General features: G+C 33.5%; 6 protein-coding genes across 14 annotated transcripts; 2 read left to right on the forward strand and 4 right to left on the reverse strand.

Annotated features, from left to right (window-relative positions):
- Nucleotides 1–956: 956 nt before the first annotated feature.
- LOC149486407 (putative sodium-coupled neutral amino acid transporter 12) lies at nt 957–6,250 on the reverse strand. Of its 2 annotated transcripts, none has more exons than XM_089698003.1 (5): nt 6,017–6,250; nt 5,404–5,616; nt 4,090–4,346; nt 3,373–3,584; nt 957–1,884 (listed from the first exon to the last, which is right to left on the reverse strand). In XM_089698003.1, the coding sequence occupies exons 1-5, from the start codon at nt 6,092–6,094 to the stop codon at nt 1,124–1,126; spliced, it is 1,521 nt and encodes a 506-aa protein (XP_089554129.1). In that variant the 5' UTR covers nt 6,095–6,250; the 3' UTR covers nt 957–1,123. The 2 variants fall into 2 exon arrangements, with proteins under 2 accessions (XP_089554129.1, XP_089554130.1); XM_089698004.1 differs by lacking the exon at nt 6,017–6,250 and adding an exon at nt 5,692–5,948.
- Nucleotides 6,251–12,474: 6,224 nt separating this feature from the next.
- On the forward strand, nt 12,475–37,128 carry gw (trinucleotide repeat containing adaptor protein gawky). Of its 6 annotated transcripts, none has more exons than XM_089698022.1 (18): nt 12,475–12,612; nt 13,516–13,617; nt 13,902–14,918; nt 14,998–15,099; nt 15,198–15,323; nt 15,642–15,817; nt 15,920–16,480; nt 16,932–17,377; nt 17,567–17,821; nt 18,905–19,061; nt 19,611–19,733; nt 20,759–20,896; nt 22,088–22,245; nt 23,133–23,265; nt 23,691–24,023; nt 25,907–26,026; nt 28,381–28,521; nt 28,856–37,128. In XM_089698022.1, exons 3-18 carry the CDS (start codon nt 14,126–14,128, stop codon nt 28,970–28,972), a joined length of 3,879 nt encoding a protein of 1,292 aa, XP_089554148.1. In that variant the 5' UTR covers nt 12,475–12,612; nt 13,516–13,617; nt 13,902–14,125; the 3' UTR covers nt 28,973–37,128. The 6 variants fall into 6 exon arrangements, with proteins under 6 accessions (XP_089554148.1, XP_089554153.1, XP_089554152.1 ...); XM_089698027.1 differs by having other exon boundaries at nt 22,115–22,245; XM_089698026.1 differs by having other exon boundaries at nt 16,941–17,377.
- A 114-nt stretch (nt 37,129–37,242) lies between these two features.
- LOC149486409 (cytoglobin-like) lies at nt 37,243–47,992 on the reverse strand. 2 transcript variants are annotated; one of them, XM_089698056.1, is made up of 4 exons: nt 47,804–47,992; nt 39,661–39,821; nt 38,257–38,482; nt 37,243–37,503 (listed from the first exon to the last, which is right to left on the reverse strand). In XM_089698056.1, the coding sequence occupies exons 2-4, from the start codon at nt 39,813–39,815 to the stop codon at nt 37,363–37,365; spliced, it is 522 nt and encodes a 173-aa protein (XP_089554182.1). In that variant the 5' UTR covers nt 39,816–39,821; nt 47,804–47,992; the 3' UTR covers nt 37,243–37,362. The 2 variants fall into 2 exon arrangements, with proteins under 2 accessions (XP_089554182.1, XP_089554181.1); XM_089698055.1 differs by lacking the exon at nt 47,804–47,992 and adding an exon at nt 40,856–40,984.
- Nucleotides 47,993–50,803: 2,811 nt separating this feature from the next.
- LOC149486410 (globin-3-like) lies at nt 50,804–68,783 on the reverse strand. Of its 2 annotated transcripts, none has more exons than XM_089698006.1 (4): nt 68,694–68,783; nt 53,553–53,704; nt 51,799–52,024; nt 50,804–51,518 (listed from the first exon to the last, which is right to left on the reverse strand). In XM_089698006.1, the coding sequence occupies exons 2-4, from the start codon at nt 53,702–53,704 to the stop codon at nt 51,378–51,380; spliced, it is 519 nt and encodes a 172-aa protein (XP_089554132.1). In that variant the 5' UTR covers nt 68,694–68,783; the 3' UTR covers nt 50,804–51,377. The 2 variants fall into 2 exon arrangements, with proteins under 2 accessions (XP_089554132.1, XP_089554131.1); XM_089698005.1 differs by lacking the exon at nt 68,694–68,783 and adding an exon at nt 59,099–59,206.
- A 9,436-nt stretch (nt 68,784–78,219) lies between these two features.
- Nucleotides 78,220–81,659, reverse strand: LOC149486411 (hemoglobin-3-like). Its single transcript, XM_089697802.1, has 4 exons — nt 81,457–81,659; nt 79,806–79,960; nt 78,764–78,989; nt 78,220–78,458 (listed from the first exon to the last, which is right to left on the reverse strand). Exons 2-4 carry the CDS (start codon nt 79,958–79,960, stop codon nt 78,318–78,320), a joined length of 522 nt encoding a protein of 173 aa, XP_089553928.1. The 5' UTR covers nt 81,457–81,659; the 3' UTR covers nt 78,220–78,317.
- Nucleotides 81,660–90,508: 8,849 nt separating this feature from the next.
- nero (deoxyhypusine hydroxylase nero) lies at nt 90,509–99,100 on the forward strand. The gene is made up of 4 exons (XM_089698050.1): nt 90,509–90,852; nt 91,294–91,611; nt 91,951–92,140; nt 98,768–99,100. The coding sequence occupies exons 1-4, from the start codon at nt 90,573–90,575 to the stop codon at nt 98,886–98,888; spliced, it is 909 nt and encodes a 302-aa protein (XP_089554176.1). The 5' UTR covers nt 90,509–90,572; the 3' UTR covers nt 98,889–99,100.
- Nucleotides 99,101–107,661: the final 8,561 nt, after the last annotated feature.

Genomic DNA, 107,661 nt, shown 5'->3' on the forward strand with positions numbered 1-107,661 from the left:
ATGGCAGCAGCAATGATTTGATGCATGAAATATAAAAATTTAATGATAATTTAACGACACAATTACAATTTCATTTAAAATCATAAATAATTCAATCTAGTAATGTGTGTGAAAAACTTTGTACTTTTCAAACGTAAATCGAACTTTATTCGTTCATAATCGTTTCGGTCTCAATATAACAAACAAAACACTTTTCTTTTGGTAATTGACAACATTTCAAAATTTTAAGCTACTTATTTTTTTATTTTAATGAAAACTAGATCAAAAATTATGATACACGTATTTTTTGCTTTTTCTAAATATGGAAGTTTTCATTCATCTTTTTGAGTTTTAAAATCATCTCATTCTAAAATGTCGTAAGCGCCAAATGACGTCATACATACGGAGGAATACATTTTTTCCTTTGCCACCTAGGTTAAATTAAAAAAAAATCTTGACAGTTGACTTTTTGGCATATTTGTCACTTTGATTCGTCAAGCTTTGTAAATATTGTTATTTGCTGATCCAAATTTTAAACAAAAGAAACTTATTCACAAGTACTGATGATGATGACTTTATGCAGGATTTGTTAAGGGGTGCTGAAAATTTCTGGGAAACAAATATACCATCCCAAAAACGTTGGAAAGTGTTAAATAAATACAACTTTTAGTAAGTAAACAAAGTCTTTTTTTAAAGTTTGTTTACATGAATAATTCACAAAAATGACATTAATATGAAATTTGACACATGCCATACCCTGTAAATGTCAGTGATAGTTTTTTTTTTAACTTTTTTTAAATTAGGCTAAGGCGCATTTTTATTCCTCCGTATGTATGACGTCATCATCACATTTATCGTTTTTATTTAATTTCTCTGAAAATATGCGATTAAAAAATGAAATAATTTTTTTTCTGTAATCGCAAGAGCAAAATAAAGCAACGGTTTTTTTCTTTCATGGCCTTATAAAAAATGAAATGTTGTCAATTACTAATAAGAATGAATAAAATACGTAATGAATGTACGTTTATGACAACAATAAAAGCATCTGTATCTGGTAACATCTTGTTTATGAGGGTAATTAGTTTAAGCGATTTTACGGCCATAAAGTTTCCCATTAAAACTTTTATTGCAACGACATTCAATGTCAAGAGCTCTTTTCGAACATATTAACGGATACCAATATGATGCACATGAAAGACCACAATAAAACAAACACAGCCCAGGCTACGTTTGAAAAGGGACTTTTATATTTATTGACTACGCCTAGCCCTAATAAATTAGAGCAATGGCGTCTTGCAGAAAGCACTAGGAACGTAGGTATTAAATACTGAATCCCAGTACCCGCATAAGACCCTGTAAACTTTATAAGAATGCTTATATCTTCTAGGTAATACGTCAACAGCAACGGCGGAACAACAGCGACAACGGGGAACAACATCTTCCTGAGAATAAAATTGTATGTCTCCAAACGACTCGTATCCAAGAACATGCTTTGCAAATTGTTTCTCAACGTAATAGCGATGATAGGAAAGCTAGTGGATAGTGTAAAAACTGGGAACAACGCTAGGAAATATTCGACAATTTCCAGGAAAATATTTACATTATCTGTGGGCACGAAATTAAGAGTGTATAAGTCGTTTAATTGAGCGAACGCGAACGCACCCGTAAAAGCTAGTAAGAGATAGAATATGCTAATTAGAAGATAGTCTAAAGCAAGATGGAGGCCTAGATATCCTTTTCCCCGTATTGGGGATATAAGGCCGGGCAGTGAATGGTGGCACATAAAGGAGTACACACACGCTCCGAACAGTGTGGGCATTCCGGTGAAGTCGAACGCTGGCGGTCTGCCTTGCGGTCCGTGTTTGATGAGGAGGTGGATCGCCATTGTTATCATTATTGCGAATGCTGGAATAAAAAAAATACTTATAAAATTACTTATCTGATTCTAAGAAATTGATACTGTTTAATATTTTATTTTATATAATTTCATTTTAAGAAATGTTTATTATTGAATTGACTATTTATAATAAACTAGGTTTCCGCCCGCGGCTTCGCCCGCGCAGTCAACGAAAAACCCGCATAGTTCCCGTTCCCGTGGGATTTCCAGGATTGCGTCATTTTCCCGGGATAAAAAGTAGCCTATGTCCTTTCTCGGGTATCAAAATATCTCCATACCAAATTTCATGAAAATTGGTTCAGTAGTTTAGGCGTGATTGAGTAACAGACAGACAGACAGAGTTACTTTCGCATTTATAATATTAGTATAATGGATGTTGTAAGCATGGAAAATGATTTCGCTCTCGATTTAAAAGAATATATGCTGCATTAGATTGTAATTTAACTCGCGAGATTGCAAACTCGAAAAATTGTAATCCATTACATGTAACATGCTACTGCTTATTTCAATTAAACACATTATTTTTACTTGACTACATTATAAAACCGATAAATTCTAAACAAATGAAAATTTTACGGCGACATACACACATCAACAAAGTCTAGGAATATTTTGTATTGCATACCACATTATACTCGGATTTTTAATTAGATAAAGTAAACTGACGTTTTCTGTGTTGTCAGTTTTTGATGAAATAAAAATAGCGTTGTCACAAAGTGAATGATTGAAAATCGGGAATGAATGAAATTGAATCGATCGTCTAGTGAATATTTAGTTTGTAACAATATAACATCAAATAAACACAACAATGACAACAAACACAACGTAATTAGTTACAATTAACGAAAAAATTACAAAAACAATAACGTAAACAGCGTAACAATAAAAATAAAAAAATGATTATAATTACACTCTACTAGTAACTTATATCTTATGTAGCTTTATATATTATAATTAGAAATAATGTTATTTTATAGTTTGAAATGATGAACTATTCACAGTCATTGTTCATTCATCTGATTGAATGAGAACTGAATTCCTCACTATTACTTTAAATGTGGCAACATTATTTTACAAAGTGACATTAGCTGCTGTCAGTTTACTTTATCTAATTAAAAATCCGAGTATAGAATTCAATTTTATGTAAGAATAACCGATATTGTTGGTAAATTAATGGAAACAGTGACAAGACTGATTAATTATTTATAACTAAATTTTTAACTTTCGTCAAAATTTACAGGTAATGAAGATCCTTATCATCTAAATTTCAAGCTTGGTCAGTCAAATTTAATATTTTTAATCAAAATAAAAAAAAAAATGCAATGACGTGATGATGAAGGTTTAGACCTTTTAATGATATTAATATATAACATTATTCTTCCATATTTTATAATATAGCAAAATTCTTCATAGAATTTAAAACTTGATGCCAATAAAATATCCCTAAACTTATCCCTTATTTACATGTAACTGTTACATATTCCACATAAACTTACCAAGCCACCGCATGCCCGACGTGAAGAGTTGCAAATACTTTGTTTTCTGCACATTAAAGAACACAAAAGGCCCCATAGCCGCGAAGAAAGTCAACAGAGCGACTCTGTAGCAATCCAACCGAGTGTAAACTCCAGTTTCTGATGACGTCACGTTAAAGCAAGGCATTGAATCCCAGTCCGTTATGTTCGTCATGTTTGGTGGTATTGTTGAACTGCAAAGAGATAATGATAATGTATAAGTAATGATAATTTTATTTAGAAATTAAAGATTTTTTAACGGTTTTTAAACGCGATTTATTCATTATATTATTTTCCCAATGTTTCGAACACTTTACGGGGAGACTCCCCGTGACCACGCTCGTTGTTGTTCCCTGTGCCTTTTAAATCTTTTTTTTTTTTGCCTATAATAGTCGCGTAAAATCAAACACTAGAAAATACTAACAGATTTGATTTGAAATCATTCATACATCAATATGAAATATGAATAGATCTAGTTTGACTGAAGTAATAAGTAGTTTTCCAATGTATAAGGTAGTAATTAGGTTTAAGTAATATGTGTTTTCTTAAATAAATGTTACAAACAATTGTAATTATTATAGTATGAAATAAATTATTAAAAAGTACATTTCGTTTTATTTTGCGCCTTCCCGATCCGATCAACTTAATTCCTTCACTCTCGCTCTACTATACAACAAATAAAATAAAAAAGCTCCTTACCACACAACATCCATCAAAGACTTAGCAACGGCAGCTGAATAAATCGACAGATCCCCATACAAATACACACACAGTGTACAATAGAACATGGTCCGTCCGCTCTTGCTCAGGAATAGATTGGCCATTTCTCCGAGTTCAATCCTTTTATCCAAACTGTAGTATCTTGAAGGTATTGAGTCACCACAGACCAGGGGATCCTCCATTTCTCCATAATGTGTGCTCGCCTGATCTTCCTCTGAATGGTCTTCATCTTGCACCTACAAAATTATTTCTTTAATACTTTCTTTAATTCTAGGAAATAGTTATAATTATGAAGAAATACAAGAGTGATTAAAATTATCAATAGTCAATCAATGATAATTAATTAGCTGTATGTTTTAATCAATTATTGGGTTAATTTTATTGTGAATTACACTAACGAACGTATATCACTATCTAATAAGATTCTAACAAAATTAATATCTTATCAAATCCTAATAAGTGCTCTCCTCATAAGTGTTTTTAATCTTATTTTTTATCAGAAATTAAACAAAAAAACTAGTTTTGATAATTTTTCACAAGTTTTTTTCCAAATCTATACTTATATTATAAAGCTGAAGAGTTTGATTGTTTGAACGCGCTAATCTCAGGAACTACTGGTCCAATTTGAGAAATTCTTACGGTTTTAGATAGCCCAGAGAATGGCTATAGATTACATAATCACACTAGCATCAAAAGGAGCGGAGCAATGCGGGTGAAACCGCAGAACACAGCTAATAAATTATATAGTTAGTTTATTACTATAAATAATATATATTTAGAAGATGAGCTCAAAGGATTTTAATGGTAAAAAAAATTACAACTCACAGACCAGTAGCGATCAACTAGTTATTGCTGTGATAATTTACATTTCAATTGCTTTAGTCATTTCATTTTCAGTTTATAAATGTATGCAAACAATTGTGAAAGCTATTTTTAGAAATAACAGATAGTTTTATGTTATTGATACTGTAATTATTATTTTCATTACTGCAAGTCAACATTTATGTTACATTTTTATATACCTAATCAGTTTTTATAGTTATGTTTTTATTTGATTATCCATACTAATATTATAAATGCAAAAGTAACTCTGTCTGTCTGTCTGTTACTCAATCACACCTAAACTACTGAACCAATTTGCATGAAATTTGGTATGGAGATATTTTGATACCCGAGAAAGGACATAGGCTACCTTTTATTGCGAAACATGTGCCACGGGCGAAGCCGGGGCGGACCACTAGTTCATTATAAAACTAGAAAACAAATTATTCTCAGATATTATTCATAACTTACACTGTTCCTCTTAATAAATTGCAATCTCTTCCACTTAAACACAGCATTAGCGCATGCCATAGTTTCTATCACATATGTAGCGTTCATGAAACTCATGAAGGCAAGGAACACAAGGGAAATTGTGCTGAGACCCCATCCTGCTCTGGCGAAAGCTGCGGGTAATGTGAGAGCCCCCGTTCCAACTATCAAATTAAATATATATATTAATCCCACCTGAAAAATGTTTCTTATTATTTTAATGTGTATAAAACTCACTTAAATATAAAAGGATGGAATAATTTTGTTTACATTTTACTATTCTGTACATTTTCCTACACCATCTAAGCAATTTCGTTCTTAATTCCATACAGTTAAAATTTTGAGGGTATTCTTTAAACTATTCGTAACTTTAGATAAGTACTCGATCTAAGTGAAAACTGAATACAGTTAAGTTCTATCTTATTTCTAATTATAAGTTTAATTTACAGTTACAGATCTCTTAAAAATGACAAACTAAACAGAAACATATGCTCCATTTCAACGTGTGGTGTGACGTGCCAATCTAAAGTAACCTTGCTATTACTATTCTCGTATAACTTAAAAGTATAACAAAGATAGAACAAATAAATCATACCCAAATAGAGTATTGATCACCAGCCTCAGCTAAAGGCATTTTTAATATTTTTCTCACAGACCAGGCTCGCCTAACCATAACATATGGATTGCATACGACATCACTCTGCTTTGGCTATTCTGAACGCAGAAACTATAATAATTTTTACTATTGTTTTGATAAATTTCAATTTTCAGGTGATATTAAAATAATATTTGATAACAATCAAAATGACAGTGACAGTCTGTGGTGACAGCTGACATATTTCGTCGGAAGCTGTAACAATTAATTGAACGTTTCTTATATAGTGGCTCTCTTTTATTCAATACCCTAATTAATGCGATAGAAAGAGACAACACACTGTTATCTACTTGGCATTGAAATCCACAAGAAGCCACTTTTTGTTCTAAAAAGGTAGTGCTTGCCACTTTATCGAATACTAAAATATCGATAAATAAAAAAATTAAGTTATAAAATTGCTTGAAGATAATTAAAGATTCGTTTAATTTTGAATTATGGATAGGTAATTCCAAATTTTAAGATTCGTTTAATTTGGAATTATTCATTTACGATGCGTATTGACTGCCTTGCATTGTATGGTAGTGGTATTTATAAAAAAAATATTATTAGGTATTTCGGTTTAGGTTGTTTTTATGGTTTCGTAAAAAGGTACGTATGTATTTTTTCCTGTTTTCATAGATTCATTCATAGAATTATACGGAACCCTTCGTGCGCGAATCTGACTTCCACCTTGGTTGATCTTTTTACAAATCAATAGTCGTATCCTACTAATATTATAAAAGCAAAAATATATAAGAATGGACATTTGACATAAGTATAATAGGCTACAATTTACCGCGGGAAAAAAACTCATTCCCACAGGAAAAAATTAGTAAAAGTTTAAAATAAATTGCTTCAAATAAAACAAATAAATATTTTTAAAGTGAACCTTTTATTACATCGTCTCAAACTTTTTGGTCTGTGTAACGCATGTCGCGTGACGGTCGAACCGTAGGTACGATAATTTTGTGCCTAAGTTTCACTTTTACCGTGGTTTCATAAAACCACACAACATTTCATTTTATTTCGATACTTAATTACCAAATTACAATATTTATTATTTAAAATAGATGCCACCTTAAACTTGTGGCACAGCATCTCTGCAAAGCAATTTAACTTTTCTTCCCGTCTGATTCGAAGTGATTTGAACAAGGCCGAGAATGTTTTGAAGGCTTCCAATTTTCCCTGTGCTATAGCTTTAACCCAAACATCTTTTAATTGTTCTCAAGCCAGAAACCTGCAAATAACAATAAATTCATACTTAAATATTTTTTTTTTTCTCCTAACCTAAAGGCTAAAGCAGTCATTATCAATGAAGTACTTCGTTCCTACTCAAGTATCGATAATTGCACAACACTATGGAAGTTATATTTTGCATTTTTTCTAAAAACTAAGCTGATTATGATTTCATTTCAATGATTACGGTTAGATAAAACATAGATGATTAAGGGGCGATTTTTCAATGCTTGGATAAAACTCATCCGTCCGACAAAGTATTACACGATAATAATATCAAAATGTCACGTCACATCCGTCCGACAAAGTATTACACGATAATATTAAAATCTTAGAGGATTGGTCTCCGCGCGCGCGCTACGACTAGATGCCGCCGGCGTACTTGAAAAATGCGGCAACTAAAAGTACGCCGAATTCGGCGTACCCAAGCCAGTCGTGTCACAAGCATTGTGTGGAGAGGGCGAACCGATAGTTTATAAAGATTTTGAACAAAATCTGAAGTAAAATGCCTATTTGTGCCATAAAACTATTTAAAAATAATACAACAAAAAATAAGAAAGACACTGGGATCACGTACCATCACTAAGTATCGTATTATTCGAAATTTCTCCTTTACTTCGAAATTTTTTTCTACGAAAATACGACGCCATTCAGTGTTGCCGTATTGCATATCCAAAAAAATACACGTGGTTGAGGAAATCTTTTAGCAATAATTTGAACTTTTTTTTTCAATACTATTACTAATACATATATAAAATAGTATAATAACAATAATTTATTTCTGTTTAACCATGTTTAACTGACTCATTTAGTATGTTATTTTTTTTATTTCCGCTTTTTACTTTTAATCAACCTTTGTGACTATAGTATAGTAGCGTCGCAAGTGGATTTGAGTCATGCGACTCAAATCGTTCATGGATTCGATTCCCGGCCAGGTCAGGATGAAAAAATATATTTTTCAAACTTCTTTCCAAGATGGCAGATTTCCCATTTATCAGGTAAAATTTATGTAGCTGGCAGCCCAATTCTTCACACACACTAGCGTCTTTACAAATTGCCTAACACACACTACAGAAATGAGTTGCCGCACTCACAGAGCTATTGTTTTTAGGTGGGGCGGTATCTAGTCGTAGCGCGCGCGCGGAGACCAATCCTTAATCTAAGATTAAAATGAAGATATTTGACAGTCTAGGTAGACTGTCAAATATCTTCATCCGATTTCCCAGTACTACGGCTTTTACAGCCGTGAACAACACAAGCCATGTAATCTTTAGTAAATTATCTTTTCAGATAATAACATAAGAAACTAGAAAACACGTTTTTCACTTCAAAAACAATAATTAAAACATTGAGATAATATTAATATGGAGACGACACCGCCTACATCACTTATGTTCCACTCAACATACGTCATGTGACGTATGTTGAGCGGTATTTTTTAATGGTTTTAAAGTGAAACGCATCAAACATGCCTTCGTGTGTGTTACGATATTGCACAAATAATACAAATAATACGGAAAAGTGCAAAGGAATAACTTTCATCGTTAAGTACCTAACTAGATAATAATTTTTAAAACTTAGTTAGAGCAAAAAAATGGCGCACAGATATTGTTCGTGGTGTCTCCTCCATACGTAGTAATATTATCTCAATGAATTAAAATCACCATGCGTTAGTCACCAGACTGGTGACTAAATCTGTAAAACAAAACGAAATGAGTCATGTCATTTCAAACTGTCGAGCTGACATATTATATCGGTCTTCTTTTTTCGCATGACATTTTGCCATAAGTTAAAAAGGCCAAACTAGTGTTATAATGTTCAATTAATTGTTACTTCTCCAGGCTGCTCCGAGTTTATATTATACCTGTATTGGCCGATTAATAAGAGCTGGAACGTCAACACATTTAAACATTGCACATGTGTAGTGTCTGTGAAGACGCGCGCGCGCGCGGCGTGACGTCTTTAGTGACGTCATACGGCATACGCATCATGAAAAGTCTGTCTGTCTCTATCGCGCGCAGACTAGCTTATGAGGGTGAAGGGGACAATTATTGTTTTTATGTTGCAATTGTTTATAAATACAGGGTGATGTAATTTAAAAAAAGACGTTAGGTATATCTACTACTAACTATATTCGACGAGATACTTCGCGGCACGCGGATAAGAATATGTTTTTACTTTACCCAGGTTAATTAATTATGTAATCATTTTAATAAGTTTTGTAAACAAAATGTAAGCGCCGTAAGTTAAAATATAAAATTTTCATACATAGCTGAACAATACAGCTTTTATTGTAATGTAGCCTTATCTCTTACGTGCTAGGGTTTCGCTTGTATTGTTTCTTGTGTAGTTGTGAGTGAGCGCACGTGTTATTTGTATTGTTTATATCGTTATGATTGAATGTGACATGAAATTTAATTATTATTTGATAATTGAATGATTATCAATACTATATTACAATTGATTATGAGAATAAATAATTAAGTTCATCGATTGAGTTACTTTTAAATTGTAATTTTACATATAAATTATGAGAGCTTTCATAATTATATTTATCTACAACGCACTCATTTTACAATTCAAGTCTACAATAATTAAACTAGAGTCGCATTTATTTTTGAACATACTCTATAGTAAAATTGCATATGTGTGAGTAGGTACTGACTACTGTGAAGATGCCAGCTTTCCTTAATCGGCCAGCATTGAAAAACCGCGATAAAACTTACAAAATATTCAATTAATAATTTATTATTGTCATTTTTCCCTAATTTTCCATTCTAGTTACTACTAATTATCATTACTTCCTGACAGTACGAGTACCTACTTGGCTACGTGGCTACTTGGTATATTAGGTATTAATGAATTCATATTAATTTTAATAATATTATAAAAATTTCATTCAAAAAATTAAGTCACGACGTTCTTTAGTAGCTGTAGGCGATCCTCGGTCCTCCACGATTTACTTATTTTGCAATTATTGACCAATATGATTTTATTCTATTTACAATAGGTAGGTACCTAGTAGGTACACTCAATTACATAACTCTTACCATGGACGTATAAAAAAAGACGGACGGTATATCGCCTAAACATTGAGTGAAGCCTAGTAATGGCGGCGAAACATCCATGTGTGTGTGCCATGTTGCCATGGCAACAGCTGTCCTGATGACAATGGCGGCTGTATTTTTTTCTATAAATTTTGCCGTAATAATTTTGTCATTAAAACATAAAAGAAATAACTTGCTTCCCTGTGGAATGTAATCCCTTGTGTTTTGTTATTTAAAATTGTACTGTTGCGACACCATTTAACCACGCAAGACGGCATTTTAAATATTTTTTGTGAAACAGTGACGCAGTTAATCAGTCGGTAGTTCACGACGTAATGGCGGCCGACTAGCTTACTATGGTGAGAGTGTGTGCGTGTTTATTGTCTTTACACGATCGCTAGCTTACTATGGTGGCTTCACGTTGTTTGTTCGTAATACGGCGTCCGTCTTTTTTTATACGTCCATGACTCTTACATTATTTCATACAATAAGGTAGATACCTAATGAATTAAATTATAAAATAAAGCTCATGTACCTAGTCACTAGTCAGTCCTTTTAATACCTTTTAATTATTATAGGGACTACATATTAATTATTAAGGTAGTACCTAAGTAGGTACCTATATGTTTAAACAATTATTAATGAACCTACTGATAGGTACCTACTTATTTTATGTCAAGTTATAGGTACCTTTTTTTTTTTTTTTTTTTTTTTATAGTGGGGAAATCTTCTTAGATACCCCCGGCTCCCGGGGATGGAGCCGTGGTTATGTCGGATTTCTACCGACTAAAACCCCACTCTGTTCCATCGCGCTGCTTTGGACGGAACTGCGGGAACGGTTACGACTCTACCGCGTGTCCCGCCCAGCAGATGCCCGTTTCCAGGCCCACCACTAGAACCCCCCTCGTTGGCGGCTGCTGGAACGAAGGCTTACGCCACCAACGCGCAGACAATGGATCTTTCCCCGCTCCATCATCCGCGTTCCCCCGAACCCCCGACCCCATCACCGTCCGGCCGGAGGGTGCACGCCGGAAGGTCCTCCGATGTGTGAAATACACGTCGGGAGACCCTCCGGCGCACTTTTATAGAGATTACCTCGCAGCCCCCACCTCAGCAGAGGTGGCGGCCCTCGGTCCGGCCCCACGGACCGGATTACGAGTTGGCAGACGGTCGTATTACAGCGGCCGCCGCCCCACACCTCTGCAGGAGTCTCCGCGCGTCATCACAATGACGCGTCGGGATCCCGCCCTCCGCTGCACGGCGTGACTTGCTAAACCAGCTAGCCCGCCGCGCCGCGACCTCTGGCCGCCATCCACCGCCGCATAAAAGCCGGCTCCTCTCTGGCCCACAAATAGGACCTCTGCCGTCGGGTCAGTCGAGGCTTCCCAACTGCCGTTCAGCACCACCCTTGCCTAGTGGACACGGGGTCCGCCAAGCCACGACCTCTGGCCGCCATCCCACGCCGCACACAGCGGCCGCTGGGCCACACCTAGCCCTGGCCGTCGGGCCGGTTGAGTCTCCCCGACTCTAAACCAGCCGTTCAGCCCCTCGCTGGTCCAATTTCGCTTCACTCAGAGGGCCATAACTCCGAGCTACTGAGCCCCTCCGCCACGACAAGGCCTGGACCGTTGGGGGGAAGTTATAGGTACCTACAATAAGTAGGTTTTTTGTTTTAAGGAAAAACTGAAATTCAGCATATCGCATTCCTCTAACGTTTAAGTCCCTATTTATGGGTTTGGAATTAAATCATGGTAGAGCGATGTGGTAGAGCGTTTTATTATAATATACCTAGGTATAATACGTATAAGATACGATATTATTCTATCGATTAGTTACGATAATTTGAATGTAATAGATAATAATGCCACGGTTTATATATTTTTCATTACGATTTATCAAAACAACGCGAAGAATAACAGCTAGCTTTTGCCACACGAGACCTAAGTAGTCGCGAAGCGCAAACGGTATTTATGTATCAATCTATACATACCTACCTAATTACCTACTATATATATACAGTGTACAATGTATATTCTACACAAGTACATGTTAAGCAAATTGCTATTATGCGACCAAGAAAAATATATTCTAAACAGGCTTGCAATTGTATTGAGATGGCAACCTTCTAGAATGGGTACGTTTATGTTACTCGTCGTGCGAACCCCGACGACGAAATCATTCCATCCAGCCGTCGAAGCCGTGTTCTTGGGGTTTGGGATTGTAATTTTATATAAATCTATGTAGTGATTGTGCCAACAACCATACAAAACAAAGGTATGGGCTTTTTTCTCAAAAAATGTAAACCAAAGTGGTGTAAATCGTCATAGAACCTTTTTAGCATTTATGGCATCGCTTTCTCGGGCGTATTTAGTGTCTCGCTCTAATAAGCGGCGCGTCAAGATCGCACAGAGCTTCTGTCTCATTCTATCTAGTAATATAACACCGTTGTGCTCGTTCGTGTCACGTAAGAATTTTTTGTATTTTCTCCTGTAAAACTGTGATAATTAGTGTTATTTTAAGCTTATAGTGAATTTTAAGTGTTCATTTGCGTATGACAATAAGTTTATCTGATTCTCTCTCTTCTATAATGCTATTAGATCGTGCTAACTTTCACTCTAGGTGTAGATAGGTACTGTAGATAAATATATAACGTAGATTATAGATGTATAGTTTATACCGAGTCTGTAGATATTCAACATCGAGTCTCAAGGCCGAAATACACAAATATATAAGTATCTACATAATACCTGCCGAGAAAAGCATAATTTTATTTTAATGATTTACATAAAAATGTGAGATTTATGATATCAATCCCGTTTGTTGGGCTATGGAACTCTTGTGATTGTGAATGTGAATTTGTTGAACGACGAAGTACGAACGAATCGTCGCGAATCACTGCTTTGGTTTGATATGCGCTTATCATGTCCGCGACGCAATATGCTGTTAATTTTATAGCTGCAAACCATGAAACAAACAAGAAAAGCCAAATCACATAAAACGGTACCCTTTATCGATATATTAAAAACAATCGTGCTCTAGTCCTTGAAATAACCTCAAAAATATTTTTACTTTTTTGGGAAATTTCACAGGCTGGGACGATGTTGTTTGTTGCTATGTAGATTTCTGTATATTTTGCTTGTCATTAGAATGATTAAATTTGCATGTTTTTACGTGCAGACAAAGTGAAACGATACGAGCTATCTGCAAAGCTGCTCCAAAGGATCTGCCGAGCCCGCATTATCTGTGATATACAGCTCAGCCTCTCGTCCGTCCTATAAGGTAAAATTTATATAGGTTTCATGTCCATATAAGTTTCCAACTAGACTGACATAGTAGCAATAATTTTTGACCTATAGACCATATTATGTAATTTTGATATACTATTTATTAACCAGTACAATTCAAAAGAAAAAAGTTCTACATCATAAATAGAATTAAATTTCCAAAGTGTTTCATTATGAAGTAGGTTTGCATTAAAAAGACTGTCATAATCTACTCATACCAAATTTGTTATTAGATAAGTACCAACAAGAATTTATATGATAATTGTAATTTTATTGTAGGGCTGGGCCAATTGGGGCTAGAGGCGTGTCCGCAGCAGCTTCCAGCGGTGATCTCACCCTGCCCTCTGCCATAGAGGCACTAAACACTGCTACCTGCTTTATTGACTGCATCACTACAAACCATTGTTACTTAGTCTTTAATTGAAACAATATGCAATCTGTGAAAATAATTATAAATTTAGCTGGATATTGTAGAAAATTATTCTATTTATAATAATTGTCTGATGTCTAATGTTTCTGTAATATTATGTGTTCCATGTCTATTTAAGGATAATTGTTACTCCAATATTGATACTGTTACCGAACCAATGCAATGTAATTACTCCACCTCAATGTTGGTGGTGATCACAAATAAAATTGGTGCTTTTAAGCGAGTCGAAGAGAAGAATGAATGTCAGCGAGTTAGTGTAAAAATGGTAGATAATAATATTTATAATGTAGAATTTGTTGATAGTATCCAACAAAACCAAATGATTGGCGGTACGCCTAACTACTGCATTCCTTTAATGATTAACGCCATAACAGTCCAGGGTATCTCATACAGTGACCCGTATTTCAGTAGCTTTAACTTAAACTATAAGATGGCGTCACAAGCGCCAGAGTATATGAACAAGTCTGATTACGCTTTTAAATCCTCAGTTTGTATTATACGAGATGAACTTTGCATGAATAAGACACGATTACTAAATGTGAAGTCTGCTCATGATATGTTATTGAAACCTAAAACTCGAATGATTACTTACGACAAGTCTGCAACTAAATGCCATGACAATAAAGTATTGGACGTTGGTGAAACACCAACCCAGACACCAGTATTGAAGACGTTTGATAATGGCGATTTGACCTTTGATGGTATGCTGGCTCTGATCGAAAACGAACAAAGAATCTTAAAAGAAATTAAGAAGAGTGAAGAAGTAGATAGCTGGGGTGTACCCCGTCGCTTGCGTCTGTGTGGCGGCGGTGAAAGCTCTCTTAATGCTGCTTCTGGCTGGGGAAGCCCACCTACTTCGAATAATAGTATGTCCATATTTTTTTATAATAAAAATCGCTTAAATAATAAATAAAGACAAAACTAACTAAACATGCATTCTTACAGCTGGTAATTGGGGTGGTAATTCCAGTGGCCAAACAAATAATGGGACAAATAATACTCAACAATGGAACAACTCACAACGTCCGCCTACATCTCAAGCTGATTGTTAGTTTTAAATTATTACTATGCTTTAAAACAATTGCTGCACATTAAAACATGTTTTATGGCGACGTGCGTATATAAACGAAGTATAATTCTTACAGTGAACAGCAACAAGGGCAATGGCAGTCAAATTCCGCCAACCAGCGCGGCATCTCAAAATTGGCAAAGCTCTCCTCCAAACATGCCAAATTCCCAATCCAACAATAACGGTGCGCCTTCGAGCAATGGTATTAAATTTAAAGGACTCTTTATTCAAAACTAGCTTTCCACCCACAGCTTCGCCCGCGCAGTCAAAGAAAAACCCGCATAGTTCCCGTTCCCGTGGGATTACCGGGATTGCGTCATTTTCCCGGGCTAAAAAGTAGCCTATGTCCTTACTCGGGTATAAAAATATCTCCATACCAAATTTCATGAAAATTGGTTAAGTAATTTAGGCGTGATTGAGTAACAGACAGACAGACAGAGTTACTTTCGCATTTATAATATTATTAGTATGGATTATTACTCTGCCCTTATATCATCATACTAATAAAATGTTTTTATAGGTACAAATAATGGAAGCAATGGAAATGGGAACAATATGCCAAATGCAAATGGCAATGCAAATGGGCCCACATCTAATGGCAATAATGGGAATAATACAAATAACACTTCATCTGCAAAAATTGAACAATTGAATTCAATGCGAGAGGCTCTATTCAGCCAAGATGGCTGGGGTGGTGTAAGTGACTTATATATTAAAAAATAATAATAAAAAAATCACTTTGTTTGTATCACAATGTTGTTTGTATCACCATTATGTATAATTGATTTCCTCTTTTAGCAACATGTAAACCAAGACACAAATTGGGAGGTACCTGGATCTCCTGAACCTGGCTCAAAGGTCGACTCAACTGCTGGTGGCCCTCCAGCCTGGAAACCAAATATTAATAACGGTGCTTTTCTTGGAACTGATCTCTGGGAGGCTAACTTGAGGAATGGTGGTCAGCCTCCACCACAGCCAGCATCAAAGACTCCATGGGGCCATACCCCTACTACCAACATTGGTGGCACATGGGGTGAAGACGACGATGCGGCTGATTCAGCTAATGTATGGACTGGGCCACCACAGCCACAGCAGTGGCCGGGAGGTCCGCCAGCCCACTCTCAGCAGTGGGGAGTACCAAAGAAAGATGATTGGAATGCTTGGGGTGAGCCTCACCGACCAGCTGATCCCAGGCTGGACCCGCACCGCACTCCGGATCCACGACAACAGCCCGCAGACCTGCGCGGAGGAATATCCGGAAGACTCAATGGTGATATGTGGAGCCAACACCATCAACACACTGCAGCTGCTCCTAATAAGATGATGCCCACTGGTGCAGTTAACCAATGGGGTGCTCAGGTAATATAAGTTCATAATAAAGTCATGACTCAATTCTTTAATGTTTGTAATAATTTATTGTATATTTTAATTTTTACAATTTTGTGCTTGAAAATGGTTATTTGAGCCTATGTTAAAGCAAAAATTACTAAATTGTCTTTGTTATTCGTCAATTGTTATTCAACTGTCACAAGCTAACTACACAAATGGGAAATTGCTGTTTGTCAACAATTGCACAATTTGATTCAGGCTTATTATGACTTGAATTCTAATTACATAATAATTTGTGAACTGACCAAATTTCCATTCTGACTGTTGTGTTGTTCTTTTAAATGGAAAGTTTGAATTGGATAAGCATATAATTCGAATTTGAATGACAAAAAAATTAAAAGATGTTAAATAAAATAATAAAAATGTTTGTATGTTACTTTTTTCTCGTGTATGCCCTTTATGATAGATACTACGTTCGCAGGGACCGAAGGACGGTATCAAAGTGTCGGGTTGGGAAGAGCCATCTCCGCCGGCTGCGCGGCGCGCAGCGGGCGCGTTCGACGACGGAACCTCCCTGTGGGCGCAGCGCGCCGGCATGGGTGGCATGGCCCGCGGCGCCCCGCAGGGCCCGCCGGCCCCCCAGCGCATCCCCCCGACCCCCACCAAACCCGACGCCGTGTGGGGCACCCACTCGCAGCGCAACGGATCCTGGGAAGAGCCGCACGCCGGGTGGCCGGACCGCGACGTGCCCGCCTGGTCCGACACGTCCGGACCCGGCCTCTGGCCCGTGCCCAAACCCAAACCGGCCGGACCCACCGGCGGCTGGCCCGATGACATCGCTGAATGGGGTGGACCTAAACCACCACAGAGTGGCTCTATTGGCAAACAGTTGACCAAGGAGATGGTCTGGAATAGCAAACAGTTCAGGTTTGTACAATTTATTAACATAAAAGTTAAATGTTGGTAATGTTTAAATATTTCAATTTAATTAAATGTCATTGCAGATGTTATATTTAAAATCGATTTAGATAAGCGATAGCATACAGCACGCGATCGCTCGCAACTAATGACAATATTTTAAATATTTCAGCTGTTATAAAATGTTAATTTCCTTAGATTCCTCCTCGAGATGGGCTACAAGAAGGAAGAAGCGGAGGCAGCTCTCCGTAGCCGTGACATGAATGTAGAAGAAGCCGCAGAGATGCTGAACGCGGCTCGCGGTGACGGCTGGCGAAGGGACGAGCATTTCCACCACGGACCGTTCCAGCCACAACCGAGCGTACCTTCCGTGTCGCCTGCTGTTGTACAGAAGCTGCTTAACCAGCCTCCACCGCATGCGGTGCAACATCATCCCTCTTTCAACCATAATAGGTAAGTTTATTAGAGCCTTTAGATTATAGCTGTTTCTATTTCAGGGTTTCTAGCAGCTATCCAGTGTTGTAATGCAGTGTAACTTGTAGTTGGTTAAAAATATGAAGTAAATTTTCAGCATATTATGTCTTTGTCTTTGTAATATTTCAAAGTAGCAAGAATTTTATGTAACTCATAGAAAAGTTAAAAGATATAATTTATCAAGAAAATGCGAGTAATAGTATCAATTCAGTAATGTTAATGTAAATTACAATAATGCTCTAAATAGAAGTGAAACATGAATAATAATTTTAAATTATCAATACACATAATCGTGAATATTTATGAATAGGGTAATAAAGGCAATATAAATGTGATAATTTCTTAGTATTGTAAATTGTGTTTTATAAGGTGCACAAAATAATTTTGAATAGATTTTAGTCTATTTCACCTAGATAACAAGTAGTCTTTGACCATATATGTCATTGCATTGCGTGTAGTGCATTAAATATTCATGTCGTTTTTGTTCAGAGTGCTAACCTGATTTAAAGCAAAAACGTAGTTTTATACTTTAAATTATCCTCAAATAGGTACATAATTTAATAAAAAAAAACTGATAGTTATTTTACGACTATCCAATTGAAAACAAGTACCTATACAGTGTTCTTCATATAATTAAAAAAAATGTATGTCACTATTATGCTATAGTCATAACAACCAACTTATCAGTGACTTAAGTGATCTCGCCGGTGCAGCGTCAACTATAAAACAAAATTTCTAGCCACATTAAAACTAAAAAAATCCTTATCTATACTAATATTATAAAGCTGAAGAGTTTGTTTGTTTGTTTGAACGCGCTAATCTCGGAAACTACTGGTCGGATTTGAAAAATTCTTTCGGTGTTAGATAGCCCATTTATCGAGGAAGGTTATAGGCTATATATCATCACGCTACGACAAATAGGAGTGGAGCCACGGGGGTGAAACCGCGCGGAGCAGCTAGTCATGAATATGAGGCTTATAGTTAACCTACAACAATACTTATATTCTAACAACCCTGACAATTTTCGAAAACAATGTTGCTATAACATTTGCCATTTCACAGTGGCACCGGCAACAGCGGCCAACCAAGTACGGCACAGCTCAGGATGCTCGTGCAGCAAATACAGATGGCCGTTTCGGCTGGGTACCTGAACCATCAGATACTGAACCAACCGCTCGCACCGCAGACGCTGGTGTTGCTCAACCAGCTCTTGCAACAGGTGTGTTTCTATCTATATCTCTTGCATCTGATATGTTTAATTTACTTCTTTCCGTCTTAAACTACTCTTTAGGTATTGAAATAAAGTTTTTTTCATTTTAAATTTCCTTGTAAAGTACATGATTTTTTATGAAATGGTTATCAAGAACATAAAGCTTTTCATTATTATTTGGACATTGTTTTAATTTGGACTTGATAATGAATTCTATTTACAAGTATTTTAAATTTTAAAATTAAAAAACATGGAATTGAAGAAAACATTTAATTCTCTTTGTCGTAAATTAAAATAAACATAGAAAATTAAAATAGGTATAAACGAATTTTCGATCAAACGTTAACTAAAAATTTCAATTATACCCTGATAAAATTAACTTCACTTACAATTCAGTTATTAACATACTCTAAATGCGTAATGTTAAATAGTCAATTAATTAGTCGAAAAGCCAATAATAGTGTTTGCTAAAACTGGTTGGTAAATTAATTCTAAGCGTGGATATTTTGCATATAAACGAGTTTATATTGAATTATGACGATTTGTTTTCGTGCACAGATAAAAGTGCTGCAGCAGTTGGTGCAACAGCACACGCTGGCTATATCGAAGGCCAATTCGTCTCTCGCGTTGCAGTACTCTATGCAAATTACAAAGACAAAACAGCAGATTACTGCTCTACAAGTAAGTACATATTTTGAATATATTAAATTTGTGTACCTCATTTGCCCACCTCTATTTTACTACATAAATGAACATAACTTATAGGTGATAGACTATGAAGTGGTTTTGATTCAGAAGAACAATTTAGTTAAGTTGTACATATACACATTGAAAACACATTTTGAAAGCTAATGCAACAAATCTTAACTTTTTTTAAATACAAATTGAATTTGGACCAATTTTTTTAGATATTTTTCAAAAGACAATTACAGTGTAAACTCTATATAACGACACCGAAGGGACTGTGCATTTTATGGGGTTATATAGAGTTGTCGTTAAATGGAGAGAAGAAAAATCAGAATTAGAAAAGCCCTCGCCCTCAGCTTGGAGGATTTTTTCCTTGTTTTTCCAAATTGTGGACACGGTAGAGCGACTAAATCCAAAGCGTTTGCCAACATCACTTATCTTCTCTCCCGTTTCTATTGCGCATATCAAAACTTTTTCGTCAATGCACAATGATTTTCTTTTACTAGCCATGTTTACAGTTTGAAAGTTTGTGAGCAACTAAGAATATGATAACGTATAGATAATCCATGACTCTTATTAGTCATGGTCAAAAACAGTCTACACGTGCAAGCAATCCCAATTTGTAAACAAAAGAACGAATTTCTAAGAAAGTTTGGTATGCATGACGTCGAGTTTATTACTTAATTGTTGTCGTTATTGAGAGAGGGTGTGATGCTATGTAGAGTGTATCATTGTATGGTAGATAAGCTAAACCAACCAAAGGCAATTGATTTTGACGCTTTAGAGAGTTTGTCGTTAAATCGAGTGTCGTTATATAGAGTTTACACTGTATTTCAATTTGATGTGATAAACTGGTCTGTTTATATTAAGTTGAACAAAAAAATTAATAACAATTGCTATTTACTTTTACATACAGTATTTCCACATAATTATTATACAGTTATTAACATATTTTTGACAAGTCCTATATTCTCTTGTTCACAATATTTTCGTTCTTTATATCATTTTATTTGTCACAGAACCAAATAGCGACACAACAAGCTCTATACATGAAGCAGCAGGCCGGCGGCGCGGATCTGTTCAAGCAGAGTCATGATCCTCTAGCTGGACTGCCGAATAACTTCAGTGATATGAGCATCGGCAAAGATTCGCAGGCTGTAAGTTGATGGATATTGTTGAAGTGAAAACTTCTTTAGCGGCGTTGAGCACTTTTTCTGTAATGGGTATAAAATCTTAAACTCGCGTCAGGACACGTGACCTGATCGAAAGAGCGTAAGACGGATGGATATCAAACATGCTCAACGTTAATAATCAAGTTTTCACTTCTGCCGGCACTCCCGGAGTGCAACCCGTCTTTTTTTTATTCTGCCATGTTATTTTTCCTGATGGATCTTCTTCACAATGGGCAGCGTTGGCCCAACAAATGATCGTCGATGTTTGCCGCTGTTACGATTTTGAATAAACAATAATAACGGATCGTAGGCACTTAGGCCCTCTACACTATCTGCCTCTACTCGCCCAACGCTGCCCATTGTGAAGAGGGCACTTTAGTTTTGTATTAAGATATAACAATGGGTAAAGTTATGTACATTATGATCTGGGTTAATAAAAAACTAAAAGGATTGACGCTAAATATTGAAACAAAAATAGCTCGAAATTGTATTTCTTACAAATAATTTTATAATATGAAAATTACAAAGAAAAGATCAAAGAACTCAACAAATAGTCATAGAAATTTTGTATTGAAATATTAATACAGTTGGCAATCGATTTTTAATTATGTGGAAGTTGTGTGCCATATTGCTGCTGCAATTTTGCATTATAATATTAAATTGTAGCAGCAATCGATTTTTAATTAAATGGTAGATATGTAATTTGCAACATGGTATCGGAAATTATTTAATACATACATACAAAAACATGTACATCTGATTTATCGTAGAAAGTTCGAAATATATTTGCAACGTCGTATTTGCAAAATCGAAATATAGTTCGAACTTTATATAAAAGAACAATAAACAATTCATTAATTCTATAGAATTGGTTCTTTTAATTGTACAATATGTACTGGTTAAGTTTGTTCTTTATGAATTACTAGTGGTCCGCCCCGGCTTCGCCCGTGGTACATATTTCGCAATAAAAGGTAGCCTATGCTCTTTCTCAGGGTCTAAAGATTATCTGTGCCAAATTTCATCAAAATCTGTCCAGTAGTTTATGAGCCTATTCATTACAATCAAACAAACAAAGTTTTCCTCTTTATAATATTAGTGTAGATTATAAGTATAGATATTACTATTTATTACCATAAATATTAAACTTTAAGCTACAAAAATTAAATAATATAACAGGCATATGGTGGTGGCGGTAACCAACAGTCTCGTCTGAACCAATGGAAGCTGCCGTCCCTGGACAAGGAGAGCGAAGGGACGGACTTCAGCCGAGCCCCCGGTACGGCCAAGAGCGCTACGAGCCCGCAGCTGAACCAGATTGGCTTGCAACCCGACTCGTGAGTATTGTTTTGTATTAGAAATTATAAACAATATGTATATTTTTTGTAATTATACGTGTTGAAGGGAATCAAGAGATTTTTTGTTCTGTGTTCAACAGAGTTAATATTTAGTGTTAGAAACTTATAAAACAGAATTTTAGATGTTATTTGTTTAACTTAACATGGTTAAATGAAAATTCTGGAAATTTTTAGGGTAGAATATTGAGAGATTTTAAATAAATTAAGTGACATTGTATTGCTTTGTCTTGACCCGTTTTATAGAGTTATTCTGAGAAATTACTAAAATGTTTGTTAAAAATAAAAAATATACCGGTCGAATTGATAACCTCCTTTTTTTTAAATATAATATAAATTAGGGATGTAACGATACATGATTTTGCCGATACGATACCGATACCGATATTTGTAATCAAATATCGGCGATACCGATACCGATATCAATGGCTTGATAGAAAAATAAATAGTGAATTATGCATAAAAGTTACCAACATTTAACAGAGACTCAACTGTAAATCGAATTCTTTTACATAACAATGCCAAATCAAAAAAACAAGAAAACCATTTATTTTAGTATTATTATTTTGCAAAGTCAGTTAAACTTTAAGTTATACACATACAATCAGTTCCTAATAAAATTTTACTATTGGTAGAGTTTTTTCAAAAAACAAAGTACGCACGTGCGGGCGGCCTCTCGCATCGTTCATTGGGCGCGGTTTTTTGAATTGTTTGATATCGGTATCGGTTGTTTTATAATCGGCGATACCGATATATCGGCTTGCCGATTATATCGGGCGATATATCGGTATCGGTATCGGTATCGTTACATCCCTAATATAAATTTGCATAAAGGTACATATTGGTAAGTGCTTATCGTATGTGTGTAGGACTTGGGGCGTGGGGCGCGGCGCGGAGTGGGGCGAGGGCGCGGACGTGGCGGACGGCAAGGACTGGCCGGCGCACACGCACCAGCCCGTGTACGACCTCGTGCCGGAGTTCGAGCCCGGCAAGCCCTGGAAGGTAAGTGGACGGGTGGAATTAGTCCTTTTTTATTTTTTTTGAAGTGAAAACTTCTTGAGCTGCGTTGGGTATAAAACCTTAAACTCGCGTCAGGACACGTGACCTGATCGAAAAAGCGTAAGACGGATGGATATCAAACATGCTCAACGTTAATAATCAAGTTTTCACTTCTGCCAGCACTCCCGGAGTGCAACCCATCTTTTTTTGTCGTTTTTATTTTGTTCAATACATAACCATTTATTCACAGTTTATAAATCACCTAATTTGATTATTTCAAAATATTACATTTTTATTTTCTCTGATTTTGTTAATCATCAATTCCATTTCATTTTTTTTGTTTTGTCCACCATGGCTGCTTGTAGTGTAGAACACGTGCAGGCCCGGTGTGCCTACCTTTCCATATAATGGTTATCTCTTCCCCCCAGGGCAACCAATTAAAGACCGTCGAAGACGATCCGGCCATGACGCCCGGATCCGTGGTCCGATCTCCACTATCGTTGACCGCAATCAAGGACACTGACATGCTCGGGGGCAAAACTTCGCCCCCGGGCGGCGAGAGGAGCCTCTCCTCGTCTACATGGAGCTACGCCCCGCCCGTGACGTCAGCGGGAGGCCTGAAGGCTGACGCGTGGGGGGCGAAGGGCCGCGTGGCCCCGCCCGGCCTCAACAAGTGGCCCCAGCATCACGGGAACAATGCTCGTACGGTGCCCTCGTGGCAGTCGTCTACGTGGCTGCTCTTGAAGAATCTTACTGCTCAGGTTTGTGTTTTAAATAAAACTAGAGGTCCGCCCCGGCTTCGCCCGTGGTACATATTTCGCAATAAAAGGTAGCCTATGTCCTTTCTCAGGTATCAAAATACATATCTCCATACCAAATTTCATGCAAATTGGTTCAGTAGTTTAGGCGTGATTGAGTAACAGACAGACAGACAGAGTTACTTTCGCATTTATAATATTAATATGGATTATAAAAAAAAAACAAAGAATAGTTCATGTATTTTTTAAAGTATGTATTACAAAAAATTTAATAAAATACGAAGAATAATGTCAAGTCGATATTAGCTAATATTGTAATATACATGTTTGTAATATATGGAACACCGATTGAATTGTTTTTTGTATCGATTTTGCGTGGGAAGGAACTGCTGCAGTCACTTATTGTTCTGATTAAATATTCACATACAGTTTTAAAATATAGTTTGTAACAAACTATACCACTATAAATATGTTTGATAGTTACAAGAGAAGTTAAAAAAATATCGCATCTACTTCAAATATCAAATTTAAAAACTGTACTTGACAATATTACTCATATATTATTCAATTACACTTCTTCATATTGTTTTAACTAGGGCATGCAGAACCGAGTCCGGTTCCAAGTTTCTGAAACCCGGTTCCAAATCGAGCTCAGAACCGGGTAGAACCGGGTTACCCGGTTCTTTTATAAAACTTCGGAAAAAATACGAAATTAAACAAAAGTAACTGTAAAAGTACCTGATGGACCTTTTATTTTACGCGGCTTGTGTCTTATTTTATCTATACATAATTATTATAATAAATTAAATTAATAAAGAAACAAAATTTCAATACTTCTCTTTATTTATCAGTCTTATAAAAGTACCTTGTTATCATAATATATCACATATAAACTTAAACCTTATTCACTGCAAATTGTAACGCAAAAAACCGGCCAAGTGCGAGTCGGACTCGCGCTCCGAGGACTCCGAACAAACCTATTTTTAATAATGTTATAACTGTAAAATTTATGTTTCTAGCAATTTTCTTTTATCTGTGTTATAAGACGTTACTTTTACCAAATTTAAAGGCTCTGTGTTCATGAAAAGTAGTAGCCCAGCCAGTAGTAGGTTTTGAGTCCCATGCGAATGTCGAAATTTGCGAAAATTTTCAGCATTTATGGCTGTATCTTTTGATGCGTTGGCTTGTGAGTTCGACTTTTTCACATAAAAGGGACCGAAAACTTGAGTATTCGATATAAATTTCAGCTTGATACCAAAAACAAAAACATGACTGAATCATTATATGAAACAGTAAAATCAACAGCTTTTCAAATTCACGACAAATCTAATAAAAATATTTCTGTAGCCTAATTTTTGTCAATTTCGAAGCCTAATTTTTTTTTGGTAATACAACCGTAGGAAACTAATCATCTAAGGTTAAACAACCAATTAGAGCCACTCTTGAGGCGTGGCACGAAAATCGCGATGCACTTGAGTCTGACGTTGCCAGATACAATAAATTTGTTAAAATAATGCAGTAAAATATAAACAATACTTTATATTTTAATATTTTAGTCGGAACCGGGAGAACCGGGTTTCATACTATTCAGACCCGGTTCTCAAGATCATCAAAAAACCCGGGTTTTTCGAAACCGGGTAAACCCGGGTGCATGCCCTAGTTTTAACACATGTGACTTTAAGACACACAATATATTTTTTTTCTGACATGGGTAATTTTATCAGATTCCAAATTATATATACTTCCGTATTGCATATAAATGTACAATTCAATAATTCTAATTATCTAATAGAATTCATAGAATTAGGTAAATTCATTTAGAGGTTACAAAATACTTCAATACTTATAATATGAAGCATATACTAATAAGTTTGTCCCTCGTTCAGATTGACGGGTCGACTCTGAAGACCCTGTGCGTGCAACACGGGCCGCTGCAGAACTTCCACCTGTACCTCAACCAGGGATTGGCTCTCGCACGCTACTCGACACGCGAAGAGGCCGCTAAGGTAAGTTCTATGAAGATTATGATTAGATTATGAGCATTTCGAGTTTCTAATATAAGATGTTACTTGGTCTAGTTTTGTTGAGAAATATTCATATGGTTTACAGTTTTCAATATTGTTTGGAAAAAAACATTTGAAAATATATTTGTTTTTAAATATTATGTAAACTATAATAACTAACAAAATCTTTTTACTTATTGTTTTGTATGATTTAGTTTGACTTAACTTTAACTTTTTTCTTATTTTACAATAGTATGATATAATTTTGTATGATGAAGCTTCGAATTGCAGCGTGAGCTGTCATCATCAACACTTCTATTTCATATAATATGGTGTACATTTAATTGTAAGCTATAAGCGGGGGGAGTATAAATTCAAATTCAATTTTTTTTTCAAATTCAAATTGCTTTATTTGCAGAATGTAGAATTACAAAGATGTTTGTAGATACAGATAATATAGATCCTTAAACATTCTGCTCGTAGTTGAGCGTGCAAATATATTATAAACTACATTATACATGTCGGCGCAACGACGATAAACGACTACCCTCAAACTACTAAATAATTAAAACTAGCTAAAGTTTACTTTGATCTTTTTTTAAATAAGTGGTTGATTCATTAATCAACCACTAATGAAATAATTAAATTAACGAAATAATTAATGTTTGTTAAAACTGATGAAAATTCATTGTAAAAATTCGAGTGGCAACACTCAAACTAATTCTTGTGAGTCATTGTTTGCTTTAAATACGAGCGACCGACGGCACAGAGCACATTCACTCGCCGGCCGTCGGAGCGTTCGGAGCTCTCTCTATAATTTCCACGTAGATTAAAAAGGCAGTAAAATACCAACGGGCGTTCTACTTCGAGTATGAGCGCCTGCTCTGATGATGGTGACGTCAGAATTGCTGATGTTACTCTTTTAAAAATAGCCTTTGGGGCCCTTCTTCCGTCATCAGAAGTGGGATAGAATTCAAGCTCTCTATTTTTAAATGTTAACGTTTACGTAGTTTTGTAACGGCATACTGGCGTTTGTGTTTTTTCGTGCGTTGTGTAAAGTAAAAGTTTGTTACGTGGATAATTGTAACGGGAGTGTAGTTCATCGAAGGAATTGTGTGTGTTATCTGAGCTGCGCCTCTCTTTGTGATAAGCATAAATCTACGAGAACCTCCGAGAAATCTACGAGAACCTTCGAGAATCTGCCTATATCACAAATGAGTAGGTGTTGATCACATGATACGCGAACGGACTGTGTCTGTCATGTGGAGTGTTCAGTATTCTGAAAAGTCGGTGTGGCCGAGGCAGTGTGTTTTTGAAATCCCGAGATGAACTACCGTAGTGTTGTAATACGAGAAAAGGCGTACGAGGACGTACGATTGTCAGTATGGCCGTGTTAGACTTAAAATCTACGAGAACCTCCGAGAAATCTACGAGAACCTTCGAGACTCTCCGAGAACCGACACAAAATACGCCGAGAATCGTTCTCTTCTTCTTTGTCGATTCACTCTTGGCAGAGTGGTCGTGGTCACGTTGAGACATCCACATTGGTAGTGGAGGCGGACACAGCTTTCCGCACGATCTCCCGCCATGTCTTCCTGTTACTAGACTGTCTGGTGCAGTCTGATACACAAATTCCTATAGCAGATTTCACTTGGTCAGTCCAGCGCATTAGTGACCTGCTTTTACAACGAGACATTTACAACGAGGCTGGTGCAGAGCGCGCACCGCCTGTCAGTATGGCCGTGTCGGCGCAACGACGATAAACGACTACCCTCAAACTACTAAATAATTAAAACTAGCTAAAGTTTACTTTGATCTTTTTTTAAATAAGTGGTTGATTCATTAATCAACCACTAATGAAATAATTAAATTAACGAAATAATTAATGTTTGTTAAAACTGATGAAAATTCATTGTAAAAATTCGAGTGGCAACACTCAAACTAATTCTTGTGAGTCATTGTTTGCTTTAAATACGAGCGACCGACGGCACAGAGCACATTCACTCGCCGGCCGTCGGAGCGTTCGGAGCTCTCTCTATAATTTCCACGTAGATTAAAAAGGCAGTAAAATACCAACGGGCGTTCTACTTCGAGTATGAGCGCCTGCTCTGATGATGGTGACGTCAGAATTGCTGATGTTACTCTTTTAAAAATAGCCTTTGGGGCCCTTCTTCCGTCATACAATATCATATCCCACAACACTTATAGATCCCAACACAGTAGAAAAAAAATATATTAATTTATGTCCAGATATGATATACATTAATTTTAAATTACTATTTTTGATTTGTCAAGTCACTTATATCATAGAATTGCTTTGTGATTAGCCATATAATGTAATATCGTTGGTGCAACAGGCCCAAATGGCGCTGAACAACTGCGTGCTGAGCAACACGACGATATTCGCGGAGTCGCCCGCCGAGTCGGAGGTGCAGCTCATCCTGCAGCACCTCGGCTCCGGCGGCGGCGGCGCCTGGCGCGCCGGCGGCAATACCAAGGTAAATATTAGGATTTTTTTTTAATGTTAGGAAAACTAAACTTAAACTTAACGAAATTGAAAACAGCACAGTTTTTGTTGGCTAATTTAAGGATGGAAATTGGAAAAAAAGTACAGTTTTTGTTAGCTATATCAGAATGAGAAAATCAACGCTTTACAAACTGTATGTGTTGAGTACAGCACTTGCTGAGTTGCTACCCTTTTTAGGTTCTGGTTAGCTATAAGTTCTATTTTTAATTTTTACTTGTTTTGTGTGGTGTTGAATAAACTTTGTTTCTTTTAATACACGTATAACTGTTAAGATAGCCAATAGCTAACCTGGTCCCTGTGTGCAGCAGGACGGCTGGGGCGGGTTCCCCGGGCTGTGGCCCGACCAGCACGAGCAGCGCGCCACGCCGTCGTCGCTGAACTCGTTCCTGCCGCCCGACCTGCTCGGCGGCGAGTCCATCTAAGCCCACCGCACAAACGTAGCGGCGACCTGCAGCGGAGCGGGTGTCTAGTTGTAATTACGCTTGGCCGTTCCTCCGGGAGTGGAATATTTTTTCGCCTAGTCACGTGGGGCGGGCGGGTCCCTCGCCCGCCGTAGCCAACTGTCCACATACTATCGTCTACTGTTTCGTAAGTGTTCATCGTAGAGTATTTAGTGTATATAAGATTGTCGCGCGACACGGGCGCGTGGCTCGCGTGTGACGCGCACGCGGCGTGTCGCCGGTCACCAAATATGAGAGTGTAGTGTCGGCGGTAGAGTTAATGCGTCGCGGGCTACCTCAGTCACTCGTCCCGTGGCCTTATTTTAGTATGTATTTATTATTTTGTTGCGTCCGCGGGCTGTTGCTGTTTCGCGCGCGGGCGGTTGCGTTCCGAGTTTTCTTTCGCGTTTTTTTTATTATTATTTTCTCGTTTTTATTCGCTTACCGTGTCGTATTTTTATTATTATTTATTCCGTTTCGAATTCTCGCTCGCGTCGAGCCCTCGTTTTCCAGTAGTGATATTTTTATTGAGCAATAAATTTTAAGTGCATTTCGCCGGTATGCAAGATTTTTTATTAGTTGATAAATTTTATAAGTAATAGAAAAAAACAAAAAAAGGATGAGCTAGAAGCGCATGTGCGACAGCGCCTAGGGGCCGCACGGGGCCGCATCTTGCCTGGGAGCCGAAGCTCGGCACCGCCGACGCCGTTTCCCCAAATTTTTTCCAGTATTTGTGATTCAAGTGCCACTTTATGTTTAAATAAATATATGAAACGATTATCTAGATTATACGATTAATGTAAGGGTAACCTAATATATTAAATTGAAAATTGTTTTATCATTTTATATTACATACATTTGTGAGAAGTGTTATAAAAGTACTATAATTGACGGTAATTTAAATATTACACTTTTGTGTATAGATAAGTATAAAGTTCTAACTTAAATTTAGCCATATCAATATCTATTTAATAAAAGATTTGTGGTATTTTCTATAGGCTCAATTTGAACGTTATTCAAAGTGACATATGCTTTAGATATTCTGTTAATAATATACCTGTAGCGGTAGTCGTGTCGGTATTACGATCGTAGATGTAAGCTAACTTAAGTCCTATAGGTAGGTTCCGATAAGCGTACTATTGATATTTTACGGCAACGATTGCACTCGTAAATGTTCGTTATCATATAAAAGTTTATTTACAATTTTTATTTACTTTTTAATTTATTGATGGTGTGCCACAGAGATACTCTGCCAAAATATATCATTACCAGTATATTACGGGATAGGATAGGTCGGGCGGCGCTCAGAGCGAGCTCGCGTCGCCCGACCAGAGACTGGCCCACGTCTCGCTAGCACACAGGCACTTAGATAGAGTGGCCCACCACACTTTCACGAGCTTCGAACATTTTTGAGACAAAAATAATTTGGGTGGTCACCAAAATCTCAAAAAAGCTGCAGTATGTTCAGACTATTGTTTCTGAGCTCAAAAATCTGCCGAAAGTTTCGTCGAGGTCGCGTAGACCACTTTACCTCTAGAGCCGCTCTCGAGTCTTTCGCCGCAATAAGAACTGTGATAGCGAAGCGTAATGGCGACTCAATGGCGCTGGCGGGGCGTGGCTTGTGAGGACCCACCACGCTTGCGATCGAGCGATCGACTTCATAAGCGTAACACTAATTATTATCGACGTGTATCTTGTACTTTGAGCATCTTCCAGTGATCTTTAATAACGATTAGTGCTAAGTTAGGTGTAAGTATTCGCTGTACCTTATCGAGCCCCGCGCTCGGAAACTCTTCACAAATTTATAAAATAAGTTGAGTGGTCGATGTGTGTTCGTGAGTTTGTCTCGATAGCGTTTGGACGCGTAGCCGTAGTTAGTGTCGCTGTATGATGCGTTCGTTTAGTGACATCCGTATTACACGTGACTGGACGGTCATCCGAATGCATTGTATCGGTTGCATATTAATTTGCCTTTTAGTGTAGCGTTTCGAATGTTTCTGTAAAAATATTTTTTCACGTCTCTACAACGTTTCGTCGGGGAATATTTTTACTCAACCGCGAAGGAAGGCACGTATGCGTGAGCCGAGTGTCGTCTACAGGGGCCATAATGACCATGTCATCGTGTTTGGTGCCAAAGAATGAGTATCAAAGATATGTTACGGTGTCTGGAACAAAATTATAGCATTAGCCGCTTAGACATATCTTCCAAATTGTTTTGAAATTAATTTCGCGGTACGGGTTATTGATCTGATGTTCCTATACCATTCGTGTTACGTCTACGCAACAATAGTGCACGAGATAACAGGCCAATGTCAATTCTATTGTTGTCGAGCTCAATTTTTAAGTGAGGGTGTTTCTTTTTATCGATTCGATAGGGTTAACTAAAAGTATATTTATTATTTTATATCGTCCGGTGTACTTCTGTCCGCGTACACCGATACTGGACGCCTCGAGCGCCGTCGCCTACCGGTTTTAATATGAATTTAATACAGCAATAAATTTGATGAAGAAAAGGGAGAAAAACTTAATTTTTATAAAAATTTTCGATTTTAAATTTAGACAAGCCAAGTCGTAACGAAAGTATAATCCAGTGCCCCGTAGCGTATGCGTCCATAGAATAAAGACGGTAGAAGTCGCGCCTTGAAGTTTTTTAGTCAGTTAAACGTAAACAGTACTTAAATATCGAGTAAAGGTTATTTATTGAGACGTAATATAGGCGTTATGGTGTAGCGGTGTTGTCGCCGGAGCGTGCCGGCTCGGTTGTGAAGCGGCCTCGCGCCGCGCTAACTGAATCTCCACTCGATTCATGGACTGCGTCAATATTTCCTGCACACGATTGCGCCGCGTGCAATTTAGTCTGTGTTATTATTATGTTGTTGTATATTTATACCTTACGCGTATACCGTAATATGTATATATTGTGAAATTATATTCTTAAAGATTTTAATACGCTTCACGCTTTCACTTCTTACATTTTCGTGACTCGTTTCTGTTATCTAGGATAAATTTACGTACCTAATAGTAATTATAATAATTATCATAGATATTGATGTAAGTGAAAAAAAAAATAAAAAACAAAAAAAAAGAAAAATAAAAAATGTATAAAAAACCAATGATTGTGCCTCAATGAACTGTGGTACGTTACCGTAACAGATGGCAGGTTGAATCGTTTCCTTCAAAGTTATTATAATGAATTGTGCGCTAGGCACCGCTCGGGCTAGCCGGAGACAATATGAGGCTGCGAGCAGTCGCCGACGCCGACGCCTTGTGTAATCATTAATGAGCTTAGCTACGTTTTACTTTTATTATAAGTGTTATGTCATCAATCAACATTATTATTATATATATACCTATGTGTAAATATTTTTATCTATTTATTTTGATTTTCATGAAGTTTAATACCCGAATTAATATTTAATTCGATAAGTTGCTTCTTTTAGATTCACGTCCGTCGTTCGCGCGTATTACGCGGGCTTCCCGAACCGATTCCATAATACTTAAATGCCAAAGTATATGTCTAAATGCCATTAGATAATGTCTGTGGATCTCTGACATCACAACAAACTATTGATCGTACAAATGGGAGCCATTTCATTAAACGACTGCCGGTTTGACGGTTTCTATCTAATCCAAGCTGCTCTGGTTATTATTTTAGCTCAAGTATTCAAATAGTAGTTTGCTCATAATATTGTTGTTTTATTTTTATTATTTATATCTTTAACATTATTATTCCCTTAGAGGAGTAAACTTTTTTAAATTTAGTATTGCCATCTCCAATGATTAGTTTTAATGTTTTAAATTAAATGGACCATTTTAGAATAATGCATCGAGTTGACGACGTATCCTTATCGTCTCGTCTCAATTGCCCGCAAATACTGTTATAATAAAATTAATCGTAAACAATTATTCCTACTCTGTCTGATAAATAGAAAGTTGCAATAGCGTTAGTTGCCGCTTATTTTCTTATGCGAATATTTTTATATCTGGTGACTTCGCGGATACGAGTCTCACAGGACCGGGGAGACGCTAAAGCATTTGAAAGCGAACCGATCTCAGACGCCGTCGTATTGCACGAGTGCAGTCACACAGGGACCAAGTGTACGAAATCTCAGTTCACCCCGGAACGTACGCTCACCGCCGATGCATACTGAAAAGACATTCTAATTTTCCATTTAAATATAACTGCATAATATGTGTTGACGTAATTAGCTGTATCGACATAATCGTAGTGATAGTGCACAATATTCAGGGCCTTTTTAATTTGATAAGGGATAAAGCTTGTTGTCTTTATTTATATATATTTTTGTACGTTGTCGTTGACGTCCTGATACAATAGAAGCACATTAGGTGATATCTACAATGAAACTAGTCTTCCTTATTTATGAGGGATCGTGGCGAGAGGCGGCGAAGCGGCGCCGACGGCACAAGAGGCAATCATTCCTCTAGTCTTGTTTGTGGTGCGATAAGTGAATACCAAATATATACTAACGAAGGCTTTGACGTAGCGTAGGACCGTAGGACGTACGGACGGTAGTCGGCCCGAGCAGCTTGGACCCTGTGAAATGTTACAAGGGAATCGTTGGGTAGTATTATTATATTGCATTTATTTCTCTTTTGTCATAGTCACTCAAGAATATATTTAATTAATTGAGCTAATGCCTAAAATTGGAATATCAGAGTTTATTTAGGATGTTTCATATTTTACATTTTAGTGTTTAAATATCTAAAATTTACCTTAATTATAGTAAATGGATTTTTGTATTATTGGTATATAGCTGTAAGTGAAAGGGTGTTGATAAACACAAATAATTGATTAATACAAAATATTTAAAAAAAATGTACTGAGTGACTTTACGTGTAAACAGCGGGCCATTGATAATGTTGAACTAAGCTAAATTTCTCTATGTGGTAATTTAAATAAATGTGATCGCTGAAAATATTTTTAACTGCTATATTTATAGTTATTGTAGATCAGTAAGATTCATTCAGTCCGTTTGTTCACTGAGCAGTACTCGTGAAAATGTACAATCTAAACCGTACAATGGCCGCGCACCGCGCGAGCCTCTCGTAAATATACCTTTCATATTGCATTTGATTGTTTTGTCAGAAGAGTATATCGCGTATAATGTATATATGTATGTATGTGTATCGAAGCCAACCCCTCCACGAACAGTTAATTGATGCAGTAGACTCCAGTACTGCTCGCTAGCACGACACACTGCTTCTCTAGTCTCTCGCATTCGAACATCGCTTAACACGAGCTTTTGTTATCGAGCATAATTATTAAATCATATCCTTATATGAAACTAGTTATATTCGTATTATTCTTTCATTAGATCTCTGTTGTACCTGTGTGAAGTTTATATTCATTGTTCAATTGTACTATAATAAGAGATACGGTCTCGACGCCTCTGCGTTTGATATACGTAACGTAGTTTCAACGACCAAATTTTCCAATGTTCCAATTTATCGTACAACTTGTATCGGCGACATGAAACAATACTCTGCGCTCTTAAATTAGTCACTTTTGTACCTTGATTGTACTTGAATAACCTAGTAAGTGAGGAACGACTAATTCAATTCTGAAATATACTTAATTTAAATTTTGACAGACTGATAGCTGTGATTAAGAAAATATTTTTAATATTATCCAGTGAGTCGGATGAAAATATTTATTTTGTTAGAGGTTTCCTACTGCCAGCGACACGTATGTATGTGACGAGACATAACTGCTTCGCGTATTTGTTACTTTAGGGGTTAGTTTGGGCACTCGGCACCGACTCGTCACTTGAGCCCACCATGTTCTATGTGCAGGAGTCCACCCAGTCTTAGCGTAAACCAAACGACATGACATCTGTACGAACAGAGACTGATAACAATGTTAGGTATCCATACCACCGATGTCATCTGAACATTATTTTCCTCAAACTTTGCATATCGTCATAACATTTCTAAATCGAATGTTTTTCTTTGTATTCATATCCGCGATAGCCGTGATTTGATTGCGTTCAAATATTAAAATTCTAAGTTATCGTAATGTACGTGCAACTTTGCCTTGATAGTGTTTGTATGTGTGGCATCTCTCTAAAATTAATAAACGATTGGCGTTGTTGTTTTTATAATAAAGTATATTTTTCGGTACCACCTTTGTTTTTAAAGTACAATGTAGTTTTATATAAAGCGTGTTGCAGTGTCGTAAAAAATAACAATATCAAAATAATACTAATTGATAAGTTTAGTGTAGATTTAAGCTGTCTCGTCTCATATTACATCCATGTAATTAATCCTCCTTTATATTCGTACTCTTATTGGACATATATTGTAATAAGCAGATAATAAATTTCATAATTGAATATCAATAGGCTTAATATAGAAGATTTTTTGTGCAAATCTCTGTGATGAGAAATTTATTCTAAAGATCTAGTATTAAAGGATAATGAAACAGGTATTACGCAATATCTCGCGCGTTAGATAGATGTGTCGGTTACAAAGTTTCAATATTTAAAATTTAGAAAAAAATCTCTCAAAGGCGCGAGAAGTCCCTTTACGCTTCGATATTTTATTGTTACCTGTTTCATTGTGACAAAAAGTTGAACTTTTTCAGTCTTTTTTCGCGCAAATGGTTGTGTATTAAGTTTTTATGTAGTACAAATGTATTCGCAATTTGATTGCTGCTGTAGTGTTCCTTATGTTCTTTTGTAACTATTCGGCATTTATTTGAAACTCGTGTATTGTCAATATCTGAAAGCGTGTCGTGAGTGGGGCGGTGCGTGCGCGGCGGGCGCGCCGGTAAGTGCCTTGCAGCGGGGGGTGTACCCGCAGCGCACGCACCGACCCGACCTCGCGTACCAAATAAGAGAAGCAGTTGGACCCGCACACTCGCTCCTTTATCTATTACCTCATTCGATAACCTCACCTATATATTATAATAATACTATTTATCGCCTCCCCCGTACTTATCGAACGCACTGCACTGTTATTTGGTACACCCACCTGTATTAACGTTTCTTTAAGTTATTTTTAATTAAGGTATATATCATGGACTATATCAGCGTATAATATAGTTGATATATTTTTATTGTTATTTTTCTGAAACTCTACCTAAAAAGCAATGTATTTTACAAACAATGCAGGAGAACAATAATTATTATGTAAGTGTAACAGTTAGTGAATTTAAGTGTGCTATTTTCCATTCCAGAACTCAACGATATCAATGTTCTTGTAATACTTATGTTCGGGTTTTAAAAAGATGTTATTATTGTATAATTATAACTAAACCTAATGTGATTGAAATGCAATGTTTAGAAGTATTTTATTCTTTATTTTTTACCATTAATAATAGTTAGTAGAGATCTATTTGAGAGTCTAATGTATCAATTATTTGTAAAGTTGGCTGTAACTAATTAAAGGTTACGATAAGTAGAAATATTTTAATATAAAACATTTGGAAAAAATTTTATGTAGATGACAAATAGTTGTTTTGATCATTATGTGAAGTGTTGTATGGTATTGTATTGGTATATGTTACATTAAGTGTAGTAGGTATGGAGTGTAGGAGGCGGTTCGACACCGGTAGTTAGCGCAACGTGTACGCACAACGGCGGGCGCCCGTACACCCGGACTCACTGCACAGCACTGCTAGGCTAATTCAGTTAAACGTAACGATATTTTTCTTACATTTCATAAGAGTAACGTTTATAGTATATAGGCAATAATATTTAACAAAAGTCCCTATGTAATCGAACTGACGACAGAAACGTATGTTATATTTGTGGCCTCTTTATAAATAAGATCTAAGTTACATGTTAAAGAAAATTAATTTTGCTATGCACAGAAATGATACTCAATTAATTGCCAAAAAGTTATATGTATATTCATAGTTCAACAATATTTCTTTTGGGCATATTTACTTTGAATTTATGCAAAACTTAGATTATGAATAAGTAGGTTGTAGATTTTATGTAGAGTGGATGCATATATAATATATCTATATATTTAAAGTAAGTAAATTTGAGATGTATCAATTTCTTGTATTGTTCATAAGTTTAGATAATAAATGGGTTTAGCCATACTTCGGCTGGTTTGATATGTATGTTATCTGATTAATTGTAAAAAAAAAATAAAAAAAAATTTAAAAATCTGTTGTTTTATTTATCCCTTTCCTTTTCCCTTCTCCCTTCTGTAGTCTCATACAAAAGAAAATGTTTAAAATAGCAATATTCTCTTCGATGAGTAAATAAACATTCTACAACTGCACAATTCACTATATCATTTATTTAAAACTTACGAACATACGTACAATATCATAAAATTGTAATAGACTAGCTATATAATAACGAGACATATAAAATGTATAATTAAATTTAACTCCGTTATCTGCTTTCCCCTTTGGTTCCAAGAGTCTCAAATATGTGTTTGTACCAGAATTCAACCGTCTTGCCCCACGCGCCTAGCGTAGCGTTGTCAAGTTTCAAGACTTCTATGAACATTTTCACTATGACGTCTTTTAAATCCTGTAAAAAAATGTATTTAATATTAGTAAAAGCAGTCTTCGTTTTTCCATTATGGTAATCTACCTTGATTTTAAGTTTTATAGGATTCAAACGAGATTTTTTTAAAGAAATATACAGGGTGTCCCACTATCGGTATACTAAGCGCGAAGGGATTTGTAGTTTTGCATACACTGATCACGTAAAAAATACTTAAACAACAAAATTACGTTCAAAATTGTTTGCTAAATTTTTCCTTAAAATCCATGTTTTCTCCTCTAGCTTCGCGCAGCCGACATATACCGCTTCGGTAATGTGAGCGTTTTGTCTATGAAAACATAATTTTAAAAGATAGCTCACGTGCGGGTGGCAAAGCTGGGCGGGTTGCTTGTTATGGGTGTACACATAGAGTTTTAAGAATTCATCTATTTGAAAAAAAAATGCGTCTGGAATTTTTTAAAGTATTTTTTACGAACTCAGCGTATGCAAAACTATAACCTCCTTTGAGCTTAGTATACCGTCAGTGGGACACCCTGTATAGTATTATAATAATAATAATATTCTTAAAAAAAATCTAACCTAATTTTTGCGATGTAAAACAACGTTTAGTCATTAGTGGGAATGGTGTGTTATAAAAATTGCGATAATATACATAGTTTATTTCACTATCCCGCTTTAAACTTTACATTTTACAAGATAACATCAGCTGATAACAAAATATTCTAGAAATCTAAAGTAGGTACTGTCATATAAAAAAAAGTTAATGTTAAATCTTACATGGAAATGTCTCTGCTCTATTTTTCTCCTGCCGTGCGACTCTCCGAGCTTATTCATCATGGCCGCCACAACCTCTGGCTGGTTCAAATTAATTACTGCCATATTTAATGAAGCCATTAGATTGACTACATGCGCCTTGAATTGAGGATTTTGAGGATATTCCTCTTCTGACGATTTCTTGACCATTTTGAAGAATTCTTTCGTTTCTGGATATGATCGGAATAATCTGGAATATAGACGAGTAAATATTAACTTTGAGTAGGTTATCGTAATTAATAAAGGTTATCTTAGAAGTTTTATCTTAATTAATATTTCATAATATTTTGCTCTTTTTAATAGATAATTCTCCTAAATAATAAGTTTGATACTAACTACTGAACGTTTCAGTTTTCATGTTGTATTTGTAAGATGAAGAAAAGTGTTTTTTTGTAAGCGAAATATAATAATATTCTCAGTCCTGGCAACGAAATAATCGTGGTAAGTTTACACCTATAGGTACATCTCAATATTTGAGGCATCTTTCGGCTGAAGCACGCTGCGCTATAGGTAGGTAAGAAAATATAGACATGAATTTGTGAAGATCAAGGGAGCGGCTTCGTGCTTAGAATTTAATGTGTAGATACTTGAAGGTGTTCAGTGGAGGATTTTACCGTGAAGAAGTATGTTGGTATAAGTTGTATACGTAGTATATTATTATTAGTCTGTGGTATAAGTAGGTATATACCTATAATATTCTGTATTCTAAAAGTGAAATAGCGACGGTACAGTATAGGTACCTACCTATTGAATATTTTATTGTGTTTTCCATATTATAATTTGGTTATACTAGCGAGCTAGGTTATTTATTTTCATTGTAGGTACCTACCTAATATTATTTGAGTTCATATTTCGCTGAACTTTTTTGCGAAGTGTATCTAGTTAAGTACATATTAAGTATTAGGAATATGCATAGAACTTTTTCCAAAACTTGAAAATTCTGAATATCAATAAGAGAAAATTTGGCGTGCTGAAAACTATTACTTATAGGCTTACTAACGTTTCATAACTTTCATACAATATTTTAAATTTCGCAACATACCTATTTTTGATATAAACTATTATGGGCCCCCTTCACAATGTGCAGCATTGGGCGAGTAGAGGCAATCCTGATTGTGTAGAGGGCTAAAGCCTACGGGCTTACGGCTAAAGTCTACGATCGGCCGTAGTTTGGCCGTAGTAGATGTTTTTTTCATAATCGCCGTAATGACGGCAAACATCGACGATCATTTGTTGGGCTAACGCTACCCATTGTGAAGAGGGCTCATTAAGTACTAGATTTTCAATCTACCTACATTCGTATGTAAATATCAAAAAAGTGAATATCACAAAACAAAAAAGATATCGTTATCAACATAAGGCAATTACCGTTTTAACAGCTCCGTTCCATTAGCCATAGAGTCAGCGTATACTGGTGCCCAGGACTTCTGTACTGCGTATACTTCTCTCTTGGTGAGGCCAGACACTGGGTGAGCAACGTCTGGGTCGCCCCCCCACCATAGGTAGCTCAACCAGCCACCCATTGTAAACTGTGCGATAGAAGTGGTTTATAGCTCTTGATATATTTTGAATAATATGTAGGTACACATTAATATTTGCAGCTTATCTATAACTAATATTATAAAGCTGAAGAGCTTGTTTGTTTGTTTGAACGCGCTAATCTCAGGAACTACTGGTCCAATTTGAAAAATTATTTCGGTGTGTATAGACCATTTATCAAGGCAGTAGTTATAGGCTATATATCATCACGCTAAGACCAACAAGAGCGGAGCAATGCGGGTGGAACTGCGGGGCACAGTTAGTTACATATATTGAAATAATGTGTAGAGCCTAGACTCTAGAGGAAGGTACTTATTAGTAATTAAATATTTTGAACCTAATGACCGAAACGTTTTTTAGATGTAAGGTATATATTGGCTACGTGTTAGGATAAAACACTATCAATTTTAATACACCGAGGAAGTGATAGAGTTTAACAAGCTTTATGTTAATGCATGTTAGAAAAATACATATTAGGTAAATATTTTTGCAATGTAAAAAACGTAAATGTATTATACTGCAAAAACACTTAATTTCATTACAAATAAATATTTTCCAGCATGAAAAGATAAGCATATTAAGCATTAGCAGATTACTTATGCAACGTATTCATATATAAAGTTTTAGCGTAGCTCTACAAACAGTAGGTACCTAGTATGCGGTGTAGTGTCGAGTGCTACGACAGTTTGCTAATACCACTTAATTAGTGTTAATTGTTCTCGCTTTGTAGGTAAATTGATTTTATGTAATAGAATCCAATTAACAATCTCGCATCACTTTGTTAAAATCACATTAACAAGCAAATACATAAAAGAAAATGGTGGGTAGGTATCTACGGACTGAACTCGTAGCGAACGTTTAATAAATCAACTATGTTTAATTTAAACAAACCTTAAAGATAAGATACGTAATTGTACCTCAAATTGAATATACTTAAATACAAGGATATTTTTTAAAGAAACTCATTTAGCAGTAATAATATCAAATTACGAATTCAAAGCACACCGAGACCTACGCAATTTACCTTCTGTCCTTTTATAATCTTCTTCAAAATAACAAAAGCGGAAAGCAATACAAATGTTGAACAAAGGTAGAAAAATAACATGATATAACAACTGCACCAGGTGGTAAAGAATTACCGACTGAAAAACATGAAAAGCCTCTCTGGTGTTTCAGTCTTATCGAATGTTTGAACTGTCTTGAATAAATAAAGTTGCAAAATAATCAGCTGATAGGTTACTTACTCATTGGGAATTAATTTTATTTGAGTTTGTTTTGACTGGCCGATAAGATTGCGGCTTGCTCGTTTCGTAAATTGTATAATTCTGTAGGTAGGTATGTATTAGGATGACCAAATATGTTTTCCTTATCAAGTATAATTGAAATCGTTTTTAAGCTTTAGTCGCAGTTTTCAATGATTTTAAACTGCGTACGTAACTAAGTCATATTATGAAATCAATTTCAAATAAATTATCTATTTCACTACCAATTCTTGACTCTCATAGAGAGCAGTTGGTTTTGTAAAAAAAACTTTATTGAACACCATAATATAGAAAAAAAGCTTTAAAAAATATAAAAAAATAATACGAACGGTTTAGTTGAAAATTAATTTTATTACAATCAATTTTCTTGTACAAATATCTTATCAAATATAAAACAATCTACAGAACCGAGATATGAAGGCATTTACAAAATTATAGTTGAATCAATCAAAATTCAATTTTCCAAAACAAGAATTGTATTTAAAACTTAAAAGACGTAAGATAATCCAACTTCATCAGCCGGGAAATGGGCTGTAGCATGCCACTTTTATTTGCAAAGATAATAAAGATACTGGCAATCACATGAGTAGCATGCATGTTTCTGAAAATATCGATATTATTTCTTATATAGTATAATTCTAGGTGGCAGGTTAATGACTTCAGATAACAACCATCTTTGCACAAATTATGTATTCTTAACTTGATAGGTTATTTTGAAAAGATTATTTTTATAGTTTGCAGAAAAGTAACATATTTACTTTTACTTACAACACGATAAAAGCGATTCTATTTATAACTTTACTTTGCATTACCAGGTACATATTAGCAGATAAAATTAAAAGCAAACTATGAAATGAAAATAAGTCTTTCAGTTCTGATGTGATACTGAACAGTCTGAAACAAAAAGTCGAGCGTTAGAGACGGATGGAAAACTCTATTAAAGCAACACATGATTTTCTTTTGTTTCAATTCGAAAGTAAATTGATTTTATAATTTACACATTCTGATAAGAGGACATACTTCTTACTCTCTTGACCTTTTCATTCCTATAAAATCACAAATTAGTAAATGTTCGCCATAAATCGGTCTCGTGCGTAGGCTAACTAATTGAAAATTGATTGAACGCAGATAACAGGAACATCGATAATAATGTTAACCCAGAAACGTGGTAACGTTTTATGTCAATTGAACATTAGTCTCACCCACGCATTACTCCATATAGGCATTACGGAGGTATGACAATTTAATACGAGGACTTGTGTAATGGTTCATTTGCATTTGTGAATATAAGGCTGGGTGTAGGTATCACTATGTTGACTATAGATTATAGAACGTTTAAACAAGAAGTAGGTAAGTACCTACTTAAAAGTATACCTATGTACCTACGTAATTCATATTATGCACTATACTTTAAGGAATGTTCCGAAACAAATCAATATCATTGTTCCTCATTAAATTACGTCTTAAAATTCGGAAAAGTATTGAGAACCAAATACCTACGTAGCAAATATATGATGTTATCAATTACCATCATAAAAAATGTGAATGTGAATGTTATTAATAGGATAATTTTATTCACAATAATTGATCGTAAGGACATTCACTATTTATCTAAACAAATACCTACTAGTTATAGTGTACGCGAGTATTAAGTATTTTCTCACACACAATAGGTACCTACTTAAATACCCACAATGATCTACACGCTCTCATCAGGGTTTCATTTTTATATAATACTAGCGGTCTGCCCCGGCTTCGCCCGTGGTACATGTTTACGTTTTCTCTACATAAGAACCATCCTCGTACTTCAAGGAATATAATAAAAAAAGAATTATCGAAATCGGTTCAGCCGTTCTCGAGTTATGCGCTTACCAACACATTTTGTGATTCATTTTTATATATAAGAAGATATAAGATAGAGATTATGTCAGATATTACTTAAAGATCTACGAAAAATTATTTCATGTTAAGTATTGTATTTTAGGTTTTAACATTTTGTAGATAAAATTTTAAAATCATAATGGAGGGAAACTCACGTCTAACATAATATCAGCTATTTGTGAGGGACTGGTCTCTCTACAGTAAACATGCAGCTCTACATGTAAAGTCAGGACGGTATCTAGCGAAAATATATACTATGGCTACCTACATCATATTACACCCAGCAACCATACCACCATTTTTATTGTTTTATAAGGTCAGATTTACCCTGGGTTTAGAAAACGACTAATATTCTTTATGCCTAATCTTACAACGATTACAATTGAATGAAACCCAACTATACAAATAGCTTAAATTATGTCTATTTTACTTTACAATAAATTATCGTAGTACACTGTGGGACATAAATGACAAACAATTTATTCTTGTCTCAACGTAAAATTAATCTGTAATTGTATTAGTGGTAATAAGGCTTAAAGTACCACATGGATATGAGCCATTATACACTCAAGCGGTAAATAATACCGTGAATATATTTACTCGCCTTAATTTGACACACATTGTTGTACGTAATTGGCTTTCAAACATGCTACTGTTCAGTTTATTTTAACGACTGTGATTTCGCTCGCTGTATATTCAATATTGTTTTGTCATCTTTATTGATATAAAAATATAATATGTATAATATGGAAAATGCTATTAGTAATTTATTAAATGAAACGTCACATAGTTAAACCTAATAGAGTCATATAGTATACATAGAGTATAGTCGTATTTACCCGTATTTACCTATAAGAGTCTTAGAATAGAGATGTAGATAGTTATATTTTTATCTCACTCTTCTTATTCATTTGCAATACTAAAGAGTTAGTTTAATTTAATATTACAAGGTATTAAATTACTATATATTTTACCCAAAAGTTACAAGCACCCATATCTATTTAAGTTCCTAGCCTAACGAGTTCCTATGTGAAATGCAAACAAGTTAATTATAAATGTCAGTTCATGATGGGTTTGTTAATTGCAGCCGTTTACAGCTGGTTTAAAATTTCAACTTCCCTTTACGGAGAATGTTATGAGTGCTTTCAGTAAACATTGTATTACTCAGTACATTGTTAACATAGTAGTTTAGTTTAGTAGTTTACGGAAGTGAGTTTATCAACTAATTATGAGTTAGTGTATGAAACTTCGAAAAAGCTTTAACAGTGAGAAAATATATTTTATTCCATTATCTACTAGATTGATTTTAAAGATTAAGACTGTGAAAATGCATGTAATTAACATTAACATGAATGTAAACCAATTAAAATAGCTGTATAGTTTTTTTGCATTGTACGATCCCAATCAAATATTAATCTAATTACGAATGTCAATAATAAATTGCCTTAATTATGTGCCTTATATATGTGATTAACTACCGTTTATCTGATCGTAGCTACTAATCCACTTTATATGCTAATCAGTTGATAAGTTTCAATTAAATGGATTGTTTACTCATCTCTTGTACTCCACGTTTATATGTATTTGCTTCGCCTTTATGTTTATATACAACCGACTCTTTGGAGTCGATTTGACTGACTTTAATTCAATACACTTATCACGGCTCGGTGACAATACAACAATTTGTTACGTTTAACCTATTAAACCTTTTTTTAAGTACATATAATAAATATATCCTATTAAAGCGGGTTTTTTACGTTTTTTAAACATTTACTATTTTCCATAAACTGTAGCAATATTGTTACTGATGTCTCGCGCGTATAAAAGCGAAATTCCCGTCGCGTTTTCTCTAAGCAAATAACAGATTTAGTATTCAGACTCCGTGTATGCTAATGCAACAGCTGTCGGGGCTCGAAATGTAAATATAAAGAGATGAAGCACTCATTACGAGGTTAGGCCTCCGTCTGATAGAAGTATTTTTCTTTATAGAGGTTACATAAAATATATTATGTTTATGATGATTTTTTGAATAAATTCTAGACATACTTTCCACAATGATTACTATTTATTCGACTATTTATATAGATTTACTTTATATTAGATTATAAATATGAAATTAGATTTAAGAACCAAAAATTTTCTTTAAACACGTAGGTAGAGCGTTGCGGCATTTGCATTTTGCAGATTCTTGCAATATGCTTATGATAGAAATGTAAAATCATTAAATTAAACATTTTGTCATACAAATAAACTAAGCTAAATAAATTGGTGAGTAACGGTTACAATATCTAACATTCAAAGTTCAAACAGGTGAAAACAGGTTCAATAAAGCGTTGTCTGTTTGACGAACACATTAAGTAGAAAAGGAACAGGTGAATAAAAATGAATTCAAAATATAAAAGTACCTAATAACATTATCATTTCTTAATATACACATCATCTATATCATAACGAAACCACGAAGAATGTTTTTTTAGGAAACCGGCATGTCCAAGAATCAAAAGTTCAACGACATGTGTGGTGTATTATGGCTTGAAACCACACAGGAAACCTGTCTCCCTGCAGTGGGAACAAACATGCTGCTGATAATTAAAATATATTTTAGGAAGCTTATTTAAAAAAGAAAAAGTTCCGAATCTCCAACTCTTCTTACACTCACTTTGTATTAGATGTCTGTTAATAAACAACATTATCCGAATCTATGTTGTTTGAACGCGCTGATATCTGGTCCGATTTGAAAAATTATTTCGTTGTTAGTTAGTTAGCCCATTCATCGAGGTAGGCTATAGGCTACCTATATTATCTCGCTAAGACCAACTAGACTAGAGTAGATAATTTTTGAAACAAAAAAAAATCGCAGTCGGATGAAACCCATTAGAAAAGGAGGGGAATATGATAAAAATGTAAGGAAAAATAAATTACGGTCAATCCGAGTTCGGGAAGCGGGAGGGGGGAGCTTTTAAGAGAAAAAAATGGTTTCTCTCGATTTCCGACAAAACTACAAGTCCTATAGAAAAAAGTTCAATTGCAAAGTTGTAGGTAATTAAAAGTTCTACATTTTTTGTATTCACAATTTTTTCACATAACCTAAAAATTTAGGTAAAAATTCAAAAAACCAAGATTTTGGTCTTTTATTTCTATCTACTTCAAAATTTATTTTTTTTCTACGAAATTTGGTGGAAACTTACTTTATTATGTCCCAAATACACTGTAATTTATTTGATTGAAAATATTTATTTTTTCGCCTTATTTTGAATTAATACCAAAAAAACAACCTAATTTTCAATCGAAAAGTCACCCGTCAAAATATCAGCTTTTTTCAAAAACTTGGGGTGCCTTTTATTCATTGAAATCTCTACTTTCATATGGTGTAAAAAAAATAAACACCACCATAGTAAATGTTCTCAGGAAATGCATACAAACAGTCTGAAAATTAGCTTTTACCAAATCAGGCACACTTCTCGAACTGCCTGAAATGTTTTTATCGACATCATTTTGCTTTTGAATATGCTGTAAAATATTAAACTTAGAACAGATAATTATTTTTCTTTTGAAATATTACCGAAAAGCCGATACAAGAGAAGATATAGAGTTCAAGAAGTGTGCCTGATTTAGTAAAAGCTCATTATCACACTGTTTGTATGCATTTCCTGAGAACATTTACTATAGTGATGTTTATTTTTAAACGTGAACTTACGACGACACGCGCTTCTAATAATGAGGGTAATTAGCAAATAATTAGATATTTCATCAATTATTATAATGTTAACTTGATATTACACTCTTCATACAATATTTTAGCGTATTATTGATGAAACGATTGATATTGCGCGTAACTGGTATTTATATTATGCTTAAAATTTGGTATGTAAATAGCCAGCACAGAATTTAATTAAGTATTCAAATTTTATTTCTGGTTCTCTATATTTGTCTAAACGAGTATTATAGTAAAAGATGGCTGTTGATGATTTTTTAGTAACTAACTCAATTATATTTTTTAATACTTTTAGGTAGTAGCTAGATAGCTATAAAGAAGCAGATATTATAAAGAAACAGATACGTTTCTTTATAAAATACCTACGTAATTTTGAATGCTCTATGTTTGTTTGAAAGACGTCAATGTTATAACACAAACAAGTCGCTGAACAATTATCACCTATTCCGTTTTAATATTTTTAAATTGAAAAATCAAATAATGAATTCGGTATGGCAGTTTTTTATATGTCTACGTGTAAATATTTTATCTCGATTTAACCTTGGAGCAAAAACATCAATTGATGATAATTATTTATCATAATAATGTTTTATTTCCAAATACTCAGACTGTGTTGATAGTTAAATGAAAACAACGTTTGTTATTTGATTCGTACGTCAATCAATAAATGTATTGGATAAAAAAGATATTTGGCGATATGATTAGATTAAAGACTGAAGTAATAATATTAATTCAATTTATAGACTTTTTGCAGACTCTACGATAAGGTTTGTTTACTTATATAATTGAATGTATTCTTATTTAACGTAATAAGTACCTATTTATTAACGAATCATTGGTGTTTCAAATAAAAATTAAAACAATGAGTGTAACAGCTACTTATGCAAAGCTTAACGCACAGAATAAGGACAAATTTTATTCACTTTATGTTAGAAGAAATAACACAAAATATTTTGTACCGTGAAATAATAATCATAGTGTAGATAATATTAAAGCAAGCTATCGATTAGTGGCTCTCTAAACCAGACAAAATAGAAAATGTATTTCGCATTACAGCGAAGGACAAGGTGCAAAAAACTAACATCATAGGTATTATCGGTTCAACGAAACATACCTTTACATATGCACTATTTTACAATCCTCTTCAAAATACAATAACTCATTAGAACTATTTACATGTAAAACAATGATCACACTCCATTTTTCATAATGAATTAGAAAATCTCGTTAAACTTTCCCGCGTTTTTTATTTCTTTGGCGGGAAATACGTGCGCTGTATTCAAAGTTATGGTCGGTACTAACTCGTGGTTTTCAGTTGTTTACACCCCCGCCCTCTGAGCCCTAGGGATGGTAATAACTAAAATGCCTTGCAGTCCTCAGCTGTATAATATGCCTTCATTTATTTCATTATAGGATTAGGTACATTAGCTGAAAACTATAACGAAAAAAAAATACGACGAACTGTATGTAACTTTGTAACTTGGATATAATACAAAGATGATATTTCAATTATATTTTGAAATTAACACTCAAATTCGTAATCGCAATGTGGTATTCATAGTTTTTTGCCACTAATCTGGTTTAATTACTGTTTTTGTTATATTGCATTTTTTACTGCATAAAATCAGTAACTACGAAATACACCTTTTTATCAATTAAATTTACCCCGTTTGATATATTTATTTAAATCAGGTGGCAAGATGTCTATGAAGCTATGCTTCCTACTAACTATATTATTTATCTTCTTTTATTCTTAACAATATTATAATCCATAACTCATTTTACGCGAAAGCAACAAATTCGCACGTTTTTACGCATAACTTTACGCTCGATATGGATTGTTACGGCTAATTTCACAACATTATGCACATACGCTCTTTATTGTTTTATTGTGTGCATATTAAATCATGTATTTAAAGAAGGGAACAGTTTTTTTTTATTGAGACAATTTTACTTGGTAAGTAATAATTTTACTTAAGCATATATTTTGATACTAGTGGTCCGACTCGGCTTCGCCCGTGGTACATATTTCGCAATAAAAGGTAGCCTATGTCCTTTCTCGGGTATCAAAATATCTCCACACCAAATTTCATGCAAATTGGTTCAGTAGTTTAGGCGTGATTGAGTAACAGACAGACAGACAGAGTTACTTTCGCATTTATAATATTAGTATGGATTACATTCATAGAAACAACTCAACCCAGTGTTTCGTTATACTATGACAAAATTGTCACATATAGCATTGTTGAAACTTAAAACTATGTATTATACACTATTAAAATTTATTTTTATTCAGAACCATCTTTGTAAATAGATTTGATTTATTTTAAGTTATACCATATTATTATGAAAATTATTTCTTAAAACTAAAAGATGCTCTACCTATATCTCTATCTTTTTATTAAATTACTAGCGGTACGCCCCGGCTTCGCCCGTGGTACCTACATGTTTAAACTATCCTATCTCTCAAGATGGATCGAACTGCACATGGTGTGCGAATTTTATTATAATCGGTTAAGTGGTTTAGGAGTCCATTGAGGCCAAACATTGTGACACGAGATTTATATATATTAAGAAGATGTACGTCGTACACTCGTTGTTTATAAAATGTCAATTTGTGTTGTTTGCATTGAACAAATACAGCCTTAAGCTTCGGCTTGAGGGTTCCATGATCCATCGTCCCAGTTATGTTAGGCATCCTCCTGTTTATAAACTTTACGAGCTCATGTCATTAGTTTGTGTCAAGGTTGTAACAACTAACAATTACATATACATAATATATGTTTGTCTATTTTGCCTTGATGTGTCTTTTGGCGAAGATTTGTTACATTGTCCTACAATTGACAATACGCTTTATGAAATATGTATAATTGGTTTGTTTTATGTTTTAAACTAGTATTGTAGACTCGAATTTAAGTGTGTCTTCGACTCTTCGCCTCCATCAAGAACCTAATTTGTTTGATTTTCACGATCAGGCAGAATTAGAACTAGGTAGAGCTAATATAATCCTCATTAAAATAGATAAATTCATGATTGCAAAAACTATAATAATAATAATAAATTATAGAGATTTGAGAAATTTTCCACGTTTTAACTGATATTAAAGGTATATTATTTCTACTGCCTTTTATTCAATATGTACGCGTTTGCTCTTTACCTAATTGTTCTTCAACAAAATAGCAAATCATTAATCTTATTTAGTAATCTACTCGCGTTTTCACACCGTAATTTATAAATCAGATGTAAGTAGCGTTAACGGTGCATTGTCTATGGCAAATCGTGAGGTGTGAAACAATGTGATTGAAGTGATCGTTTAATAAATTATATTCTGAATTGAGCTTTGTTAGCTATATAAAGAATAGATTATTCTAGCAATAGTCTTTGTTAATTCTTGTCGTGTTCATTTATAGGTATAGATATTATATTACGTTATACGATATTTTTTATTGGATGTTTATTATACCTATTATAATGCTATTTCATCTTCTTCCTTATTTTCGATTTAATTAAGAATATTTTTGTCTAACCTTTGTCATGGGATATCTATTTTATCTGTTAAAAATACCCACAGACTATAAAATTTATTCAAGCTTTGACACAACATTGTCGCATTTTAAAAACACATTAATTTCGATATTATTCTTGGAGCTCGACCAATTTGTTTTCGACGGGCAGACGCAAAGATGTCATTGTGCCAAAATGTTAAAAGGCGAAAATGATAATATTCAAAAGAATTTTACGCAATTTAATATTTTAAAGCTCATTTGTCTTCAATTTCATGTCAATTTTAATTAACATGACCTAAAATATAAAGTATCAGATATCAGAAAGAAGCATTTAATATGAATATTGAAGTCGGGAAGCGAGCAAGCGAAGCGAAATTTTTTCTCTATGATTCTGCAAAATGTCTTTCTTATAAAAAATTACTGGTTCTTCACTATTATAGTACCTACCGATATAGCTAAATTTATTTTTTTACTTACAGTGAATAACTAGTAGCTATGATATGATATAAACTTAGATTTTATATGGGTAAAACTTCTTTAACTTTTATACAAGTTTTAACTTTTACACACAGGTATTTTGTCGGATTAACAAAACAAATGAAAGACGGTTTTAAATAATAAAATATAACATTTATTTTCTTAACTCAGATTACAAAACAATGATGATGAAAACAGAAACAGATGGATTACAACGATACGTAGGTATATTTAATGGGAGTAAAAATAATTACAATTCATAATATACACCTAATCCTCACTTATAGGCCGATCACTCATTGATTATTGAATAGTCCAATTAAAATTAGTAGATATCGGTAAGAAAAAAATACTAAATGTATCAAAATTATAGGGTATATCCAAAATTTTTGAAATATTGCATTGTTAAAAAAATGTATAGTAAATAATATATTATATTAAGTGTTCACTTAATATGCCTTTTCTTTTTTAGCTATAGGTATAAAGTGGTGATATCTAACTCCATCTACTGTATTGTATCATTTTCTGGGAATAAATGTCTTTCTATTCTATTCTACTCTATTCTATATTTATATAAATAGTATCTTTATAAGAAGATTTTAAGTAAGTATTTTGCGTGATAAATCACATTTAGTCTGGATGTGTTGAAATATAATCACATAGCTTTTTGGTCTATCTAACATACAGTCTAAATTAGATATTTCATTAACTAGTCATTTCGTTTTTAGATAAAGTTTCGAAAATGTGTTTGTACCAGAATTCAACAGTCTTGCCCCAAGATCCGAGTGTGGCTTCGTCCAATTTTAGTACTTCAATAAACATATTCACTATGACTCCTTTTAAATCCTGAAAAAGCAACGTTATTTCATATTTTCCTTTAACATACATAATTTTGGTCGTAATTTTTGCATTGGGTAGTCGCATAGCTTTTATTTCTAAATCTTTAATGCAGAGTGGATGGTGAGAACGACTTTACTAGCTCAAAGCAAAAACATGCAAGGGTGCATTATTTATTTTTGTGCTTATAATTCTGCCTATCGTGAAAGATTTAAGGTCATCACACCTTCAATATAGTTCCTTTCTATCTCAGAATTATGTTTCAGTTTCAATTTAAAACCATACTTACTTGAAAATTAGATTCTTGTATCTTCCGTCTCCTATGTGACTCTCCCAGCTTGTTCATCATCACCATCACCACCTCAGGTTGATCTAAATTGATCACCGCTTGGTTCAGAGAAGACATTAAACTGATAACATGCGCTCTAAATTGAATGTTATTCCCATATTCACTTTCTGGAACATTCTTGATCATTTTGAAAAATTCCAGTGATTTGGGATACGCTCGGAAGAACCTGGGGATGAAGATATTAGATGTTAATACCAAGAAAGTGATTTTGTGAGTATATTTTGTTCATGCTTTAGTCTCGCCTTATGTAAATATTATAAACTTAAATTTTGAGAGATTTTATTATTTCCTATCGTACAAAATTCTCTGAGTGTACTTTTACGCCATTATAGTCCCCATTTTATATTGTGTTATTCATTGACTGAAGAGAACTCCTCGTGAGTTCTTGCTAATATGAAGAATAAATAAATATTAACGATGAAATTAATCATTAAAACTGAAATCATGAAATCAAAGGAATCAAGAGATTATCAAAACATTGAATCGAGAACATCAGCAGTCGGAAACTCAAACTTTCCAGACATGTACACAAACAATTGCATACGTTTTTGGAGCATTCGTTTATTTTAAGTTTACAGTCAATTTGCTAACCGTTCGACATTCGTCTTTTGATGTTACGGCGATAAACGATGAAAAGAGGGCCATAAAACATTTTATAGAATCGTAAAATGAAAAGTATCTCATTGCTTGTGAACCATGTAAATGTGTAAATAATTCAAAGTCATTTATTACGTGCTCCATAAATATTGGTATAACATAAATATATGGTAAATATTGGCTCGATGTGCTGTTTGAATAGTTTATTGCAAATTTGATTGCTGTTGACAGTTTGCATACTTGGATACCTCAAAATAGCCGATTGACCCGGTTGAGCTCTGCGACTGCGACGCGCATTATTTGAGATATTAAGAAGATTCATGATATCTGATTGGAATTCTAATAACTTTTATGGGCTTTATGCAATCATTTCATGTTCATTTTTGTTGTTAAAAGGAAAGTAGCAAAATTCTCGTGTAAATTAGACGTTGTCCAGCAGTCCAGACGCTCTCACATTGCTATAATAATTCATAATTTCTTGGCTACAAGTAGATACTCATTTCATAAATAAATCAAAAGCCGTTACCAGACGAAATAACCGTCGGAAACATTGTAGACTATTCCAAAGCAATGAAAACGAATTGAATTGAGCATCGGTATTGTGAGTCGCTGTCGAGATTCAATTGTGTATTCAGTACGAGTCGCATACTTTATTAATCTTATTCCCTCGTCTCCATTTTGTATTTCCTACAACGCTAGTGAAGATTTATTTTTCTTTTGTTAAGATCTTCATTTGTTAATGTGCCCGCTCTCCCCGGGGAATTATGTCGGTCTGTTTAGTTTGAAGGTTATAAGAATTTGTCTAGTGTAAATATACAGTTTGGGTTGTTAAATTTCAAAATTAAGTCTTGTTTAACCGTTTGATACTATATTTTATATACGACGTATGAAATAGCTTATAGCTCTAGAATCTTGTCTAGACTATCACCAGACGTATGAAATATTACTGTAATATTATTTATGCTGTACGCTTCCAGATTTTTAAGTGACTTCAGTTCTAGGATACTCGATTCAATTATTAAAAGTAAATGTCGACGAAATAGTAGTTAAAAAAAAAACATTTTCAATGTTTGTATCTATGAATACATTCAACTTACCTTTTAAGTAGTTCCGTGCCGGTAGCTAAAGAATTGGCATAAACAGGAGCCCAAGATTTTTGTACTTTATAAATGTCCCTCTTTGAAAGCCCTGACACAGGGTTGATTGCATCAAGGTCACCCCATATTAAATGACTAAACCAGCCACCCATCTGCGAATAAGGTGTTTTATATTCATTATTGTTTATTTTAAACATTGCCTACAAGTATCTCTTATACGGGTAGTTCTACAAAGTATGGAAGAAAATGAGTCTCATTTCGGCCCACATTTTTTTAAACGTTCTGTTTGCGGAATTCAGTCTAATGACAAGAGTACAACGTCTCTAAAAGTATATAGAGCGGAACAGTCAGAATATGTAATAGTTTTCGATTTATGACCATTTTAAGGAAATCAAGCCACAGGAAACTGAGCAGGTCACCAGGAAACTGAGAAAAACAACAAAAATCGGTAGAGATCAACGAGATCAACGTTTATTTATCATGTTTTACATGAATTTGTATTATTTAATAAATTTTTAATGGTACTAGTACCTTTAATAATAACGAAAAATAGCTCTATGCTTGGCTTACATACTAATTCTATACTTAAAGAGTCTTGAACAGGAACTCTATTCATCAAATGATCATTGAGCATTAAGAATTAAGTAAAATGTAATTCTAAGTTTAATTCAGTAAAATCTTCCTAAAGATAGTTAACAACATGAAAATAATGAAGTCTGAGACATAATGACACTTCATCCTAGCATTGTACTTAAATCTAGTAAAAATAAATAATAAAAAAGGTAAGTATTAATAACTTTGGCGGTTGAAATTGATACTTTTTGTTTAAATATATAAATTAAAAATATAAATTTATATTTAAAAAGCATTTGATTGCCATAAAACAAAAAATATCAATTTCAACAAAAAAAAAGGTCGTGTTCCATCGTTACAATATTGTATTCACTGAAAAGTGTTTCATATTGGTTAAGATGGTTGTTAATCATCTCAATAGATGGCACGCGGTGTGTCCCTTAGACACATAAAACTGAAAGAATAGAATAAATTAGATTGCTCTGGTGGGTCACGAGTGGCTGAATTGGTCAGGCATCCGCCCCGGAATGGCGTGAAAGGATGCGGGTTCGAGTCCCACAAATCTCGTAATTTTTTATATTCTTTATAAATTTAAACTTTTTTATGCTAAATTTTAAAATCACAGTCAGCTGAGCAGTCAGGGCATGTAAACAATATAGAATCGCCTTTAATGCATCCATCATGTGCCCAATTATTGCATACTAGACACTGGAACCAGTCATTTCCTGTAGTATTTTCGCTGTGAGACCACCACAGATAAGGCACTCACAGTCAGTGTATTTATTTTCCTTTCCATTTTTTTTTGCCTCTACATTTCTTGGAATTCAATTTTCGCTTCTGTTTTGAGTCTGTTTTTTTATCGTAGTCTGTCTTTTTTCTTTTTCAGCTGCCAATCTCAGGGGATCTATTTTAATTTTTCATACCTCAATTTCTAGCTTTTCTTTGGTTTCGCAATTTTTTCTGTACAACAAAATATAATATTTAGTGTTCAAAATACAGTGCAATGCAACCAACTTTATTTTACACTTACATGTGTATAATCATTGTTATTAGACTATTAAAGATTTATTTTTCTACTAAGTCATGACATAAGTTAAGTTGTAGTGTAAACACCTACAGTCAAAATAGTACTAGGAACTGCCAAGATCGGTAAAAGTAATGTTGTATGCTTTTTTCCGAAGTTTCTAAAAGATTACGTGCATACTTAAAGATGACCATTACCAATACTAATTATCTGTAGATATTTAATTACGACAGCTACTCAAATGATTTATTTCATTAATTTATACGTAGTTTAATGTTTATAGGTAGAAAGTTTTAAATTATCTTACGCAGAAACAATGTTTTAGTGTGAAATTATCAGGATCCTGGATGGTCCTCAGTATCCTGGCTTTCAATTTGACAGGAACCTGAGACCAGGATCCTGAGAATATCTGTCTAATATTTAAAAAAACATATCAATTTACAACATTTAACCAGAATTAAGCAAAACTAGGCCTTTGCGTCAGCATCTTACGTATCAAAACGCTATATTTCCTAATATTATTTATTAATTACGTAAAAAATATCTTACCAGGATTCTGGGAACTTCACTGATTACGACACCACTTCCCTTACTTACCGCGCCGGGCTGACTGTACTACGCGCTAGGTGTGAATAGCTAGATGATATTCTTTGTCTCTTTCGTACGTCTGATTGACTCAGCTGAACGGCAACATCGCACGACAAAAAACCTAGCTGTTATTTGCTTATTTTACATCGACCAGGATCCTGATATGAAAGCGTGGGGACAAAATGTTGACAATATTTTTTTAATGTTTTTTTGGGAAAATAAGATAATAATTATTCTACCTAGCAAGAAAACACAGTAAACTCACCGATTTGGCTTTCAAATTACCTTGATACAGAAAAGTAAATAAATCACGACGAACTTTAAACCAGAATTTGTCCGAGGGACACTTCAGGATCCTGAGAATTTGACACTTTGAACAAAGATTTAGTGGCATAAATAAATGTTTTTATTAATTATTTTCAGTGACCAACAAGTAGCAGCTTTAAATAACAGTATTCCGTACAAATTAATTACTTTGAAACGTTTTTTTTAGTATAATTTGGCTGAGCCGCTAAAAATTCCTTACTTTGTAGAACTACCCATACGTTTTTAAAGAAAATAAAGAGATTTTTTCAATTGGATATATGGCAGAATCAGTTGCAGAACTCGAACGTAGGCTATTTAACAATATCTTACACAATACTTATTTAATAATAAATACATAATTATTTGTATGTTGTATTTTTTCTGAGGTACTTCATCACCAAATTACGAGAGTAACTCAATTCCTATTGAGTTACTCTCGTAGAGTCACAATAGAGTCCCAATTACCGTAGGTATCAACTATAAACTATCATTGTAATGAATGAATAAACTGATAAACAAGTTTTATTGGGTTTTATTGAGCAGCAATTTCAATACAAGTAATTTATCGTGCGATGTAAACAATTTGATATTCATTTTCAGAGCTGGGATGTAACAATAGATAACCTCAACATATCATATGTCGATGGAGTCTGTACCTCTGTGTCTGTACCATTATCTTAAATTTCTCTTATATTTTTATAAACTAGCTGCGCTTCGCGGTTTCACCCGCGTGGCTCCGATCCTGTTGGTCTAACGTTATGATATTATATGATTTATTTATAGCCTTTATTGCCAATACAGGTTACATTTTTACTTATTAACTAAAATTAAATTGCTTTGTGTGTGTTGGCGTGTCCTTGTGACACAAAGGCCTCTTCCAACTTCTTCCACTCGACACGTTCTTTCGCCTTCCGTAGCCAGAGCGGCCCTGCCACTCCTCCGACCACCTTTTTCTTTGTCTTCCTCTTTTTCTTTTAGCATCCACCCTGGGAGTCCATTCGGTTATCACCCTTGTCCATCGGTTTCCCTTTTCTCTGAGCATATGCCCTACCCACCTCCATTTAAGAATCCTTGTCTTTTTCACAACATCTTCTAGTTTGATATTATATAGCCTTCCTCAATAAATCGGCCATCTAAGAGCGTATACGCACTATGCGGGTAGCCGCATTGCAGGTAGCCGTCCGGCTGACCGCAAGCACAATTATGTACGTAATATTCATTTCTATGCGCACTGAGCGGTCTGCGGTAGCCGCATCGCCGCATTCGCTCTAACACCGAAAGAATTTTTCAAATCGGACCAAGTAGTTCATGAGATTAACGCGTTCAAACAAACTTTTCAGTTTTATAATATTAGGTGTAGTATAGATTCCATTTCAAATATTACCGAACTTTTAATAGACTTTATGGACCCATAAAGTGATTATCGAAACAGTGGATTAGGTTTGGAGAGTTTCCAATGGAGTTAATCGGTCACATGGTTGATACTTAGTATGTTTGACCACAAACAAATATAACGTGACCTCGATTGAGTTAATATTTGACTCGATACTACATTGAAGTATGCTCGTGTAGCGTGGTGTTTCAGATGATGAAATGTTGTTGATTTGGGTTTGTCAAAGCTTTGAGGTAAAATTGGTTTTCTAGAATAGTACAAAGTGTTAATCGTTATGTATGTTGCATGAAAGACAAAAGGTTTGGCTATTTGCTGAACGCACTTTTATAGAGATACAGATAATAGAGGATTCACTCTATTATAAAAGCTCGAATTGAAAGCTCTCGATAACTATACGTCCAAACGACTATTAAAGATATCACCTGGTTTCGAGTACATAACATTATTAGATACTGAAAAAATATACGTCAATTCAAAGGAATTCCTATAATAGAATTATAAAAACATGTGACAAAGAAAATTGAGCAAGGTAGGTACCTACATTATGAAATACATACTTTGAAAGTTTTGTCTTAAAAAGCTCTACTTCTCAGTTGCTGTCACAACTGTAAATTAGTACATATATATTATATTATACTAGAGGTCCGCCCCGGCTTCGCCCGTGGTACATATTTCGCAATAAAAGGTCCTTTCTCGGGTATCAAAATATCTCCATAACAATTTCATGCAAATTGGTTCAGTAGTTTAGGCGTGATTGAGTAACAGACAGACAGAGTTACTTTCGCATTTATAATATTAGTATGGATTGTGTATTTTGATTTATGTAAAGATTTATTAATATTTTAAATTCGTTAATTTTACTCTAGTAATTCCAGTTTCCACATAGTGGGCTACCATTAAGTAAAGAGTAGACGTTTAAGTGCATATAATTATGTTTTGTAATACGTTTCCAAATATGAAGATACATATTAAAGTTTTTTTTACTGCGTACGTGAAAAATTTAAAAATAGTCGAAATAAATTGTTGTAATATTTTGCTCAAAGGTGTGACAAACGGAAGCTGAAATCGAACCATAAAATATGTGTGATTCCATAAAAAAATGGTTTGTGTATTAGTGCCTTATTTAAATAAACGTGATGATTTTATTAGAGTATCATGTACTAACATTAAAATACTTTTAAGTATATTTTCTTAATAATCAAACACTTTAAGTGTAGAAAAGTTGAAGTGATAAAAAAATAAACATTATTTTTAGACACTTTTTCACAGCAGGTCACGCTTTGTTATACAAATTCAAGTTACTGATAAGTAGTTAAAAGACATCTATTTTGTATAAAAATTAAAAAAAAATATTGTTTATAAGTGTATCTTACATCTAGTAAACTCTATCGCGTAAAATCACGTATAACACAAAACTATACTAGTACCGTAGTAAAAATAAACAGATTTTATCAGTGCAAATATTAATGATATTCAAATACAGATAGAGTCATGTGGTCATGTAATCCCAAGTTTATTCAAGGCACGTGATTATTTGCTTGATATAAATAATTACCGACTTAACACATACAAATCTTGTTTTCTTTTTTTATGACACAATAAAATATTGATGAAGAATTTTAATTTTTTAATAAAAATAAATTATTATTATTGGTAACTCACTTTTCCGTCCTTATTTTTATTTATCACAAATACGCAATTCACGACTTATGCCAACTGAGGATCGTTTAACACTGATCTCGATGGTCATGACTTGTTTTGACCTCTTAATTCTTATCTATTGATATTATTGTTCACTTAATATTCCGTATTTATTGAGTTACGTATGTTTTATACGTAATATACGTAAGTTACTAAGTCGGATATGTATCTTCATACATATCCGACTTAGTAAACTTATAAGTTTATTAAGTCTTACTTATTGTAAACTTATTGTCTAACTATAATAAGTTAAGGTCAAGCGTAGGCCCATTGAAAAAGTAAGCTTTCTGAATGAGCTTTTATTTAAACGTCACATAAAGCCGAATTTATATTTTTGGTTTTATGGCATTCAAATGCTTTATAAATATAAATTTATAAAGAATAGAAAAAATTCGATCACGAGGCGGGACTCAAACTGAAAAGTGCTTCATATTGGTTGAAATGGTTGTTAATCATCTGACATCTCAATAGATGGCGCGCGGTGTGTCCCTTGTCCCTTCAGTCACATAAAACTGAGAGAATAGAATAAATTCGATTGCTCTGGCGGGTCACGAGTGGCTGAGTTGGTCAGGCATCCGCCCCGGAATGGCGCTAAAGGATGCGGGTTCGAGTCCCGCCTCGTGATCGAATTTTTTCTATTCTTTATAAATTTATAGTCACATAAAGCCGTTCAAAAACCTGCATTAAAATATTAAGAGCTTAATTTTGTACAAAATTTATGTGGAATCGTAACTACTTACAAATATCCATCCATAATTACAAAGTTGAACATTTATGATATTATATTTAGTAGTATCTTATGATTTATTTATTCTTAAAAATGTTATGTATAATTATGTTTAGCAGGTCACGCTTTCCTATACAAATTCAAGTTACTCGTATTAAGTATGTCTAATAGTTAAAAGTCATCTCTTTTTTGATAAAAATTAAAAAAAATATTCTAGATGTTTTGGCCACACACGATTTACAATTTCCTATGAACCCTCTTATCGAGTGAACTCTCCAGACTCAGACGAGTAAAACAACTCAGATAATACTACACTAGTAGTAAAACTAAACAGTTGTTATCTATGTTTGTAATTTATGTATGATCAGTGCATATACAGGGTGTAATCGTTAAGTGTGCACAAGCGATTATTCCGTAACTATTGCAAATATCAAAAAACTTTAAACTGATATCGAAAAGTACTTAAGGTGATTGCAACGATCTGTTCCCAGCCAATATCCCGCTAGATGGCGCTGAATTCTACATTTCTAGTTTATTTGAGTTTTTGCGTAATTGGAATAGTCATCAAACCTAGGAATAGTCATGGCGGTTACTGAATATTATATTTTATTGAAATATGTTATATCATTGCCTTAAAATCCACCCAATTCGGTAAAATTATGCGTTTTAACATCTGTCATTGCATACAGGGTCGTTTACACACACAGACGTATACAAAAATGATAAAGATTTAACTCTAGATGGCGTGAATGTAAAGCGCGTCACACACGGTGAAGATACTACCTATAATATTTTATCTAATCTAGTAATATTTTATATTACAGTATCTTAAGGTATCCGGTATCAGCGTTCTGACCATCATTTTTCTTTTTTCGCTGTAGAACCGCCATCCTGTTACAAATGACCCACAAAGGAGAATGACCACGGGTGGTATCGGTAAAATTTTAGTTGTGCCACGTATTCGTTATATTGTTAATTCCTATTTGTATTTATAATGATCATATGTATCAATATTAAGTCTTAATTAAACCGGATAAATTGAAATAATAGTAAAAGTAAAAGTTTTTCTTTTGAAACATGTATGAACTTTCGCATTAGTAGGAAGTAGGATTGTTATAAAAATAAAAGTTATATTTGTTGGCGTAAACTATTTTATTGTAATTTTGGGAAATAAATAATGTCAAAATTGATTACCTACAATAAAACGCAGTTTTATTTTATTACCTACATTACACTATTGTTTTTTTTTAATCAAAACATGTATTTGAAGTAGCAAATATGATATTATGCTGATCCAAGCATTTTCACTCAAAACTAATATCAGTAATGATTTGTAAAAGTAAATTATTTCAAAATACATTTCATAACCAACAAGTAAGAATAATTATTCATACAACAACAAATCAAAAACACTATTTACTATGGAAAAAAAACCAGGAAGGTGAAAAACATATTTACGATTTCGATGCACTCGACTTTTAGTAAAATAATAGGTAAAAATATTATTATGGTTTTGATCACAGACATATCTGTGGTTTTGATTTTAGCTACTAGTATCAGAAAGCTGCGTGTTCAATGCACGTCGGGGTCCCACAACTGTGGAGGAAGGAAGGTAGAATACCTCCATCGAATAAGTGAAGTTTCTCGACATACTCGATTTGCCGGCCGGCCTCAATGAAGATTGTCCGAAAGTTGTATATGTGCTCTGTAACGAAAAAATTTCGCTAGCGCGATTCAGAGTGAGGTGTCGTACAATATACCTAATGAAGTTTTTCATCTTTTTATTTTACTGCAAATACAAAATAAAAATTAAACAATGGTAATGTAAATTCTAAACAAACTACTACCAAAATACAATTAGAACAAAAATCATTTGACTTGTTTATTTCACCCAGAGGCCAGAGGCGGCTCGTGACAAAATTGTATACCTAGGTGTTCACTTGAAATAAAACAACGAAAATACAATAGCGTTCGGGATGATTTATTACAAAAAAATGAGCACCACATTTTATAAATGTCTATAACACTAAAAATTACAAAGTACAGGCTATTTCAAAACGAATTCAATGACTAGGTATCAATAATTAGTAAATCACCGAATTTGCATTCGCGAGCGTAGGTATCCATAGTGTTTGTCACTGACGGTCACTGACCTCTATAACTTATAGTTATAGAGGTCAGTGGTGTTTGTTGTGTAAACATGTATGTATTTGAGTAGTTAGTAGCATATTATATTCTGAATTTCTGATCCATGCCTATTCACTCAAAACTAATAACACTAATGATTTGTAACAGTAAATTATTTCAATAGGTAGGTATTTGAACATTTCCCAACAAGACGTAAGAATAATTATTCGTAGGTATACAAGATACAATAACAAATCTAATACACTATTTATTATTTTATTATTTACTAGCGGTCCGCCCCGGCTTCGCCCGTGGTACATGTTTACGTTTTCTCTCCATAAGAAGTAATAGCTAGAGAGCTAGCGCAAAGCTACCTGTATGTATTTGACCAGACCTGGATTTTTGTGTGTTGATTCCCCTATACCTACTATACATGAGATGAGGAGTCACTAAGCCCAGAGTGGTGGACGGGGCGCGCGCTTAGGTAAGACAGGTGGAAATTTTTGGCGAACTTTGAAACCATTTGACCACGTCTGCCATTTTGATATTTGAAAATAGATTATTATTACTATCGGAAAATAACAATGGCAGACCATTATCACGCGGATAACATTCTGGCAGACACTTATGAAAGTGCTGAAAAAAATACAATTTTGAAAGTATTTGACCAGATCTGCCATTATATATACATATATTTTATTTATTAGGGTCTTAAAAACTTATTTTCGAAACGGCAGACATTTTCATTGCGTACAGACTTCAGCAGACAACAAAACTTTACAGACTTCAGCAGTCAACAAGACTTAGCTTCTACATGGTCAGATGTATATATGTATTACGTTCCCTGACCTTACATCAATGATTTACTTTATTAATGTTTTTATGGTCATTTACATTTAATTTTGAAAACTATGGAATAAAATTTATAAATTTGATGATACAAAACTAAATATACATTTGTAAAGAATCTCAAATATAAAGTTGTGTTGCAAATAACAAATCATCATTTAAATATTTAGTTTATTTCTTTATTTAAGAAACAATTAACAATTACAAAACAACATAAAAAAACACGCATGCATTTATTGAAATGTTCATTCATCATCACTATCGTATGGCGTTGTGTGACTCGTCTTCATAATCCATTGAATCGGATTCTGTAAAAGTAAAACGTAAATTATATAATAAAAGAAATGAGTCATTATAAACTTACCTAGTAAGGCAATGCCTTTGATGTCGCACGATGCCGCCGCGCCGCCAGTGTAGGTACTTCTGCTGCTACATGAAGATATGCTAGGGTTGCAACAAATGGGAAATAAAACAATTGTAATTATTACTATTATGATGTAATCATTTATTCATATTATGTACATTCAAAACAATTGCTATTATTAAATCTGATGTAATTATTTTTTCATAAATATATAATTATTATTAATTATATAATATATTGCACTGTGAAATATTTACGTATCACTTTATTTTTGATGTTCTTAATTGTCTTTTATAAAATTTAAGTGACGCATTCGCATTGGGATCAACAATCCGATAAGAAAAGAATGGAGACAACATATACATAGCTTTGATTTCAATTCTACAGATACAAAATATACAATCTATCTAAAATGATACAACGGATGTTTCCTGCGTTTTCTCGTCAAAATACCGAAACAACGTAATTATTGTATAGTAGTTGGGCGTGAAAGTAAAAAAACAAATGAAAAGTGTTTTCCATATGATTATTTATTAAATTTACGCGATTAAGAATAATTTCAACGATACAATTTAGTAACCGAGAATTCAGAGGATTAAAGAAAATACCTGCCTGATCATTTTATCAAACTCTAAAAGAATTATGGTTATTTCGCATCACTCGGTTTATTAGTTTGGTAATAATTATTAAAGGTAGTTACAACCCTAGCCATTGAGTCGAACGGTAGGCAACACAATATCGACTTTGTGCGGGTACATATGGTACATTTCTTCTTGCTGTGAAGCGTAATTATTATTATTAAGATTTTTTAGGCTATTTTGAATCAGCTGTTCTAATTTAATTCTAGAAATTTATTAAAACGTGATTTTTTTAAAAGTATATTATGAGTTTATAAATACCTCAACCAATAGTTATTGTGTCCTATCCTCATTTCTTTATATCTTGGTAGTTAACTAAAGTGTTAAATTTACATAACCTCAACAACAACATTTACACTGCCACTGCACTAAAACTAAACTAACTAGCTCTCTAGCTATAAGAACCATCCTCGTACTTCAAGGGATATAATAAAAAAAGAATTATCGAAATCGGTTCAGCCGTTCTCGAGTTATGCGCTTACCAACACATTTTGCGATTCATTTTTATATATAAGAAGACTAGCGGTCCGCCCCGGCTTCGCCCGTGGTACATGTTTACGTTTTCTCTACATAAGAACCATCCTCGTACTTCAAGGAATATAATAAAAAAAGAATTATCGAAATCGGTTCAGCCGTTCTCGAGTTATGCGCTTACCAACACATTTTGCGATTCATTTATATATATATATACTAGCGGTCCGCCCCGGCTTCGCCCGTGGTACATAATATTTACGTTTTCTCTACATAAAAACCATCCTCGTACTTCAAGGAATATAATAAAAAAAGAATGATCGAAATCGGTTCAGCCGTTCTCGAGTTATGCGCTTACCAACACATTTTGCGATTCATTTTTATATATAAGAAGACTAGCGGTCCGCCCCGGCTTCGCCCGTGGTACATAATATTTACGTTTTCTCTACATAAAAACCATCCTCGTACTTCAAGGAATATAATAAAAAAAGAATGATCGAAATCGGTTCAGCCGTTCTCGAGTTATGCGCTTACCAACACATTTTGCGATTCATTTTTATATATAAGAAGATAAGATTATGTGAAAATAACCAGGAAGGTGAAAAACATATTTACGAAAACATAGTAACATAATATGGCTGTCGCTACAATAATTATATTTCAATTTTATCTTTTTATACCTAGTAGAACTGGCCGACGAATAAAAAAAATCGTATTAGAATAAATACAATAAATTACGGAACAAAAAAAGGATTGTAACTGAATTAGGTATGTTTGTTTCTGGGCGCACCGTTTTCGACGACGCGACGCGCGACGTAAGCGTATAGGTATAGGTACCTACTTTGCTAAAACAAACTAATAAAATTGTGTGTCTGTCTGAAAATTCGGAAAAGCATATTTTGCAAGTTTGTAATTACTTTGATAGTTTACCGATTTATAATAATTGTAATTGTAATTGTATAATATATAATTTGCAATGTGGTGAAATTTCATAAAAATCACGGGCCAATTTTTTGTTTTGAATCCCACCGAAAATATAATTGCGTTATTAGAATAATTAATTACTATACCTAACCACGATCAATTATTACAATATAGTCTCAAATGCATACTAGAGAAATATTGCAATTTGATTCAATTAAAATGCATAGCATACAAAAATAAATTCACAACACAAGAAATTCCGCGCGCAAATCATAGCGCGTGTCAATGAAATCAAGAATGTTTTATATCAAGCCGACGCGGACGACGACGCGACGCCGAACAAAAGTACCTACGACGGACGACCACGCTTCGAGTTGCCAAACAACATGAGTAATAAATTGTTTACAAAAAAAAACAAGTTTTCCATTTTTCTGTATGAGTAGACAGAACTTCAAAACGCCACCTGCTACGGTTTATATTATGAACGATTGTTATAAAAATAAAAGTTATATTTGTTGGTGTAAACTATTTTATTGATCAATAATTTTGGAATTTAAAATTGTCAACATTGATTACAATAAAACGCAGTTTTATTTTATTACACTATTGTTTTTTTTATCAAAACATGTATTTGAAGTACCATATAATATTATGCTGATCCAAGCATTTTCACTCAAAACTTATATCACTAATGATTTGTAAAAGTAAATTATTTCAATATACATTTCATAACCAACATGTAAGAATAATTATTATTATTCCTACCTACAACAACAAACCTAAAACACTATTTACTATGGGAAAATAACCAGGAAGGTGAAAAACATATTATTATTTGCGATTTCGACGCACTCGACTTTTAGTAAAATATAGTAGGGAAACATAATATTATGGTTTTGATTTTTGCTACTAGTATAAGAAAACTGCGTGTTCAAACTACTTGTTTGTCTGTCTGAAAATTCGGAAGTACTTTGGTAGTTTACCGATTTATAATAATATTGTATACCTATATCGTTGTTTAAAAAATATTCAAACACAATAAAATATGATATATGTACTGATTTATCACTGGTTTCAGTGATGAACTGATGAGTCAATTATAGCCACTATACTTTCGTCATACGTGTGTATGATTGATGTGATTTGCAACGTGGTGATATTTCAGAAAAATCACGGGTCAAATTGTCCCACCGAAAATATAACTGCGTTATAAGAATAACTATACCTACGATAAATTATACATAATACAATATAGTCTCAAATGCATACTAGTGAAATATTTTATTTGAATCAATAAAATAAAAAAATAAATAAAAAATAATAATAATACAAAAATAAATTCACAACACAAGAAAATCCGCGCGCAAATCATAGCGCGTGACAATGAAATCAAGAACTTTCGAGCCGACGCGGACGACGAAGGAGCCTAACAAAAGTACCTACAATCATAGGCGGCTCGTGACAAAATTGTATGGCCGTGTTCACTTGAAATAAAACAACGAAAATAGGTACCTACAATAGCGTTAGCAGTACAAAAAAAATGAGCACCACATTATAAATGTCTATTTATACACTAAAAATTATAGAGTATTTCAAAACGAATTCAATTATTATTTAGCAATAATTAGAAAATCCCCGAATTTGCATTAGTGATCGTATTCATAGTGTTTGTCTACACTAATATTATAAAGAGGAAAACTTTGTTTGTTTGTTTGATTGTAAATTGTAATGAATAGGCTCATAAACTACTGGACATTTTACCAATGTTTGCAAGTTTGTGATTACTTTGATAGTTTACCGATTTATAATAATTGTATACTTATATCATTGTTTAAAAATATTCAAACACAATATGATATAGGTACTGATTTATCACTGGTTTCAGTGATGAACTGATGAGTCAATGTTAGCCACAATACTAATCACTTTCGTCATACATGTGTATGAACTATGATTGATGTGATTTGCAATGTGGTGTAATTTCATAAAAATCACGGGCCAATTTTTTGTTTTGAATCCCACCGAAAATACATATATTACTAATTGCGTTATTAGAATAATTAATTACTATACCCACGATCAATTATTACAATTTACAATATAGTCTCAAATGCATACTAGAGAAACATTGCAATTTGAATCAATTAAAATGCATAGCATACAAAAATAAATTCACAACACAAGAAATTCCGCGCGCAAATCATAGCGCGTGTCAATGAAATCAAGAATGTAATTTTATATCAAGCCGACGAGCGACGACGCCGAACTAAAGTACCTACAGTACCATTTACCTTCAGTGTACAATACAGTTTACAGACCTACGACGGACGAACAATAATGAGTAATAAATAAAAAAAAACATAGTTTCTAAGGTCATTAGTTTTATTTTATTTTATTGTTATTTTCTTTGAACGATTGGAAATGAAATTACTCAATTTTTACACAGAACTTTGATTTATTAGAATTATGCTCATTATGCATAAGATAACGAACGCGAATGCACGACATCTAGCGCGTCAATGTCTAAACATCGCCTTTCGTTTAGACATTGACGCGCTAGATCTGTAATAAGTATATAGTCTATGCGCTAGATGTCGTGCTTTATGTCGTGTTTCGCTTGGCAAAAGTCACGCACACTACTGTAGAAGTGTCAAATTTTTCCGGTATTTTACTGTTGTTTTTCTAAGTAAATATTGTAAATTATTGATTAAAAAGGTCGAACGCGCACACATTTCATTATAGAGAAGTGATAAAATGATTAGTTTTAAAGAAATAGTGTCTGTGTTAAGTGTTTAGAGGTAATCAAAAATGTATGGAGGGACGGTCGGAACATCAACCTTAACCTAATGAGTAAAATGGCCTAATAAATTTTAAAAAATAAAACGAGAAATATCCAAAAATGTTACACTAAATACAATGAGGAGCTCTATTTACAGTTTCTAAATTAACTTCCCTTCAAATTTGCGAAGTAATTAAAGCAGAAAACCATAAAAAGAAAGAAAAAGCTAAAATCTTTCATATTCGTATCTCATACTAAATGTAAGGGAGGGTTTCAAGTTATTTTTTTAGATATTTCTCGTTTTATTTTTAAAAATTTATTATGGCCATTTTACTCATTAGGTTAATTAAGTACTTTCGATATCAGTTTAAAGTTTTTTGATATCTGCAACAGTTACGGAATAATCGCCTGTGCACACTTAACGATTACACCCTGTATATTATTAGTAAGTGATGTTTTTTTTAAATAAAGAAAAATTCAAACATAGATTTTTTTAGATACAGTCATGTGGTCATGTAATCCCAAATTTATACAAGGCATGTGATTATTTGGCATCAAATAATTATTTTCCGACTTTAAACAACAAGTCATGCTTTCTCTATTATTATGCTAGAAAAATAATATACCTACATATTAGATACTGAAGAAGTAAAAGAATGATTGGATTGGTAACTCACTTTTTTTCGTTATGTTTGTTTATCACAAATACGCAATTGACGACTAATGCCAACCGAGGTTCGTAAAACACTGATCTCGATGGTCACGACTGTTTTGGTCTTTATTGATATTGTTGTTCACTTTTTTGTATTGATAACGTTAATGATTTGAGAAAATATTTATTTAGTATCTACTTATGGTCTAAGAGCCGCTGGTAGATCGACCTTCACCGATCTGATCAACAGATGAGATATATTTTTTGTCAAAAACAATTTATGAACAAATATTATGCCTATGATCAATTGCCCATCAAACAGTGCTCATGGCTATTTTTAATTCAATTGACAAAACTTTAAGTACCTACAGACTTACGATTTTCATCCAAATCCTTCAAGCAGTTTTTCGTGAAAGCATAACAAAACATCCATCCATATTAACAAACTTTTATATATTTTATGATATAAGTAGTATCTACTAATCTTATGAGCTATATTTTCTGGAAAATGTTGAAATCGATAATTCAAAAAAAAAATGTGTATCTGTTTAGCAGATCACGCTTTCCTATACAAATTAAAGTTACAAAGTTTTGTCTTGTAGTTAAAAGACATCTCTTTTTTTATAAAAAGTTTAAAAATATCCGATAAGTGGCCACACATGATTTATAATTTCCTTTGAACCCTCCGAGTGAACTCTCCAGACTACAGCGCGTAAAACCACTGATATTATAATACTATACTAGTAGTAAAAATGAACAGATTTTATCAGTGCATATATGGATTACATTGATTCAATTTTTGTATCTAGTTCTCTATATTTAGCTCTACGAGTCTAACCTAACCTAACCACAAGTAAATTTATACTTTATAACTAGATAAAACTATAAAATGTGTATCTTTGAATACCTCTGTGTTAGTTTTAACCTTGACTTTAAGTGTACCTAATAGCAAAAAAAAAAAAACATTGCTTTAAATAATTATCTCTCCGTCTATTATACTATTTTTAAACTTGGAAATACTAACTTGCTAATTTTTACTTCATAGAATAATAAGTTGGGTTTGATAGTTTTTTTATTTGTCATCAACGTACATGTAATTTTGTGAGCATGTCACCAAGTCTGGTATTTGATTAATGAATGTGTTAAATAGAATTGGGCCGAAATGAGAACCCTGAGGGACACCTGAAGTTAAACTGTGCGTAATAGAGCAAAACCATTTACAACGACACAAAAAGTTCGATCATTCAATTAATCAAATTAATCCATTGTAAGAATTGTTTTGAGAAACCATATTTACGTAACTTTATAAATAATATTTTACATAAAACCTCGTCGAACGCGTTTCTTAAATTTGTATAATTAACATCAGTTTGTCCATTCCGATTAATAATTCTTTTTTCCCAAAACCGCGAGCGGTTCGGGCTCTGAGGGCGGGGCTGTAAACATCTAAAAACCATGAGTCCCCAACATAACTTTGAATTCAGCGACTGTATTTAAGTAAAAACGCGCTTTATTATTATCTACACTTATTTTTATTTCAAGGTACAAAATAATAATTATTCCTTCTAACATCAAGTGAATAATATTATATACTAGCTTTCCACCCGCAGCTTCGCCCGCGCAGTCAAAGAAAAACCCGCATAGTTGCGGTTGCGTAAAATGAAAAGTATCTCATTGCTTGTGAACCATGTAAATGTGTAAATAATTCCAAGTCATTTATTACGTGCTCTATAAATATTGGTATAACATAAATATATGGTAAATATTGGCTCGATGTGCTGTTTGAATAGTTTATTGCAAATTTGATCGCTGTTGACAGTTTGCATACTTGGATACCTCAAAATAGCCGATTGACCCGGTTGAGCTCTGCGACTGCGACGCGCATTATTTGAGATATTAAGAAGATTCATGATATCTGATTGGAATTCTAATAACTTTTATGGGCTTTATGCAATCATTTCATGTTCATTTTTGTTGTTAAAAGGAAAGTAGCAAAATTCTCGTGTAAATTAGACGTTGTCCAGCAGTCCAGACGCTCTCACATTGCTATAATAATTCATAATTTCTTGGCTACAAGTAGATACTCATTTCATAAATAAATCAAAAGCCGTTACCAGACGAAATAACCGTCGGAAACATTGTAGACTATTCCAAAGCAATGAAAACGAATTGAATTGAGCATCGGTATTGTGAGTCGCTGTCGAGATTCAATTGTGTATTCAGTACGAGTCGCATACTTTATTAATCTTATTCCCTCGTCTCCATTTTGTATTTCCTACAACGCTAGTGAAGATTTATTTTTCTTTTGTTAAGATCTTCATTTGTTAATGTGCCCGCTCTCCCCGGGGAATTATGTCGGTCTGTTTAGTTTGAAGGTTATAAGAATTTGTCTAGTGTAAATATACAGTTTGGGTTGTTAAATTTCAAAATTAAGTCTTGTTTAACCGTTTGATACTATATTTTATATACGACGTATGAAATAGCTTATAGCTCTAGAATCTTGTCTAGACTATCACCAGACGTATGAAATATTACTGTAATATTATTTATGCTGTACGCTTCCAGATTTTTAAGTGACTTCAGTTCTAGGATACTCGATTCAATTATTAAAAGTAAATGTCGACGAAATAGTAGTTAAAAAAAAAACATTTTCAATGTTTGTATCTATGAATACATTCAACTTACCTTTTAAGTAGTTCCGTGCCGGTTGCTAAAGAATTGGCATAAACAGGAGCCCAAGATTTTTGTACTTTATAAATGTCCCTCTTTGACAGCCCTGACACAGGGTTGATTGCATCAAGGTCACCCCATATTAAATGACTAAACCAGCCACCCATCTGCAAATAAGGTGTTTTATATTAATTATTGTTTATTTTAAACATTGCCTACAAGTATCTCTTATACGTTTTTAAAGAAAATAAAGAGATTTTTTCAATTGGATACGGCAGAATCAGTTGCAGAACTCGAACGTAGGCTATTTAATAATATCTTACACAATACTTATTTAATAATAAATACATAATTATGTTGTATTTTTTCTGAGGTACTTCATCACCAAATTACGAGAGTAACTCAATTCCTATTATTAAGCACAATAGAGTCCCAATTACCGCAGGTATCAACTATCAACTATCATTGTAATGGATGAATAAACTGATAAACAAGTTTTATTGGGTTTTATTGAGCAGCAATTTCAATACAAGTAATTTATCGTGCGATGTAAACAATTAGATATTCATTTTCAGAGCTGGGATGTAACAATAGATAACCTCAACATATCAAGTGTCGTACATAGGAGTCTGTACCATTATCTTAAATTTCTCTTAAATTTTTATAAACTAGCGGTTTCACCCGCGTGGCTCCGATCCTGTTGGTCTTAGCGTTATGATGTTATATAGCCTTCCTCAATAAATCGACCATCTAACACCGAAAGAATTTTTCAAATCGGACCAGTAGTTCATGAGATTAACGCGTTCAAACAAACTCTTCAGTTTTATAATATTAGGTATAGTTAGGTCAATTTCAAATATTACCGAACTTTTAATAGACTTTATGGACCCGCATAAAGTGATTATCGAAACAGTGGATTAGGTTTGGAGAGTTTCCAATGGAGTTAATCGGTCACATGGCGTTGGATACTTAGTATGTTTGACCACAAACAAATATAACGTGACCTCGATTGAGTTAATATTTGACTCGACACTACATTGAAGTATGCTCGTGTAGCGTGGTGTTTCAGTTGATGAAATGTTGTTGATTTGGGTTTGTCAAAGCTTTGAGGTAAAATTGGTTTTCTAGAATAGTACAAAGTGTTAATCGTTATGTATGTTGCATGAAAGACAAAAGGTTTGGCATTTGTTGAACGCACTTTTATAGAGATACAGATAATAGAGGATTCACTCTATTATAAAAGCTCGAATCGAAAGCTCTCGATAACTATACGTCCAAACGACTATTAAAGATATCACGGTTTTGAGTACATAACATTATTAGATACTGAAAAAATATACGTAAATTCCAAGGAATTCCTATAATAGAATTATAAAAACATGTGACAAAGAAAATTGAGCAAGGTAGGTACCTACATTATGAAATACTTTGAAAGTTTTGTCTTAAAAAGCTAGCTACTTCTCAGTTGCTGTCACAACTGTAAATTAGTATTTATATTATACTAGAGGTCTGCCCCGGCTTCGCCCGTGGTACATATTTCGCAATAAAAGGTAGCCTATGTCCTTTCTCGGGTATCAAAATATCTCCATACCAATTTCATGCAAATTGGTTCAGTAGTTTAGGCGTGATTGAGTAACAGACAGATAGAGTTACTTTCGCATTTATAATATTAGTATGGATTGTGTATTTTGATTTATGTAAAGATTTATTAATATTTTAAATTCGTTAATTTTACTCTAGTAATTCCAGTTTCCACATAGTGGGCTACCATTAAGTAAAGAGTAGACGTTTAAGTGCATATAATTATGTTTTGTAATACGTTTCCAAATATGAAGATACATATTAAAGTTTTTTTTACTGCGTACGTGAAAAATTTAAAAATAGTCGAAATAAATTGTTGTAATATTTTGCTCAAAGGTGTGACAAACGGAAGCTGAAATCGAACCATAAAATATGTGTGATTCCATAAAAAAATGGTTTGTGTATTAGTGCCTTATACATATATAAACGTGATGATTTTATTAGAGTATCATGTACCAACATTAAAATACTTTTAAGTATATTTTCTTAATTATCTACTTTAAGTGTAGAAAAGTTGAAGTGAAAAAAAAAATAAACATTATTTTAGACACTTTTTCACAGCAGGTCACGCTTTGTTATACAAATTCAAGTTACTGATAAGTAGTTAAAAGACATCTATTTTGTATAACAATTTAAAAAAAATATTGTTTATAAGTGTATCTTACATCTAGTAAACTCTATCGCGTAAAATCACGTATAACACAAAACTATACTAGTAGTAAAAATAAACAGATTTTATCAGTGCAAATATTAATGATATTCAAATACAGATAGAGTCATGTGGTCATGTAATCCCAAGTTTATTCAAGGCACGTGATTATTTGCTTGATATAAATAATTACCGACTTAACACATACAAATCTTGTTTTCTTTTTTATGACACAATAAAATATTGATGAAGAATTTTAATTTTTTAATAAAAATAAATTATTACTATTGGTAACTCACTTTTCCGTCCTTATTATTATTTATCACAAATACGCAATTCACGACTTATGCCAACTGAGGATCGTTTAACACTGATCTCGATGGTCATGACTTGTTTTGACCTCTTAATTCTTATCTATTGATATTATTGTTCACTTAATAATCCGTATTTATTGAGTTACGTATGTTTTTATCCGACAATAAGTTTACTAAGTCGGATATGTATCTTCATACATATCCGACTTAGTAAACTTATAAGTTTATTAAGTCTTATTGTAAACTTATTGTCTAACTATAATAAGTTAAGGTCAAGCGTAGGCCCATTGAAAAAGTAAGCTTTCTGAATGAGCTTTTATTTAAACGTCACATAAAGCCGAATTTATATTTTTGGTTTTATGGCATTCAAATGCTTTATAAATATAAAATAAAGAATAGAAAAAATTCGATCACGAGGCGGGACTCAAACTGAAAAGTGCTTCATATTGGTTGAAATGGTTGTTAATCATCTGACATCTCAATAGATGGCGCGCGGTGTGTCCCTTGTCCCTTCAGTCACATAAAACTGAGAGAATAGAATAAATTCGATTGCTCTGGCGGGTCACGAGTGGCTGAGTTGGTCAGGCATCCGCCCCGGAATGGCGCTAAAGGATGCGGGTTCGAGTCCCGCCTCGTGATCGAATTTTTTCTATTCTTTATAAATTTATAGTCACATAAAGCCGTTCAAAAACCTGCATTAAAATATTAAGAGCTTAATTTTGTACAAAATTTATGTGGAATCGTAACTACTTACAAATATCCATCCATAATTACAAAGTTGAACATTTATGATATTATATTTAGTAGTATCTTATGATTTATTTATTCTTAAAAATGTTATGTATAATTATGTTTAGCAGGTCACGCTTTCCTATACAAATTCAAGTTACTCGTATTAAGTATGTCTAATAGTTAAAAGTCATCTCTTTTTTGATAAAAATTAAAAAAAATATTCTAGATGTTTTGGCCACACACGATTTACAATTTCCTATGAACCCTCTTATCGAGTGAACTCTCCAGACTCAGACGAGTAAAACAACTCAGATAATACTACACTAGTAGTAAAACTAAACAGTTGTTATCTATGTTTGTAATTTATGTATGATCAGTGCATATACAGGGTGTAATCGTTAAGTGTGCACAAGCGATTATTCCGTAACTATTGCAAATATCAAAAAACTTTAAACTGATATCGAAAAGTACTTAACCTAATGAGTAAAATGGCCTAATAAATTTTAAAAAATAAAACGAGAAATATCCAAAAATGTTACACTAAATACAATGAGGAGCTCTATTTACAGTTTCTAAATTAACTTCCCTTCAAATTTGCGAAGTAATTAAAGCAGAAAACCATAAAAAGAAAGAAAAAGCTAAAATCTTTCATATTCGTATCTCATACTAAATGTAAGGGAGGGTTTCAAGTTATTTTTTTAGATATTTCTCGTTTTATTTTTAAAAATTTATTATGGCCATTTTACTCATTAGGTTAATTAAGTACTTTCGATATCAGTTTAAAGTTTTTTGATATCTGCAACAGTTACGGAATAATCGCCTGTGCACACTTAACGATTACACCCTGTATATTATTAGTAAGTGATGTTTTTTTTAAATAAAGAAAAATTCAAACATAGATTTTTTTAGATACAGTCATGTGGTCATGTAATCCCAAATTTATACAAGGCATGTGATTATTTGGCATCAAATAATTATTTTCCGACTTTAAACAACAAGTCATGCTTTCTCTATTATTATGCTAGAAAAATAATATACCTACATATTAGATACTGAAGAAGTAAAAGAATGATTGGATTGGTAACTCACTTTTTTTCGTTATGTTTGTTTATCACAAATACGCAATTGACGACTAATGCCAACCGAGGTTCGTAAAACACTGATCTCGATGGTCACGACTGTTTTGGTCTTTATTGATATTGTTGTTCACTTTTTTGTATTGATAACGTTAATGATTTGAGAAAATATTTATTTAGTATCTACTTATGGTCTAAGAGCCGCTGGTAGATCGACCTTCACCGATCTGATCAACAGATGAGATATATTTTTTGTCAAAAACAATTTATGAACAAATATTATGCCTATGATCAATTGCCCATCAAACAGTGCTCATGGCTATTTTTAATTCAATTGACAAAACTTTAAGTACCTACAGACTTACGATTTTCATCCAAATCCTTCAAGCAGTTTTTCGTGAAAGCATAACAAAACATCCATCCATATTAACAAACTTTTATATATTTTATGATATAAGTAGTATCTACTAATCTTATGAGCTATATTTTCTGGAAAATGTTGAAATCGATAATTCAAAAAAAAAATGTGTATAAACAGATACACATTTTTTTTTTGAATTATCGATCGAGCAGATCACGCTTTCCTATACAAATTAAAGTTACAAAGTTTTGTCTTGTAGTTAAAAGACATCTCTTTTTTTATAAAAAGTTTAAAAATATCCGATAAGTGGCCACACATGATTTATAATTTCCTTTGAACCCTCCGAGTGAACTCTCCAGACTACAGCGCGTAAAACCACTGATATTATAATACTATACTAGTAGTAAAAATGAACAGATTTTATCAGTGCATATATGGATTACATTGATTCAATTTTTGTATCTAGTTCTCTATATTTAGCTCTACGAGTCTAACCTAACCTAACCACAAGTAAATTTATACTTTATAACTAGATAAAACTATAAAATGTGTATCTTTGAATACCTCTGTGTTAGTTTTAACCTTGACTTTAAGTGTACCTAATAGCAAAAAAAAAAAAAACATTGCTTTAAATAATTATCTCTCCGTCTATTATACTATTTTTAAACTTGGAAATACTAACTTGCTAATTTTTACTTCATAGAATAATAAGTTGGGTTTGATAGTTTTTTTATTTGTCATCAACGTACATGTAATTTTGTGAGCATGTCACCAAGTCTGGTATTTGATTAATGAATGTGTTAAATAGAATTGGGCCGAAATGAGAACCCTGAGGGACACCTGAAGTTAAACTGTGCGTAATAGAGCAAAACCATTTACAACGACACAAAAAGTTCGATCATTCAATTAATCAAATTAATCCATTGTAAGAATTGTTTTGAGAAACCATATTTACGTAACTTTATCAATAATATTTTACATAAAACCTCGTCGAACGCGTTTCTTAAATTTGTATAATTAACATCAGTTTGTCCATTCCGATTAATAATTCTTTTTTCCCAAAACCGCGAGCGGTTCGGGCTCTGAGGGCGGGGCTGTAAACATCTAAAAACCATGAGTCCCCAACATAACTTTGAATTCAGCGACTGTATTTAAGTAAAAACGCGCTTTATTATTATCTACACTTATTTTTATTTCAAGGTACAAAATAATAATTATTCCTTCTAACATCAAGTGAATAATATTATATACTAGCTTTCCACCCGCAGCTTCGCCCGCGCAGTCAAAGAAAAACCCGCATAGTTGCGGTTCCCGTGGGAATTCCGGGATAAAACCTATCCTATTTCCCGGGGTAAAAAGTAGCCTATGTCCTTTCTCGGGTATCGAAATATCTCTATACCAAATTTCCTGCAAATTGATTGAGTAGTTAAGGCGTGATTGAGTAACAGACAGACAGACAGAGTTACTTTCGCATTTATAATATTATAATAGTATGGATTCCACAATTCAATCGCTTTGACATAGTAGGTAGTAGTATAAGTAGTACATGTAAAAATGTTCATTGTTAATTTTTTTATAAGAAACACGAATGATTAAAACTGATTCGTAAAATAAGTGTAGTAATACGTGTAGGTATATTAAATTCTATGAATAAAGATAAACCTTATCATACAGTCTGCAAGAACTCTAATTAAATTAATTACTTCAGTCTTTAATCTAATCATATCGTCCATGATAACAATCATTTTATGATCCAATATTTTGGCCTCGTCACAACGTAATTTCCCTGCTCTATCAATCGATATTTTCATAAAAGTAGTTCCAAATTCTTCTGGCCTTTCCTTCAAGCAATGATCAAAAATGAAATGTGTAAATCAAGAGAAGAGCCTCTTATATTATATAGGCTCTGTATGATTCTGAAATATGTCTTTTATTTTTGATGTATTGTAGTACCGATTTTGTTAAATATACGTTTATAGTTTATACTACTTACTTATATGCTTTCAGGGTATTGCTGCCGTACATACTGGTAGATATGATGGGATATTAACTTTGATTTTTATGTGTAAAACTTGTTTAACTTTTACACATATTTTGACTAAACAAAATCAGGACAAAATGAAAGACGATTTAAATTATAAAAATAAGATTTATTTTCTTAAGTTTGAATCACATTTTGTCTGGATGTGTTTAAAAATATATCTATCACATAAATTATTAAGCTAACTACGCAATAAAAATAATACAGTTGTAAATAGATATTTCATTAGCTAGTCATTTCGTTTTTGGATAAAGTTTCAAAAATGTGTTTGTACATAAAATCAACAGTCTTGCTCCAAGATCCGAGTGTGGCTTCATCCAATTTTAATACTTCAATAAGCATTTTCACTAAGACTCCTTTTAAATCCTGAAAAAGAAATATTCTTTTATTATTTTAATATTTTCCTATCACATACTGCATACATAATTCTGGTCGTATCTTCAGTATTGAATAGTCGCATAGCTTTTATTTATAAGTAAATTTTCAAGGCAGAGATGGCGAGGAGCACTTTACTGTCTCAAAGCAAAAACAGGCAAGTGCGCATTATTTATTAACCTTGTGCATATAATATTCTGCCCGTTAAAGATTTAAGGTAGTCACACCTCCAGTAGAGTTTCTGCATGCTAATTTAGCAAAATTTAGTTTCAGTTTCAATTTTAAACCATACTTACATTAAAATGAGATTCTACTATCTTCCGTTTACGATGTGACTCTCCAAGTTTGTTCATCAACACAACCACCACCTCAGGTTGATTTAAATTTATCACCGCTTGATTGAAAGAAGTCATCAAATTAAGGACATGCGCTCTAAATTGAAAGTTGTTCCCAAATTCCTCTTCTGGGACATTCTTGAGCATTTTGAAAAATGACAGTGTTGTGGGATCTGCTCGGAACAACCTGAGGAGAAATATTAGATGTACATATTTTAATTAATTGGTTTATTCTTTTTAGTACCTACAGTCTTTTGACTTGCGATGAACCAAAAGTTTACATCTTTTAAGATATATTTTTTTCCTATCGTAAAAATCCTCATTAAGCGCGTCACACACACGGTGAAGATACTATAATATTTTATGTTAAGATTCTCTAATATAAAATATTACAGTATCTTAAGGTATCCGGTATCAGCGTTCTGACCATCATTTTTCTTTTTGTCATTGCGTACTAAGACCACTGTAGAACCGCCATCCTGTTACAAATGACCCGAAACACTGACACAAAATTTCGGGTCATTTGTAACAGGATGGCGGTTCATATTTTTTATTGGTTTTATTCTTTGAATTAGGAGGCGATAAGCAAGAAGAAGTTGAAATTAATCTTTGATACTGAAATCATGAAATCAAAGGAATCGAGAGATTATCAAAACATTGAATCAAGTTTCGAAGAAATAGTAGAGTTATACAGTGTGGAAATTTTCGTTAGCCCTGGAGGGAAAGTACTTGAAATACTGAAGATAGCGAATATTGCTGAAAGGAAACATTCCTTTATTTTTGAAAAAAAATAAAAAAAAATAATACTTCATTCAATTTTCGAAAGATTTTCGAAAATTCACTTGCTTAAACCGGGAATCGAAGTAACCAAAAAATTTTAAAAATTTAAATTTGTTCAGGGCCCATCGAAAATTTCCACACTATAAGTACATATATTGTCGGGCCATTTTCAATGTACCTGTATGTATCTGTCCATACCTACATTAAACCACATTAAACTTGCCCTTTAAATAGTTCCGTGCCGGTAGCTATAGGATTCGCATAAGCAACAGCCCAAGATTTTTGTACTAAATAAATGTCTCTCCTTGACAGCCCTGATACAGGATTGACTTCGTCAGGGTCGCCACCCCATAATAATCGACTATACCAGGAACCCATCTGCAAATGAGGTGTAAACAGTATCTTACATAATACTTATTTTTATGATAAATACATAATCATGTTGTATTTTTTCTGAGGTTCTTCAACACCAAAAGTAGCTCAATTCCTATTAAAGCACAATAGAGTCCCAATTACCGTAGGTATCAACTATCATTGTAATGAATGAATAAACTGATAAACAAGTTTTATTGGGATTTATTGAGCGGCAATTTGTATTGCGATTGGCTAGAATAAAAAAATTGTCCAATTGAGAAATTAACATTGACTGAAAACTGTTTTCAAGAGTAAGTACGGGCGTTTATTGAGATAGAAGCTTTCGTCGAAAGCTGTTGATAAGTATATGTTTAAGAGTACAAAGTACTGTTAAAGTCATAAGCTGATTTAATAAATAATATTATTAGATATGACAGAAGAAGGGCCCCAAGGCTATTTTATAACGTAGTCGTATAACGTCGTTCGTCGTCGTTATATTAATAAGGCTATTTTATAACGTAGTCGTTTATGGTAGTCGTATAACGTCGTTGCGCCGACAGATATGATCATACTGAAAAACAAAGTAATTAAAAAATAACAAAAATATTAAGATGTTCATAATCTTTGAAAGTTTTGTTTAGAAAGCTCCACTTTTCAGTTGCACAACGTATTTATAATATAAAAACTATTGTATTGTGTAATTTGACTTATGTAAACCTAAGAAATTAAATCTACTCCTACAAATAAAGTCATAAGTCATGATTTTTCGTCAGCATATACAGGTACATACGCATATAATTATATACGTAGGTATATAAATATTGTAGTTTCTACTTTTTTACGTACTAATAGAGTAATTTTGTACCTAAAAGTCGAAATAGATACTTTTTTATAGTTCATAGTCATATTATAGTCATATTATTTAGTTCTTACGTGTGACAAACGGAAATCGAACGGGAAATGTGTTTGTCCATGAAAAATTTCAGTTTGTGTATTAGCGCTCTTTTTAAATAAACGTGACGATTATTATATTATAGTATCGTGTACCTACATTTAAATATGTACTCTAATATATTTAGATTATATTTAGACACTGTTTAACAGGTCACGCTTTCCAATAAAAATTCAAGTTGCTTATTTAATAAGTATGTTTAATAGTTAAATTCTTCTAGTTATATTTAATAGCTAAAGTCTTTATTTTGATGAAAATTTAAAAAATATTTATTTTATTTTATTTATATTTATTGGCCACATACGATTTATACTGTGAACCCTCTTATCAAGTGAACTCTCTCAGCTCAGTACCTACATATATAAAAAAAGTCTCTCGTCTCAAGATTACATGACCATTGACCACATTCATGTAATCTCCAGTTTATTTAAGGCAGATTATTTGCTTAATATAATTATTTACCGACTTTACACAAACAAGTGTTGGTTTGTTGGTTATGCTATTTTATGCCACAATAAAACATTGATGTAATTTTTGTTATAAATAGAAATGATTATTGGTAACTCACTTTTTGTCGTTATGTTTGTTTATCGCAAATACGCAATTCACGACCAATGCCAACCGTGGTTCGTAAAACACTGATCTCGATGGTAATGCCTTGTTTTGATCCTTCCTAATTTTTATCTATTGATATTGTTGTCCACTTTTTTGTATTGATATTTGAATAGATTAATTTTCCTTATTTATCAATTGACTTACGTATGTCTTATCCGACAATATGCTTTCTGTCTGAATCGGATATGTATGAACAGTATAATCCTACTGATATTATGAATGCGGAATTTTGTATGTTTGTTTGATGCTTCTTCACGCAAAAACTACTGAACCGATTTTCATTAAATTCGGCACACACACAGGAACGGGAACTATGCGAGTTCTCTTACAACTACGCGGGCGACGCTTCGTCAAAAAGCTAGTATAAGTTAAAGTCAAGCGTATGTCAATTTAAAATACAATCTTTATAACGCGCTTCTATTTAAGCACGTGTCATGAAGTCGGAAACCTGAATTTTTCATTTGAATTCACCTGAATTCACCCGCGGACAAAATCAAGTATTTCTATATTATGTCATGTGTATCATCCAAATCTGTTAAGTAATTTTTTCTTTGTGAAAGCTTAACAAACATCCATCCATACTAGCAATCGCATCCATACTAGCATCTATAACAGAAAAGTTTTACATTTATAAATATTATGATATTATAATATGATTTATATTTTCTTGAAAATGTCCAAAGCAAAAATTAAAAAAAAATACATTATAATATGCAGTTACTGATTAGCAGGTCACGACACAAATTAAAGTTAATTTTAAAAGAAAGTTAAAAGACATCCCGTTTCTCACAAAAATTTAAAAAAAATCGAGTAATTTACATATAATTTCCTTTGAACCCTCTTATCGAGTGAACTCTCTCACACTCACTCAGACACGTAAAATCACAGATAATATTATAATACTATACTAGTAGTAAAACTAAACAGTTGTTATCAGTGCAAATATAAATTATATTTAAACATAAATTCAGGACAATCCATCATGTATCTTTTTTACGTTAGGAGAACAGCATTGGGAGACTAGGTTTTTTTACAAGCATTATTTTGTATGGGATATTACTTCATTTTGTAGATGTCGTCCTACTTTTTTAAGCCTTTCCGGTACCGTCTTCTCCTTGAATAGATACTAATAATGCCGTTTAATAATGCAATTAAAAATACTGCCAAGTGCCATATTCTTAAAGCCGTCTCTATCTTATGCGCTGTTGTGTATTTAAAAAGCACACATTGAAGAAATGTTGTGCAACCTACTAGCAAAAAATACTTACTAAACAATATTTAATATTATGGTCATAGTCAATTAACCCATTGAGCCCCGAACGGCCCGATCGGTCCACGACACAATAGATTTTCTATTGTGTCTGTGATTCCGGGGCCTGAGTTATTAATCAGTTACTGCCTTACTGGTAGGTATAACCGTATAAGTATTTCTTGGTTTCAAAATTGTTCCCTGTAAAACCACTCCATTGATTTATTAATATGTACTTTATTCTTGATAATCATCATCATCATCAGCCTGTTACGTTCCCACTACTGGGACACGGGCCTGGATCAGATCAAGTGTGTCATATTATGACATCTGCCAACCCGCACGACATATTATGTCGTCGAACTGTTTTGATTTTTCGACATGTCGGTTTCCTCACAATGTTTTCCTTCAACGTTCAATTTCGCTAATAATTTAAGATAATCAGGGTTACAAAGAAATAAAAAACACATGAGTAAAATGATAAGTAAAATACATTTTAATTATGTTCCAATTTCTTAAATGTACCCATGTTGAAACGCCTTATATGATCTGCAAAGCTTTTATCAAGTCAGGCAGTTTAAAACTTTTCATATTTCCAACAAAACCTGAATTATCAAAATCGTATTAAAACGCAGCCATTTATCATCATCAAGATGTATATTTATTTTCACTGTCTGCAGTGGGAACAGTCTGACAGTCTGAACTGTGGACAGTCCTAGAAGTCGACTCAGGTGATAATCCAGCACCGCAGCACGCATTGCATCGAACTTGATTCTAAGACATAGGTTACACGCTCAGTCTGGCGTCAGTTCAGTCCATCAGTCTGCTCAGAATGACGGGAGAGTTATCGTCTAACCAGTTGACTGACGGACTGATGGTTCAGAATACCCGTGTTTTTCATCCATCATTCTGGCATCAGTCTAAGCCGGATCAAACTGATGGACTAAACTGACGCCTGCAGACTGAGCGTGTAACCTATGAATTAGACATGCATGGATTCTGAAACAGCCTTCCATGTTTTCCTTTGATTACCACGAAGGATTAATGATAAACAAACACGTCAGTCAATATCCACGTGATGTTTATTTATCTGGAGCGTTTATCGCTGCTGACCCCACTGGGTATATCAATAATTCATTGGGCTTACATAATGCATGGAGTTTCGATGCACCTTTTACTGTGGGTGCTTTTAGGAATCGTATCGCAAATTCTGTTTGTGGAATAGATCTTAGAATAGCGGGTTTTACTCAATTGTTTAAATATGAAGATTACGTAGTTGTAACACATGTTTTTTATGTATTTGAACTAGAAGTAATAGATAGTAAATATACCTACCCATGTAAGTGGTTACGTGAATGTACTGGGTGTAAATTGTAATTGATAAGTGTTTACAGGCAATTCCGTAATAGTTTCAGTTTTCAAAAAAAAAAAAACTGATTAAGTATTTTCCCTAATGAGTAAAATGAAAATAATAACTTTTTTAACAACAAAACGATAAATATAAAAAAGAGCGTATGTGCCGAGCACACGTGTCAGAAGTGACACTTTTTGGCAAGATTCAAAGATACCGAAATCGTCGTCTTACTCCATGACGTGACGGTATTGCCATGACGCGACCTTGAAATTTTACTCTCATCGCGCCTACAGGAGTTTCACTTCAAAATGTCTACATTAAACACTCCCATATATTTTATTTCTCTACTAATTATTATAATAATATCGTTCTTATCTATTAGTACATTTTTATTTATTCAAACCATATGTTCGAAATGACGTCCTCGTTGTGCAATACAATGACGAGTTCTATTTACAGTTTCTAAATGATTTTTTGGGTATTCCTCATCAGATTCCAATTTTCCAAATCGATATTTTTAAACTTGACATACTAGAGATAATTTAAAAAGTATACATTCCATTTGAGAAATGTTGTGCAATATACTAGCAAAAAATAAATAGGTCTACGAAATAATTTTTAATAATAAGGTGACGGGTTAATTATAGTTAGTAGTAGTATAGTTAGTATTTCGTTAGTAAATAATTATTTATTGTTTTTTTTTTAATTTTCTCAGATAACTCTTCCCATTTCTACATAAATAAATTTGATTTTAAATATCTAACTTTTTAAATATCCTATTTGATATTTCAAACCTTTTTATTCTAATTAATCTTCTCTTATATATAAAAATGAATCGCAAAATAATAATAACTCGAGAACGGCTGAACCGATTTCGATAATTCTTTTTTTATTATATTCCTTGAAGTACGAGGATGGTTTTTATGTAGAGAAAACGTAAACATGTACCACGGGCGAAGCCGGGGCGGACCGCTAGTTACTAATAATTTTCTCTTCTGTCTTCGACTATCGCACATTCCTAATTTTCTACAGCAGTAGGATACATTATCTAATCATTTTCTTTCATTACGAAGATTACGTAGTTGTAACATGAGCTTTTTACATTAGAAGCGATATTGCCTATATACGTAAATAATATTATAAGTACCTATTTATATAAGTTTTTGTGATAAATATTAAAAAGATATCTTAGTGTGCAATTGTATGGGACTTTTTCATAGTACTATTTACATATCTACATAATACGGTCAATTTGGAAATTTTTGTAATAATGAATATCTGTGTGTGTAAAGGACATGATATTGATTTTTAACGTGCAAACTGAAAACATGAAATTTTCATACAAGTAAATTAATTTGCGTTTGGAAGTACATATCTATATAATTATGTATATTATTTTTATGAAATTATTATTTTGAAGAAAAAAGCTAATCCGCAATTCAAGCTAAATACAAAACGTATGAAAATTGTACCCAAGTCGTAAGGTCTGAAGTAAAAACAAAAAAAAAAAACACAATTAAGAACTTCCTCTTTGTTTAAGGTCGGTTGAAAATCAGTTTTTTTGAGAAACTAAATATTGACATTATTACATTACGTAAAATAGTGACTCTCGTCTATACCGGCTAATTAAATTAGCAAATAAGTTGGAATAATAGTGTAAAAACTAAGTTAATGTCAATAAGATGTCAGTCATAATACACAGGTCAGGCGCACCCATGCAAATTCATTATTAGTTGTTGACATTGAACTCTCCTTCAAGCTAACTAAAAAAAAATGGTATGAATTCAAGGACTAAATCCAATATAATAAAAGATAATGTATTAAATGTTGTATAACCATATTGTGTAAATCTAATTTGATGAGATTTCGACCCATAGGTATTTTATTTGATAAGGTTTTTATATCTCGTGTAGGAAGTCTATGTAATTATAAAAAAACCCGATATTGCGTAAGTTGTTGGTAGGACTTACTTATTTATTATTTCTTTTACTTCTAGTCAAAAGTTTTATAAAACCTCCTTGATACTAGAATTAAGTATAAGTAATAGGATCCTCTACAAAGCTCTACAAACAGACAAAGAAAGAGTTATCATACACATACGCAATACCCATAAACATACATACTATAAAAATAATGGATGAGGTCTTTAATATTACCAAGAATATATAATAACGGTAAAACTTTTGAAAAATTATTGCGCATTTCAATTGTATCATTTCATCATATTCTTATTCAATTTCATTAAACATATTATTCATATGATTCATATTGATTAAACTCTAGAAAGATAACCGCAACTGCAAAGGCGTCCGCGAAAGCAGTCTATCGCCATATCTTTTTATCGCGTGCGTATAACATGTTTCTCGAGCAACTAATTCTTTGATCTACTCTATCCTTCTACCAAAGGATATCTCTTTCTATACGATAAGTAGTTATAACAATATTAGTATAATAAAACGAGTAACTAAAAAAAAAATAACTTGAGCGGTATGAATTTAAGTAACCGACAAATTAACCAAGCTAACGACGAATATTGTTTGATAATAAAATACAGATTGAGCGACTAAATGACTAGGTGATTGGAAATACAGAGAGGGCAACTTAATTAAGATAGAGACGAATCTTTCTAATTGAGATTTTACATAACACACTACTGAAAAGTTAATTTAACAAGGTTTTGTTTGGTTGTTAGATGTTCCTGAGTACACGGGATTCAGAAGGAAGATACCCGGTCCTTTGGAAGGCTTACGTGGGGACACAGGTCCAACATGCAAAGGCCCTTTAGATAATTTAATGTTGTGAGACACCAGCCGCAGCCTGCCCATGACTACACTATAGAATGACTGCACATTGCAGAAAAAATGGAAATAAATAAAACTGGGATAAGTAAGGGGGTGTTAAATGGACAGGTATATTGGGTCTATAGGGACTATGGGCGTCTGCCTTTTCAATATTCAAAGTTGAAAACAAAAACAAATATTATCTATTAAAATTATAGTAATTTCAATTTTTTCAAAGGGTGGCAAAAAATTATAGTAAATGCAAATATTGTTGCGTAAATGCATAAATTGTTGTTGCATAGATTATTTTGTCTACCTGTCATATTACTTATTTCGTTCTATGTCGAATACCCCAGCCACACTATGCTACTCGTCCTGCTACTCGTGCTGCTCCTCGTCCTGCTCATCGCGCTGCCGCTCGCCTCGATATTGCCGTGTGGCCACACACTGCTCTACTCGCGCGATTAATCGCGACGCTCTTCAGTCTAGGGATGGGTCGTCGACGTATTTTTCATCAACGAGACTAGATAGTTAAATGTCGTTCATCAACTAGTCATTCAACTAGTTAAAATCTTCGACTAGTCCATGTGTAAAATAAATAACTATTATTAAATAAATTCTTAAAACAATAAATTCTAATCTCAATAAAACAATTAATAAATATTTATGCTTTCTTACAAAAATTATACTCCCTAAAAAAAGTATTACTAAAAAACTTATTATCGTTTGTTTTTATAGTTTAAATTCAAAACATTGGTCTTGTTAACCAAAAATATTTTTTTTAAAAAACTTCAAAGAAAAGAATTTATTCTTATCAATAAGACTGTTTAGCCGTTGAATTCAACTAGTGCATTGGTGAGCGATGGACTAGTCGAATCGTTGAGTGTACATATAGACGGTTAATTTAACTAGTCCGTTGATTCCATGACGCCCATCCCTAATTCGCACTCGTATTGCCGGTCCTTTGACTCGCGCGCAAAAGCCGACAGCAGTGAGCAGGACGATGAGCACGACGAGTGGCATGACGAGTAACGTGGCCACACTACGTCCCTGCCTACTTCCCTCGTCACTTCCCATACCACTCGTCGAGTCGTGTGGCTGGGGTATTATAGTCGTTAAAACGACGCGGACGTGGGATATTAAGAATTAATGATTATTTCTTTGAAAATTGCATGTTGGCAGCAGCATTAGCAGTTCAGCTTCTCAAATAAATTATAGATATTGTTCGTATAATTTGTATTTTGCATTGGTATTTTGTGCTTTAATATCAGTATTACTATTTTCACAGAATGATAATATTATAATATGGACATTGAATCACGTTTTTAAATATAATTATGTAAATTGGCTACTTTAAGTAACTAAGTAAAAGTACAACATATTTTATTGTATAGAAACTCTTCGTTTCTTGTCGTTTATCACCTGCCATTATTTGATTAAATTAAACAAGTAAGCCTCTACAGACGCTCCGATTTGGTTGGTGCCAACCATATTGGAACCGACATGGCAACCATTCCAACATTGCTACAGATTGTCCGACGGTTGGCCTTCCAGCTGTCAGTTGACCATAGAGTAATATGTCAGTTGACCATAGTACGAAGAGAATGGGCTAAATTCTACTATAGAAATAGAGAAAATTACAGTCATATGCGGCTCTTATAACTTATTTTTTAAGGTTTTTAATGTAGCTACACTGTCACTCTATAAGGCACAGGTCAGGCCGCACATGGAATACTGTTCCCATCTCTGGGCCGGTGCACCCAAGTACCAGCTCCTTCCTTTTGACCGAATCCAGCGACGTGCAACACGGTTTGTGGATGATCCTTGTATTACTGATCGGCTGGACTCTTTGGCTCTCCGTAGAGATGTCGCATCTCTCTGCGTTTTTTACCGCATTTTCCACGGTGAATGCTCTGAAGAGCTGTTCGGTACAATACCAGCCGCCGAATTTCACCACCGAAGCGCACGCCACAAGCTCAAATTTCACCCACATCATCTCGATACTTGGCGTTCTTCCACCGTGCGTTTTAGGAGGAACTTCCTACCGCGCACTACTCCTCTGTGGAACGACCTTCCAAATTCGGCATTTCCCAAGGACTATAATTTAGAATACTTTAAGAAGAGAGCGTATTCCTCCCTCAAAGGCCGGCAACGCAACCACAATACTCCAAAGTCTGTGGTTATTCATGGGCGGCGCCAATCATCGCTTTCTGTACGGTGACGCGCAAGCTCGTTTGCCGACTTATACATAAAAAAAAAAAAAAAAAAAAATTTAAATACTTCTGACATAATAAAATACGCTTGATTTCTGGCATCTCTATTTGCGTAATCTTTGTTACTTAAGTCCCACAAACAGGGAAAGTCTTTATATAGTCCAGTAATTTTATTAATATGTCACGTTCGGTGACCGTAAATCCCTCGGCATTCATGTTGACGTCCTACACCGGCGGCGTTGCGAATGTGAATGAGCCAATTACCTATATTACTCTATGGAATGAGCCGATTTGGTCTGAACAAAGCTTCCAAACGTTCCAATTTGGTTGGATCGGATAGGAAGTTGGTTTGGTCGGTATTGCTGGCGCATCCGACCACGTCAAACCAATATTAATAATAATTATGTCGGACCGACCGCTCTCTACACTTTCCGATTTGGTCGTGGTCGGATGGTTGGCACCAACCGAATCGGAGCGTCTGTAGATGCTAGACTAGCATCTACAGACGCTATAAAAATAAAAAGGCATTGAATGACATGACATGAATTCAAGCTCCATGTAATTTTGAGAATAATATTCAAATTTATATTTTAATTTACAAAAGTGTTAATACGTACGAGTACGATTCTTGACAATTCCTACAATAATAAAAACAAATAGTATCAATTTATGAAATTAGAATATTTATAATTAGTTTTCTTATACATATGTAGTTGATTCGATTATTGAATGTTTTTTTTCGAACAGCACTATTTGTCATAAGTCGTAATGTTGGTAATAATTATCAAATGTCAGCATGAGTATTGTCATTTGTCAGTGTCATTTGTCATATGTCAAGTTCACGTTCACCGTTCACCAGCGTTCCCAACCGTACGATAATTATCGTACAAACACGATAATTTGGTGCCTACGTACGATGTACGATAGCATGTTATTATCGTACGCTGATTTTACGATAATTTCTATCAGGCAAAATTCGAGAATTTATATTATTTCACCCATACAAATATGAAATTTTGACGTGCTTCATATCGAACTTTCATGGGAACAGTGAAATTTTGTCAGATTGAATTTTAAACTTGGCGCGTTTATTGAACATAAAGTGGAAATGGAATCGGTTCAGGTCTGTAGTGTGTACCACGCGTAAAACCAAAGAGTATAATGAATAATATGGCACGTAAAACGTTTGGGTTTCAGTGTCCCGTTGATTTGACAGCGGTAGTTAAACAAAGATTAAATATAGAGAACTTGCATACTTATCAATATTACAATTTATATGATTTATTTATTTATAATTGACTTTATTCTAAAAAGTACGATAATTTCGAACCAAAAACGCCTAATGTACGATAATTTTACGCCCCTGGTACGATAATCAGCTCACTTCAGGTTGCTAACACTGCCGTTCACGCTGCTGTTGTTTTCTATAAACTTGAAATTTATCTACACGTATCCCTTTAACACATAATTATAATGTCAAATTTTACTGAAACGGCTATACAAAATATTGGAAAGGTCCTAAACGATCCAAACCGACCAATGAAAGAAAGGTTTAGAGCACTTTTCACTCTCCGAAATATTGGTGGAGAAACTGCAATAAATTGCATCAGTGAGTGTTTCAAAGATGAGTCAGTGTTGTTAAAACATGAACTAGCTTATTGTTTAGGCCAGATGCAGGATAAAACAGCGATACCTATTCTCAGAGGAGTTCTAGAGGACAGAAACCAAGACCCAATAGTACGACATGAAGCAGGTTAGTTTTATCAAAACAAAATATTCTCACGTATATGCCAATTAGCTATTTATTAAAGACATACATTTTGCAGGTGCCAAAATTTACTGTTTTGAGCATTATATTATTATTTGTACAAGCCTTTCTATCAATATTATAGAATCATAGAATTATCGGTTAAATTCTTTTGTGATGTTACTTCCTAGTGCATATTCGTAAGTAATTACTCAATAAGATAGTATCATAGAATTATCGGTTAAATTCTTTTGTGATGTTACTTCCTAGTGCATATTCGTAAGTAATTACTCAATAAGATGTTATTTATAGAAACTTTAAATATAAGCACACAGAAAATGTAAAGTACAAAATGTAATAAAAAATAAAAATCTTACATAGTCTATTCTGTAAAAATTATCCAATTATATCCCATTTTGAAACTTAAATAATATCTATGAATTACAGGAGAAGCACTCGGAGCCATCGGCGACCCAAACCTCATAGAGTTACTAGAGAAATACAAGAACGACTCAGCTATAGAAGTGGCAGAGACCTGTCAAATAGCATTACAAAGATTGAGCTGGGTGTCACAGAGTAATGATGAAATACTCAGTAGGAGTAAGTTCTTGTCAATTGATCCAGCGCCGCCAAGCACAGAGCAGGATATAGAGACTTTAAAGGGTACAATGTTGGACGAAAGCAAATCTTTGTTTGAGAGGTACAGAGCGATGTTTAGTCTGCGTAACTTGGGTACTACGGAGAGTATTAACGCTTTGGGAGAAGGTATGGTATGGTTTTTTATATAAAATTCACTTTTTTATTTTCTTTCCTTATTAAACTGATCATATTGTGTGTTATACCCAAAGAAAATACATGTTCATTTGTATAACATAACATTTGTAAAGTAGTTTAACCAATTATGATTCATTTCATACATAAACTTTATATTTTAGTAGTTATTCTCGTATTCTAGTTATAGTTAAGATGCACTTACCCATTTATAGTTGTCCTTCGTAAGTGCCATAGCAAAAGAGAGAGATAGAGAAACAATACAATTTTTAACATTATTTTATTTGAACATAGTTTTTAAATTAATCAATAAATAACCTTTTCACATTACAGGTTTCAAAGCAAGCAGTGCTCTATTCCGGCACGAAGTCGCCTTCATATTTGGTCAAATGCAAGACGAGCGTAGCATTCCATTCTTGAAGAAGACTCTAGAAGACACACAGGAACATGAGATGGTGCGCCATGAAGCAGCTGAGGCTCTCGGTTCTATTGCTACACCTGAGTGTACTGAAGTATTACAGAGGTAATTAATATTAATTATTGCTTTGTGTTGTTTGTTTTTATTATATTTTCATAATTTTTATCATTTTTTAACCGACTTCAAAAAAAAGGAGGAGGTTATCAATTCGGCCGGTATGTTTTTTTTTTTTTTTTTTTTTTTATGTATGTACACCGATTACTCCGTGGTTTCTGAACCGATTTACGTGATTCTTTTTTTGTTCGATGCGGGATGGTGTCGAATTGGTCCCATAAAAATTTTATTCGGATAGGCCCAGTAGTTTTTATTTTATGAGCATTTTTGTCTGTATTTGTAAATGTTGCAAGTACAAGTTTGAAGTCGGTTGTTTTTAACGCAGTTATTGACTTGTTAAGAAGAGTAATTTGCACAGACTCAAATGCTGGTTGATGTTTTGCTATAAGCAAGAACAAATTTATCTGCTTATCCTCGTTTTCATTAGCTTCAATTTCGGTATGTATAAATTTCTATAGTCTAGGGACATAAAATTACTTCACTATTAATATGAGAAAAACTGATGAATGTTATAACAACTGTGTGAACCTTTTTAAGTCCAAATTATATAACATATTCCTGCAGCAGCTATTATGTGAATAACATGTTACATTCATTTTAATTTTATAGTTACCACTAAAATATTTTTTTTAAGTAACAATAAAATACGATTATAATGTGGGAATTGAACCGCATCTTTTAGCCATGTTGTGGTAAAGAAATTTTCAAATGCTACCTTCATATTATTCACAAGACAGTCAATTTAATTTTAGCATGCTGGTTTAATCTATACATATAATAAAATCGTAGGAAAGTCAAAACTGTACATTGAATATTTTTTTAAAAGAATACATATTCCATGATCTATAATCGATATAGAAGCCAAAAATATAGTTTTTAGAATTTTTGTCTGTTTGTCTGTTTGTCTGTTTGTCTGTTTGTCTGTTTGTCTGTATGTTTGTCCGAGCTAATCTCGAAAAGTACTGCATAGATTGACTTCAAATTTTGCATGAATATTACTAACAGGTCGAGTGAGGTTTTTTTAAACATATAATCATGCTATCACCTCCGGGGGAGGAGCTGTGAGCCTTTACTTTTCTTACGTATTCCGTGTACTACGACAGCGTACAATCTAAAGACTCATGTTTAAATGTTGTTTTTGAGTAAGCCATGCTATTATCTAGCTTTACACTATAAAAACTACGTCATTTACGTAATTTGGGCAGAGAAACTGTTTAATGAATCTTAGTACTATAAAGACAAATTTGATTCAGCGCCATCTATGAGATTTCGTAAAAATCAAATCAATTTACATGTTAACACTACTGAACACAATGTTAAAAATTAATAATTTAAATATAATTATGTTAGTTATTTATTTAACTCTTTAACCCATAATAAATCTTCCCTTCCCTATAAGGTGCGCTTATAATTCGTGTGAATATACTACATTTTTAAAAGTGAGGGTAGATGTATATTATTTAAAGTCAAACTAGACACCATTGTCCATTACAGTTAATCTAATATTGATTGTGTTCATTGGTTACATTTTTAAAAATCTTCGTGTTTTAATAATTCGATCACGAGGCGGGACTCTAATACAAAAAGGTTAGTTCGTTGATAATTATTATTCCTTCATCATTTACATGTTGTTAGTAAAAAATAATATACTTTGACTGTTAATACTTTTGTTCAGTATTTATCTATATGATTATTGCTTGGTAATTAATATATTTTCATGTCGTATACCTAATTATAAACATAAGTGTGATGTGAAACTAGCTGGATTTATTTTTACACACTCACAGTCTTATATTTTGTGTTAATGTTAAAATAGTATTAATAATAGTGTAAATCATAATATTTTTTCAAAGTTAAAAATATTTCCTTTTTTCTGATGGTGTTGCCATCGAATTAAACCGCGCTGTCGTTTCGTTCACAAAAAGTCATGTTATTAGGACCGAATATGTAGCCGCCTCAACTTACGGAAACGAGAGTAACCTGCGTTGTCTGTTAGTTATTGTATAGTCGAATTTAACGTTACATGGAAATTGGAATCTAAATATATGTATACCTACTTATATTAAATCTGTAGAGGTCAATTCTGCACATGAAATATATTTCCTAAATAACTATTATTTTTCATATTCGTGAGCAGAGCAGCAACTCCATTTTTAAGCTTTCGTCGCGTGTGCGTTCTTAATGCGTGTATCTTAATGGTTAAAGCTACACAGAAATCAAGTATGAAAGAAATGTTCTCCATATTATATAAAAAATATCTCCCGACATCATAAATGTCTATCTTTTATGGTTGAGCTTAGGAGTTCAAAGCTTTCTGATTATATTTGTCTACTAGCTGTCCCCGCGACTTCTTTCGCGTGGAATAGTGACTATGGGACCTATGACCATGGGCTCAGGGTGGGGCAACAATAAAAAATCATTTTTATTTTCATGCTCCCACTCCCGCGCCCACTCGCACTCCCACGCCATATGCCACGTTCAGTCCCAATCCCACGCCCACGCCCACTCCCCTTCACAATTAGTACCTACCAGATCAAAGCCAGGGTAAGCGCCCCACCCAGCCCCACCGTGGCTACGCCCATGCTGAATTACTACTTAAGATACAATTATTGAGTAAATACGTACTAAAGTCCGGTCGCGAAGCAGAAAGAATTTCGTACAATGACCTCTTTACCTACTGACAGTGGTCACAAACATTTTTGAATGAAGTGCATGAAATATTTGGAGGAGAAAATGTTTTTTACTAATTTATTAAATAAATGTCCTCTATTCATTTACAATACTTATTAGTTAGTTACATTTTAACTTTTTCAATAACAACGATATATTATATAAAAAAAAGTGTGCGTGTACACACATAAGAAGTGAAACTTCTTTATGACCTTATTTTTCAAAAAATAATTTACTATGTAGGTACAATATTACAGAAATACGTTATTCTAACACGCGATTTCGACTTAGGCGGATTTTGATTGGACATAAAGAGTTTGAGGTTTATTCTTATAAATTTTGAATTCACAAAATCATAATTGAACACCTGACACCAATCAAGCAAACACAAACCTTACGCTCTCAGGTTAAAGGTTTACAATCCCTAAGGACGGCGGTCATTGCACCTGTGCGAGCAAGACACATTATTTTTACAAGGGATTGACAGTGACAGGTTAATGTACGAAATTCTTCCTGCTCCGCGACCGGACTTTACCATAAATAATTAAAAGAATTGTTATTAAAATTTCTTACTAAACTGAGCTAAAAAACTTACGTACCAAATTATTAAAGAAAATCAAGAAATGAAATGCCTAACCTATACCAAATAGTTACTACATAATGTAATTAAAAATTATGATTAGTATATAATATCGAAAATCAAAAAAGAAACGCCTAACTAATTCTACGTACGTGTACGTCTACGTAAAATTTCTTTTAAATTATGTCATATTATTTTTTAGGAACCAGGGGGGGGAGAGGAGCAAATTCTATTTCCTTCCTTTCTTAAACGGATGTTTTTAATAATCTATGGTGTAGCCACTGATCAGCTTAATCGATACTCAGTTTTTATCAAATCCAGCAACAAATCCAAATTAGATCTTTCCTGTCTCACGCACGTAACTAAAGGCTGAAGAGAGAGAGAGCACGTAACTAAACCGTTTAGACGAAGAAAAGTGTATAGAAAAAGGAATAAATAATTTCATAAACTTCCCGACGATCTTTAAAAATAAATTATAACTTTCATTTTTTTCATTCCCACTTTTACCCCTATGTAGGTATAATAAGTGGATGAACCAATTTTGATACACTTTATCTAAGAACCAGCGTCGGAAAATATTCTGCCTAACAAAAAAAACCGCATCTAATTCGGTTTACCTGTTAGCCAGCTACGGTGCCATAGACAGACACACACACACACACACAGAAATACATAGCGGTCAAACACATAACACCAGTCTTTTTGCGTCGGGGGTTAAAAATATAATACGACATAATTTAAAGGACATTTTATGTGGAAAATTTACCTATACACCAGGGTAGATAATTTTTGAAACAAAAAAAAATCGCAGTAGGATGAAACCCATTAGAAAAGGATATGATAAAAATGTAAGGAAAAATAAATTACGGTCAATCGGAGTTCGGGAAGTGGGAGGGGGGGGAGCTTTTAAGAGAAAAAAATGGTTTCTCTCGATTTCTCGATAATAATAACACCTGCTAATTTTTTTCTACATATTTTAATTGTACAGACATCACTTTTCCACAATTTTATTATATGTATTGCTTCACAAGCATTGGCAGACGACAAGCGCTTGTCGCCATCCGTCGCGATTTTAACTGAGCGTTCCCACGGCATGTGTGCGTATGGCAAGCACTGGCGAGCGACAAGCGCGCCGATTCCCATGGCATGTGGTGTGGTGTGGCGCGGTCGGATTTGTGAAGCAAACATGTCGTGGGAATCAGGCTTTAACTTAATTTTTATTCACCCGCATCAGTGCCACCTAAAAAATCTTTATATCGAAATTCGAGCAAAGTTAAGAAAATGAGAAATAAGAGTTCTCAAGGATCGTTAGAGATAAGAGGCTTACTATTGACCGAAAACAACATGTGTTATGCCGAACCTGAAACCGCTTCACAACGAGAATTGCGGCTCACAGCTGACCGCGAACGGCATGTACTATCCTGTGAGACCGAAACCTTCACTGAGAGGGTATAACGTCTCACAGCTGATCGCAAATGGCATATTGTACTATCCCGTGAGACCGAAACCCTCACTGAAAGGGAATTACGTCTCACAGCTGATCACGATCGTCATATTTTATCTCGAGAATCTGAAACTTTTACTCAATATGAAGACCGTTTGACAAATAATAGGGTGCACCATAATATTATTCGATCTCTCGAAGATGAACATGAGCATAAGCAATGACTAGAGTAGGGACGCGAATATTACCATTATTTGAGACAAGAACGATTAATAAGTTTGTTTAATGAAAGATTAAGAATTGAAACTATTGGTCTCTTGAAACGGACGAATAGCGAGAGGCCCGTCTTACTGCAGACAGATTTCGACATAGTCTTAATGACTTAGAGGTAAACATAGAAGATCAATCTACAAATTCGGTGGTGTGGTCCGACAAATATAAAAGTGGGTTTGCTTATAACCTCACAATTGATTACCTACAGATCATCTTCTGTATAGGCGATATTAACATAGTATGTTTTTTTTGTAATGCTTTAAAGTGGAGTAAGGAGTCGGCTTTCGTTTGAAGATACGCCGGAACCTTTGAAATCACTACTTTTAAGTTTTAGAGGAACATGTGCAATCTAAACAGTTCTTAGACAATATTAGCTCTTATAGTATTGCGTTTTAAATGATCCTTTGGTGCTCAACAATTATCAGATGCTCCTTTCATTCTTACTTTTAAGATACAAGGTCAAGTTTATCATTTGATAGGATCCCTTTTGCCTGAAGGCCAACCTAAGTTTCTTTAAATATATTTTGTATTCGACTACGGCGAATAATCGAATACAAGAAATCAATATTTCTCGAATTTAAAACTGAACTCATTTCACAATTTTAGAACATGTTAATTCATCAGGTTAATCCGTATATATGCGTTTTAAATCGACATTAGAAGCTTTTCCTCAAGATGGTGATATTAATATAAAATTGGTATAAATGCCGATAGACGGAAGTCTATCAGCACTCAGGAATTCCCTGAGCGTGTTATAACGCCCAGGCCACAGTATTACAATTTTTCCTACAGTAGGGCGACGAATGTATTTTCGCATAGCAACGGAGGGGAACTCGTGGGGGGTAAAGTGACGCGGGCCACGTACCACAAACATGTTTAGTTTGTGGTACCGAGCGCGAAAGAAAGTCATCGTGTTTTTAGTAAAGTTACTATGTACACTAACGTAATTGACGTTACTTAGGTACATATTCTATAATGGTGCGCTCAAACTGTTAATCTACATTTAATTTAGATTATTATTTTAATTACTAAGAAATGTAGAATTTAAATCACATTCATTCATGTTTTCCTCAGATATTCGATGTCTATGATTTTCGATGATTTTAAGATTTTCTTATCAGAGTATTCAATTTTAATGTAGTTAAATTTTATAAGAGACAATTAAGAACATTCAAATATAAAGTGTCACGTATTTTTTTTAAACGACGAATGATGAAAAACGACCGAATCGCGGACGAAGTCGCGGGCAACAGCTAGTATGGAATAATATTATGGACTTTGTGATTGAATTTCAAGAACAAGCCACCACTGCTAAAGGTGCGTACAGACTGTGTAACAATGTTATATATATAACACTACAAATGTAGGTAAAATGCTATATAACAATGTTATATAGCATGTTATGTTACATAGTCTGTACGCACCCTAATACTAGCTCTTATACATCTTAAATTAAATTTTACTTCTGTTGTGATTAATATGAATGTATTTAAAAATTCATCTCAAAGCTTTCATGATACTTTGGCTTTTTTACCTTCTCCTAGTGGTTGCCTGACAGAGACCGCTACTTAGTGATAGGGCCGCCTATTTTTCTACATCATTCTAGTATCATTGTGTAATAAAGTGTAATAAAATAAATATTTTATTTCAGGTACCTTAACGATCCAAGACCAGTGGTTCGCGAGAGCTGTGAAGTCGCTCTTGATATGTCGGAGTATGAAAATAGCCCCGAATTCCAATATGCTAATACATTGTTGACTGTTGAGAGCTAATAATATTATTTATCAATTAAAAATCTTTGAGATAGAGAGTATTTAATTTAAAACAATTCATAAAATTGTAACAGTGTCCCAGTCTATGTTATCTAAAGATGATGCAATTTTTAATTGAATTTATTGATTGATAAGTATTTTTATATATTTTTTTATTTTATATTTTATAATAGTACATACTTACATACTTGTTGAAAATTTTTTTCAAAAGAGCACATGTGTTTTTTGCTCAAAGAGAATTTTTATAACTAGATTGTTGTAATAGTAATACTAGTAAATTATTAATTAAAGTTTGTATATTAAATACGTAGTTTGTTTCATTACTTTTAAAATATATATTTTATGTATGGCAATAATAAATCATTATGTAGTAGAAAACCAACCTATTAGATCACATCTACAATCTGTTTTTAATGTTCTGTTTCTCATATTATTTTTTTACTAAATGGTTATGGATGTAAACACGGTTAGTGCACCAAAATAGTAATTTTCTAAAATGTTGCCTGTCTGTCTCTATATTGGAACGGTTGGACCGATTTTGACGGAACTTTCACAAACCGCGGGACGCAGCTAATTTGAATATAATTTTTTAAGGATTTCTTAACTTTTTATAATCCTTGAATAACTTCTGTGTTGATGAAGTTTTATTGCATAAGTATCTAAGTGAGTTTATAGGAATAGACCGTTTTAAGTGGCAAATTAATGATATAAAACTTGTACATAGAACATGAAAATAAAATGGAAACTCATAAAGTTTCCTACACTTTTATTATCGAACATAACATTCGGTGTATAATATTATTTATAGTAATCGTAACATAAAATTTGAGTGTAAAATATTGTGCTAAAGTTCTGAAATGCATTTGTTTATGTTATGAGATGTATGCTCGATTGTTGATGTGGTTTTGTTTGCTTATAACGTCTGTGATTTCGATTGTGGTAAGATTTTATACTTTTCAAACTTATATTGGGACTTAAAAGTTAGCTTCACATAAAAATGTTGAATCAGTTGGGTTGAAATACAATAAATTATTATTAGAAGTTGATAGGAAGAGAAAAAAAACAGATGTATGTATGTATGAGTGTGTGACGTTTGAATATTTAAAAAAACGTTGGAAAGATGTTGGAAAGACGATATAATATGTATGTTTAATGTTACGTATGTAATAATTATTGCCATGCAACGTAAGGGTGTTGTTGTAATATTCGGGAACTCTATATTTATTTGGGTGGCGTTAGAAATTGATAAATTCTTCATTCGATGAAAACTTGAAGGATGGCATTTTTAAACTTGTAACAAATTTTGCTATAAATAAATCGGTAAACCGTTAATCAGATTTTAGTTAAGATATCTACTCATATCAATCCCACCACTTCAGCACTTCCAAAATATTATTTAAAACTAAATTATATTCACAATTGTAGAGATCGAACGTTATAGAAATGGAACAGACATCGTTCTTCGGGTTCACCCACGAGGTAAGAATCAGTCCAAGCACCATGGAATTAATTGAGGAGCTGGAAGACGCAGTATGGCAACACTCCACTGGTGACCGTCAAGTTAGGCGGTATTTTGACACTTACGATACGCCGTTCGTGGGAGAGAATAGGCGGAAAAATGATTTGAATTATGAATAAAGACTTGCTTGTTTCTGTTGTTTTATAAGGATTTTTTATTCAGTTGAAGAAGAGCCACAGATAATATTATAATAGTAACGCGCTTAGAGTATATTATATACAGTATAAGGTAAAGCGTAATTTACACGGATTGTATACGACAGGTTGGTCGTATGATTTCTTGTTGCTGCTATTTTTTAAAAATTGTATAATAGTAAAATTCAAATGCCAGATGTGAAAACGGTTATGTAACAAATTATAAATCATAAATTACCTACAATAATAGATTGTATAATACAGATCAATGGTATTATGAATATTACCTAATTTACATTTATTAATTATTATATTATAATAACGTTGATAAGGGTTAAATTGCAAGATTCAAATATATCAAAATCGTCGCCTTACTCCATGACGTGACGGTATTGCCATGAAGCGACCTTGAAATTTTAGTCTTAACGCGCCTAAAGAAGTATCACAAAAAAAAAATACAGAAAAGAGCTATAACATATTTTTATTTAACAACCTACGCACATTTTTATAATAATTAGCGAAATTTAATACCGTGTACGTGATACGCGTAAGAAATTAGCACTACGTAGATACTTCTAAATAGGTCACACCTAAGATTCAGGACTCCATTACACGAAGATACGTTCACATAATTTAATATGGAACATGCGTGAGAAATATTATTACTTTCCTAATTAATATGACGTGACTTGAGAGCAGTTGAAAATAATCCCTTCAAATAATACGCTTCGGCACTTTTACCTTTATGGGTTTATGTTCGTCACATGTGTCGAATTATAAGGGCATTTCTGTTTTAATGATATGAACGGCGTGCTGGATTATCGAGTCAATTTATATATACTTATTGGGAAAAACCGGATGTAAACAAATGTAAGATGTTCATTTTAAAATATTTTTTGTTACGCTTATAATAATACTAGCTTTCCGCCCGCGGGTTCGCCCGCGTTTTCGAAGAATAACCCGCATAGTTCCCGTTCCCGTGGGATTTCCGGATAAAACTTATCCTTTGTGTTAATTCAAGTTACCCTCTATATGTGTGCTAAATTTCATTGTTATCGGTGCAGTAGTATTTGCGTGAAAGTCGAAAGAGTAACAAACACACACACACCCTCATAAACTTTCGCATTTATAATATTAGTAATTTAGTAGGATAGGATAGGATAGGAAGTAGGATTATATTAAGGCTAGTCTGTCTTCTATTTTGAGGTAGTATCAGGTAGGTAGTCAAACTATGAATTTCAAGCCGTACGTGAAGCGTTTTTCATTAGTAATAATTTATTAGTAGTAGATAGGTAGGTAGTAGATAGGTAGGTACTTATCATAAGTTGTTACGGAGATAGGTATGATGGTCTGCTGTATGTAGGAATTGGTTATGAAGAACGATTTTTTTACTTATTTCCTTTTTTATAAAACTTAACTGAAATATGGTGATAAATAGTACCTTAAATAAGACCTTCTATTAATTATATTAGGTTTCGTTATCAGTTATCTCCTCCTTTATATTGTAATCTTAAAGAAATTATTGGAGTCTGTCAAAAGGAGAACTCGAATAATTTAGCCTTAGCAATTTAAATCCCGATTTTCAATGAGGCATCCCAAATTCAATTTAGATAAATATTGAAAATGTAATCAGGAAGTTATTCGAGGGATAGGTTTAATCAAAACACAAATTTATTCTTAATTCACGATCGCAATTTAAGGCGCATGGAAAATGTCGATTTTATAGCGTATTTTCCGATACAACGAACATTTCTTGAATTCAGAGAGATTTTGCTTGTAATCTAATCTTTTATTTATATGTATCCCTTTTCGAAATAGTAGACAGTCTTAACTTTGTTCGGTGCAAGGCCGGTCAGCCAGGCTTCAGCTCATACCGTAGGTATCGTAATAGTAATATGTTCGATTCTTATATTTTTACTTTAACGATATAACTAGACTAAAGAAAGAAATTTTATGAGTAAAGAATATTATCTATAATGATTCGATAATTCGCTAGGAAGTTACCAATTATTGTGTCTTATTTCATTTTGGTGATTCGGAAGTAATTATTGGGTGAATTAGTACATTTCGCACGTAACAGACCTGTGTAACAGACCGATTGAGGAATAGTGGTTTTGTCTATTGCATAAGCTGATGTCGATTCCAAAAACGATTTCTGTTATTTTTCGTGATGATCATATTGTATGAATTAAATGGAGTTTTATTGAACAAACATCTGGGAGTAAATATAGGAATAATACTTGGAATAGATTCCGTGGCAGAACAGTTGCTTATCAGTTCAATTATTTTAGTGGCAGCTGACGAAATTCTACGAATTTTGATTATTTGTTCAGTTTTGAGGTTTCAATCAATAATTCTAAATGAAGGATGAGATATGGGTACAATTATGTAGGTTAAATTTGTCTTTTTAGCTATTTTTAGTATAAATCAAATTTTATATAAATTTAATTATTTAATTACATGTTACACATCGGTGTGAATGCGCGTCGTGTTTGTGAAAAGTGAACAATAAGCAGATGCCGTAGCAATTGGCATCTAATGTAAAATGCAACGGCAATAGTGTTTTATAGACTTTCTAAGTCGTTCCTTGATAGCTGTAAATGTATAGATAGATATATTATGAAATACACAGTGTTCTATAAATAATAATGTTTATTGTTATCGTTTTAAGATTATATATTTGTATATTTGTAGGTATAGACGCTTACGTAGGCATTGTTAAAGGATAAAATTTAAATTTGGGGTATATTTACTATCGTAGGTATTTTTACAAATAAGTAAAAGTAGGTAGGTACCGTAGCGTTTTTGGCAAAACATATAGCAGTTCTAAATTAAAATTTTTCGACTGAAAAATTTTGCAACAAATTGTTATTACGTAATTTTTAGTACAGGAAGCACTGCACTTTTTGGGTCCATTTATCCTCTTTTACTTCTAAAACACACAAAAAAGCACCGGAAACACTAGGTACTCAACACTCGAGAACATGGCTTCAAAATGTATGTTGAAGTCATGTTGAAGTCTTATGAGCTTCGAGATTGTGGAAATACTCATACAATATTTGAAAATATTTTAAGAATTTAATAAAAGCGTTGGCCGCGATCATACCTAGGTACTACGTCTTAAATATTCCGCAAGACATTTCGCATGAAAAAATGTGGTTTTATTTTTTGGCCGTAAGCGTAAAAACCTTTGCAGGTAGGCATTATTCACGCTCAGTCATTTTATGAAGACTTATTATATTTCATACTTTGAATATTATTAGTTTTTATCGTGTGCTCTGTTCCTTAGTAATATATGGTAATATAGGGTACTTTCTGCCATTGCTAAGTTCGCGCAATTTCGTGAATAAATTTAAAAAACACTTATAAACGAATAGGTTACGATTTTGATTCCAAGGGTTCCTACAGCAGAGAGAGAATGGACAGATTATTATAAAATATTATTGCTCATTTTTGTCTTGTGAAAACTAATGAATCACTTCATTTTCTTGAAGCAATTCATGTTAAGGTACATATTGAGTTTAATAGAAAACGCCAACGCCTATATGTTTTACATAAAGCATCTTATAATTTAATAAACATTATTCCACTCATAATAATTGCTTATTCCTATACGACTAATATTAAAAAGTCACTTGCAACAATAATCTGATCAAAGCATCAGAAAGATTGATTCGTTTTGAAGATTATTTTCCGCAAACATATTTATGGAATATAAAAGCGAATCTATGCGACGTTATTGCTAAAAGATTAAAAGGGTTTTCCGGGTTTATCTGTTTGTGTGTGTGCAGGAAAAGTTCCTTTTAAAATAAACGACATGTGCAGATACGCTTTTACCGTTTTTGTTATTCTACGTTGTTTTGAAATTAGATTTGATTTTATTGGAGAGCATGAATTTGTGTATTTTGGAAGATATTTTTTCAATGAGATAAAGGCAGACGATATTGTAAACAAAATCGCCTAAAGCTATTCGACGTATATTTATTGAACGATTATTTGGATTTCTGATTTGGATTATGTACTTATTATGTACTTAACGTAGGTAGATATTATGTGTTTAATCATTTATTAGCGCTTTTAATTTAAAGACTAAACATTTATTTAATATGTATATACCTACTCGTCTATGTCTCAACTCTCAAGGATAAGTAAATATTTACATATAAAAAAATACCTATTAGGTACATAGGTATAATTACAAAAATCGAGGTTTCGTTCGCATGGTGTAGATTAATAGACGTTAGCAATCCAGAAGCATTTCCCCTATTACGAAGTAACTATTCTCTAATCTGTGCCCCTAGTATGTGTACCTACGATCTTTTTGAATGTGTTGAAAAAACATAATACATACATACTATAATTGTTTTTTTGGTCCTTTTGTTGCTACCAGATTTTTCGTGTTCGACAGATGAGCATTCTGGGAATCTTTCGGACAACAAGTCAGTATCTTGTATTTTATTATCTACCTATACATATAATAAAAACAAAACAAAACGAAAGTCAAAACTGTACGATGAATATTTTTTTTGAAAATAATGCTTAGGGCGTGATCTACAATAGATACCGAAGCCAAAAATATACTTTTTAGAATTTTTGTTTGTTTTCTGTATGTATGTCAAGGATAAACTCAAAAAGTACTGCATGGATTTACTTCAAATTTGGTACAGAGATAGCTCGAGACCCGATGAAGGACATAGGATAGGTTTTATTCCGGAAATCCCACGGGAACGGTAACTATGCGGGTTTTACTTTGACTACGCGGGCGAAGTCGCTGGCGGAAAGCTAGTATATTATTATAAGTAATATAAACAATTCTGAAATGTGATATCGATTTGACGATCTAATTAGACCAATAAATATTATTTAGGTGGTATTCTAAACCATCATACGAATATAATTAAAACGGAATTAACACAGTCAAGAGGAGTGATTTAAACTATCTAATTTCAAGGGTTAGGTTAAGAATAATGACAGCGCGAAGTTAGGTCAGGTCATAAAGATCTGACCTTCTTAATTGTAGATAGAGTTACGAAATTACCAATTGCCCTTACGATCTTATTCTATGTTACACTAAGGGTTTGTTAGGGGAAATAAATTTGATCTAGTGTTTTTCGTATACCATTATATCAACAAAATGGGGTCGGATATTGAGCATTGCTCGAATTTATTATTTATGCCTTTTTTGTTTCTTCTGTTAGATGGACATTTGTTATGGGAAATTTTATTACAATTCCGCCAGTCGTTGTATGGAATGCAATTTGTTACGGGTGATGTAAAGGGGACTATCATAAAACAATAAATCTATTAAGTAGATACCTAGGTACCTACATAGGGTGAGTCTCTTTAACTACAACGCGGACAGTCGTGTACAAAAACTAGTATCGATCCAGTAGGTATCTTACAAACAAATAAAACCTTTTTGTAAAATTCCATCAATTATAACTGTTCCAAATTTAGAAATTCAGAACTCTTGAGGAATATTACAATTTCTCTGTTAACTCCTGCCTATATTTATCAAAACAAACTAGACTAGAGGATTCTATTTACAGCAACGTTGGCAACGTAAAAATATTCTCAATCCGTAGCGTGCATATTTTAATGTTCAAAATAATATTTTTTATCAAAATTTCGGTTATCAGTGACCTTTCAAAGCTGAAAGTCTATTCAATAATTGAATATATTCACTAACGCCGTACTTAACATAAAGGTAACACAATGAAGTTAGGAACTTTGTTTTAATTATTGCCATAATTTTCAAGGAACTTGAACTTACAAAGGTAGTATAATATGTTAAAATTTAATTTTATCGCTACGTCGGTTTAACGGGTTTAATATTGACATAGAAACTTCGTTTACAGCTTTAACATATTTTAATCTCGTTTAATATTAGGCTAAGTAAATTAACGTGTTGTATAAGTGGCTCTTGAGGCTAATTTTGGATGAAGAATATAATGGCATATCCAGGCAGTGTTTGCGCGAGTTATAATAAGTTGCGCTGCAGAATTTGTAGTTTTATTAAATGTAACATAGGACTTAATTTGAATTTACAAAACATGTGTACTATAAAATAGTTGAATATAAAATAAGAGTTCTATCGGCTTTATTTGCCAAACACACATATAAATCAATATATTATGGTGTTTGATCTGTTAACCCATTGACCACCGAGCGGCCCGATCGGGCCGCGACACAATAGATTTTCTATTGTGTCTGTGATTCCGGGACTGAGGGAATGACAAACAATCATGAATTAAAATTTAAAACAAAACATGAAGAGGTTAGAAATGGTCAACTTACGCTAGTTATATTTTAGCGAATTCAATTCAAACTTTAAGAATAAATCGAGCGAGGTGTTCCCGCCTTTGCTAGCTAGTTTAAAACAAACACCTTTGTTAAGATACATGGCGCGAAACAAAAGAATTCGGTAACGACATGCAGCAAAAACTTTTACGGTTTCCTTGTTACTTGTTTCGTGGAGTTGGGTGGTTCCTGCTCTTGGGGTTATGAAATAAGCGATTTTTGGTTGCACTGAAAATAATATACATATTATCTAGATGGATTCGTGCTGCATGGAAGGGTAAAGAATAGTTTATCATACGAGCGATCGCTTTCATTATGTTTATAACATTATCTACTACGTTTTCTGTAGACTAACATGATTAAAATGGCCATGGCATCATCATAGTATACTATAACGATATTATGTCATCTATCGTGATAATAATTGAAACGAAATTATTTATTTTGGAATTTTCTTTGGCGAAGACTTTTAAGCCACTTTTTTTTGTGGCCCGCTGCATACAAAGTATATTTTTAGTTATTGTTTTACGGTTGTATAAACAGTGCCGTCTTTAGGATCAACGAGGCTATGGGCCAAGGTACTGGCTGGGGCCTATGTAAGGGATGGAAAATCCTTAAATTTTAACTTTATCATTTTTCAGTTTACAATAACGCAATAGGCTAAATCGTAACCCCGTCTCTTAACACCCCACATATGAGAGTTCAATAAATAAATTTTTTGAATCTAAAAAACTAATACCCTAAAATCTTGTTTCTATTTTACCAAGTGTGTGATTTGATATTTTTCTTATTATGTTATAAAATTTGTTGTTGTATATCG

The sequence above is a fragment of the Colias philodice genome, chromosome 8 (assembly GCF_061535455.1).
Source record: "Colias philodice isolate Cphi_HAF_F1 chromosome 8, ilColPhil1 Martin Lab GWU primary, whole genome shotgun sequence".
Classification (NCBI taxonomy): domain Eukaryota; kingdom Metazoa; phylum Arthropoda; class Insecta; order Lepidoptera; family Pieridae; genus Colias; species Colias philodice.

Coding starts and splice junctions, on each gene's coding strand:
- LOC149486407 (XM_089698003.1), bottom strand. CDS start 6,094: ATGGTTAGGCGAGCCTGGTCTGTGAGAAAAATATTAAAAATGCCTTTA. Junction 5,617..6,016: donor GTGATCAATACTCTATTTGG/GTATGATTTATT, acceptor AACATTTTTCAG/GTGGGATTAATATATATATT. Junction 3,585..4,089: donor TCTTTGATGGATGTTGTGTG/GTAAGGAGCTTT, acceptor ATCTCTTTGCAG/TTCAACAATACCACCAAACA.
- gw (XM_089698022.1), top strand. CDS start 14,126: ATGTCTAATGTTTCTGTAATATTATGTGTTCCATGTCTATTTAAGGAT. Junction 15,324..15,641: donor CGGTGCGCCTTCGAGCAATG/GTATTAAATTTA, acceptor ATGTTTTTATAG/GTACAAATAATGGAAGCAAT. Junction 28,522..28,855: donor GCGCCGGCGGCAATACCAAG/GTAAATATTAGG, acceptor CCCTGTGTGCAG/CAGGACGGCTGGGGCGGGTT.
- nero (XM_089698050.1), top strand. CDS start 90,573: ATGTCAAATTTTACTGAAACGGCTATACAAAATATTGGAAAGGTCCTA. Junction 91,612..91,950: donor TATTAACGCTTTGGGAGAAG/GTATGGTATGGT, acceptor TTCACATTACAG/GTTTCAAAGCAAGCAGTGCT. Junction 92,141..98,767: donor TGTACTGAAGTATTACAGAG/GTAATTAATATT, acceptor ATTTTATTTCAG/GTACCTTAACGATCCAAGAC.
- LOC149486411 (XM_089697802.1), bottom strand. CDS start 79,960: ATGGGTTCCTGGTATAGTCGATTATTATGGGGTGGCGACCCTGACGAA. Junction 78,990..79,805: donor GGCACGGAACTATTTAAAGG/GCAAGTTTAATG, acceptor ATTTCTCCTCAG/GTTGTTCCGAGCAGATCCCA. Junction 78,459..78,763: donor TAGTAGAATCTCATTTTAAT/GTAAGTATGGTT, acceptor TTTCTTTTTCAG/GATTTAAAAGGAGTCTTAGT.
- LOC149486410 (XM_089698006.1), bottom strand. CDS start 53,704: ATGGGTGGCTGGTTTAGTCATTTAATATGGGGTGACCTTGATGCAATC. Junction 52,025..53,552: donor GGCACGGAACTACTTAAAAG/GTAAGTTGAATG, acceptor CTTCATCCCCAG/GTTCTTCCGAGCGTATCCCA. Junction 51,519..51,798: donor TACAAGAATCTAATTTTCAA/GTAAGTATGGTT, acceptor TTGCTTTTTCAG/GATTTAAAAGGAGTCATAGT.
- LOC149486409 (XM_089698055.1), bottom strand. CDS start 40,936: ATGTTATTTTTCTACCTTTGTTCAACATTTGTATTGCTTTCCGCTTTT. Junction 39,822..40,855: donor AGATTATAAAAGGACAGAAG/GTAAATTGCGTA, acceptor TCTATCGCACAG/TTTACAATGGGTGGCTGGTT. Junction 38,483..39,660: donor GGAACGGAGCTGTTAAAACG/GTAATTGCCTTA, acceptor TCTATATTCCAG/ATTATTCCGATCATATCCAG.